We start from the raw sequence: 143,525 nt of genomic DNA, 5'->3' as shown, positions 1-143,525 counted from the left end.
ATAATGTTACAGATGTAATTAGCCAAGAGAAAGTCAAAAAGAGTGTCAGCTCTTCATCCTGCAGACCTGGTATCCATCTAAGAAAATGGTCGCACGAAGACAGAGACATAAGAAGAGCCCCATTTGAAGGAGAATGGGGATGGTTCATCTTTTTTTTTTTGGTTTTTCTTAAAAACTCCAGCTTATCGCTCTCCCTATTAGCCTGGGGATGCCAGAGCTGGGGAAGTGATGGACACATTCTTCCTTAGCACCTCCAGAAGCAGCAGCTTAACCTCTGACACCTTCATTTCACACTCTGGCTTCCTGAACTGTGAGCTGATGAACTGTCTTCAATGCCAGGAAGCTGAAATATGAAGGCTTTGCTGCTAGAGAAGGTAACATGTTTTAGTGAGTCTGGAGGATAGCGTTCAAAGGGAGGAAGAGAACAGTATATCCCTGTGCCAGACCTGGTATGGGCCATTTCCTCCCATAGTGTCATTGATCATCACTGGCCCCATTTTGCAAGCCATAGGTCACCAGGATAGAGAGAAGTGATTGGTCCAAGGCTGTCCTGCTACAGAGTGGTAATGCTGAATTTGAGCCAGGTTTGTGGCTGAATAGTGTGTTGCTGTGTCCTGAATCACCTCTAGGAGCAAAGCCATGGAGTAACTAAACCACTTACTTCCCAAGTTGAGTCTCCCAGAATCCATTCTAATGAGTATTTTTCATTGTACTTCCAAAACTTTCTTTTAATGTATATGTGTGTGAGAGAAAGGGAGGGGGGGAGTGTTTGTGTATGAGAGAATGTGTGTGTGTGTGTGTGTGAGAGAGAGAGAGAGAGAGAGAGAGAGAGAGAGAGAAGGAGTACGTGTGTGAGAGAGAATGTGTATGTGTGTGTGTGTGTGTGTGTGTGAGAAAGAGTGTGTGAGAAGAAGTGTGTGTGTGTGTGTGTGTGTGTGTGTGTGTGTGTGTGAGAGAGAGAGAGATGGAAGCACTAGGCAAGCATGTAGTGCACAGACACACTTGCAGACAAAACATTTATACACATATAAATAAATAGATATTTAACATTAGAGTTCTGTTTAAACTTATTTTCATGTTTATTGTTTTGGAGGTCTTTTACAACTTTATAAATTGTGGGACATTGATAACAGTACAAATTATTTGCTTCCATAGAAATGCAAGTGAAGGCCAGGCAGTGGTGGTGAGCACACCTCTAATCTCAGCACTCAAGAGACAGAGGCAGGCAGATTTCTGTGAGCTCAAGGCCAGCCTGGTCCACAGAACTGGTTTCAGGTCAACCAGGGAGGGCTACACAGAGAAACCCTGTCTCAAACAACAACAACAACAACAACAACAACAACAAAAAAGCCAGTGAATTGGTCCCATTGGAATAGAGGTGTGTGTGTGTGTGTGTGTGTTACATATGAGTGTAAGTGCCCAGGAAGGCCAGAAGAAATCAGAGCCTTCTGAAGCCCAGTGATAGGCTCTGGTGAGATAATGTGGACGAACTCCAGAAGAGCAGTATTTGTGTGCTTTTAACTGCTGAGCTACCTACCCATCCAGCCCCAAAGTACTGTGGGTCTCTTAACTCTACACTGATCTCTCTGTAACACCTTACAGATTTTTTTCATTAACTAATGTATCAAATGACACACCCCCAGGATATATTTGTCTGTGAATGGGAAATCCATGTTACCAGCTTGTCTTGGCTCTGCCTCAGAGGTCCTTCCCATAACAAGGGTCTAGGTCATTGTATTGTATAGAGTTGGCTCTTTAAGATCTCTTTCAGAGAGCGTAGGGGACATTCCTTTTCTTTTTGTTCTTTTCCTTATTTTTATTACTGCTTCCTGTCTTCTTAATATTTATTTTTATGTGTATTGTAGGGAAGGCCACAAGTACAGATTTACCTGTCCCTTAGTAGAAAGGCATGTGTGCTAGCCAAGGCCACACGGTGACATTTATTGACACTGTCACCTCCTCTGTTTACTCTCCCTCTAAGGACACACTGTAACCCAGCAGGCTGGGAAGGAACAGGAGGTTGAAGTTCCTAGGTGGACACTCAAGCACAGATAACAAAAGAGGCAGCTGAAGGTACCAGGCAGGACCACTCCCTGGACCAGTGTGAGCCAGTGTGAGCTGGTGTGAGCCAGTGTGAGCCGGTGTGAACTGGTGTGAGCCAGACAGCTCTGGGGCTGGGGAGAATGGATGGCCCCAAAGAGGCTCAGGAGCACCAGTGTCTGAAAGATGATACTGAAGATCCATGTTGGTCCCCAGGCAAAGCTGAGCCCCACCTCAGGAAGGAAGCCATCCTGAATGCTAGAGCTCAGGGTTCCTGGGGCCATGGTCTTTTTGATCTTGTACCATTATTGGTTAAAAATAACCTGAGCAAGCAGTTTCAGCATAGAAGCATTTTCCAAAATTTCTACTTATGTATCTCTTAAGTATTAATAAAGCATAATTATTTTCTCGGGTTTTTTTAATGCAATATAGGTCCCGTAAAAGTGGGCTCCAGCAGCTAAGGCACAGAAGCTACCAAGTTCAGTAAATAAGTAGAATGTAATTTTTAAAAATCTAAATATATATAGTGTCTTAGTTAGGGTTTTACTGCTGTGAACAGACACCATGACCAAGGCAAGTCTTATAAAAAAACAACATTTAATTGGGGTTGGCTTACAGGTTCAGAGGTTCAGTCCATTATCATCAAGGTGGGAGCATGGCAGTATCCAGGCAGGCATGGCGCAGGAGGAGCTGAGAGTTCTGTCTTCATCCAAAGGCTGCTAGTGGAAGACTGACTTCCAGGCAACTAGGGTGAGGATCTTATACCCATTCCAACCAGGTCACACCTATTCCAACAAGGCCACACCTTCAGATGGTGCCACTCCCTGGTCCAAGGATATACAAACCATCACATTCCACTCCCTGGTCCCCATAGACTTGTTCAAAAGCATGAGTCTATGGGGGCCATACTTAAACATAGCAAAATGCATTTAGTCCAACTTTCAAAGTCCTCATAGTCTATAGCAGTTGCAACAATGTTAAAAGTCCAAAGCTCAAGGTCTCTTCTGAGATTCATTTAACTTAATTAACTGTAATCCCCAAAGCAAGGCAGGAAACCAGCTGGGCAAACTCCAAACTCTGCATCTCCATGGCTGATGTCAAAGCAGTCTTCAGATCTCCACTCCTTTTTCATCTTTGTTGACTGCAACAAACTGCTTTTTCCTGGGCTGGTTCCACTCCCTGTTAGCAGCTTTCCTCAGCTATGGCTCTGGCATCTTTAACATCTTTGAGTCTCCAAGGCAATTTCAATGTTACAGCTTCTTGTTTCAGTGTCTGGGATTCCACTTGATCTTTTGGACTCCTCCTAAGGGCTGGCATCACTTTTCCAGCTCTGCCCTCTGTAGCACTTTAGGCACAGGTTGATCTACTCCACTACGGCTGCTGTTCTTGGTGATCATCCCATGGTACTGACATCTCCATTACACAGGGGTGTTCCACTCCAACTAGGCTTCACCAATAGCCTCTCCTAGGCTCTCTTCAGGGTGCCAAGCCTCAAATCCTTTGCATGACCCCTTCAGTCCTGGGCCATCAACTACAGCTGAGGCTTCACCTTCTCCAATGGCCTTCCCTGGCCTCTCACAGTGCTAAGCCTCAGCTTCTCTCCATGATTCCTTCATTCCTTCACAAGCAGTACCACCTAAGTGACTCTTACACATTACCAAGTCCAGCTGCAGCATGAGGTACAACCTTGGGTATCTCTCGAACACAGTTTCTTTGTGCTCCCAGAAAACAATTTCCAGAAGATTTCACTTCAGCGATGCTGGTCTCTTCTTAATTAATCACTGTTAATTCCTTAGCTCCAGCTAACCAGCATCAATTTTCCCAGTAGTTCCTTCCATTCTTAACTCTAGAGCTAGAGCCACATGGCTAAAACTGCCGAGTTCTGCTGCTTACAGGAACTAGAACATGATCCCCTTGTACTATTACATTATCACTAGCTTTATGCTTTCTAAATCCTTCACTGCCTAAGCTTGGCTATCCTGGTTCTTGCTCTGTAGATTGACCTTGAATGCAGAGATCAGCATGCCTGTCTCATGGGATTAAAGGTGTATACCACCATGCCTGGTTCTAAATTCAGCTGGGTAGGGTCTTGCCCCAAGGTCCCACTCCTGTAGTCTCCCCTCCTCCAGCCTGAAACCTGCTTGTTCAGGGGTGGAGCTTGCCGCTCAATTGTTCTGCCATGCCCACTGCTGGAGCCTGCCACTACCCATACCCACAGTGACACACCCATTCCAACCAGGCCACACCTTCAGATGGTGCCACTACCTGGTCCAAGGATATACAAACCATCACACATAGAGAACTAGGTATAGCCGCTCCTGTCTTATAATCAAAGCATCCCACCGGTTGCGATGGTGTACGATAGTAGGATTTGCTGAAGGAGGCAGAGGCAGGAGGATCATGAGTTCAATTCAAAGCCAGCCTGAGCTACATAGCTTGCTCCATGAGAATTCAATCAATCAATCAATAAGCATATAAAGAGGGAAAAAAAACCAATCCAGAAAATAGGCTTGACTCTCTACCCTGGAAAGCCAACCCTAGGGAGTCATCGTCACAGCTAGGGAGACAGCAATGCTCACAGGGGCTGCTGCTGACTATTGGTGGCTGTCTCTCCTCTCTGGACCTGGTGTTCTTCTCCTGTTTATAGTTGGATTAGAGTACCTGTCACCTACAGTTTTAGGATAAACACCAGTTTATGCAAAAAAAAAATTTCCAAATATCATAATTATCTTCCAGGAGGGTCAGTCATTTCCAGGAGTCTGAAATTCTGGTCTCTTTTGTTTTATGATTTTAATGACCAGAATGAGAGCTCAGCTCTTAGCAGGGAACACCTCTCCCCTGCAGGGCCACACCTGAAGGTTTGGATTCCCTGAAGCAAAGCCACAGGAATTGCCACAGTTGGATTTTCTCCAAGGAGGGCAGTGAGACTCCCGGAGGGATGCGAGTAGTCAGGTCCCTGAACTAAATATGGGCAGCTTTTGCCACCTCTGGCAAATCTCCAGACCTGTGGCAATGGGAACCACTGAACGGCTTAGTACTGACCACTGCCGTCTGCCGTCTCGTCAGCACTCAGAACTCAAAGCCCCAGTGCAGATTATCTCTCGTTTGGCTTTAGCAATCATGTTATTCAGGGTTGGAGAGATGGCTCGACCATGAAGAGCACGTGTTGCTCTTGTAGAGAACCCGGGTTCAATTCCCAGCACCTCCATGTCAGCTCACAACCATCTGTCACGCCAGTTCCAGGGGATCCAACGGATACATACCTGGTGCACATACATGCAGGCAGGTGAGACACTCGTACACATGGGACTAAAATAAAAACATCATTAAAAAGGAAAAAAAGAAAAATGAAACAAAGCATACTATGCTCTCATTTTTTCTCCTATAGGAGGTCTGGCATCTGGACACCAAAGCCACTGGCTCGCTAGGTGGCCAAACCCTGCTCAGCACTCGGGTGGGCTATTCCCACTTCACTTCCACCTCAGACTCTTGTGACCTGCTGCCTACCAGGCACCTGCAGTCTTGGGTGAGCCTTGGAGCAGGGCCTAACTGTCCAGCTCCCTTCAGGACTCCCCTTGGACTGAGATGGATGTGTCACTAGCCCCTTGGACAGAATCTCTGGGCTCAATGAAGTCTAGCAGCAGCCTGATGCACACTCTGATGAAGGGCACTGGGAAATCGCTATATGCCTGGCAGTCGTAGAGCTTGTGGGTGAAAGGCATTTCAGTCCCTCTGAATTTCTCATTACTATTTCACTGACCTGGCAGACTAAGGCTCCAAAAGAGGTAGCAGGCTCGGCTTAGGTATGCTCATAGTGGGTTAACTAGAGAAACTGCCATATTAGAAATATTTGTTAGGGGCGAGAGAGATGGCTCAGTGGTTAAGATCAGTGACTGCTCTTCCAGAGGTCCTGAGTTCAATTCCCAGCAACCACATGGTGTCTCACAACCATCTGTAATGGGATCTAATGTTCTCTTCTGATGTGTATCTGAAGACAGCTGCAGTGTACTCATGAAAATAAATAAATCTTAAAAAAAAAAATAAAAAAGAAAAGAAAAGGAAAGAAATCTCTGTTAGGCATTGGTTAGCACTGGAGTAATCTACAGATTGACTCTCAGCTCTACCATTTTAATTCTCTGAATCTTTGTTTTGCTTAAAGACTGTGTCTCATGTAGCCCAGGTTGGCCTCAAACTTCCCATATAGCATAGAATGTTCTCCAGTTCCTGACCCTATTGCCTCCACTCCCCGGGCCTGTGCCAGAACCGCAGGCATATGCCACCTGGCTCACCCCGAGTCCAAGCCTTCTTCCTTCCTTTCTTTTTTGAAGATTGTATTTATTTTTATTTTGTTTCTGAGTGTTTTGTCTACATGTATGTCTGTGTATCACATGTCTACAGAGACCAGAAGAAGGCTCTGTGTCCTCTGGGACTGGAGTTACAGATGGCCGTGAGCTGGGAATCGAACCTCAGGAAGGACAGCAAGTACTCTTAACCGCTGAGCCATCTCTCCAGCCCTGTCCCGCCCCGCCCCCCACACTATTCTTTTCAATCCACTTCATGATAGCTTTGAGGATTCTTCACTTATTCCTTCCACAAGTATTAGGTTGAACCATATGGAAATACCCATACCCAGTCACGTATGGCACAGGAACAGTGATTTTTATATGATTCAACCCTATAAAACCTCTCTCTCTCTCTCTCTCCTCTCCCCTCCTTCTCCCTAGTGTGAGAGACCCACCTCCACATTGTGCAGGGTAATCTGTTTACACAGACAATTAACTGAAAATGCTATTCTACTGTCTAGCAGAGTCTAGATGGAGCTACAAGTGTAAATAAAACTGGCTGAGGTACCCAGGCCAGTGGCTCTTGTGTTATATTCAGAGTCAGGGTTCAGGGAGGGAGGCCAGTGAGCTGCCTTGAAGAATGTAAGATTCTAAGCCATGGCTTGAAAGAGGCTGAGAGCCTGCCCTGCCCCAGCCTGAGGGCATGGAGCCCTTAGTTCTGGATCTGCGAGGCCAAACTTACAGAGCTGAAAGAGCAACAGTGAACAGAGAGGCAGAGGCCGCATAGGGGCTTTAGATACCATCGGTCGGGGACATGGGGGTTAAGTGAGAGAACCAGATGTCTCCAGCACTCAGCATGATATCTGACACAAATCAGACCCCTCACTTTTAACACTGTACCCTAAGACTTGGGGCACAGGCCAGGGACTTTCCGTTCTAGGCTTTCTGGCTCCTGCTTCTTGGATTCTGATCTCCGGTCTTATTGACTTCATTTCCAAATTAGAGGTTTTTTGGAACCCAGGGGCTACCAGGCCAACCTGGAAGTCCGACTGCACATGCTGTATCCGTGACAGAGTTACAGAGAACAGGGACTGCCCTGAGTGGGCCAGGCTGAAGAGGGACTGCCAGAGAGGTACAGACCCCACCCCCACCTTTGTAAGCCTGATTGCCTACCCAGGCCACCACAACTCCATCCAGCTCTGTCCCCGCCTTTGTTCCTGAGTCTCCAAGGCCCCCTTTCCTGCCAAACAAAGCCCCCAGCCACCCGACTGCCGCCCTACAGGCACCTGGGGCCTCATGGGCCTGGGAATCAAAGCCTGTTTTGCAAAGGAGGCCCAGTGTTTGGAGAAACACCCATCCCCTGCTGCCCGGTCCTTCAAAGAACCGGCATTGTTCTGTGCTGAGAAGGCGCCTCTTGACGCGCTGGGCAGGGTCGGCTTGACGCTGGTGGACCTCTGATCTCAGGCCAGGCCCCCAGCCACTTGAGGGGGGAGGGTGGACTTAGGGGCCAAAGAGGGAGCAGCCTGTCCTTGGGGCACTGTGGTCCTTCCTCATTCTCTGCCCACCTGAGTTCCCATCACCAAGTTCATTGAGACTCAGGCTCTTCTACCTGGTGATCTGGACAAGGCAGGCCTCAGAAGGCACCAGAACAAGAGATGAGATAGCAGGCAGGATTTTAGTGACCATAACAGGTACGTCAGAGACTGCAAACGTATTAGGCCTCAGTGGCATGTAACTGTGATTCCAGTACTTGGGATGCTGAGGCAGGAGAATCATGGGTTTGAAGTTAGCCGGACCTACATGGCAAGACCCTATCTCCAAATCATAGATTACAGGGGAGTGTGTGTTTGTGTGTATGTGCGCGCGCGTGTGCATGTGCATATGTATGCATGTTCTCATTTTACAGCTCACAGAGGCTAGAGAAGAAATTGGGCCCAGAGCCCGGTTCAAGCTGTGAACTGACAGGCCCCGTTGGCTCTTTTATTTGTTGAAGAAATATTTCCCAATTACTTTCTTGTCCATTGTGGATTCCACTGCAAGCTAATATTAGTAAAGGCATTTAAATAAAAGTCTGCCCAGCCACAAACTAAGGCCACAGAACTGGCAGTGGTGCCCAGGTGAGTCGTGAGGAGCCCAAATAACACTCAAAAGTCACCTTTATTTGCCCTTCCCCTCTGCCAGTCACAGCATCATGAGCTTCTGGGGTGGTGTGTGTGTGTGGGGGGTTAGTCTCACTCCTGTGGTACTGCAGAAGTCTCTCAAGGCACAGAGAGAGGGCAAGCAATGTGTTCAAAGTCACCCAGAAACTGAGGTTAGATTGGAACGGAGAGCCTCATCTCAGAAGCTCATTCTGTCCGGTCCTCCCCTCAGATCACACTTCTGATCAAGTGGCACGGCAGATCCCTTTGCCCAGATGCACCCAGTGTGGACCTGTATTCTGAAGGCTGTGATTAAGAGCAAGGCCCCCACCACCAAAGCACTCGCCCATTCTGAGCCTCAGTTTCCTCTTCTGTCAAATAGGGATAGTCGGGGCCCATCTGGGGCTCTCGAGAAGATGAACTTGGGGGACAAAGCAGGAAACGTCCTGAGAATAAACCACATGCGTGATCGTGGACAGTGTGACAGCTCCACTTTCACTGTCCAGGGAGAGGAGAGGCGGGGCCAGACTAAGGTGAGGAACTCTCTCAGTGGGGGCTGCTTCCTGAAGCAGATAACAAGGCCTCCTTCCTGCAGGGTTTACTGGAGGAAGAAGGGGCAGGAAGGGAAGAACTGGGCACTTCGGGGTGGAGTGTTCTGATCTCCGGCCTCAGATTCCTGAGGTTTTCTTCCTACCTTCTTACCTACTGGGCCTGCTGAGGCACCAAGTGTGATCTTCTGACAGTCAGGATGTTGCTGCCCTCGTAATCTCCGCCAAACATCTAAGGACCGCAGAAGTCACATTGAGCCCCAGGATCCTGGAAAATTCCATCGGCCTGCATAAGGAAGTAATATGACAGAGAAGAAACGTGGGCCACCTTAAGCAAGCCACTGAACTTCTCTGTCTTACATGAGAGATAGTCAGACACCAACCCTACCACCGAAGTTCCCAACTGCCACATAGGAGCATGTGTCTCACCCCTACACATCTCACTTTTTCTTCCACTCCACAAGGACAATTTCATAGAGTGTTATTATTTAGGCTCTCATATTAGCTGTACAGCAGTTCCTAAATGAGACCAAAGATGGCATTATCCAAAACACACAGAATGTGGGTCCAGACAGGATGGCTGTGCATCAAAAGTGCTTGCTGATCTTCCAGGGACTGGAGTCCAGGTCTCAGCACCCACACGGCAGCTGACACCTCAAGTCCAAGGGATCCAATACCTTCTGGCCTCCTCAGACACTGGCACACACAAGTACAGACACACACACACACACACACACACACACACACACACACACACACTGGGGCTGGGGAGGTGGTTCCGCAATTAAGAGCACTGGCTGCTCTTCCAAAGTACACAGGTTTTGATTCTCAGCTCCCCATGGCAGTTCATAACTGTCTGCAACTCTAGTCCCAGGGCATCTGACACCCTCTTCTGGGCACTGGATGCACACAGTGCACGGGCATGCACGCAGGAAATCACCTGTATGCACTCATACAAATAGAGAAACAAAAAGAAAGAAGAAAGATCTTCTTAAAAAAAAAAAAAAGGCACAGCATCCCGTAAGCGGTATCTTCACATACTTAATACCGTAAGCAGAATCTTCACTTAATGAAACCATGGGAACCAGAGGTAGGAACCGGCTGGAGTTTGTCAGGAGGGAGTCACTGTAACTCTTTGTGGTGTGATTCTTAGTCTATCCATTTGGGGCTTAAAAGAGCTTTGTATCATTGTAAAGCTAACATCTGATCTTTCTCTACCTGACTGCTACTACTTGCTGATGGAGAAACTCAGGTAGAGAAGTGCACAATGTGTCAGAATAACTTGACAGAGCTGAACATTCAGCCACAGATAGCCAGCATCAAACCCCTGCTTCTCACCTCACCTCACACCACACACACACACACATACACACATACATGCACACACCTACAGAGATGCATACACATACACACATGCACACACACACACACATAACACACATACATACACACATATACACACATGCACATACATATACTACACATATGTACATGCATGCACACACAACACTCACACATGCCACACACACATATGCACAAGTACATATACATATACTCCACATACGTGTACCACACATGTACACACATACACATATACACAAATGCACATACCTCACACACAACCCACACAATACACACAGCACATACATACACACTCACACACATATACACATAGCATATGTACACATACACAAACACATACACACACAAGTGTATACACATATACATGTACCACTCTAATATACACACATATACACACTCCACAAACATACCACACACATGTACATACACATACATACATACTACATATACCTTATACATGCACACATATACATCCCATACACACATATAATCCACATACATACACAGCATACACAAACATATACACCACATACACACATATCACATATGTATACATATACACACATAGCCTCCACACAGCACACATACATACACATCACATACACATATACATATACTTATCATACACACACATCACATACATATATACACAGCATACACACATATATACACACAAATACACACACATGCCATATCCATATACATACACTATACACACAAGTACACACACAAATGCACACAAACATATACACACCATACACAAGTACACACACACACCACATACATGCACACACATGCCGCACTTCAGTGGGGTTCCTACAGGGTGGGCATATCAAAACAGTGGAGAAAACAACCATGTACCTCAGTGAATGTGTGTGCTCTGTGGGTCTTGCTAAGAAAGTAGCAGAGAGACTGGTCTGGAACTGGCTCTGTAAACCAGGCTGGCCTTGAACTCACAGCTATCCACCCGCCTCTGCTCCCCAAGTGCTGGGATTACAGTTGTGTGCCACCACCGCCCATCAGAAATGAATTTCTTGGTCAGAAAAGTTCTCCTGAAATTCCGGAGGGACGGAGGGAGACGTAGGAGCCATATGTCACGCCTACAATCCTTGCATGCATGACTTCATGATCAGATGATTCAGCTGCTAACTTTATCTGCAGTAACTCACAGGACTGGACACAATGGACCACAGCGCAAGAGGCTGAGACTGCCTCAGGAGGTATAAACACATATGAGAGAGCCATTGCCTTGGAGACTGGGAAGGCTTCCTGGAGGAGGAGGACCAAAAGGCCCAGGGTAGGGAACATTCTGTAAGAACACATAGATACAGTTTCTTAACACTCAATACTCTCTCAGACTGCCAGCAGGATGTAGACTGTAAAAGACGAAAGAGCTGGAGAATTTAAGAACCAGAAACAGCACAGCAGGGTGGAGCACACCCCAATCCCAGAACTCTGGAGGCAGAGGCAAGAGAACCTGTGTGGATCTGAGACCAGTCTGGACTATATAGTGCGTTACAAACCAGCCAGTGATGTAGAGTGAGACCAGGTGACAGAACCAAACACAAAACAAAACAACACTGAAACAACTCTGAACAGATGCATGAAACCTGTCAAACTCGAGGGGTGTTGGTAGAGTCCCAGCACAGAGACAGGCAGAGGCAGAGGCAGAGGCAGAGGCAGAGGCAGAGGCAGAGGCAGAGGCAGAGGCAGAGGCAGAGGCAGAGGCAGAGGCAGAGGCAGAGGCAGAGGCAGAGGCAGAGGCAGAGGCAGAGGCAGAGGCAGAGGCAGGTGGAGTTCTGAATTTGAGGCCAGCCTGGTCTCCAGGACAGCCAGGGCAGAGAAACCCTGACTTGAAAAACTTAAAAAAAAAAAAAAAAAAAAAGGAAGAAGGAGGAGGAGGGGGAGGGGGAGAGGGAAGAGGGGGAGGAGGAGGAGGGGGAGGAAGAGGAGGAAGAGGAAGAAGAAGAAGAAGAAGAAGAAGAAGAAGAAGAAGAAGAAGAAGAAGAAGAAGAAGAAGAAGAAGAAGAAGAAGAAGAAGAAGAAGAAGATGAAGAAGGGAGGAAGGGAGGGAGGTGGAGATGGAGATGGGGACCTGCCTACTGCACATTCTCTGTGACCCTGTTACTCTGCTCTAGGTGATGTCGGACAAATGGCCTCCTCCACTATCTCTGTGCTTAAACGTCCCAATCTATAAAATGGGAACAGCGACAACATAAGAATCTAAGGTTCCCTGGAGATCCAACCCGCTAACATAAGCAGCACAAGCACCATGTCTATGTGTAGATAGAGATACATACTTGCAAAATATAAAAACCACTTGTATGCCCAAGAGGAAGGCTCTGTTTACAGAATGTCCATAGAATACCATGTGGATACTAAAAATCTAAAAGTATTTAGGAAGCTTCAATGACATAAAGAGACACCTAAAATAGTATTACATTTTCAAAGATCTAGTTACTTGTGTGTTATGTGTATGAGTGTTTGCCTGTATGTACATATGTCCACAAGTGTGCCTTTTGTTCTTGAAGGACAGAAGAGGATGTTGGATGCCCTGGAACTGAAAAAAAAGATGTCATGAGCCAACATGTGGGTGCTGAGAAGTGAACCCAAGGTCTGCAAGAAGAGCAAGTGCCCTTAACCGCCACACCCTCTCTCCAGCCCCACTTAATGTTAAGTGAAAAGGAAGAGAAAGCCAGCTGGGAAACAATGCTTCTTGGTGGGTACTTAACTGGATTTACTTAGAAGAGAGCCTAGAAGAGTCAGATAATCTCTGAGTTCAAGGCCAGCCTGGTCTGCAGAGTGAGTTCCAGAATAGCCAGGGCTACACAGAGAAACCCTGTCTTGAAGAAAAAGGGGGGAAAGAATCGGATAACAAATGATTATCCCTCCCCCAGGGGTGGGGATAATTTATTCACATTACATACTGATTGCAGCCCCACCTGCCAGTCTCCCCTTCACACTGCCCCTCCTCCACCGCCCCTCTCCATCACCTCTGAGAAGGGGACAGTCCCCACCTGGGTCCTAATCAACTCTGGCACCTCAAGTCACTGCAGGACTAGGTTCATCTCTCCCACTGACACCAGACAACGTAGCCCAGTTAGGAGCACAGGATCTTCAGGCATGCAACAGAGTTGTCAGGGACAACCCCAGCTCCAGTTGTTGGGGGACCTGCATGAAGACCAAGCTGCTACATATGTGTGTGGGTTGGGCTGGAGATGGGGGTTAGGTCCAGTCTTTGTAAGCTCTTTGGCTGCTGTTTCAGTCTCTTGGAGCTGGTTCTGTTCTTTTCAATCAGCTGCATTTTCTAGGCTTGATATGTATTTATTTTTTTAATTATTTGCTTGAGACAAGATCTCACTATGTAACCCTGGCTGGCCCCGAACTCATTATGTAGATCAAGCTGGCCTCAAATTCATCGAGATCTACCTGCTTTTGCCTCCTGCATGCTAAGCTTAAAGGCGTGAATCATGGCCCAATGCCTAGCTTGTTAATTTTAAATTATTCACAAAGGCAGGATTCATGACTTATGTCCAGTGGTTAACAGGGAAAAGAAGGAGTGGGTTTTATTCTATAACATTCATTTATTTATTTAATGAGCATCCAACTATGGACTGGCATTGTTCTGAGTGAGTTCTTGTTATTCCCAAATCTAAAGTAAGGACACTGTGAAGAAGTGGGGGAGGGGGGAGGCGGGAAGGCCTAGGGCACCTATTCCTGCTTGAAAGCACACAGTCCTTGCTTCCCAGTTGAACGTGCTCCCTTTTCACCTACTAAGTGACGTATCTGGGTGTCTGTCTACAGGAACCAGCTTGCCCCATTCACGTGAGACACAAGCATCCATGAAGAGACAGAAAACAAACATAGGCTGAGGTGACCCATCACCACTCTGGGAACTCTCTGAGTTCTTGCCCACTCAACAAATTCCTCCAGCCACCTCAGGAAGAGCATACCCTCCCCCCTCTGTTGTGTCAGATAAGGGAGAGGAGGCCCAGGAAAGGAAAGCCAAGGTGCAAGGTGACCCCCTGTCAGAAGAGCTGAGACTTGAGCGGGGCTCCTCCCTTCGGAGCAGCCTCTCCCATCTCATCTCGGTAGGGCTCCTAACTCCCTTCATCACTTCCACTACCAGCCTTCCCTCTGTGCTGGGTAATTATCTGTTAATGACAGCACCCCAGGTCTTATCTTGAGATTCAGCTGCCATGGAGGTATGAGGTAGGTGTTATTTATTGATGAGGAGGCAGGCTCAGGGAGATCACAGCCTGACCCAGTCACTACGCCCTGGAGTAGAGATGCTGGGACTTGCAACCTGCCCTAACTGGTTCCAGAAGTTGGAACCTACACACCTGCACCTCCCTGCCTGGCTTCTGGTCCCCACTCAGTCCCCTTTACACAATACAGGGCTCCGAGCTTTTTCTCCCTCTTTGTTTCTGTTTTTGCTGTTTGCTTGTTATTTGCTTTCTTGTTTTGATACAGGGTTTCACTATGTAGCCCTTAGCTGGCCTGGAATTTACCACAAAGATCAGGCGTTTCTCAGACTCCGAGAGATCAGCCTGCCTTTGCTTCCCAAGTGCTGGGATCAGGCTGGACCACCTTTACAGCATTTGTTGTCTTCTATCAGGATGTCAGCTGTGCAGTTGTAAGAGACAAGGCAGAGGAGGCCAGGGGAAAGGATGCTTGTAAGAGGAATGCCTCCAGTCGGGCAGTGGTGGAACATGCCTTTAATCCCAGCACTTGGGAGGCAGAGGCAGGCAGATTTCTGAGTTCGAGGCCAGCCTGGTCTACAGAGTGAGTTCCAGGACAGCCAGGACTACACAGAGAAACCCTGTCTCGAAAAACCAAAAAAAAAAAAAAAAAAAAAAAGAGGAATGCCTCTGTTTATCAACTTGTAAGCATCCCTACACCATTCTCTTATGCCAACCAGTCCTTTCTGAAAAGGCACAGTTGCTCAAAAAAAATGGAGGGTGGTGGCTTGGAGGTGGAAGTGGAAATATTTAACCTGGGGAAACATAGTTGTGATCATTCGACCAACAAATATATAGAAGTCTGTGTGTGTGTGTGTGTGTGTGTGTGTGTGTGTGTGTGTGTAGGAGGGTTACGCAAATAGAGAAATAGACACAAGGACGTTGACCAGACCACTGATGTGACTTCCGTCCCTGCAATCTAAAATAGGTGGATGGTCACCATCTCTGCGAGCATTCCCTAAGGACAATCCTGGGAAAGAGAGAGGCTGGTTTTGTGTGAGTCAAGAACATAAGGGTGAGATATCAGGAAGACCCTTCAGTGGGTGAATTCCTTCCCTGAAGGACCAAGCACTTGAGGTAGGCAACTCTCCCAAGGCAGATGGGTCACCTCAGGATAGTAGCAAGCTTCCTGTCATAAGGAAAAAGCAGAGTGGTCCCTTAAAGATATGGGGAGGAGGGAAGAGGACGAGGAGGAGGGGGAGGGAGAGGGAAGAAGAGGAGGAGGAAATGGGCCAGGTGTTATGACTTTCATTTTTTTTTTTTTGGTTTTTCGAGACAGGGTTTCTCTGTGTAGCCCTGGCTGTCCTGGCACTCACTTTGTAGACCAGGCTGGCCTCGAACTCAGAAATCCGCCTGCCTCTGCCTCCCGAGTGCTGGGATTAAAGGCATGCGCCACCACGCCCGGCTTTTTTTTTTTTTTTTTTTTTTTTTTGACTTTCATTTTTGAGCCCAGCTCCCTCAGGAGGTAGAGGCAAGAGGATCTGCATGAGTTCCAGGCTAGCCTGGGCTATGTAGAGACTTCCTGGCCAGCCAAGGCTACATAGTGGGACTTTGTCTCAAAGACAAGAGCAGAAGAAGAGAAAGAGGAAACGGAAGAGGCTTGTACTAACCTGGGGTGCCTGATGGTCTTAACAGCCAAATTCTCATTTCTTTCTTTTCCTGGTACAGCGGACCAAGCCCAGAGCCTCCCTCTCATTTACTAAGCAAGTACACCCACTGAGCTACACTCCTAGAGCCTAAACAACATCAAGAGACTGGCTGTTTCTGTCCTGGGAAGGGCTCTCTTCACCTTCTGGAATTGCTCTCATGCAGCCTGCCTCAGCATGTGAGTGAGGAGGGACAGAAGCAGGTTTTAAATCTAGCACTCGGGAGGCAGAGGCAGGTGGATTTCTGAGTTCGAGGCTAGCCTGGTCTACAAAGTGAGTTCCAGGACAGGCAGGGCTATACAGAGAAACCATGTCTTGAAAACAACAACAATAACAACAAAAAAATAATCCATCATTACGAGGCCCCATCCCGATCACAGCATCAGATTTAATTATCTCCCAAAACCCCATCTCCAAATACCATGACATTGGGGATGAGGCTTCAAGTGAACTTTGGGAAGCATATAACTGTTTAATCATTATACAGACCTCAGGCAGGAACAGAAGAGCGAACGTGCTAAAGCTTGCAAGCCCTCAGGTCTATGCTTATATGGAAGCCAAGGGCTATGCGCTCCCTGCTGCTGAGGAGCTGAGGTGACTAAGGCAACTGAACTTGAGGTGGGTGAAGACTTGGGAAGGAGCCAGCGCTCCTGGACAGTTCACCTCTGGCTCCTTCCCCCTCTAGACTTCCAGTGCAGAGATAAGCAAGACCACACCCTGGTTCTATAATTTTGGAAGAGCCAGTTAGTCTCTTGTAGTCCTAACTTCTGAGAAAAGAGAGTCTGATGGTACTGGACACTCCTAAAATTATTGTGAAGATAAAATGGGGACATGGGCCCCAGAACCAGACACACGAGGACCACTCGGAATCCTGCTAATCAGTACAGCCAAGGTCTGCTGGCATAAGGAAGGACAAAGAGAAAGTTGGGGCAGGAAGGGGCTGGTGAGATGGCTCAGTGGGTAAGAGCACCCGACTGTTCTTCCGAAGGTCTGGAGTTCAAATCCCAGCAACCACATGGTGGCTCACAACCATCCGTAAGAAGATCTGACTCCCTCTTCTGGAGTGTCTGAAGACAGCTACAGTGTACTTACATATAATCAATAAATAAATCTTTAAAAAAATTTTTTTTAAAGATTTATTTTTAAAGGGATATCGTTGCCTCAGAGGAACACCTCTTGGCACGGGAAAGGTGCTTAGAAAAGGAGACATTGTAAGCAGAAACTGAAAGGGAAAAGTTGAGGGTCTAGCAAGCCAGAGAGGGAAGAGGGCCAGGCTGATGGGTTAACAACAAGAGGAAATGGGTCACGTGATCTCAGAAATTGGAACAATCTACTCACTCTCCCATTCTGTGCTTCTCAGGCCATGCACCCTGGCCTCAGGCACCGTTCATGTCACAAGAACGGCAACAACCACTCCAGTTCTAAGCCTGCACCGTGAACATGGCATTACCTGACCCCAAACTCTACTCTTCCCTACACAAGGACTGCACAAGTCCTGCTCTGACTGCTCCTTGATGCCATTGGCATCTGCAGCCCTGGCCTCCACCTTCCAGCCCATCCATCACCCCTCTTCTTCCCCGTGCCCTTTCTTGATACATCTTAGGGTTGAGGTCCAGCATCCCTATGACCTGAGCAACCTTGCCCTAGGTCTCTTATCTCACTGATCAGGCAAACCCCTTGCTATCTGCTTCCTCCATACCTGTGCTTAGCAAGCCAAACACTAGAATCTGTCACATCACAAGCAAGAGGACTTTGCTCATTACTCCACAATCTTTACCTCAGATGGGCCTTGGACGTTGCCCAGCAACCAGTGACCCCAGCAGCAGCTTCTTCCAGCCTTCACCACTCTCTCCACACTGCGGTCCTCTGTTCTTGATCTCAGTGGCACCTCCGCCTCCCACTTGGCAGAGAAAGGAGACGCCATCCTTTATCTGTTCCCACTCATGCATGCATGTGCAATGCATATGCACACATGCATATGGGTGAACATGCACACCTGCATACAGAAGTACTCGTGCAAACGTATATTGGAGGGGGGGGGGTGTTGAGACAGGGTTTCTTATTGAGGCCTAGGTTAGCATGGAACTCACTATGTAGTTCAGCCTAGCCTTGAACTCCAAAACCATTCCTCCTGCCTCAGCCTCCAAGTGCTGGGGTTGCAGGCATAACCCCCCATACCCAGCTTTGTGTTTTCTTCTCTTCTTTCTCTTGAATTTCTACTGCTTGCTCAGATTCTTTCTGTTGGCCAATATATGTGGTCAAATTACCTTGGTAATCAAAAAACAAAAGCCAAGCCCCTCTGCCTCCCACTGTCTACTTGCTGCTCATGTCCACTGATGATCTCCCCCACCCCCCAGGAGATCTGTCTCCGTGTTCTCAGTTCCACCTCTCATCTTTCAAACAAAATTCAGCCTCTGCCACACAGCACGGAGCTCAGAGCTTTTCTTTCTCTTTGTTTCTTTTTGCTGTTTGTTTTGAGCCAGGGTCTTACACTATGTAGCCCTTAGCTGGCCTGGAATGGATCGTGTAGACCAGGATGACCTCAAACTTGTATAGATTCTCTTACCTCCTGAGTGCTGGGACTGAAGGCATGTGCCACCGCACCTAGCTTTGGATTTGAGGCAGTCACCACTTTCCGTAGGATTCTGGGGACATGTAGCTCACTGTGCCTTCAAACATGTTTTCACTGTGTGCTGGACTGAGAAGCCCATCGAGGGTACCTCGTGCACATGTTTTAGGTGCGTACACCTCTATGCATGTGTGCACCTGTGGAGGATAGAAACGCTGGCAGTCTTAACTGTGGCCATGGTTGCTCAGGTCAGTGGAACAACCTGGATACTTTAATTAGGGGCCGTATGCTACCGGTTTGTCCCTCTTACAGAAGCCTCTTGTTAGGCCCAGGAACTGTTCTTGACAGCTTCCACCACACCATGGAGGTGGCATGTTGCTCCTCAATTTTCCCTCCCCTCCATCCCTGAGCCCCAAACTCTAGAAGGCTCACTGCTCACCTGTGCCATAGTAACAGCCTCTCGGTAGCCAATTGTGCCACCAGGGGCCCAGACATCGCCTCCAAGCTGCACCCAGAGGAATCTTGTTGAAATATGGCAATGCTTAAACTGCATGGCATGGCCAACAAAGTCAACAAAGCCTTCCCCTCTCAGCTCTGGACTCCCCTTTCCCAGGACCCTTGCTTCAGGGCTCTCACACCGCTGGCCTTTGGGGGAATTTCTGTCTCAGGACTTTGTACGTGGGGTATGCCCTTCCTTGTAGTGAGAATTTTGGTTTCTTTAAAAAACTAGTTATGTTAAGTGCATATGTTTTGTTTTGATCCCGAGTGTGGGATACGGGGCTGCTTTGGGTTATCCACAGCCACTAACTATGACTGCCTCCTGCTCTAGGAGGGGTGTGGTTCTTGCCACTCGCAGATTGTTTGTTTGGAAGTCTGGGGACCCTGGGTATAAATGCAAGAGCCCCAAGAGGGTCTGTGGTGGCTGCTGCTGGTTGCTGGATTGCTGGTTGCTGGATTGCTGGATTGCTGGATTGCTGGATTGCTGCTGGTTGCTGGATTGCTGGATTGCTAGATTGCTGGATTGCTGGATTGCTAGATTGCTGGATTGCTGGATTGCTGGATTGCTAGATTGCTGGATTGCTGGATTGCTGCTGGTTGCTGGATTGCTGGATTGCTGGATTGCTGGATTGCTGGATTGCTGGATTGCTGGATTGCTGGATTGCTGGATTGCTAGATTGCTGGATTGCTGGATTGCTGGATTGCTGGTTGGAGATATCCTGAAGACAGAGATTGGACTTTCCCCAAGGAACCCAACACCCCTAATCAGCAGGAAATAGTCTAAAGAGGTCTACGACCCATTTCTCCTCTAACCGTCTTTCTCTCCTACCTAGTGTTGAAGGGTTGGAAGGATTGGGGTGGAATAAGGGTTAAAAGAGTGGTAGATGTAAGAACTCAATAAAGTTGACCAAAAAAACCACCTGACACTTCCTGTTCATGCACTGGGTCAATTATTGCCTCCTCCAGGAAGCCCTCTCCAATTTATCCTGACCCATTTTCACACAGGATAATCTGTATCTCATTGTTCAGTATCTGCCATAATTGTGGTTTAACGACCTATGTGTCAATTTCCCTCTTGAATCCCTAGGAAAGAGGCTGTCTCTGTCCATCATAGTATCTTTAATGCCTGATCAGATGGACTTAACGCTAGTCATAATTATGTGAATTGAGGCTGGAGATGTGCTGAGTTGATAGATAATATCTATCTACTGATATCTAATATATGCAAATCCCTGGGTTCAATTTCAAGCATGCCATGAAATTGGGCAAGATGCTACCTTCCCATGATCCTAGCACAACGGACGTGGAAGCAAGAGAAAGATTAGAGCATCCACTCAAGTTCCAGACCCACCTGAGATTCTCCTGTCTCCAAAAACAAAAAGAAGGAAAAAAGAAAACATGAATTGGTAAGTATCCTTTGCGGTTATCCCCCATCGCCAATTTTGCTCTCCCTAGATGAGATGATTTCAGTGCAGAGAAGCAAAGATCCTGACCCCTGGCCACACAGCTCCAAGGCATGGCGCCTATGTATGAACCAAGCCAGAGTTCTCCAGCTCCATTTCTCAGCGTCAGCTTCTCCAGCTGCCTGGAGCAAGAGGAAGTGTCTTCACATTTACCCCTACAGACTCCACAGACGTGAGCGAGCAGAAGAGGCTCTTCGCAGTGCCTTCGAGGGCCCGCAAGAACCAGCCTGTGAGGTGGGCAGTCTAGGCCTTCCTCGGTACGGCTGCAGTCATTGAGAAGCCAAGTGGTATGAGCTGTCTCCAGTTACTCAAGGAAAAGAGCAAAAGTCGCTCACCCAGAGTCATCAGACTCTCCACAGTACCAAGCGTGACAGAACAGGCCAGAGAAAGCATAGCCAGGATGCCAGGGAACTGTTAACCTCCCAGTAAAGAACCGAACTGGCTCCGGGGCATCCACTCTGGTTTACACTTGCCATCCTGAGTCATCTTGACTATGAGAAATGCTCATGCCTAGAACTGCTCTGTTGACCCATGACCCACCAGGAAGTGCCTGCACCAAAGGGAGACACGAAGGTGGAAGCCATGCCACACACGAACTATCCCTGGGACCAACTCAAGAAACCCAAGATCTGCCTCAGCTTAAAAATAAACTGGCTGGGTGGGTGGCGGTGGTGCATACCTTTAGTTCCAGAACCCAGGAGACAGAAGCAGGTTGATCTCTGAGATTGAGGCTAGCCTAGTCTACAGAGCAAGTTCCAGGAAAGTCAGGGCTACACAGAAAAACCCTATCTCAAACAACAACAACAGCAAAAACCCCATCTTTCTGGAACCAGACACAATGGCGCACACCTTGAATCCCAGCACTTAGGCGGCAGAGGCAAGTAGAGTTTGAAACCAGCCTGGTCTACAGAACAATTTCCAGGATAGCCAGAGTATACAGAGAAACCTGTGTTTGAAAAAGAAAAAGAAAAGAAGAAAAAAATATATATATATAAACGTCCTGGCTTTTAGGAACTTTTCAAGGGCAGTCTGGGTCAGCCATTTTCTCCTCCCTTAGGGCACAGGTGGAAGTGGAGGTGGGGAGTACCAGGTGCTCACAGGCTCTGGGCAGAACTGATCAGTATCCATCTGGATCCAGACCAACAGCCCTTAGGCACTGGAGCTGCTCAGACCTGAGCTGCCTGCCTGCCTGCTGCCTGTCTTGGAGGCAGGGAAGATCAGGAAGCCAGGCACCAGCAGCCTGTGCAAGGAGCGGAGGTTTTAAGAAGGCTTCTTGGCTGGTCATTTGCCTGGTGGGGTGGATATGCTGCCTTCTTGGGCTTCCTGGAAGGTCCAGAAGAGTTGGGTAGTGTTCTTCACAAGGCATGGCCCATGCCTTCATTCTAGACCCTAACAGAGCCATGCGTCCCAAATGATTTACAACTCATGCAGACCCAGGTTTCCCTTTGCTTTTTGGAAAATGGGGTTACCTGTTCTAAAATACATCCATGAGTTGTCTGGACAAACCTCAAGACATTCTTTTATGTTTGACTAGACCAATCTTTCCTTTAGCTTGATAGCTAGATATTTAAGCTGAGCATGGCCCATTAATGGGTTCAAGTACCTTGACTAGCTAAGAATTAGGTGCCTCTAGGCTGACCCATGGGTGAGAGTTGGGGAGGGGTTCCTTCCACAGTCTTAAGACGTACTGGGAAGAGATGCCCCTTTTTGCTGGGACTTCTGAGCTTAGGAGTGTCAACCCCCACCCCCTTCCTCACTGCCCTCAATTTCTGACGGGGTTTCACGCAGCCCAGGATAGCCTCCAACTCACTTTTTCAGCCAAGGACAGTCTTGAACTTGAATCATCCTGCCTCCATCCCCAAAGTGATAGAATTAAAGATGGTGCCACTCTGCCTGGTTTATGTAGTACTGTGTATCAAACCCAGTGCTTTATGACTGCTAAGGCAAGTACCCCACCAAGTGAGCCTCAGCTACACCTAGAGGGCCTTCCCAAACCAATGTCAACACAGAAGATACAGAGCCAAAGCTGTTGAAAAGGGACAATGTTTGAATGCCAAGATCCAGATGAGCCTGGAGGAAAGCTGCCCCAAGAATCTTTAAATAATAATAATATATATATATATTAAACTGATTCAAGGGAAAATGTTTTTTCAATTTAATTTGTCACGTGTAACCAAAGACATTTTTATACGCCCATGATGTGATAACATCATATATAAAAAGGACTCGGCACCATGTCAGATGCAAATTAGCCACCCAGTAGAAGTGGGTGGTTTTATTAACCTCACCAACAAGTATTCAGTGAGTGAGTCTTCTGTATGTACTGAGGATATGCAGACAGAGCAGCTGAAATCTCTGTCCTCCAGAACTTCCTAGTCTATGAAGGGAACCATGGGGAAACCCATCAGGGCAGCAGAGCAGAACTAACCAAGGACATGAATGCAGAGGGTGGCCCCACGGTCCTCCTCCTTGTCCTAACCACTGACCTTGTCAGAGGCTGTCAATCCTCCTCTTCCTCCTCTCTGAGCTCCCTGCTGATAATATGTGTCCAGGTAATGTCTTGGGACACAACTTGAGGTCAAGAAGCAGGAATGAAACAGACTAGGATGGCAGTAAAATCCCAGCATTCATGAGGTTGAAGCTGGGGCATGACCAGGAGTTGGAGGCTAGCCTGGCCCTTTCAAAACAGTCTCAAAGAATGAAACGAAATAAAACAAAAAGACTCTGGGACAACAGCTGAGCATGGTGACTCTTGTTGTAATCCCAGCTCTTGGGAGGTGAAGGTAAGGAGGGACAGAAGTTGAAGGCTATCCTTGGCAACATAGAGCATTGGAGGCCAGCAAGGATTATATTAGACCGTGCCCAAAAATAAGAGCCAGAGACAAGCCATGAGACTTTTGGAAAAGCTCTGGGCCTCAATGCCATCTACCGTTTGTGAAATGAGGGCAATGTCTGTCTCTGACCTTCAAATCTCTTTCAGAGACTCGGTGTAGGCATGAGAAGACCTGACAGAGGAACCTAAGCCTCTGCTCAGGCCTGTTGCTGGTAACCGATCTTTCCTGAGGCCATGGGGAGAATACAGATAGACAGCACAGAGAAAGGCTTTGTCAAAATGATCTTCTCCTACCACAGACGAGCTGTGTGACCCTCTCTCCACTGTTCAGCCTTTCGAGTCATCATTCCTCACTTGTAAACTGGGGGTCATAGTAGCACCTACCAGCCAGAGTGGCTGTGAGAAATGTTAAGGCATGCAGTAAACTTGATACATGGCTACCTTAAAGATGGACTTTACATCTAAGCATGGTGGTACATGTTGGTAATCTTGGCTCTCAGGAAGGTGAGGCAAGTGGATATGTTCACTTAAAGTCATACTGGGCAGAGGGGAGGGGGGAGAGAGAGGGGGGAGGGGATAGAGGGTAGATAAATGAGAGAAAGATAATGATAAATAATGACGATACATTGACAGGTAGATTATAGATATTAAACGTAATTTAAATGAATGTTATTACTACTCTTAAGTAGGTCAAAGCTAGGAAGGTAGGGAGAGCCTGGCTGACTTGTGCTCGGAAGCTGATGGCTCAAAAGGTAAAGGTGGCTGGCTGCCTTTGGGTTCCACAACCTGAACAAAAGAAGAGAACTGACTCCTGCAGGCCATACCCTGACCTCCAAGGGTGCCCCCTCCCCCACTAAATAAATGTAATAAAAATAATTTATTTAAAGGTTCCTGGTCTGTGCATCATGTTCACAAAATGTGCCTTGGGGGCTAGGTAAAGTGTCTGCCACCCAAGTATGAAGACCTGAGTTCAACCACTTAGCACCACCTTAAAAAGCCAGCCAAGGTGGCATGGGCTTGTACTCTTTGTGCTGGGGAGGCAAAGACAGGAGGAACCCTGGGGCTCACTGGCCAGCCAGCCTAACTGAATATGAGAGCTGTGGGTCTCACTGAGATATGCTATCTAGAAAACAAGGTGAATGACTCCTGGGGAAGACTCAAGGATGATCTCTGGCCTCTATAAGAACATGCTTACATGTGCACAGGCACAGATGCACACATACACATGCATACTTGTGCACAGGCACACACACATGCATGCATTGGCACTGGCACATATACATGCACACATGTGCAGATACACACATGCATACATGTGCACTGGCACACACATGCATACATGTGCACTGGCATACATACATGCATATGTGTGCACAGACACACACACAATCAGATGTGTCTTGGAGATATTAATTATAGCCGATAGAGATGTACCATTCACCCCCTTGGTGCCCAGTCTTTCTTCTCTATCTCTCTGCACAGATCCAGTCAAACTCTACACCAGGCTTAGGCTTTCCTCAGCCCCTCCACCCTGCATCCCAAATGTCTCATCTCACTGCCTTTTCCTTATAGGGCTTTCTGGAGCTGGTGAGAGATTCCATTGCTGACAAACATCTAGTAAAGGACTGCTAGGCTCCCATGACTGAGATTTCTTGTCTACAAAGTGCTTCTAGAATTCTACCCAGAAGCCCTTAGCTCTTCCTGACATCTTACAAGAGATTTGGTTTCCCACCTAACGTGCTCACAGCTCTCTTGCATGAGGATTTTTGCTGGCCTGGGCCAGACACATTTTCTTGGGCAGCATTCTACAGTCAGAGAGAGAACAGCCCTGGGAGCCTCCTCAGCCATCCCTGAGTGGATGACTCAGAAGGTCCATGGACAAGAACTCCAACTTCCTGACACTCTATGGGACCGTTCTCAGCTGTGTTCTACAGTCTCTGAACCCAGTTCTCTCAAGGAGTAGAACTCACTCCTTCACTTTACTTCCTGGGAGCATCCTAGCTTGGACCCATCACATTGAGCAGATCTCATGCATGTATCTGAACAAAGCAAATATGTCCTTCTACAAATTCCCAAATGCTAAGACTTGGAGAGGTATCTAAATAGACAGCGCCTGGTGACTGGGGACTCATATAGACAGGAGTAGGGGGCTGGCTCTGTGGTTAAGAGCACTAACTGCTCTTTCAAAGATCCTGAGTTCAAATCCCAGCAACCACATGGTGGCTCAAACCATCTGTAACAAGATCTGATTCACTCTTCTGGAGTGTCTGAAGACAGTTACAGTGTACTTATATATAATAAATAAATAAATCTTAAAAAAAAAAAAAAAGACAGGAGCAGGAAGTGTGTGTCACGGACATAACACCACTCCTGTTTTCCAGGGACATCCTCTGCTAAATATGCCCAATATAATCAAGGTATCCTTGGCGAATAGACAAACCAAGGCTTTCAAGTGTGAGATAAACACAGTTGTGAAGGTTTTAAGAATAAACTTGAGGGCTGGTGAGATGGCTCAGTGGGTAAGAGCACCCGACTGCTCTTCCGAAGGTCCAGAGTTCAAATCCCAGCAACCACATGGTGGCTCACAACCATCCGTAACAAGATCTGGCGCCCTCTTCTGGAGTGTCTGAAGACAGCTACTTACATATAATAAAATAAATAAATCTAAAAAAAAAAAAAAAAAAGAATAAACTTGAACACCCTTCAAAGTGTCTGTAGCTAAATCTTTGCATCTACTTTGCAAGTATCAGTTAGGTGCAACCAAGTCCCCATCACAATCAACGTTCTTATCTTTGTTGTTGTTGTTTGCTTGTTTGTTTGTTTGTTTTGAAACAGAGTATCTCTCTGTAGCCCCAGCTGTCCTAGAACTCAGTATATAGACCAGGCTAGCCTTGAACTCACAGATCCTCCTGCTTCTGCCTCCCAAGTGTTGGGATTAAAGGTGTGCACCACCACAGCAGACTATCTGTCTTTGTTATGTATGTCCTTTCATTTCAAATGTCCTGCTACCCCCCCATCTGTCTGCCTTTATATTTTTCAATAAGCATAGGAAAGGTTGTCTGATGCTTTAAACTTCCAGAATGGTTTTCTTCTTCTTCTCCTTCTCCTCCTCCCTTTCTTCTTCTTCTTCTTCTTCTTCTTCTTCTTCTTCTTCTTCTTCTTCTTCTTCTTCTTCTTCTTCTTCTTCTTCTTCTTCTCCTCCTCCTCCTCCTCCTCCTCCTCCTCCCTCTCCCCCTCCTCTTCCCCCTCCCCCTCCTCCCCTCCTTCCCCCCTCCTTTCCCCCTCCTCTCCCCCCTCCTCCCCCTCCTTTCCCCCTCCTTTCCCCCTCCTTTCCCCCCTCTTCCCCTCCTCTCCCCCTCCTCTCCCCCTCCTCCCCCTCCTTTCCCCCTCCTCTCCCTGTCCTCTCCCCCTCCTCCCCCTCCTTTCCCCCTCCTCTTCCCCCTCTTCCCCCTCCTCTCCCCCCTCTTCCCCCTCCTCTCCCCCCTCCTCCTCCTTCTCTTCCTCCTTCATTGTTGTTTTGTTTTTCAGGCAGTATCTCAGGCTGGTCTAGAACTTATTTAGCCAATGATAATCTTGAATCTCTTATGCCCCTGCCTTCACCTTTCAGGTGCTGGGTGTCATTGAACCCAAAACTTCAGGCATGCTCACCCAGCATTCTACCTACTGAGCTGTATTTCCAGCCTTCACTCTGACCCCTGCCTGCCTCATCCCTGACCTACTGGAGTCTATTGACCACATCTACAGATCCACTTTTGGTCAACTGATTACCCTAAGGCTGCCCAGAACTGCTCCTGCTCCAGATTCTAGAACACGTATGGTTCCTGGGTAGCCAAAGACACCTCTCTCTGGCTTTCTACTCCAGGAGTATCCGCCCAGGGGTTTTCAAGGCTTCTTATCCCCTGCTTCCCATCTCCCAGTCCATCAGGCCAGTTCTACTTTATTTCCTCTATACTGGAAATTTCCCCAAAATTTGCCAGGCCCTTTCCTGACTCCAGCCTTCACATTATATAAAACCCAGTCCTTGTTCAATTCACTGCCAGTGACCTCAAAGGAAGTGCAAAGCAGTCAAAGATATTCACAGAAGTTGTTAGGGTTGGAACCTGGCTCTACCACAGTTTACTGTATGACCCTGGGCAAATGTTTTAAGTCGTAGGCCTCTAGGTTCCTATAGGAAAGAAAGCAGTAAAGCACACGGCTCAGATCGAAGGTCCAGTTTTTATTTTCTAGTTTATTTTTTTTCTCAGTTTGTTTGAGATAGGGTCTCTCTATATAACGCTGGCTGTCCTGGAACTCACTATGTAGACCAGGCTGGCCTCAAACTCACAAAGATCTTCTAGGCTTTGTCTCCTGAGTGCTGGACTAAAGGGGTGCACACCACCATGTCCAGCTAACATTCGATCTTTAAATGTCAAAGACAAAGTCCCCTCAGTAACTGTTTAGTGAATTCAGTTTTTCTGACACTCTGCTTGGTTGGATAGTTGGGGGAGTAATTGAAGGCATATAGAATTCCACCTTGCCCTGCAGCCTGCGCTCAGATCCTTTGCTCCATGTCACTTTGTCAGCTGTCTTCAAAAATCACCACAAACCAAGAAATCGACAACAGAATGAGTTTCTGCAGAGGTCTGAAGGCCTGAGTCTAAAATCAAGCTGTTAACAGGGTTGTCTCGTTCCAGCACTTGAGTGACAAGCTATTCCATGTCTATCTCCTAGCTCCTGGGGACCGCCAGCAATTCTGACACTCTTGTGGTTGACTGTACCTGATAAGGTCAACTCTGTCTTTCTGTACATGTGACCTTGCCCTCTGTGTCTAGCCTCCAGTCTCCTCTTTGCTCTTATAAGGAGTCCAGTCACTATATTTAGGGTCCACTATAAGCCCAAGATAATCCCCTCTTGAGATCTATAACTTAGTCACATCTGTAAAGAGCCTTTCAGGTCCTACAAGTTAAGACTTGAACACATCATTTGTGTGTGGTGGGGGAGCCATTTTTATTACAAAGAATTTAAGTAAGAACAGACGCCAGATTACTGAGGACGGAGAGACCAAGCAGAGATGTATATAATCACTTGAAAAAGGCCTGGTTGAGAAGGATACAGACGGGGCTGAGAATGTAACTTGGTGGGTCGAGTGATTGGCTCTCACGCACACTTGCAATCCACATCCTCAGGAGGCACAGGCAGAAGGATGAGAAGTTCAAGTTCATTCTCAGCTACATAGAGAATAGGAGGCCAACCTGGGCTACATGAGACATAGTTCCAGAGGGAAAGAAAAAACACACAGATGAAAACGGAACTGGAGGGAGGCTCAGTAGAAAAATGTTTGTTTCTATTTCGTGTGTGTGTGTGTGTATATGTGTGTGTGTGTGTGCGTAAACATACAATGGTGAGCACATTGAAGTCCGAAGACTACCTATAGGAGTTGCATCTTCAACACGTGCATCTCAGAGATTGAACGCAGATTGTCAGGCTTGCCCGCAAGCACCTTAACCACTGAACCATCTTACTAGCCCCTGTTTAAAAGGTGGTAGAGGATTAGAGAGAGGGTTCACTGGTTGAAAGTACTTGCTGCCGCCGGGCATGGTGGCGCACGCCTTTAATCCCAGCACTTGGGAGGCAGAGGCAGGCAGATTTCTGAGTTTGAGGCCAGCCAGGTCTACAGTGTGAATTCCAGGACAACCAGGGCTACACAGAGAAACCCAGTCTCGAAAAGATCAAAAAAAAAAAAAGGGGGGGGGGTGATGGGGAGGCCTGGAGAGATGGATCAGTGGTTAAGTTCAATTCCCAGTGCTGAGTTCAATTCCCAGCAACCACATGGTGGCTCACAACCATCTGTAATGGAATCAGATGCCCTCTTCTGGTGTGTCTGAAGACAATTACAGTGTACCCATATACATAAAATAAATAAATCTTTAATAAATAAATAAATAAATAAAACTTTTTTAAAAAAAGAAAGAAAAAGTACTTGCTGCTTTGCAGAGGACCTGGGTTCAGTTCCTAGCACCTACACAATAACTCACAGCCCAGATGGTTGAATGGTGTGTGTGTGTGTGTGTATATATATATATAAAATACATGAAGGTAAAATACTCATATAAGTAAAATAAATACATCCAGAAAATAAAATTAAAAAGATAAAGGATGATAGAGCACCAAGCATGATGGTTAACGCCTTTATCTTAGCACTCAGGAGGCAGAGGTAGGAGCATCTTTGTTTGTTCAAGACTGCCCTGGACTACATGAGGAATACTAGGACAGCCACAGTTATGTAGAGAGACCGTGTCTTCAAACAAACAAACAAACAAACAAACATAAAGAGACGGTAGAGCTAGGCCTAGGAGTCAGGGCTATAATCCCAGTTACTCAAGAAGCAGAAGCATGGGCTCAGGGTCTTTTTGTTTTGTTTTGGGTTTTTTTTTTTTTTTTTTTTTTGAGACAGGGTTTCTCTGTGTAGCCCTGGCTGTCCTGGAACTCACTCTGTAGACCAGGCTGGCCTCGAACTCAGAAATCTGCCTGCCTCTGCCTCCCGAGTGCTGGGATTAAAGGCGTGCGCCACTACCACCCGGCTGGACTCAGGTTCTTGAGTAAAAGAGATGTCTCAGAGGTTAAAATCACATGCTGATCTGACAAAGGACCCGGGTTCAATTCCAGCACCCACCTAGTGGCTCACCACCATCTATAGCACCAGCCCCAGAGGATCTAACAGGCGTGCATATGATACACATACATGTATGCAAAAATTTTTCATATATATATATATATATATATAAATAAGTCCCTCCCCCCAAAAAAGAGGCTGAAGTAGGAGAATCTCAAGTTCAAGGCTTGCCAGGATAAATTAGTGAGACCGTGGCACAAATAAAAAGCAAAAAGAGGGCTGGTGAGATGGCTCAGTTGGTAAGAGCACCCGACTGCTCTTCTGAAGGTCTGGAGTTCAAATCCCAGCAACCACATGGTGACTCACAACCATCTGTAACAAGATTTGACGCCCTCTTCTGGAGTGTCTGAAGACAGCTACAGTGTACTTACATATAATAAATAAATAAATCTTTAAAAAAAAAAAAAGCAAAAAGAGAGTAGAGATACAGCCTAGTAGTAGAGAGATTTCAAACCATGCTCAAGGCTCTGAGTTCAACCCTTATATACATATACAGACATTATACACACACACACACATGATGAATAAGAATGAGTAAGAAGGGGAGGCAGCAAAATGGCTCAACATGTGGAGACACTTGACACAGAGCCCAATGGCCTGAGTTCAATCCCTAGATCAGGAGAGATCCGACTCTAGCAAGTTACATACTAAGATCTCCACAGGTAGAGCATCTCTCTGCTCCTCACACAAAAACAAAATAATTGTGGTAGAGTTTGAGTCTCCTAAGGGAAAAAACAAGGTAGTAGATTCCTTAAAGACCTTAAAGGGTGTAAAACCCTAACTAAGACAAAGGAAAATCTTAAAGAGCTTAACAAAGTACAGATGTGGGGGCAGAAAGCTGTAATCCAGCACTTGGGAGGCTGGGACAGAGGATCACTGCAAATTTCAGGTCAGCCTGGCTACATAAGGTAACTTGGTCTCCTAAAGGGGTGGGGATAGGGTTATAAGATATGGATTGAGGAGCTGGCCTCAGAACAATCACCATCAATAAATCTAAGCTGAACAGATGACTCAACCAACCCCAGGCTAGGCCAGCCACAGAACAAGTCAGAACAGACACATGGATGGAAGAGAGGCAGAAGGGGGTGTGTGAGCCAAAGAACCACCAAAGACAAGAGGAACTCAGGCAGCAGAGCCTCTGATGAAAGCGCCTGACATTTAAAAGGCCAAATCAGAGACTATTCACGGAGGTGCGAGCAAATCTCTCTTCCGTCTCTTTCTACTTCTTCCTTTCTTTTCCTTTTTCTGGTTTTCAGTTTTTCTAGACATGCTTTCTCTGTGTAACCCTGGCTGTCCTGGAACTCACTCTATAGAACAGATTTTCCTTGAACTCAGAGATCTGCCTGCCTCTGTGTGTGTTGGGATTAAGGGCTCCTACCAACAAGACTTGGTTCTCTCTCTCTCCCTCTCTCTTTCGTCTCTTGAAGCACTGAAGACTGATAGAGGATAAGTAGAATTACAGTGGCCAGGATGAGACCCAGGAATTCTTTAGGATTACTGGAGAACATGTATGAAGCTGGAGTGTTTCTCAGGAGCCCCACACATGATAGTAGGGAGCTAACTCACAGAGGTCCACTGTAAAGACAGTCACCAGGGGTACCCCAGAAATGAGTACATCTTATACTCTCTTCCTTTGTACTCTCCTCCTGAGCTTCTGTGACATGTGCCCTGCCTGATATGCCCACCTCTGGAGCTTTCTCTAGACCCTTTCGACAGTGAACTCTCTTGCAGGATGGGGCCCAGCAGTCTCCAACCTCCAATCCATTCCTCTAACCTGAGGGCAGCTTCCAAACCTGACCATCTTCCCCAGTGTCTGTCCTAAGCTCCGGATCCACGTGCCACCAGCTACTGCACTGTCCATTCCACTGCACTTAGAACCCAACAGATCCAACACTACCGTTACCTCAGTCCTTCCCTCACTGGTCCTCCTCCTAGGCTCCCTGATGGGAGACTGGTAATACAAAATCTGCCCGTGTCTCCTCACCAGTATCCACCAATGGCCAAGAGGTATCAGTCCCTCATGATCCCCTGCCTCCATCCATTTGTCCCAACCCTTGTTAACATAGCTTACCAAAACCCCAGAAAACAGGCTCCCACCAGGTCTTGCTGGTGACTGTTGTTTGCAATGCAGCCTGTTCTCATTTTCTCCTCTTCCTCCTCATTGACCTCTTTGTTTGTGTGCATGCACACACATGACACAGCACATGTGGGAATGTCCAACGACAACTGTCAAGAGTCAGTTCTCTCCTTCCACCATACTGGGCCTGGAGACTGAACTCAAGTCAGGCTTGGAGGCACTTTCAGCCCCTTGAACCATCTCCTCAGCCAAAACTCTGATCCTAAGTCACTCACAAAAGTGGCTTTGTTTACCTCTCTAACAGTCCTGGCTTCTTCTCTGTCTTTGATGGGTAAACAGCATTAGCATTCCAGGTCTTTGCTGAGCTGGCCTCCTAGTCTCGGGCTTTAGACCAACCCACATGCCTCCCACCCGGCATCCCCACTTAAATCTTTGCCATTTCCCAGAGGAGCCTCACCTCTGTCTACATTGCAGTCTCCCTTTTCCACCAGTGATTGTGGAGCCAGCGTGGTCTCTGACCCCAGTAAGACTTTCTCCGGAGACCTTCCTCTGGAGTTGGCCCTCCCTGGATTCTTCGCTCTCCTCTGTCACTGTTCCCCCAGGGGTGCCTGCTGGTATGACTGGAACACACTGAACTTTGCTCTCTGTGTGAGCTGCGCGCGCTCAGGTCTCAGGAAGTTGGTCTGCCACAGCCTGGGCTCTACTGTGAGATGGAGATCTGTCTTTTCTGTCTTCTGCAGGACACACAGTCACCTCAGACACCCCATACAATTACAATTTGGGGTTGTATTATTTGTATTTTTGTAGTATTTTTGTATTACTTGCTTGAAATATACTTTCAAAACAGTCTATATGTGACCAAAATATGTGACTATTTTTGTTGTTGTTTTTTTTGTTTTGTTTTGTTTTGTTTGTTTTGTTTTATTTTGTTTGTTTTGTTTTATATAGCCCTGGTAGTCCTGATATTGGATGTACACCAGGCTGGCCTCAAACTTACAGCACTCTTCCTGTCTCAGCCTCAAATGCTGGAATTACAGGCTTGAACCATCATGCCCAGTTAACTATGTGTTGGTTTTGTTTGATTGTTTGTTTTTCTGTTTGTTTGATGCTTAAATCATGTATTGATAACTACTTCTAAACAGTACCATTGGCACGCATGGTCCAGTGCAACCCTGCCAGTGGTAAACACTTTTGTTCATGGAGTCTGCTTTAGAAGTCATCCAGAGATAGTCTTCCTGTAGGGAGTCATTCCTGCTCTTAGGAAGTATGTGGACCTTGCTCTATCTGGTGGGATATAAATGCCACAGAGGAGGTTAGCAGAGGGGAGACCTAGGACGGGGGAGGCTAATCCAGGCTGTGAGAAAACATCAGAGCCATCAAGTTGACACCCTCAGGTCCCTCCCTCCTGCCTTCTGAGCATTCTTACCTGACACAGCTTTCCCAGGCTTCTGTCTCAACCTTCTAGTCAATCTTTATTCATCTGCTGTTAGTAAGGACACTGGGGCTCACAGGAACCACACAGCTAAGAGCCAGCTCTATGTGTCTGTCCCTGTAGCAGCACAATCCCTGAGGGTGTTGAGAAGACCCAAGGGAGCAAGAAGACAGTTCCTAAGACTCTCAGCAGAGCCCTTCCCACCTATCCCCTCCATCTGTACAAGTCTGGAGGGTCCAAGAGTAGCAGCCCCCATCTACAAAGGATGAAACTGTTGCCCAGAGTTTATACGCAGAAAGAGACAGGCAGAGAGGGAAGATGGGAAGATTCACCAGAAGCAACAAGATAAAGAAGCCCAGGGGCTGCCAGTAGCCAGGAGAGGCCTGGGCACATTCTCTTTCAGCCTAGAGGAAGTCAAGGACACACAGAGGGGCAAATCCAAGAAGAACCAGAATAGGCCTTCTCCTCTACAGATGGCTCCCCTCTCACCTTCCAGCCACACTCAACTCAGAGGGAACACACTGGATCAACAGGGCTCCGGGGAGGGTAAGTCTCCTGCCCTCCATTCACATGTCAGATTCCTGTATACAACAGAATGTAATCTTATTGGGAGACAAGGTCTTTATATGGGTTTCAAATTAAAATGCAATGAAGGTGAAACACACATCCCTACCCCCCTGTCCTTTATTTATTTATTTATTTTTTTTTTTTTTTTTTGGTTTTTCGAGACAGGGTTTCTCTGTGTAGCCCTGGCTGTCCTGGAACTCACTTTGTAGACCAGGCTGGCCTCGAACTCAGAAATCCGCCTGCCTCTGCCTCCTGAGTGCTGGGATTAAAGGCGTGCGCCACCACGCCCGGCTCCCCCTGTCCTTTATGACTAGACACAGAAAGAGACAGGCAGAGAGGGAGGATGGGAAGACTCACACGAAGCCACAAAACAAGGAAGCCAGCAGCTAGGAAAGGCCTGGGCACACCCTCTTGTGACCCAGAGGAACAATTCTGCCAGCACTTTGGTCCCAGCCTCCAGCTTCCACAGCCTTGAGAAACACTGTGGCTTAAACCACCAGGCATGCGGACCTTGGTCCCCAGGAGACCAGCACCACAATGAGAAACCTGCCTTCTACCCAACCCCGAAAAACAGTCAATGTCTGTATGTTTTACCACATTTTTATCAAAGAAACCTGGGAAATGATTCAAAAGTAAAAAGGAGACTAAAAGCACATGGGTTCTTCCGGTCACGGTCACTATTTTGAATTTCCTCGCAGTTTGGTTTGGATGTGGGATCTTTCCTCTGTGCAGTTGCTAGAGTCTTTCTCCAAAGGCTGTCTCTGGACTCGGATGAGAGAGCCAGGGTGCAGTTCTCAGGTCCGATGCAACCCTGTGCAGAGTGGATACTGCACAGATTTATGTAGACATTGTATAAAATGAGCCATGCTGCTTGATAACTTCCGCTCTCCCCTGGCTTATCTTGAGTGTTTCCTCCTATATCTAATATTCTTCCACATCACACTTTTTTTTTTCAATTTTGTATATAGACCTCCGTCTGTGAACCTGGCATAAATCCACTTACCCAGTGCCCTTCCATTGAACATTTACAGAAATCACTAGCTTTGCCCAGTTACACTTAAGGCCAGAATAGATCTTTGATTGATTTGGGTTTACTAAATAGAGTTACTAAACCTGAGCGTCCAAATCAAAGCGTAGCCTGTGTGAAGCTACGCTACCGGCTGCAGGGACCCTGCTGAGAGACTGCAATTTACCTCCTCCAGAAGCCAGACAGGGGCTCACTTCCCCACACCTCCCCAACATCTGCTGTTTTGCCTGCTATTGTTTTGACCAGTTGTATGGAGAGGAAACCCCAGAATCTCCTTTTCATTTGCACTTTGGACTTCTAATGTTTTTACAAGGTTTTTGTATTTCTTCAGTGAACTACGTTAATCATCCTCTGCCCGTTTTTGTCCACTGGTCAGTTCCTCTCATTGTTAAGGATTTAGCGGACTTGAAAGGGCAGCTGCAGATGGGCGCCTACTGCAGCTTCCTCCCCGCCCTTCTGACCCTCCTCCTCCTCCTTTCCCATCCTCCAGAGCTTTCCTTTGCTCTCCAGGGAACCTTTGTCATTCAAGCTGGCCCCTGCTTCCCAGGGCCCTGGGAAAGTCATCCCTCATCGCCCTCTCCACCTTTTCTCCTTTGCCTCCGGAGCCCCACATTCTTACAGTTCTCCCCACCTCTCTCCACGCCCTGCACATCCTCCCTCGAAATTCTTCTCTGAGGCTGTAAACCACAGGGGACCCGAACTGATCTAGAGCGGGAATCCCACCCCACCCTGCTCCGGGTTGAAAAGAGAAAGGAGAAAGGTGAGGAGAGGTTCAGAGGAGCAGCGTGACCCGCGGGGGATAACCTGAGAGAAAGAGGACGAAAGAATCTGTGGAGAAAAGAACTAGCCCGCGGTCTCTTTTGACCTTTGAAGTCTTTCTACAGTAGAGCTTACATCCCAGATCCTCCTGGTACAGGCCCTCGGTTCACCTTACTGGGTTGTTAGTAGAAACAAAGGCAACATTTCCAGTAGATGATCTGGCACAAGCAGGTGCACCGCTCACCACCACAAACCTCCTAGGGTCAGACCTGGCTTCTCCAAGGGAGGTGGGTCCTGGGAAGGGAGGTTTTCACTTGTTTCAAGAGAGGCAGAAAACCAGTCCGGGTGAGGCTAGAAAGCCAGAGGTCCTGATGGACAGCACAGCTGAGCGTGACCTGAGGGACACAGAAAATGCCCGCTATCCACGCAGTGGACAGGATTTTTGGTCTCAACTCCACTCGGTCACCTATTGAAGTCATCTATTTGGCAAGCCAGCCTGCGCCAGTGCTTGTGCACCTAGATCTTGGAGGGACAAGTGTAGACCAGAGAGATCTGACAAAGGGCGCTCGGAGACTGACCGAAGCCGGGAACCCAAGGGCACGTCCCAGAAGCAGCTAGGCCTGGGACGCAGACTTAGACTGACGGGGGTTGGCGGGGGGGGGGGAGCCATCGCATACACAGGAGGGTCGCCTAAACACAGAGTGGAAAATGAAGTATGGCGTCTTTGAGCCTGAGGGGCTGTTCAGGTGGGTGGAACACAGGGGAAAAAAAGGCGGGGGGGGGGGGGAAAGGCCTGAACTTCCAAACTTGGAGCTAGGCAAAGCATGCCAGAACCCAATTTCACCAAGATCCTGATAGGGGTGGCGGCAGCCCGGGGCTGGGCTGTGTGAGGAGGGGGCGGGGAAGCGGGGAACCAGCCGACGCCCGCGCCCCCCTTGTCCCCTGTGCCGGGTCTCCGCCCTGGCCCGAACTGCACGTAGTGCTCGTAGACTACCAGGTAACAAAGCCGCTAGTGTCGGGCGGGCGCCAGGGCTGGGCCCGGAGGAGGAGGCGGGGGTGAGGGTGGGGGTAGGGATCAGGGGCCCAGGAGGGAATCTGTTCTACACCGGAGGAAGGCACCACGAACTTTGCATTCTGGCGGCATGGATCATGCCCAGATGTAGAAATGGACCGGGCTTGGGTCTCTAGGGGAGCGCAGCCTCACAACCTACAGCCCTAGGTTAGGCCGGCTAGGGAAGAGGTGACCTCGGGGTGGTCCTGACAACACCCCCCACTTCGGTGCGAGTACAGGGACCGCCTCAGGCCCCTGGGCGGGATTGGATTGATGTGTTCCTTCTGGTGCTGGCTGTAGAATGCCTTATGGGGAGGCCCTTTGACTACCTGGATGAACGGGTTTTAAGTGGCACAAGATTTTCTGAAACCTGGTCCCAAACAGGATGGGGAGGGGTGGCGTTGATGAGGTTAGGAGGAGACTCAAGCCATCCCAAGTCACCACCGCAAGTGCCGTCTCCAAATAGTACCTCTATTATAGGTGCTCACACAGGACATGATTAGATTTTCAGGCTTTGTCCACACCTGACAACACACACACAAGCAGGTGGGTCAGCTCTTCCCCTCTAGCCAAGCAGAGCTGGAGGATGAACTCAGAATGACCTTTTGGTGGGTCATATCCCTTCCCCCTCCTGCCCAACTTCTAGCTTTTTGTTGCCTGGAAAGGGGGTGGGCAACCCAGGACTGAGGGAGGAGAACAAAGGTAATTTGGGAGGAAAGGCTTTTCTTCCAAGCAGCTGCCCTCTCCTAGGGCCTCACAGCCCAAGTCTTTGTAGAGTGACCTCCCATCCCCCACCAAAGCCACCAAATGTAGGTCAGAGGACCACCCAGAATAGGGTTTGAGGGCATAAGAGAAAAGGAAGCTTATCGGGCACCAACTGAGTCCCTACTAGATGGGAGAGCGCCAGGAGATTGTGCCTGCCTCAGTTTCCTCATCAGTACAGTGTGGGACCCCTGTGGCTGTAATGTGGGGTTCCCTCAGTCCTCTGGGGAGAGGTGCCCAGGTGCCCTGATTGTAACAACCTCGCTTGGAGTTCTCACTCTTAGGAGGGGAGCACAGAGACCAGGAGAGAGCAGTTGTGAGGTACCGTGCAGCCCGGTGAAGTAGTCTATGGGTGTTCTGGAGAGGCACTAGACCATACCCAGGTCCGAGGTATGCTGTAGCCACTGCACAGATGAAGACTGGAACCGCAGACCCCATTGCTCAGGGCTCAAGACCAAGATTTAGCTGGGCAGTGGTGGCACATGCCTTTAATCCCAGCACTTGGGAAGCAGAGGCAGGCAGATTTCTGAGTTGGAGGCCAGCCTGGTCTACAGAGTGAGTTCCAGGACAGGCTGGGACTTGCAGCAGAATGTCACTGTTCTGACCCTGGGGTGCTCAGGTAGCATCTTGCCTGGAATCAGGAAGCTGAAGAGCTCAGCTCCTGGCCCAAGCCAGGACACAGACACACACACAGAGATGCCATGCTGTGCTTCCTGAACAGTGCTTAGCACAGGCCCTACAGGGTTTCCCTAGACTCAGCCCCCTCCCTCTTTCCGACTGCTATGGTGGATGGTGACTGGAGCCATAAGACAAACATCTGCTTGAAGGCAAGCCTGGCCACCTTGGGCGGCATTTCCTTCTCTGGGCTTTGGTTGTGCTGTCTGTAAAGGAGATATCAACACATCTTGGTTGCTTCAGAAGAAGACTGGGGTCCTGTGCAGCGCCGCCCCTCCCCCTCAGCTCCCTCAGCATCCTCTTCCCTACTTCCTGTTACTAAGCCTGTGTACTTGCACCAACAAGTCCCAGACCAAGGGAGCTGCTTTTCCTTGCTCCCTGTGGCCACAGTCACTCAGCATTATTTAACTCAGGGTCAGTGATAGAAGGCAGTATTCACTGAATGCTAAGTGAAAACTTTTCTTAACCGGAAAGCAAATCGGAAGGCTGTTTTTCCTTAGCTCATTTCCAATCACAGAGGTTCAGGACTTGTCAGTCACTTTACAAACTCAATAAAGTGCCCATTTGGCAGACAGGGAAGCAAGGTCCAGCGTGTGACATCAATGCCCCGCTGGGACTCCTGCTGAATTCTCTTAATAACCTCCCATAACCTTCTGTGAAGACATTCTTATTTTGCTTGTTTATTAAGGTGTGTGTGTATGTGTGTGTGTGTGTGTGTGGTCTCACTATAACCCAGGCCAGCACGTACTGCTCACCATCAACCTGACACTCCTACACGACTTGCCTACCTTTTCCTCTTATGGTTCCAGCACTTGCAAAGCAACAAAGACCAGCACTTGAATTCCCTCTCCCTCCCTCTGCCTCCTTTCCCCTCCCCCCTCCTTCTGCGGGGTCCTGAGAGCCTAGAGTACACAGAGGTTGCTGAAGACTAGAGTCAGGTACTGCAGTAGAGGCACCAGAGTATACGTTGGAATGCAGAGATGTGGCATGGGCACGTGCAGGCCTACGCTGGCCTTTTGGCTGTGAACTTCCCAGCAGAGCCCAGGGGAGAGAAAGCATAGCCTTCAAAGCCAGACATCTGATATGTACCTGTCAGATGAGGTGCTTAGGCAATCTGGCCCCTCTGTGAGCCTCAGTTTCCCATTAGTATGGGAATACTAATTCCTCCCCAATAGACCTGTCAAGCTGATTCAATGACAACAGCAACAAGTGTCTGAATCCAGGAGCAGGAGGGCAAAGGTGAGTCTTCCCAACCTCCATCCCTCTCTCTCCTTCCTCTCTTCTCCATCTCTGACTCCTTCATCCCCACGCCTACTCCCCACTCCGACCCTGTACTTCCAAAAGTGAAAGAAAGAATTATGGGCTAGGCATAGAGGCACAGGTCTTTTCTAATCCCAGCATTCAGGAAGAAGCAGAGACAGGTGGAGCTCTGTGAGTCCCGAGGCCTGCCTGGTCTACACAACAAGTTCCAGGACAGCCAGAGCTACATGGTGAGACCCGACCTAAAATGAATGAATGAATGAATCAATCAATCAATCAAAACCAGAGCTGTGGCCCACTGTTCTCCCACAGTCCAGAGTCTGTTGTGAAATACTATTGGAAGGAGAGTCAGCTGAAAATGGTGTCTAGGAAAGTGTTCAGACCAAATCTGAATCCTCTGAGTGTCACCACCTTCCAGGACAAAAGTTTTCTATTCCTCAACTGTCCAAGCAAGCCCCAGAGGCCATCGCAAGCATCTCTGAAAGAAAGAAGAAGACAAATGCACACAGAGGTGGGTGATGGGAAGACAGGCTGCGATTGGAGTGATGTGCCCACAAGGCGAGGAACATCTGTCGCCAGCCACCAGAAGCTGGAAGAGACAAAGACCAGTTTCTCCCACAGAGGTGTGGAAGGGTGGGTGGGGAAGCCTGCTGCCACTTGCTTTGAGACTTCCTCCTCTGTGTGGAAAGCACATTCCTGCCATTGCCCGGCACCCAGCGAGGCAACTGGTTCCAGCAGCCATGGGACACTAAGATAGGTCTAGAGAACCCAGCAGCATTCAACCAGTAGTCTCCTGCCCATGTCTAGCCAAATCTGTGCCTATGCAGGCACTCAGCCAGAAGACAAGCTCTGAAGTTAGATCCTGGTGATGTGGGGTGTCAGCGTTAGGGCAAAGGGAAAGTTCTCCTCTACCCTCCAAAGTCTGGCTGGAATACACTGTCAAAGACAGATGGAAACAGAAGGCAAGGTATACAAGCTTATTAACACGCAGGAAGAGAAACGTTCCAGCATCAGGGAAATCACAGGAGTGTGCTGGGGGTTGAGAAAGAAAGAGTTGTTCAGAGGGCCGGTAGGTGAGTGAATTTGGGAGGGGCTCATTGGAGTAAGAACATACAGTTCTTAAAAGCCCAAGAGAAGAGAACAGGTAATGGATTGTAAATTATTCGGTTTGGGACCAAAATAGAGGACAGTGGTATATGGCAAAAGTCTTCCTTATGGTGTTGACAGACGGCAGGCGTTCTTCCTGCAGATAGGCGTTCATGGTCCTGCTCTAGCTAGTCGAACTCAGAAGACGGAGGGCAACTGTGTTTCCCTTTGGGTGGATCTGGCCAGTTAGATACGGGAATTTTACAGACAGCCTCTCCCAGAGCTGAGAGAGAGAAGAGTCGTGACTTGGGGTACACTCTGAGACCTCTCGGCAGCTCAAAGTGCCAGACTTTGGGGCATCTTTTCTGCCCACAGGCTACCTACTCGGGATCACAGTTGTCATCTGCTCCGTGCCCTGCCTGCCTCCTCTGGAATGAGGCAGCAATTTCCCTGGCCCACAGACCCCAGTGGGAGGCAAGAGCAGGCCATGCCAACTGGCACCGAGTCCTGGCTAGTGGGGGAAAACCACTCATGAGGAAACCAGGAGGCCTATGTTTAATTTTGCTTCTGCATTGACTTGTCCAGCTAATCAACTTGGCCAAGCCACTTAGCCTCTCGAGATTTGTCTTCTCCACTGCCAAAGGCCCAGGCTGTCCAGCATGATTTACTTCTAATCGTGAATGAACAGGAGAGGGAGGGTGCAGAAAAGAAAACGAACATAATTATCACCAAGTGGTAAAAAAAAAAAAAAAAAGTTCAGTCCTAAAGGCAGGCTTGACTCTCTTTTACAGGCTGGATGAAGAAATAGCAAACCTTAAAGTTTGGGAAGAGTGAAGGCTCCAGGTGAGGTTGCAGTTAGAAGTGTTCATCACAGGGCCAGTGTCATTAGGAGAGAGAGCTGGGTGCTGGAGAGAGGGGGGGGGGGGAGAGGGAGAGAGAGAGAGAGGTCTGTCCACAACCGAAAATGCCTTTTCCAGAGGTCCTGTGATCAATTCCTAGCAACCACATGGTGTTTCACAATCATCTGAAATGGGATCTTATGCCCTCTACTGGTGTGCATGAAGACAAATTACTCATATAAATAACATACATAAATTAATTTTAAGAGAGAGAGAGAGAGAGAGAGGTCTGTCCACAACCGAAAATGCCCAACAACATCCATTTGATCCATGGACCCTAGTCCTCTACTATGTTCTAAGTGTCTATGTCCAAAATTTATATGTTGAAGCGCTGGCCCCAGGGGGTGACATTAGCTGAGGGCCATGGAATCATGAGGACATGATTGGGATCCAAGTACCGAGAGACTCTGGGATGCCAGTTACCTTGGGACACCATGTGAGGACAGTGCCAAGAAGATGCTATCTCTACCGAGGAAGGAGCCCAAACTGGACACCTTCTGCCCCATCATGGACATCCCAGCCTCCAGAACTACAAAGAATTTGTGTTGCATATAAGCCATTTATTTAAATAGTTCAAAGAGACTAAGTATCTTCTGTGGACTGACAAGACTATCCAAGGTCTGCCCAATAGTCCTTCACAGAAGGAAAGGCGAGATGGGCTAAATTAGATGGGGACTTGAACTGGGAAAATATGATAGGAGCCATATGAATGAAGAGAAGCCATGGCATGGGAGAGTCCAGAGATCGAGCCTGTGTAGGGGATGACTGAGCAGAAAAACCAAAGGAAGAATTAGCATCCATGAGTTCAGTGAAGAAAACAGGGGTGTGATAACAGTGGTAAAGGCATTTCAGATATAGGACTTTCATATGTAAAGAGCTCCTGCAATTTAATAATAAGAAACAACTAAAATATTTGAACAGATATGACATCAGGGAAGATGTCTGAATGGCTGTTGGGTATGCAGAAAGACTCTTAGGGGAAACTCCACTACTGCAGTTAATAGTTAGATAATGGTAGTGAGGTAGGGAAGTCATCTTCCCTGGTGATATAGCCACTGGTCAGTTGCCCGTGCTTCAGTAAGTACTGTAGTAAGTAAAGCTAAACTCATGCATCCAGCCCTAATTAAACTCAGTAGGTCACACACACACACACACACAAAAGAGGTATGAAGTCAGGCTTGGTGGCACACAACTTTAGTCCCAGTACTTCAGAGACAGAAGTAGGTGGATCTCTGTGAGTTCAAGACCAGCCTGGTCTACATAGAGCAGATAGCCAGAGCTTTATAGTGAAATCTTGCTTTGAACCCTCTTTAAAAAAAAAAAAAAAAAAGAGCCGGTCCTGGTGGTGTACACCTTTAATCCCAGCACTTGGGAGGCAGAGGCAGGTGGATTTCTGAGTTCGAGGACAGTCTGGTCTACAGAGTGAGTTCCAGGACAGCCAAGGCTACACAGAAAAACCCTGTCTCAAAAAACCAAAAAAAAAAAAAAAGAAAAGAAAAAGAAAGGAAGGAAGGAAGGAAGGAGGGAGGGAGGGAGGGAAGGAAGGGAGAGAGAGAGAGAGAGGAGAAGAAGAAGAAGAAGAAGAAGAAGAAGAAGAAGAAGAAGAAGAAGAAGAAGAAGAAGAAGAAGAAAGAGAGAGAGAGAGAGAGAGAGAGAGAAAAGAAAAGAAAAGAAAAGAAAAGAAAAGAAAAGAAAAGAAAAGAAAAGAAAAGAAAAGAAAAGAAAAGAAAAGAAAGTAGGAGGGGAAGGGGAAACTCATTGGAAACAAGGGGTCCTATGGAATTGAGGGTAGAAGAGAGGGTAATGGGTGCATATTTACTAAAGTATCTTTTATTTATTCTTTGGCAATTTTATACATGTAATCAGTGTACTTTGGACATATGCACCCCAAGCATGAAGACCATGAAGACTCCTCTTCCACCCAGGTTCTTTTCTTTTCTCTTTTTCTTTTCTTTTCTTTTTTCCTTTCCTTTTCTTTTCCTTCCTTCCTTCCTTCCTTTCTTCTTCTTTTCTTCTTCTTCTTCTTCTTCTTCTTCTTCTTCTTCTTCTTCTTCTTCTTCTTCTTCTTTTTCTTTTCTCTCTCTCTCTCTCCTTCTCTCTTCCTCTCCTCCTCCTTCTTTTTCTTTGTTTTGTTGTTGTTGTTTGTTTTTTGAGACAGGGTTTCTTTGTGTAGTCCTGGCTGTCTGTAGAACAGGCTGGCCTCAAACTCAGAGATCCGCCTGCCTCTGCTTCCCAAGTGCTGGGATTAAGGGCATGCACCACAACATCAGCTTCTTTTTTCCTTTCTTTTTTTTTTTTTCTTCCCCAAGTCTAATTAGCATTGTTCCTTCGTTGGAATGTTGAAATATTGACTGATGTTCTTGGCTTGACATTGTGCAGGTAACCATAGCTACAGTGAGGTCATGGGTGAGGCCACTCAATATTCAGAAGATACAAATTCACCGCACAGCTCCCCATTCTCTAGGTCTTACATTCTCTCCACATAACTCACCGCAATGTTCCATGAGCCTTGGGGAGTAGGGTGATAGAGACATCCCTGAACATTCAATAGTCACTTATTCTCAGTGCTTTAACCAGTTATGAGTCTCTGCATTAACTGCTGACCAATGCAGAGAGAAGCTTCTCTAGCTAAGGCTGAGATTTGCTAATCTCTGTATAAACACAGTATTTAGAAGTTAGTTTAACAGCACCATTTAGTAAGACAGCACAAGTAAGTCATGTTTTCTGTCTCCCCATTCCACACCTATGACCTCTTTCGCCATGGGTTTAAAGTACCAGGACATGATTCCCCTCCTGTGGAATAAGCTTAGAGCTAAAGCAAAAGCCTCTATGACTTTTATGTCTCTATTGCTTCAGTGGACTCATCCTGCCAGTAGGGCCATGACTTAGCATGAAGGTTTCACCACTGGGTAATGTTACTGATGGCTTTTCCACTCCCAGGATCCATAAAGCACCTTCCAACACTGTGATAGCTACCCAGCAGGGAGTCTGTTTTCAGGTTCTTTCCAATTCGATATTTCAATCCTGCAAGCAAAGTGTGTTGCATCTTTAGCAATGGGTCTTACCATGTAGTCGTAGGCAATGTAACCAAAACAATGACAATAGCATGTGTTGTTTTGGCGCTCTCTGGGTCCTCACTTACAAATAACTCCTTCCAAGGAATGTATTTGTCTTAGGGTTTTACTGCTGTGAACAGACACCATGACTAAGACAACTCTTAATTGGGGTTGGCTTACAGGTTCAGAGGTTTAGTCCATTATCATCATGGCAGGAAGCATGGCAGTCTCCAGGCAGACATGGTGCTGGAGGAGCTGAGAGTTCTACATCTTGTTCTGAAGGCAGCTGGGAGAAAACTGGCTTCCAGGCAGCTAGGACAAGGGTCTTAATTACCACACCCACAGTGACACACTTCAGGCAACAAGACCACACCTACTCCAACAAGGCCACACCTCCAATTAGTGCCACTCGTTGGGTCAAGCATATTCAAACCACCACAGTTTTCCAACCCTGACACTGAGATTTTCAGTTAAGAACCATGTTTTAGCCAGCAGTGGTGGTGCACACCTTTAATCCCAGCACTTGGGAGGCAGAGGCAGGCAGATTTCTGAGTTTGAGGCCAACCTGGTCTACAGAGTGAATTCCAGGACAGCCAGGGATACACAGAGAAACCCTGTCTCGAAAAACCAAAAAAAAAAAAAAAAAAAAAAAGAGAGAGAGAGAGAACCATGTCTTCTAGGGGAAACACTGTCTACCTACGTCTACCTATGCAGGCACTTGTGTTTAAATCCCTTTTCTTCTTAATTATATATATTTTTTCTTAATTATATTTTATAATTAGCCTATTGTACTGGCTAGTTTTGTGTCAACTTGACACAAGCTGGAGTTATCACAGAGAAAGGAGCTTCAGTTGGGGAAATGCCTCCATGAGATCTGGCTGTAAGGCATTTTCTCAATTAGTGATCAAGGGGGAAAAGGCCCCTTGTGGGTGGGACCATCTCTGGGCTGGTAGTCTTAGGTTCTATAAGAGAGCAGGCTGAGCAAGCCAGGGAAGGCAAGCCAGTAAAGAACATCCCTCCATGGCCTCTGCATCAGCTCCTGCTTTCTGACCTGCTTGAGTCCTGACTTCCTTTGGTGATGAACAGCAGTATGGAAGTGTAAGCTGAATAAACCCTTTCCTCCCCAACTTGCTTCTTGGTCATGATGTTTGTGCAGGAATAGAAACCCTGACTAAGACACGTATAAAATATAGTCAATGTCTCTCTCTAAATAGCTCTGGTGGTCCTGGAACTTACTATGTAGACCAAACAGGCAAAATACTTATACACATAAAATAAAAATAAATTAACAGGGCAGTGGAGGTGCACACTTTTAATCCCAGCACTTGAAAGGCAGAGGCAGGCAGATTTCTGAGTTCGAGGCCAGCCTGGTCTACAGAGTAAGTTCTAGGACATCCAGGGCTATATAGAGAAACCCTGTCTCAAAAAAACAAAACAAGAGACGGGCGTGGTGGCGCGCGCCTTTAATCCCAGCACTTGGGAGGCAGAGGCAGGCGGATTTCTGAGTTCGAGGCCAGCCTGGTCTACAAAGTGAGTTCCAGGACAGCCAGGGCTACACAGAGAAACCCTGTCTCGAAAAAAACAAAAACAAAAACAAAAAAACAAAACAAAACAAAACAAAAAAAAATAAACAGATAGATAGATAGATAGATTTGACAGAATATATATATACACACACACACACACACAATATTTTTTGTTAGACATATCCATCTTATATGTATGAGTATGTATCCACGCCATGTGTGCATCATCATAAAGTGGGTCAGAGGACGATGTTGGACACCCCTGGTCCTGGAATTATGGATGGTGGTGAACCACCATGTGGATGATGAGATATGAAGCAGGGTCCTCTGTAAGATCAATGAGTGCTCTTGACCACAGAGCCATCACCCCAGTCCCTAAAAAGTAATTTTTAAAAAAGATTCGCAACATTATTAGTCATTAGAAAAGTGTAGACTTTAGCCACAATGAAATACCACCATAACACATATCTGTCATGATGGCCACAAAACAAAGGCTGTCCTTAAGTCCAACCAGGAAGCAGAAAGTATGCTCAGCACTGGTAGTGACTTTAAAGTCCTAAGACTACACATTTCAAAGTGTTTACTGTGTTCACCTAATGAAACTTCTAAGGAGCAGATAAAGATTATCACATCTGTCCAGCTGAAAATTACCTATCAACCATCTATGAACATGGTCACATATCTTGTCCTGGGTTAAAGGGCTTAAAGATCTTGCTGTTAGTTGGGACTTCTGATATTTAGAAACTGACATATTAAGTCCCAGACTTGTCCAACTTCCTGGTTAGGGAGGGAATGAATTCCCCAACATTAGCCTCCCCTCATCCATGAGGTTGGTCCATTGTGACTGTGCTCATCATAATACCTCTGGGCTTTCTGTTGATGACCCATGCATATGATTACACTAATACCCCTCCGACTGAATCAGCCCAAATGGCTGGTCATTTGTTTCTTGCCAACTAGCAGCTCTGTACTAGAAATTGTCAGTTGGAGTTCTAGCTCATGACTAAGGGTCAGGCTAAGATAGGACTTAGGATTCTGGCCACGAAAGATGAAACTCAAGCTACTACTTGGCTTGTGTGTGATACTCCATGGGTAAGTGATCAGGATATGTTGTCAAATAAAGAAATGAATGAAAACCGGCTTAGACAAGAGGAGTCTGTTTTTGGCTTCCGGTGACTCAGCAGATGTTATCAGGAATGGGGAAGTGGGTCTCTCCTGGATTTGCTCTGACCTCTGCAGGGTCATACACAGGCTTCCAGCCACCCATCAGACAAGGACTTTCTTTCCTCTTCTGCACCATTCCACAGCAGGGAATTCTCCCTAGCAACAGCCACAGAAAACAAGAGCCCACTTCTCTTTCTCTCAAAAGCTACAACTTCTTTTTCCCTGGCTCCAATTTGGTTCAGGGCCAAAATTTTGATTGGCTGAAATCCATTAACCCTTCATGGTTCTGTAGAGTAGACTCCTTTCTATAGGACGTTTCAGACACAGTGGCTCAGAGTATTACTGGAGGGACCATGCAATGGTATTGTTTTAAAGTGTTTTAAACGCATATACATGATTAAAACTATAAAACAAAGCCGGGCGTGGTGGCGCACGCCTTTAATCCCAGCACTCAGGAGGCAGAGGCAGGCGGATTTCTGAGTTCGAGGCCAGCCTGGTCTACAGAGTGAGCTCCAGGACAGCCAGAGCTATAAAGAGAAACCCTGTCTCGAAAAACCAAAAAAAAAAAAAAAAAAAAAACTATAAAACAGAGAGAGATGGCTTGGTGGTTAAGAGCACTTGTTGCAAGTCGGGCGTGGTGGCACACGCCTTTAATCCCAGCACTCGGGAGGCAGAGGCAGGCGGATTTCTGAGTTCGAGGCCAGCCTGGTCTACAAAGTGAGTTCCAGGACAGCCAGAGCTACCTAGTGAGACCCTGTTTAAAAAATCCAGTTAATCAATTAATACTGCATTCAGTCCCTGGGATCCACATGGAAGAAGAAGAGTCAACTTCCCAAATGATTATGTCATACTGATAAGAGAGAACTCTACACTTACTAGAATACACACACACACACACACACACACACATACTCACACACACCCCAGCTTGAGCCCCCAATAAGGAATCCCCTGTGCAGCCTTGCTGCTAACTCCAAACACATGGCCTTGAGTATCGACTCCATGTCTTCGGACATGGTTACTCATGACCAAATCTTAGCAAAAGCTCATCCTTCTATATCTTCTCCCTCCCCTACCCAGAGAACTCCTACACACCTTGCAAGGCCCAACTAAAACGCTGCTTCCTCTGGGCAGCCTCTCCCATCATCGTACTACTGAACCAGATAGGACACTTTCCCGGCACCTGCCATGCAGCCCACAAACATTTCACAAGCTCACATCCATTTACTGCTCTGTGTATGTCTTTGCAGAAGCGTGGAGGTAGAGAACAGCAACGCCATCATGCGGATGATGCTGAAGGTGGTGATGACCAGTGGACAGGAATGATGATGATGATGATGATGGTGGTGGTGGTGGTGGTGGGGAACATGTCCAGAGATGCATTGCTCTGGCCCCTTCCTGGGCCACCACACCTCGAGGTCCTCCCAATGGTCTTGGCTCTGTTGTTGGTTACAAGGTTCTTTGCCATGAGAACTCAACATTCTCCTGATTTGTAGTTTGCAGAAGCCTCTGACTTGAGAAGTCCCTGCTCATACCTTCCTAAGTAATCCCCAGCCAAGCCAATCTCCTGTTTCCATGGTCTTAGGATCAAATAAAGTTACTATAAATATTCATACAGGAGCTTGTATAATGCTTCAACTTCTCCTGAATGAACAACTGGGGGTGGAATGGCTGCATCATGTGATAAATGTATGTTCCACTTTTAATATATACATATATGTGTATATATATATATGTATGTATATGTAGACATAGTATATATACATAATATGCACTTGATAGATAGATAGATAGATAGATAGATAGATAGATAGATAGACAGACAGGCAGATAAATAGAGGGTATTTTGCCTATATGTTTATCTGTACACCATATGCCTGCCTAGTACCCACAGAGACCAGAAGATATCAGATCACCTGGAACTGGAGTTACAGATGGTTGTGGGCCACTATGTGGGTATTGGAATTAAACCACAGTCCTCTGAAATGCAGGCAGTCAGTTCTCCATCCCTGTAAATTTAACTTTGTTTTTTTGTTTGTTTGTTTTTGTTTTTTGAGACAGGGTTTCTCTGTATAGCCCTGGCTGTTCTGGAACTCACTCTGTAGACCAGGCTGGCCTTGAACTCAGAAATTCACCTGCCTTTGCCTCCCAAGTGCTGGGATTAAAGGTGTGTGCCACCACTGCCCGGCTGTAAATTTAACTTTTAAAGAAACTGTCAGACTTTGAAAGTACATGTGTCAGATTGTAAATATCAGCATCCATGAAAACTCCAGTTACCTCACATCACATCTTCTTTGGCATTTGACATGATCAGTCTTTTAATTGTGAACATTCTAATAGAAGTGCAATGCCATCATATGCTAGTGTGTGTGTGTGTGTACCATGTGTGTGCAAGCATGTGTGTGTGTGTGCTGTATGTGTACATGCATGTAGGTACATGTGCCCATGTGTGAGTCCCAAGGTTGTCATCACTGTCATCCTCAGTCACCCTAGTTCCATTTTTTGAGACCGAGACATTGACACCTTTTGAGTCACTGAGATGCTGAGCCTGGAGCCAGCTATTTCAGATGAGCTGGCTGGCCAGCAAGCTCCAGAAATCCCACCCCTCAGAGCTGGGATTACATGCTCTATGTACTTCCATTGACAAAGCGATCCAAATGTAGACGGTCATGTTTGCACAGCAAACGATTTATCCAAAGACACATTTCCAGGCCCAAAGTTTAGTTTAAATTGTATTTTCTTAAGGACTGCTATATTGGGCTTTGTTTCATATCTTATTAACATTTCTTTCTTTTTTATTTTAATTACTGGGTTTTTGTTTTGTTTTGTTTTGTTTTGAGACAGAGTTTCTCTGTGTAACAGAGAATGGATGTCCTGGAACTTGCTCTGTAGACCAAGGGGACCTGAAACTCACAAAGATTCGCCTGCCTTTGTCTCCTGAGCACTGGGATTAAAAGTATGTGTCTCCACCACCCAGCTGTTTTTTATTATTTATTTATTTAGAGACCAATTCTCACTATGTAGTCTTGGTTGGCCTAAAACTCAATATATTCACCAGGCTGAGTTCAAACTCATAGTAACTCATCAGTCTGACTCCTGAGGGCTGGGATTAGAAATGTGCACAATTAACCTAGCTTGAGTTTTTTCTGTGTTTGTTGGTTGGTTGTTTAATGTGTTGGGTATTTTGTCTTCATGTAAGTTTGTGTGTCTCTGGTATCATCTGTGGTGGCCAGGAACATGGGATCCCCTAGAACTGGAGTCACAGTCAGTTGTGAGCTTCCATGTGTGTGCTGGGAATCAAACCTAGGTCCTCTGGGAAGAGAAGTCAGCAGAGCCATCTCTCCAGCCCCTCTTATTCCATCCACATGTACAAATGGTTTGCCTGTATGTACATCTGGGCACCACTTATGCCTGGAGGCTAGAAGAAAGTGTAAGATCCTTTGGAACTGGAGGTACACAAGGTATGAGCCTCTATGCAGGTACCAGGAATCGAACCTAGGTCCTCTGCAAGAGCAACAAGTGCTCTTATTCTCTGAGCCATCTCTCCAGCATTGACTTACTTATTATTAATTGATTAATTAATTGATTGATGTTTTTTGAGATGTTGTCTCTTGTAGCCCAGGCTGGTGTTGAACTAACTATGAAGTCAAGGACAATTTTGAACTTTGAACTCTTAGTTTTTTTGTGACTAAGGTCACAGTTCTCCCAGTCTGGCTCTGCATCCACTGGTTTCTCCATGAAGTTTATGTTCAAATCTTTGCCCATATGCTAATTGTTTGTTTTCTTAGTACTGACTTGTAATGACTCTTTATATTTTGAAACAAATCTTTCCCAAGGTGACTCTATTTTCTACTTGTGATTCATCATTTTCTCATTCTGAGCAATGCAATCCTGAGAGCAAGTTTAAATTTTTATGTAATTTATCAGTTTCTCTCTTTTATGGCTATGCTAAGTTATGGCAGCAATTCCATCAGTTTGGTATATAGGTCTTAGGCATTTTTATCAGGTTTATCCCTAAATATTTCACTTTGACTGTGTATGTGTGTGTGGTGTGTGTGTGTGGTGTATGTGTGTGTGTGTGTGGTGTATGTGTGGTGTGTGTGTGTGTGGTGTGTGTGTGTGGTGTATGTGTGTGGTATGTGTGTGGTATGTGTGTGTGGTGTATGTGGGTGGTGTGTGTGTGTGTGTGTGATATGTGAGCATGTTTGTGTATGAGCGGATACTAGCACCTGCCTGCGTGGCTAGTGGTCAGAGGACAAACTCGTGTGCCTTTTCATTCAAAGAGGCAGAGGCTCTTTGTCGCTCACAGCTATGTGTGCCAGGCTAGCCCACAAACTTCCATGGACTCTCCTTTCTCTACTTTCCATCTTGCAGAGGCAGAATTGGGATTTGTGCTCTACCATACCTGGCTTTCAGGTCCTTATGCTTGCAAGGAAAGTGCTTTACTGGTCATCTTCCCAGCCTCTAAAATTGTGTATGCTTAGGTGTACATGTCTACACGTGTGTGCATGCAGGTGCCCACAGATGCCAGAACCCCTGGAGCTGGAGTTACAGGTGTAAGACACCTGGTGTGGTGTGGGGCAAGTGGATCGAGCCACCAGACAGAACTGGTAAAGCTAAATGAGCTCAAGCCTGGTATAGCTCAGAACTGAGAAGAGTAGGGGTGGGGCTACTCCCTGCCTACCTTCACCTGCTCTGGAATAGTAACTGCTGTGTACTACCGACATCTCACTCAGAGGACCATGGCAATCATTCGCTTAGGGAAAACATCTGGAGTCCTTTCCCATGCAAACAGAGCATCAATAGCATTTCCCACTGAGGCAATGGGAACCATCTCCCACTGGATCCCACCCTGCTCCTCAATGTTTATAAAGTCCCTGTCCACATAGAATAAAGTGTGCAGCTTATTTCATCAAGAATCTTCTGAGATTGTTTTACTGAGCTGTAAACACTTGGGAAAGAGTTCTCTTTCCTAAAGCCTTCACTGCTGGACCTTGGACCGCCTGGGTGATTAGGCTCTTGATGTCACCTGCCACTGCTCGATGAGACCTGGGACCCTGAGTGGGCCACCCAAATATTCCTGTGTCCCTTCTAAAAGCTGATAACACTTTGGCCATTTCCGGCAGGACCAGAGACCCATTCGTTCCAGTTCCATGAAGGACGGCAGTGTGGTTGCTGGGAATTGAACTCATGTCCTCTGGAAGAGTAACCAGTGCTCTTAACCACCGAGCCCTCTCTCCATTCCCAAAATATGTCATTTTGTTATGTCATTGCCTATTGGTTCTACCATCTGCATTATTTCCAAGGTAGCGTCTATGGGTTGATATTTTCACTATAAGCACAGTCCTTTTAAGAGCGTGTGTAGTTCAGATTACAACTCTGTGAAGTCAGCTCTGTCCTCCCCCTGAAGTCCCAGCCTTTCCCATCCAGCCATTTCAAGGCTATGGGTAGTAGTCTCCTTGACTCTTTATTCTTGGTAGTGCTGATTGGAAGCCAGACACTTGTCCATTTTAATACACTGGGTGCTACATATGTGTTTTGTGTTTATATATAATTTAGTAAATATACATTTGTCTGAGACTAATGTGACTTGGACACAATTTGATCTTTTGTTAAAATGGACCTGGATCTGAATTTGCATAAAGCTACCTCCTCCCTCTCAGGTCCAAACAAAACTCCAATTCCCAAACTCCAAAAGGCAGTCTAAATATCCAGAAATGAGCTGAACTTAGACCATAGGAGGATTTCTGGTGCTTAATTAAAGCCATAAGTTTTCCCCCAAGAACTCGTGAAGCTGATTTCCCTCTACCAAAAGGGAAGGAAGGTCACTTCCCCTACCTCAGGCAGAAGGCATCTGTGGTGCCTATCAGCATACCAAAGCTCACACTGGGTTCCCTCAGTATCAGGAGTACCTGTTAAACTTTAGTCCCTTCTCACCTCTTCCCTACCATAAACTCCCTTCCTGGGGCTGCTCATCCTCCTTATTACCCTGCTATTCTCAACTCCTTCCCTCCCTCCGGCTCTCCATGCTCCCTCCCATCTCTATGCTCTCCTCCTGCTTCTCTCTGTTCCTCCACCCACTGCTCTTTCTCACAGAAGGCCCTGGCTGTGTCCTGTCTACTTTCCCTCTCTCTGTTCTGACCTCTTCCAGATGCCTCTCTGGCTGCTCTCTCTCTCTCTCTCTCTCTCTCTCTCTCTCTCTCTCTCTCTCCCATTAACAATAAAATCTTCCCCTTAACCATACCATGGAGCAACCATGTACCCGTTGTCCCCACCTCTCAGCCAAGGCCCTTTCTAGGAATTCTTATCCGTGCCCCTTGAACGAAGAAGCTTTCTGTCTGGCTCTCAAAAGCAAGCTCTACTTCCCACCATCATGTGTGTTCTAAGTGGTTCTGTTGTCTTTTGGGGATAGGTCTTTCCTAGCCTCAGGCAAGTTCCACTGAGGATACTGAATATCCAGCCCTCTCCCCTTCGTGTGTCTCCTCGGTGCCCTTTCTCTGTAGCTCTCTCCCCATGCACCTACCATAGCTCTACCATCCTTGGCTTCCCCAGGCTCCCAGTCACATCTTACTCACTGCAGGAGTCCCTTGGCCTTAGATGGGGCTCACAGTGGTAAGGCAGCCCTGGAATTCACCTTGCTTTCCTTCCTCATGTTGGTCACTGTTCATCATTGCCTAAGCAGAGTTGTCTGGACTGCCACTCCTTTGTTTTGTCTGGTTTGTTTTGGTTTTTTTTTTAGACTGTTTCAGTTAGTGTAAGCCTAGTCTCAATGCCTTCCTGAGCAGAAGTTCATGGCCCTGTCATTGACACTGGGATTAGTTGAGAAGTGTTGGGGTTGGCTCTGAGCTGGAGCTATGAGATTTTCTGTCTGTCTGTCTGTCAGTCTGTCTGCCTGTCTACCTGTCTGTTCTCATCCTCCTCAACAGTTGGAACACTTAGCTACAAAGATCCAAGGGGTCAGCCCCATTGTGCTGTCAAGCTGTCAGGGACTGAGTGCTAAGAGGTCTGCAGTCAGATGAAGGAGACCATCCGCATGGTTACAGGAAGCCAGGTCTACCCCATCTCATAATGTCACCAAGGGAATGACACCTCAGGGACTGCCCACTTCCTCCCCAGTATCCTACAGTGGTCAGAATGTAGTCACCTGACAGTTTTAACCTTGCTACCTACCAACAGAGTGTGGGGCTAGGAGAGGCGTTGCAGCTTTCCTAGTGACGGGCTATGAGGAGGAAGGACTAGGCACTTCCAGAGTCCTGAGACTGACAGGCCAAGAATGAGTCCTGGGGCCGGGCGGTGGTGGCACACGCCTTTAATCCCAGCACTTGGGAGGCAGAGGTAGGCGGATTTCTGAGTTCGAGGCCAGCCTGGTCTACAAAGTGAGTTCCAGGACAGCCAGGGCTATACAGAGAAACCCTGTCTCGAAAAAACAAAAAACAAAACAAAAACAAAAACAAAAAAACCAAGAATGAGTCCTGGGGACCCTTAGCCTCCATTTCTCCTCTTCATTCCAATCTGAAATCCAGATTTCATATCAGGCTTGTGTCTGTCTCTTGCTGGGAAACTCTATCCTGAGTCCGATAGATGTGGGGGACAGCATGGTAGGTGGGATACACATAGGCTTTCTAAAAGACAGACCCAAGTTCAAATCCTACTTTCTAACTCTCTGTATGACTGGAGCAAAGTATTTCATGTTTGCTGAGCTGCAAAAATCAATTTGGTAGACTGGGGTTGTGCCATTGCTTTGTGGGAACTGATGAGAAGTTTAAATGAGACAATATTTCAAGTGTTTGCTCCTACATGAGCACTCAGCACCCAATTGCAAGATTTGGAATGTCCAGTTAATCGCTTCTCAGCCTTTTGGCTAAGATCAAGTGTGAAATGTCCAGTTAGAAGGAGCTTGGGAGCTGGGAATGTGGCTCAGGTGACAGAATGCCCGTCTAACACACATGGAGCCACACATTTAATTCCCGGTACTATACATACATACAGGGTGTGATTACACGTGCTAGAAACGGAAGCATTTAGGAGCTGGCAGCTGGAGGATCAGGAGTTCAAGATCATTCCTCAACTACATAGCAATTGGATGCTAGCCAGAGCTGTGCAATACCCTGCCTCAAACAAAAAACAAAACAAAACACCAACAAACAACAAAAGGGAGGGACTGGGGATGGAGAGATGAGCCAGTAGTTAAAAACACCATCTACTCTTTCCAGAGGACCAGTGTTTGACTCCTAACCACAAGGCAATTCATAGCCATCTCTAACTCCAGTTCTAGGGGAGCAAACAGCCTATCTTGGCCTCCAGGTATACATGTGGTAACCAAACATACATGTAAGCAAAATCCACACACACGTGCACATAAAATAATAAAGGGGAGATAAAGAAGAGGAGGGAGGGAAGGTAGGAGGAGGGAGAGGATGAGGAAGAGAAGGAGGAGGAAGAAGCTGTGGTAGTGGTGCTGGGGGAAGTGGAGGAGGAGGAGGAGGAGGAGGAGGAAGAAAGAAGAGAGTGTAAGGATTAGTAGACATCATGTTTGCCCTGGAAAGGGTGATGGTTTGGAGTGTCTCAGAGAACACTGCTCTTCTGGGACAGGAACTCAAGAGAAATTATTTTGTCAGAGTGCAACTTCAGGGATTGTGTAAAAGCCTAGTTGGCCTGGGGCAGAAGGGGGGGGGGGGACATCCAACATCAGCTTCTTCTAGCCTCCCATTTGGGAGAGGGGAATAGTCAGCGTTAGCCTTCTCTCTCTACTTGGTCTTAACTGAAGGAGAGAAAAACCTGAAAAGAGAAAGAAAGCTCACCCTCGGACTGAGGGTGGAACACCTCTCTTGCCTCACGCCTCCCTGCCGGAACACTAGAGGCACATTTTATTATACTACCTTCCTTTTATCAAGTACATTTTATAACTTTCAACAACAGCACATCCTAATACAGACTCTCGGCCAAACTAAGTTTGGAGAACTGAGAGTATCAGAGCCAGAATCCGATATGACAGAAGGCTGGAAGTATCAGGCTGGGCATTTAAACCCATGCTGATGAACAGCCTCGGAGCTCTCCCGGAAAAGTCGACACCACGTAAGAATAAACAAGCAATGTAAGCATGGAGATGGGAATTCTAAGGTAGAAGTTACAGAAACAGCAAACATGGCACGAGAGAACATGCCTCTAATTCCAAGCAGAGGCAGGAAGGTCATGAGTTCAAGGCCAACCAGGCTACAAAGAGAGCTCCAGGTCAGCCTTCATTATATAAACAAAACTCTACCTCAAAAAATAAGTTAAAATATCACGTGGTGGCCTCATATGCCTTTAATCCCAGCACTCAGGAAGCAGAGGCAGGTAGATGTCTGAGTTCGAGGCCAGCCTGGTCTACAGAGTGAGTTCCAGGACAGCCATGGATACAAGGAGACACCCTCTCTCAAAACAAACAAACAATGCTTGGGGAGTGATATTTCTGCATGAAATCCAAGATCTGATTTTATCACACCTGGGTCAGCGTGGTCCAGGACACAGTGAACATGCTCAAGTAGAGCTAGACTCTACAGGTAAAGTTGAACCTCTGGGGATTTGGCAGGCTTCTCTCGAGAAAGCAGGGTCTTGCCTCATGGTAATATAAGCTGTATGGTTTCAAGAGACTCCATTCACATCAGTCTGTCCGTCTGTGTGAGAAGCCTTTTCTAGATCACAGAGTATAAAACCCAAACAATTGAATGCAGCCATCTTGGACACTAAAGCGTGAGGGGAAATGTCACGTCCATCTGAAGGGACAATGACATCTTCTTGACAACCTCCTCTAGCTAATATCTAGGCTCTCATGTTTGTTGTTTCAAGGAAGGATCTCACTATGGAGTCCTGGCTGCCCTGGAACTCACTGTGTAGACCAGCCAGACTGGCTTCGAACTCCAAGATCTGCTTGCCTCCACCTCCTGAGTGATTAGAGGACTGTGCCACTCTATATAGTGACAATTCTGGAATTTTGGGTTCTTTAAAAACACAGAAATATTCTGAGAACATGTTTTTGTTTTAATCCCAGGTGTGAGATATGGGGCTGCTTCAGACTGTCTGCAGCAGCTGACTATGATTTGCCTTGTGCTCTAGCAGAGGCATGTTTCCGTGATTGTGTGATGTTTGAAATTCTAGGGACTTTTCAGAGGTTATATAAATGCTAGAATCCCACGAGGTAGGGTGGGACTCCATAGGTGTTCCAGTCAGGTGTTCATTTAAGGTGATCGGCTGAAGTTTGTTGGTGTTGTGCTCAAAGAAGAAACAAAAGGAAAGTAATTAGACTCGGGCTCTCTCTCTCTCTCTCCTCTCTCCTCTATCCTTTTTCTCCTATCTAGTGTTAAGTGAAAAACGAAGTGGGAGGATAAAGGGTAGGAAAAAGAAGAATCCACAAAGTAGCCTGACCAACTACAAGTATGCCCAGCCTAGCAGCAACAGTACTTTAGGTGCTATATTTTTAGTTAGGTCCTATGTTGAAACCTTTAAGGCCTAGGTTCTGCAGATCTTCAGTTCTCTGACTTTAATAATCCAAAAGGGCTGGAAAAATAGCTCAGAGAATAAGAGAACTGACTTCCTCCAGAGGACCCAGATTCAGATCCCAACACTCACAAGGCAGCTCACAACTGTCTGTAACTCCAAGATATGACTGACACCCCACACACATACATGCTGGCAAAACATCAATGTACATAAAAACTAAATATATATATATATATATATATATATATATATTGGTTTTACGAGACAGGGTTTCTCTGTATAGCCCTGGCTGTCCTGGAGCTCACTTTGTAGACCAGGCTGGCCTCGAACTCAGAAATCCGCCTGCCTCTGCCTCCCGAGTGCTGGGATTAAAGGCGTGCGCCACCACGCCCGGCTTAAAAATATTTTTTTAAAAAATATATATATAAAATAATAATCCAAGGGTTTTGGTGGGGAGTTTGAGGCCAGCCTTCCTTGTCTACATAGTGAGTTCCAGGACAAGCAGAGCCACATAGTGAGACCCCCCTACCACGAAACAAAAAATAAAACAAAACAAAACTGAATCCAAGAGTCTTTGTGCTAAACACTTACACGTTTCAGTCTTATCTACTATCCCTGTCTCAGCTCCAGAGGCAGGAGTGGAGCACGTGATCCATGGGTAACACCTTTCCCTCCAACTCTGACGTTGCAAACAGGCATCTCCCTCTGGCACGCGTGTGTGTGTGTGTGTGTGTGTGTGTGTGTGTGTGTACACGCACGTGCGCACACGATAGGCACATGCAAGCACATGTGTATATATGCTCCCGCACACACATGCTCTTGCTGGTGGAGGTCAGAGGACACACGGCAGCTGTGCTGGTTATAGCTCTGTAACATGTGTGCTGGTTTGAACGATTGTCTCCATTAACTTTAGAATTCTTCTAGCACAAGGATGGAATTGGAGTCAACTTATAGGAGTCAATCCCTGGCCAGGCATGGTATGATTACAAGACAGGTTTATCACATGGATAACTACTTGAGCAGGGGGCTGCAGGGAGCAAGCTCTGCTGTCTTCCTTGTTCCTCATCCTGGGATTGCATCCTGAGGGGGCTAGCAAGGTGGGTATGTTCCTGAAGTCACGCAGGCCAGTAAAACCAAGCCAGAGTTCATCCTCACGTGAGCTTGGAGCCCAAAGCAAGACAGATGTCAGCTCCAGGTCTGGAGCAGATGGTAACTGGAATCCAAATGAGGTGCCTGAGGGGAGTCTCATGAGGGAGGCCACACGTCGAGAAAATGTGCCCGGATGCCGCAGGTGTGGATGACTCATTTTTCTGCAAGTAGCCATAAAAAAAGGAAGAGGTCAGGTCTCCTCCACCCTGTACCTGAGAGTCACATTTCAGTGACCCAGCTGACACTCTTCAGGGTTGTGGAAGCTCTTCTCCAGGGCTGCCCTCTGCTCTGGTCTCCAGATGTGGGCTGCTGTGGATGGCCCTCAGACACAGCTGCATCTACTTCTGAGCATCTTCAAACCCAAAGTCCAGGAGTTCCTGACTGTCCCAGCCTCCGCCAGACACCCAGCTGCCCTCAGTGGGGCCAGCTTGTCCAGCCACTCTCTCCAGTAACTGCTCCCTCCTTGGAGACTGGCCTCACTCTGCTACTATGTCTCACTGGTTCGTTTTTTTTTTTTTTTTTTGCCCAACTTCCACACAACTGTTCTAAACCACAAAGCTGACCCTGACCCCCACCCCCTCAGACTCTCCAGTGGCTACCCCTTGACAGTTCCTCAGCATGGCACGCAAGGTCCTTCACCAGCCTCCTCTCCCGCCTCCTCTCCCTCTGCACCCTTGAACTTCACCTGAGTCCCATCCATTGTCCCTTGCCCTCTTTGTCTCTCTTTAGGTCTCTACCCATTCTCTGGTCAGCCTTCTATCAGCCACACCCTGGTTTTATAAGCCAGTATACACAACACCACGGTGGCAATAACGATGTTGTATTACAGTCCTTTGGTCACGCTGTTCTTTCCAGATGAGGATGTGTTGTTCCGCTAGCTGTATTCGTGTCTGGCTCTAAGTCCCTATATGTCACTATGTGTCCGATGGAGGAAGGGAGAAATGTCGATTCCTGGCACCAGGTGACTGAAGGCAGAAATGGAGTTAGGGGTTGGCATGCACAAGGGATCCTGAGGAGAGAAAAGAACAGACGAAGCCTGAAGCTGCGGAGCTGGCTCCAGGAGGGGGGTGAGGAAGCTGCCCTGAGTGTCAGCCTCAGCTCTCTGCAGGGGGTCCATCCTGTACCTGAGCTCTGTGCTCTGAAATCTCCGGAATCCTTGTCATTTCCTTGTGTTTGTTGCTTCTGCTGCCCGGTGAGGAAATGTTCTTTGACCTCATCCTAGGCAGGAGCTATTCAGACCTAACTCAAGACAATTGTCTCCTGGGTGGGCTGGGGATGGAAGGTGGTGGGCTGTACAGTTTGCCCTCATCCTGAGCACCAGGACCTAGGCAGGGCCGGGGTGTGGGAGTCCCACTGGGAAGCTTAAGTCAGGACAGAAGAGAGTGGGGGTAAAAGGGACCAGTGGGGGTAAGAGGGACCAGGAAGCCTCAAGGACTTGAGGCTGGACCCGTGGACCCTGAAGCAAATGTTTGACCCATGGGTGAGTTTCCTGTCTCAGTCGTCTTGTTCTTAGTCATACTCTAGGTGACAAAGAATTTCAAGCTCAGAGGAGCTGAAAGGACATGACCGAACCCCCTGGGGGGGGGGGCAGGGAGAGACCTACTACCTATTTGTACCATATTCACATGGCCTAAGAGAGGCCTGGGTAGGATCCAGAAACAACTGAAAGAAAGGAACCACGGTCCTCATCCTAGTGGTCACAGGCTTTCCACAGTGACAGTTCCTGGGTCTCACCTGAGAACTGCTGGCTCAGAATATTGATGGCTTGGACCAACTGGGGACTGGGATTGTTTGAAAGTGGCCCAAGTAACGCTACTATGTTGACAGCTCAGCTCAGCTCACTGACTTGAGACCTAACCCTAGTGGCTAGGTGCTGCCTTGGCCCTCACTGCCTCAATGAAATAGCCCCTAGTTCCACAGAACACAATCAGGGGCTCTTCTTTTGTTTTTGTTTTTGTTTTTTGTTTTTTTGCTTTCCATTACTCTGATCATAGAGCACCTGCCACTTTGCCTGTAATTTTTTAATAACACCAGTGCAAGGTGCTTGGTGTAAGTCTGCCTGGGACCCCTTCAGATGGATGATGACAACAAGGACAAAGTGGTGAGACAGTGACAAGCATGATGACCAGGAAGAGGCAGTAATGACTTACTGGGTAAAGAGCCGCAAGACCCCCTCACCCTCACAGCACTCCTCTGATACTGGACGTTTAAATTTTCAGATAAGGATGCTGAGACCTACCCACTGGGGTAGACTCATTTGCCCCAGGTCACATAGCAGATAGAAGAGCCAGGATCTAACTCAGGCCACGATCCAGGTGCCCACTGAGCTTCTGTTCTTTTAAGGATGGGAACACCGAGGTGCACGAAGACCATTAGCCCAAACTCAACGTTTTCATTTAAAAACCTCTGATCCTGGGGCTGCACACTCCCACATGGCCCCTGCTTAAACCCTTGCTAACTTACTTTGGGCTGACCCCCAATTCCTAGCCTATCCAAGATCCCTTCCTCGCTCTTCCCATAATCCCCAGGGACTTGCCTCCTCCTCTTCCATGCCTGCTTCCCCTCTGACCTCACTCCCTACCCATCCTGCCCCACCTTGATTCCCTGGAAGTGAGGCCAGCCAGGCTTGGCTGAGGTCACTGCTTCTCAGGCAGGCAGGGATCCAGAAACACTCAAATATTTCCTCCAGCTCCCTAGCCGGCATTCCAAACTGAGCTTGTTGAGTTGAGTAAAGGCACCTGCCTCTCCCCTGCTTCCCCCGCAACCCGATCACCTGCCTCAGTTTCTCCATTAGTAAGGTGAGAAAGGTCCTGGTGCCTGCCAGGGCTGAGAGATGAGCTACTGGGTTCAGATGGGGTACATGCTGAAGGTCTCACTCTAACTGCCTCGTTCTTGGACAATGGTTTAGAAAGTAGGGGGTCCCAAGTCGGCTAGGTGACACTGGACATTTATCTAACCTTGCTGGTGCCCTCCTGGACTTTCTCCAGGGAACAGGAGTCATAGCAGTATACTCTCCATACTGCAAGGTCGGAAGGGTAGATGGGATATCATGTAGTTAAAGGTCACCAGCACAGGGTGGGATCTCCATCAGCAAATACTCGCCAGTGTCCAATGAGGCCTTTCCTCCCTCTTTGGAATGCAGGGCCATCTCAGGGTAGGTTGTCAGAGACTTGCTGGATCTCCAGGGTGGGTCCCCAATCCAGCCATCATGCCATGCCCACTGAGAATGGCATTGATAACTTCACTTCATCACCTAGTGGGTGACAGCAGGCTTCCAAATATCAGTGTCAGAGGTGCTCTTGAATTCTGAGAGGTTGCAGAGCCCCTCCCTACATCTTTTCTATTTTCTTTTCTTTCTTTTTTTTTTTTTTTTTTTTGTCTGTGGTTTGCAATAGTGTCTCAAGCAGCTGTATGGGTGTTGAACTCTGTGTAGTTGAGGATGACCTTGGACTTTTGCGTTCCTCTGAGTGCTGGATTAGAGGCGAGCATCACCTCTGCTTTCTCTCTTCCTCCCTTTAGCAACCTGTCTACACAAGGCCAGATGAGTTTTCCTGATAAGTCTGAGTTCACCACCACCTCTGCTGCTCATTCCCAGGGGAGTTCAGGCAAAGCCAGTTCTCTTTTCTGGGTCACACTTTGCTCATCTGTAAAGTGGGCAAGATAGTCCTAGCCTTTGAGGGTTCCTGTGGGGTCACAAGTGTCACCCATAGAGGAAGTAGTATATCGTAGCCCTCGAGACTCTAGTCCCTGCTATTCTAGATGAAAATATGGGTGGTCAAATGGTTTGGGTGAGTTTTTATTGTTTTTTGAGACAGGGTTTCTCTGTGTAGCCCTGGCTATCCTAGAACTTACTTTGTAGACGAGGCTGGCCTTGAATTCGGAGACAAGTGGCGACGCCTCTGCCTCCTGAGTGCTGGATTAAAGGTATTGTCCAGCTTGGTGTGTTTTTTTTTTAATCTACCATCTCTCTCTTTTGATCGTGTGTGTGTGTGTGTATGTGTGTGTGTACGTGTGTGTACTCGTACATGTACGTGCCCATGACAAACATGTAGCTTTTAGATGACAACACTCAGGATTTGGTCCCCTCCACTATGTTGGGTCCTAGGTACTGTACCCAGGACATCAGTCTTGACTCAAGTGGCATGGAGCTGGCCTTAGTCCCATGGTCTGTTCCACAGTCAAGAAGGAGCAGGCAGAGCTCAGGAGCTCTGCTTGCATCCAGGAAGGCAGCTCCCGCCCCCAGTGCAGGAGGTGTCTGTTGCTTTGTTTCTGAGCTGTCAGGGTTCCTCTCACGCTAGGAGCATCTGCTGTCCAGCCACACCTTCAGCAGAGTCCCTGAGTTTCAGAGGACAAAGACTAACCCCAGGGCTCCACATTGTACACCTCTTGTTCCACCCTCATTAGTATAGCCCAGCCAGGCCCAGCCAGGCCCAGCCAGGCCCAGGTCCTCAGACTGGGTCAGAGGGAGCAATCACCACCAGAGAGGTGTGGCAGGTAAGGCCACAAACCCTGTTCCCACTGCAAAGCCCACAAACACGGGACAGGAAATCAGTGGGCTTGCCCCTAGCTGACACATCGAAGACAGTGAGTGACCTTAGACCCACTGCCAGAAGCTTGGCAGGCAGCACTGGTTTCCTACTCTGTCCCTGTGTGTCACCATGCTTAGAGTTTTGCTGTCTCAAAGAAAACAAAAACAAAAACGAAGTAGCCTTGTTTGTTTCCAGTGTTGGGGATAGGCAAGCCATCTCCCACAGAGCTCCATCATCAACCTGCATCTACCTCAGAGCCACTTTGAATCTTCTCTCTGTCAAAAATAACAAGGCACCATATGGATCCATCTGACAAAGACTAAAAGAACCCCACAAAGGATACTTAGTATCCACAAGATTGTGAAAGGAGGGTGTCTTAGGTTTCTGTTGCCCTGATAAAATACCATGTATGGGAACAGATGGAGTTCTGAGTGAATGTGTGTTGTTGACTTGTGCACATCCATGCCAAGGACCCCAGGGCTTCAGATCCAGGAGAGCAGCAAAGCCTTCCCTAGATGGAGCTCAGAGGGTGGCAAAGCCTTCCCCTGCTCCAGTATGAATGTTTATAAACAATTGACCAGTGTGTATAAAAAGTATGGACCTCAGCTTTCTCCTCTAGGATGATTGCAGCCTGAGATGGAACCCCAATCCACCTCCTTGTTTAGCTATATACAAGGAACCTGCCTCCTCCATTCTGACATACACAATAAAGGCATCAAGTTTTTGGGTTGCTGCTGGTGGTCATGTAACTCCATCAATGCTCACATCCTACTCCATCCCAGATTTTCTGTATGTTTCTGTAGTAAAAACAATTTAAACTTATGCCCAACTAGCTTACAAATAAATGAGACTCCGTCTATGGTTACTTTTCGGCTTTGACAATTATTGGGGGGTGTCTTAAGTCAGGGTTTCTATTCCTGCACAAACATCATGACCAAGAAGCAAGTTGGGGAGGAAAGGGTTTATTCAGCTTATAATTCCATACTGCTGTTTATCACCAAGGAAGTCAGGGCTGGAACTCAAGCAGGTCAGGAAGCAAGAGCTGATGCAGAAGCCATGGAGGGATGTTCTTTACTGGCTTGCTTCCCCTGGCTTGCTCAGCCTGCTCTCTTATAGAACCCAAGACTACCAGCCCAGAGATGGCACCACCCACAAGGGGTCTTTCCCCCTTGATCACTAATTGAGAAAATGCCTTACAGTTGGATCTCATGGAGGCATTTCCTCAACTGAAGCTCCTTTCTCTGTGATAACTCCAGCTTGTGTCAAGTTGACACAAAACTAGCCAGTACAGGGGGTAACCACTAACCTATTTGTCTAACTGCTGTCCTGGCTACCTTCCCAGCTGTGTACCCCAGAGACTTGCTGTTTCTCCTGGCCATGCGCTCATGTTCCATCTCCCCCTCATGGTGGCTTCCTTCTCTCTCTTCTCCACCCGCAACCAGGTTACTCAAAACCCATGCACCACTAATCCCTTCAGTAATTGGCTGTAGCCAATTTTATTTAACTAATAGTTTTCAATCAAGGAGTAAGGTTTGCATAACAAAAGCTGGTAAACCTGAGGATTCACTCATAGGCTTAGACCTTCCGGTGCAGAACTCAGCATTATAGAACATAGCCACAGACTGAACCTCCTTTTATCATCCCCTTATCACCCCTCAGGGCTCCAGGACCCAGCCATGCGGGACCAACGACCACCACCAAAAGCAACTTGGGAAGAAAAGGGTTCAGAGGCAGGCGGATTTCTGAGTTCGAGGCCAGCCTGGTCTACAAAGTGAGTTCCAGGACAGCCAGGGCTACACAGAGATACCCTGTCTTGAAAAAACCAAAAAAAGAAATAAGAAAAGAAAAGAAAACAAAAAAAAAAGAAAAGGGTCCATGTCCTCTTACAACTCTCAGATCATATTCCATCACTGGGGAAAGTCAGGGCAGGAACTCAAAGTAGCAGTGTGAAGGCAAGAACTGAAGCAGAAACCATGGAAGAACACCGTTCACTGGCTTGCTCCCCCCCAACCCCCATGGCTTGTGCTCAGCTTCCTTATATATCCCAGGACCACCTGCCCAGGGTTGGCACCACCCACTATGGGCTGGGTCTTCCCACATCTATCATTAATCAGGAAAATGCTGGAAGGTCATGGTGGTACAAGGCTTTAAATTCAGCACTCTGGAGGCAGAAGCAGGCAAAATCTCTGGAGGTTCAAGGCCAGCCTGGTCAACAAAGCAAGTTCAGGGCTACAAAGAGAGATCCTGTCTCAAAAAACAAAAGCAAACAAACAAAAAACTGACAGACTTGCCTATGGGCCCATCTTTATAGAGACATTTTCTTTTTTTTTTTTTTTTTTTTTTTGGTTTTTCGAGACAGGGTTTCTCTGTGTAGCCCTGGCTGTCCTGGAACTCACTTTGTAGACCAGGCTGGCCTCGAACTCAGAAATCCGCCTGCCTCTGCCTCCCGAGTGCTGGGATTAAAGGCGTGCGCCACCACGCCCGGCTCGAGACATTTTCTTAATTTAGGTTCTTCTTCCTGGATAACCCTAGCTTATGTCACACTGACAAATAACAATAAAATATGACGTGCAGGTAGAAGCAAACCGAAGCGGTGAGCTCTGGGTGTCCTCACTCTAGAATTCGCACGCAGCAATTCAGATCTGAAAGAAAGCAGGGAACTCATACTTCAGCAGGCAGAAAAACAAGACATAAAACTTTCCATAACTCTCTTGCCTCAGGCTCTTCAGTAACAGGATTACAGGCCCAAGACACCACGCGTTGAAAATGTGTATATATATATATATATGTATATATATATATATATATATATATATATATATATATATATATATTGTATTTTGAGACAGGGTTTCTCTGTCTTGGCTGTCCTGAAACTCACTGTGTAGACCAGGCTGGCCTTGAACCCACAGAAATCTGCCTGCCTCTGCCTCCCAAGTGCTGGAATTAAAGCCATGTGCTACCACTGCCTGGCAGAAAAATGTATCATTCTTGAAGCACAATATGTCAAAATCTTAAAAGTCACAGAATACCTTTTCACTTTGTAATTCCTCTCCTACAAAAATTTATAATAAGGTAATTAAGTGATTTATAATTTTTATATTATATCTTATATTTATAATTGCCTCAAAATGAAAACTACCTAAGGTATTCCAGTTAGGGGGCCCTATTCTCTCAGGAGAGAGAAGATAGAAGGAGAGATTGTGTGAGGGGGAAGCAAGGGGCTGTGATCAAGATGTAAAGTAAATAAATAAATAAATAAATAAATGGAAAGAAAACTGTGTCAGGTCTGATGCAATGGAGCTATAATCCTAGCACTTGGGAGCTAGGAGCCAGAGGGCAGAGGGTCAGGAGTCCAGGGCCATCCCTGGCTACACAGAGATTAAGGTCAGTCTAGGCAATACAAGACATTGTCTCAAAAAAAAAAAAACCCAAACCCAAACCAAAAAACATATTGTTTTGGGAAATTTTCTACTTGCAGAGACATGCTCATGGTTAAATGACACAGCAATCAAAACCCAGAATGATCTACATTGATATAACTGGTCAATAAGCTCGTGGCATTGGGGCTTGTCCTCTTAGAACCCAGCTGCCAGGCTGGAGGGAAGCCATGCTGTCTTGCAACAGGCAGAGGGGGATACAATAACACATGGAAAGATGGGCCCAACCTTGTGTCTACAGACACAGCTGTGTGAGTGACCTCAGCTGATGTCATGTGACATGCCACCTGTGCAATGACTCAGTGGGTCCCAAAGCCACACATCCTTGCTGTTTAAAACCACTGAGTCTGGAGGTGCTTCCTCTCCTGTGGAGTGGCTGAGGCACGCTGCTGTTCCTACATCTAGTTTTCAGAATAATTGCAGCCCTTTCCAGAGTAGCTTCCACATGTGAATCCTCACCCTTGTTAGCTCCAGAGAGACAGAGCTTTAAGTGACCCCAGCTTACTAAAACTACTATCCCTGGCCAGTGATTACACGGCCTTCACAAATACCAGCATTAATGTACCAAATATATATATATATATATATATATATATATATATATATATATATAGTGTGTGTGTGTGTTTATCTTCATTTTCCTGTGAGGAAAAAAATTACCCAATGGCTACTTCTTCATGATAGAAAAACCAAAAAATAAAAAAAATAAACAAATAAAAAATTCAAAAGAAGAAAACAAGAAAAAAAAAACCACCCTTAGTTTTCCTACCCATAGGTCCCACAGGTAATTTAAATTGACCTTTCTCCACCAGGTCCCCACACAGAGAGGGGCTCTGTCTGCTTTGTTTGTGGCTGGTACAGGTTCCCTGTTGAAATACTTTCATTATAAAGTTGAAGAATCTGAAGAAGAATGAGTAGCTGAAGTCAACTAGCAAACTTGTCATAGGGCCCAGACTGACCTCTTGAGTCCCCAGCCACAGTACTCTCCCTGTCTAAGGCACTAGCCTGTCCTGGATCTGTGACACTCATTTCAAACTTCTATAAGGATAGGATTTCACTCCATTAAAGTATGAGTCATCTCCAGCACCAGGGTGAGTCACCCAGCTCTTCCTGATGAACGTGCCTGTGACTGCCAGGAGACAGCCAGGTGGGGGCCTCAAGGACAGCCAGAAAAGACAGACACAGGTAACCTGCTAGGGGTGAGCTAGGATGGCTTTCTTTTGACTGCCTGGTGGATTATAAAAGTGAAGAAGATGTTCAAGTTTCAATTTGCTACTAAATTCCTCCCTCACCATAGCCTCCACCAGCAGCACCATAGTAACATCCAAGCGACAGTTCCCTCCGCCTGCCTTATATTCCCTGTGGAGGAGGATAGAGACAGGAGGAGGGACAGCTTCCTGGGAAGGTGTCTTGCTGGTTATATCAGTGTGAAACGCATGCCCAGTTTACACCTCTGTAGAAGCCAGTTCTTAGAGCAAACCAGACAAGGCTGGCTGGCTGCCTTCCCTTTGGTCCTGAGCTTCTCAGAGTCTCTTCCTCTTTATTGTTCCCCACACCCAACCTTTATGGAAGGCCTACTGTGTGCTAGGCCCAGGACAAAGTATAGAACTCACCTCAGAGCCCAACCAACAACTTGTAGAGTATTCAAGGCCCATTTTAAAGAGAGAAAAGTCCACAGGAAAGACTGGCCCTAGGATAACACCGTTGGAGATGCTAACGCTAGACTTCAGATTCCTAGCACTCGGACTTTCCTGAGGCTTGAGGAACAGAGGTCTTGGGCCCACATCCAATCCTCTCTCCAGGTCCCTAGAAAAATAGCAACATACAGAATTTGCAAGAGACAGAAGAAGCCTGCAACCCTGGAGTAAACAGGGCTCTGAGGCTTTAGAAACCAGGCTGTAGCGGCTACCACTATTTAAGTACTTGTATGGCAATGATCACCCCATGGTTACCTTCTCACTCCATAGTCACAATCAGTTCTTTAGGTGGAGATATTCCCAGGATGCATTTGGGAGACTCAGGTCAGGTCACACACCCAAGGCACACCATGAAGCAGGTCTCTCTCTGAGTCCTGTCCTTTACACCTTGTCACCTCCTTCTGCACTTACGCCTTGGTTCTGTCACTCATTAAGCATTTACAGTTTATTTCCGGTGCCAACTAACTTGCTAAACCGAGGGAAGCTGGGAATGACAAAGGACTTGCCCCGGAGAGGTATTTATCTCTGAGGAAGATAAGGCTCAAATAACTGTAATCTAATTGATTAGAACCAGGCTAGGCAGTTGCCTGGCTGGTACTGGGTCAGGGGCCTAGACAAGTGTTGCTGGTCCAGTCTTTATTTAAAGATTTGTGTGGGAGTGTGGGAGTTATGGCACACAGAGGTGAAAGGGCAACTTTTCTGCAGTCTGTTCTCTGCTTCTACCTTGTTTTTAAATTTTATTCATTTTACACCTCTCTGTGTTCCTGTGGGTCTCTGTTTATTTCTGTGGGTCTGTGTATGTGTGTGTTTCTGTGGCTCTCTCTCTTTCTCTCTCTCCATCATGAATGTTGTTAGTCTCTCTCCCTCTATCATCCACCTTGTTTTTGAGGCAGGATCTCTCTTGTTTCTACCATTGTCTTGCCAACAGGAGCTCCTGTTTCTACCTCCCATTCAGTTTGGGTATCCTGGGGTTAGAGATGCAGCCTCTGTCTCTCTATGTAGGTTCTAGGGTTTGAACTTGAGTCATAGTCATGTACACTGCAAGCCCTTTCACGCAGTGAGCATCTCACTGGCCCCAAGTTTTCAAAATCTACTAAATTAATATTTACTACCTATATGATTTGGGCAAATTTCTTTGCTTTGTAGAGCCTTTCTTTTCTTCTTTAGAGAATGTAGAGAAAAACATTCATCTCATAGGATTCCTGAGTTAATTAAATTAACTGGATTATAGTACTGTTTCATTTAACACACTTAGAAAAAGCAGGAGGTAGTGGTTCACTTGGGGGCTAAGGCAGGAGGATTGAGTTTGACATAATGTGACTCTGTCCGAAAAACTAACAAATGAAAAACATCCAAAATAAAACAAAAGCAGGGGGAAATGTGTTAGGAGACCCAGTGTGTAGCAGCTATTGGTTTTGGGAGCTTGAGATACTGGAAGACACGGGCAAGGGACATTTCCCTAGAACCACATAAAGACTTAAAGAACAAACAGAAGCCCAATATGCATTCAGACAAATGCAGAAATTAGAAACATCCACAGCTCTCTATTTTCTCAAACAAAACACATCTGGGGAATCATTAGCCTCATGAAGAAACAGCAACAGGGTCAGGAGTTGGGTGTGGCAAGACAGGTCCTCCTATCCCAAGTAAAGTTCACGGCAGGGGTGGGTGAAGGTGGCCGGGAACCCAGTTGTGAAAATAAATAATAATCTTAATGCATCTTTTCTGTCTAGTGCTGGGAAATCAGATCCAGGCTAAGCAAACCCTCCAACACTGAGGTTCAATTCCAGTCCTTAATGCCATATTTTTGAGAAATTATAAATTTAAAAAAAGGAAGAAAAAGAAAGACAAAGCGTCAACATTTTCAATAAAGATGGAATTAGTTGTTGTGAGCTGCTGAGTCACATCAGCTTGGGGCAAAGAGAGAGGCAGGAGAGCCGCTCATTGGTTCTCCAGCTGCCTCACCCTGATTACCCAGCAGCCCCCCCCTACTCCCACAACGGAGCCCCTCCCTACCAGACAGAGCTGTCCTCCCAACTTCTGAGCTCAGGAAGGTTTTGCATGTTATGTGCCTGCAAACACATACTTTTGCATATGACCCTCCGTGTGATGCCTGAGAGGTTTAGCCATGCTGTCATATGCCATGGAAAAATGCTCAAAGCAGGGGGTGGTACTGAGAGACAAAAGGTCATGGCAGGTGGGAAGGTACCTGAGAAATGGGAGTGAAGAGGAGATGAGGGAGGCCCATAGTCCTTTGGAAGGGCAGAAGCCACGGGTTGGCTGGACATTGGGTAATGAGGGTGAGGAGTCCAACAGTCTAGAAGTACCACCTTTGGGACACTTGGAGGACTAGGGATGCAATGACGAGTATAGATTTAAGCACAGTGATTGTGAGCACCTGTGGGACACCCAGAACATTGTCCTTGGGGGCAGTTAGCCAATCGTGGCGCTCAGGACACAGTGGAGGAGGGATACTTCTTTCAGCATCCCCCAGATCAATGGTGGTGGTGGCGCTTGCAGAGACACCCAAAATGATCAGAAAGGGACACCGATGAGCTGGGAGTAAGGTGGTTGGAGCAGGTGTGCAAATCAGAATGAAATACAAAAACACAGAGAACTGTCCTGCCTGGCCCAGCATGCCCTCCTTGAGTCCAGATACCGTGTTTTCTTTCCTCGCGGGAGGATTTGAGTTGCAAAACAGCCTTCGGATTAAGGGCTCCCCCTCTCAGCCCCTGCCTGCGCCCCTTACATCAGCTGCCACTGATTCAGCAAAGCCTTTTCGCCCTACCAGGAACACTTGCCTTTAAAGGCAAGAGAGCCTTTTCCGGGCTGTCTTACTCACTCTTACTCCGCGTAGCGGCTAGGACCCGCCCGCAAAGCACCGCCCATTTCTAAGGCCCTGGGTCCACAGGCGTGCTGTCTGACACGCATCAGGCAGGCACTCGCCGGAGTCATCCTGTGCACCTGGCCCCTCCCCGTTAAGTCCTGCGAGCACTTTTTCTTCCAGACTGGTAGGGGCTGGCGCAGCTTGAACGCAACCCAGGAAGAGCTGGTTCCTTTAAGGGCTGAAGTCACCTCCAGGGAACAAAACTGCCAGTGTAGGAACAGACTAGCAAGTCTCACCAGGTCTGGGTGGTCGCTGTGAGACCCCCACCCCCTCCCCTTTAGAAGCCTCAGGTAGGGGCGGGTTTGGGTATGCAGGTTTGTCACCAGGTTCTTTTTCTCTGAAACCTTCTATGGCGCCCCACTGCTCATCCAGTAATGAAAGCTCTGGTCTCTACTTAGATGGATGGCATCCAGGGTTTTTATAACTACCTCTTCAACCTCTCCCCCTGCCACCCCCCCCCGGCCCGGCGCCCCCCCCCCTGCTCCCCAGTTTCTAGGAGCCAATAACTACAAGAAGCCAATTCTTCGGGCTTCTGTCCACCATCCCTCTCTCAGTGGCACACTATCCTAACTAAGGCTTTGTATCTCGTGGGCTTTCTTTGGTGTTCTCTACAGGGTTAAATTCTGTTTCCAAGGACTCAGTCTCCAAGATAATAGTCCACCTAAGAATCTAACCTCTGATCTAGTGTCCATAGCTCCTGGTAAATTTGCCTCTAAACAGTTGCCTCCGGGGCTATAAAACATTTATAGAGAGAGGACAGAGACGTGGAATTCCAAGCAGACAATGGGATCTGTGTCTGGGCAGGTATAGGGAAACCGGGGGAAAAGTAACGCTGTTTTCCTGGCTACTCTGCTTTTTCCATGGTGCCATGGTACCATGGGACTGGGCTGAAATGCTGACACCAACAATTAGTGCAGAGTCTGGTAGCACAAGCCTTTAATCCCAGCATTTGGTAGGAGAGTGGATCTCTGTGAATCTGAAGCCATCCTGGTCTACATAATGAGTTCCAGGGCAGCCAGGGCTCTATAGTGAAACCCTGTCTCAACAAAACAAAGCACAACCAGAAGTATTAGTGCAATTACTTTGAGAAACCCTTATTCAAATCAGGAGGAGACTATTAGACCCATTTTAGAGAAGAGATGCATGCAGATGTTTGGCAAGTAAACTTCAGAGCTGGGACTCCAGCATCCGAAGCTTGTGGTTCAGGGCCTATCAAAAGATTCTCCGTCCTTTTGAATCATTCTGTCTGCCACCTTTGTACCTGATCTTCTGTCAAGAATGGCCTTCATGATTCCAAACCCTGCTCTGCATCACCTCCCCCTTCCTAAAGAGCTACACACACACACAACACACACACACACTTCTCTCTGGAGACTTACCCTGTATTCATCCTTGATATGGTTTACACTGCCCCTCTCCCTGTCCCTCCAGCTTGGGGACTCCCTGAAGCTAGCAACAGGCTCTCATGCTTCTGTCCTAGGGACACTGACTAGCACTGGACCGTCATAGAGGAGAAAAAAGATGGCCGATTGGTGACTTGTTGACTGAGATATAGGCATGCAGTTCTATAATGGGGGTGACTGAATTTGTGAACTGGTACCCTAGGAAAGGGCCTGGGTGACCAGGCTTGGGCCTTGTTCCAGCCCTGGCATCATATGTATTGAAGGAAAGAAACAGGTCCAGGGTTGGAGAAAGCAAGAGCAGAGGAGACAGGTCTTGCAGTCAGCAGAAGAAACGGGGCAAGGTGGTGATCAGGGAAGGGGAGGAAGGGGCACCCCAGACTCACCAGTTCCACATGCTTTACTTTTCAGGGATCCATGCTCAATTAGGGTGTCCTCCTAGGCCAACACCTGGCACACAGCTTAGCTTCCTGTCTCTAACAGATTCCCAGATCCCTCCTTCAGGTGAACCTAGATGGGACATGGACTGGAGGGACCACAGAGGCTATCGACTGTCCTACTCACCACTCCAGGAGCTCACCTGTAATTCTCATAGCCCAGGGTTTGATAACAAATCTAATTTTATCCAGGAGAAACCCGCTGATCATTGGCTGGGAGCTTGCCCAGGACCAGCTAGAGGCGGTTTATAGGTGAGCTGGTTCAATGCCAAGGTGTTCTGTGTCCTTAACCATTTAGACACCCAGCCTCTCTGGTCTTCACACTTAGGTGTCACCATAAAGTCAGAAATGGAGGGAGGCGGTGGTTTTACAGCTTAGAGAAGTGGTGGGCATGGTGTCTAGGAGCAAAAGAAGAGCTTGGCCTTGGGCACAGGAACACAGAACAAGGAGAGAGAATTCAGCTTCGGAGCCAGACCTCCCGTGGTCTCTCTAATGAACTTAATGCCACTTTACACAGAACACACGCGGTTGTAAACACCATCCAAATACTAACTCGTTTAATCTTCCTAATAACCCAGGAGGTTGTACTATTATTATGACTAGTCTACCAAAGTTATCCCGCAACTTAGGAAGCCAGAGTCCTAGCGCTGGCTTACAGCCCCGCACCAAGCGCTACCATTTTGCTAGTGGCCACTGAGACTCAGAGAGGTGTGCAAACCAGCTCAGAGCCACACAGCGAGCGCCCCCAACGGGTGCCCCGCACACCCTGGGACTGCAGGTTCTAGCATCCAGAGCTAGACTGCGGTCAGGAGCCCTCTGTCCCTCCCCACCTCCCTCGGAGTCCCGCCCCGGACGTGCTCCCCAGGCCCCGCCCCCTCCTGGCCCACCTACACCCCAGGACCAATGGCGGCGGTCCTATAAAAAGGCAGCTCCGCGCGCTCTCCCCCAAGAGCAGAGGCTTGCTTGTGGAGTGCCGATCTAAGCTACGGGGTCTTAAGTGCGTCAGGGCGTGGAGATCTGGCGGGAGACGCATAGTTAGAGCGCGTCCGTTCTCCGTCTCGCAGCCGGCACAGCTAGAGCTTCGAGCGCAGCGCGGCCATGGATCCCAGCAGCAAGGTGAGTAACGGGGCTGGGAGCCCCGGGCAGGGATGTGCTGCCGAGCGTGGGCCCGGGCGCCTGTCCGAGTCCCCGCTTCCTCACGCAGCCGCCGCGCGCTTCACGCGGTCGGGGCGGGGGCCGCGGATCAGGGGCCCAGGCGCCGCACGTCGCGCACGACCTCGGCGGCTCCTCCCGCGCGGGGGAGGGGGCCGGAGCGCGGCGCCCATTGGCTAAAAGAGCCGAGCCCCCGGCCAGGCCCCGGCTAGGAGCGGAGGAGGCGGGACCCGCCTGGAGCCCGCGCCGCGCCCGGAACCCGGGCCTTGGGGGTGGCCAGGAGGAGAAGGCACTTCCTCCAGGCCAGGGTCGGGGGCTGACGAGCTCTGAGGACCTCACGATGCGCAGTCCTCCAGGGATGTGGGGCCTTTCCCCGGGGCCAGCTACTGACTGGATACGATCTCTTCACCTGTGATCAAGCTTGCCCTGTATGGGCCGGATTTACGGAACCCCTCCTGGATGTGCGACATTGTTTCTTTCTTGTCCCGCCTTTGCTTTGTGTAGAGTTAGTTCTAGTCCCTTTTAAATTAAAATAAAATAGGATTTTCCCGTCTTAGTATGTAGGAAGGCTCAAGGATGCGCACTTTCATGCCCCCCTCCGTCCCCTTACCTGTTTAAAGTTAAGAACAGTGCGGGCATGTGTTAAATCCCTGGCTGCCTTTACTGAGCAGTGGGGGTGTTTTGGTGGGACTCAGGAAAGGAAGCTCCAGTTGACTCCGGATGGTCGTACTGACAGTCTCTGCAGGGCCACAGTGATAGAGATAGAATGTAACTAAGTAAAAAGACAAAACAAAACAAAACAAAACCTGAGGCCCGGGAGTCTCTCAGATGCCACTTAAACTCCGAACTTTGGTTTCTCCGAACTTTTCTCTCAGACCTAGGTTAATCTCCCGTCTTTCAGATTCCATGGATTTTGCTTTTGTTTCGGAGACCTCATCCCCCAGCCCTGTCTGCCCTAGAGTTCATATGTAGACCAGGCTGGCCTCATACTCACAGAGATCCGCCTGTCCTGTCTCTGCTTCGCGAAGGCTGTAAGGCTGGGTACCACCACACTCCGCTTGATATTTATTTTTTGAGCTGATAAGGTGAATATTCTGAGTAGAGAAGAGGGTAAAAAATCGACACTCTTTGATCACCTGGCTCATGGCTAAACTGCTTTTTCCATGTCGTCCTGTGCTTCCTTACCAGGAACACACTAAAGGGAAGTAAGTTTCCTAAAGTCACACAGTTCCTAAGGTCTGGGCTGGTCTCACTAGTGTTTCCTAAATTGTGAGCAGCAGGGAGAGTAAATGCCACCGCAGGCAGGTGGATGGGTGCGCTTACTCTGCTGAGCTTCCCAGACTTTCCCTGCTGGCTCCATCTATAGATCAATCCCTCCTTCCCCACAGCTTATATCTATAGCGATGAATTCATGCACTCGCACTGTTATTTTCAACAATAGAATTCCCCCTCCTGAGACAGGGTTTCTCTGTGTAGCTCTGGCTGTCCTGGGACTGGCTCTGTAGACCAGACTGACTTCAGACTCAGATCCGCCTGCCTCTGCCTCCTGAATGCTGGGATTGAAGGCATGGTGCCACTATACCTAGTTTAGGCACATTTTAGTTATCTTGTGTACATTCTTGGGAAAAGTCCTTCCCTTTCTTTGGAGGTGGCTGATTTCCTAATCAAGGCCACAACCTTTTGTGTTGTATATTAAAACGGAGTCCTGGAGAGCTGTTTAGAGGTCTGGCAAGCCTCTGGTGTACTCTGTAGTAATGAGCTTAGTAATGAAAATAGGGAGGGGCAGGTGGAAGCTCCTGGCTAGCAGGGGCTCACCTCCTCCTGGCCGTCCTGGCTAGGCTCAACCTCTGCACGCAACATAAAACTACTTAAAAATCACAGGGTTCTTCAGGATACGGTAGTAGAAGATCATAAGTATCTGAGATTCACAGTGAGGTTTTGAATTTTCACTTAGCTGAGTTGCTTCATCTGCAGAATGACAGCAGTCCTAATTATTAGACGGTAGGAATTTAGTCCGGAAAAGCCTAGAGAGATGGCTGAATGGGTAAAGGCACTTGACAGCCATGCATGAAGATCTTTGTTCATTCCTGGGACTCACTAGGTAGAAGGTGAGAACTGATTCCTGCAAGTTGTCCTCTGACCACCATGTGCATACTAGCATGTGTCTCTCCCCATTCTACACAAGTAAGTAAGTGAAGGCAGGCATGCTAGCAGATAGATCTCTTAAGTTTGAGGCTGGCCTTGTTTATATAGTGAGTTCCAGGCTAGTAGCTATGCCATAATAAGATCCTGTCTTACTATAGTAAGTAGATAGATAGAAAGAAAGAAAGAAAGAAAGAAAGAAAGAAAGAAAGAAAGAAAGAAAGAAAGAAAGAATTTGGAGAGAATAGACCCAAAGTGTGTCTGTCAGTCCCTATTAGATGTCCCAAATGTTTCCTTGACTTCCCATGCCTCACTGGGCCCTGAATAAATGTCAGCAACCTTCAACCTCCGCCGAAAGCTACCTCTGAGCAGCAAGTGCTTTTGGAGGTCAGGATGCTGAACTGTGAGTGTTACTTAGGGAAGTCATTAAAGCTCTCCCAGGTCAGGAATCTGGTGTGGAGAAAGAACATTGAGGGATGGGCAGGGTGCCAGAGCCAGAGCTAAGCCAGCCAGTGTGGCTGCCTGTCCTACCTTGGGCTTCTGTTTCAGTTTCTGATGGCCACTCAGGTAGTTAGGAAAGCACCACATGGTGCTGAGGGCATGTACAGCTCAGCCTTTGTCTAATATGTGAGGCCTTAACAACTGCACTGTGGGAGAAATGGGAGTTTCCTGCTATGATGACCTTAAAGTTCAGAGGAAAGTAATTTTATCAAGTTTATGTGCTGCGTCTCCCCCCAAACACGCAGCCAACCTTTGCAGGTAGTGTGAAGATAAAGGCAACTGAAGAAGAGACCTGGCCATGGGTTAGTCACACTCCCTTTTACAGAGGAGGAGACTGAGGCCAGTCAGAGCCAAGATTTGAGGCACTTTGATGTGTTGACGGAGTTCCCCTCTCTTATCCTGCATTCTGTACCATCTTCCACCCATCCCAAGTGGGCAGAAGTCCCCAGACTTCAGGACTGCCAAGCCATTTCTGGGTACAGTGGGACTCAGGGCTGCGCGCACACGTGAGGAAGCTTCTGTGAAGGGAAGTGGATTTCCTGGGAGCTTCAGCTTCTTTCTTTGGTAATTGTGGTTAAGACTGTGTCCTCTTGCTCTCCATCAGGGTGGGGGCTATCATAAGTGAAAAGACCCCCTTGACCCCCTTCTCCTCTCAGCTGAGATGTGTAGGCAATGTAAACAACCCCAAGATGATTCTTATCTAGTGTCAAGCCACCCTTGGGTTCTACCTTACCTTCCTCCTGGCTGGGTCAGCCCCAAATCCCCCTCTAATCAGCTTGTGACTTCAGGGAGTGCAGCTTTACTGGGTACCTCCTGTATACAGGGCATCAGTGCCTAGAGATCTGCTCCAGCACCAAGGGAACAAACATCAACATCCCCCACCCCCACTGGCGGAGCTAGGAGGCCTGGAACAAAGGGGAAAGTGTGCAACATTGGCTTGGGGCCTGCAGCCTCACCCCTCACCTCTCTCCTGGGTACAGAGGTGACAAAGCCATTCAGTCTAGCAACCACTGTCCCAGGATAGCAGAGGCCAGGAAAGCTCCTGGCGGGACTCAATGGCTGAGAGAGGTTGTGTCCAGGCTGGCCTAGCCCAAAACAAATCTCCAATTGTTACCTCCCTCCCAGGGAGGAGTGGAGGGGAGCCCGAGGCTGTGTCACTCAGTCACCAAGCCTGGCACAGTAGCTTATGCAGAAACACTGAGATTTGCAGTAGCTGAGCCAGGGGCTACTGGGCCTCCAGCCTGGCCTTCGCTTCCCCCAAGGCTTTGACATCCAGAAAAGGCAGAGCATTCCTGCCAGACCCCAGATGATGAAGGTGTTGACTATCTAGTTGAGTTTACTGCTCAGAACATTTGTCCAAATTGCTTAATCCACAGCTCATGTCCCCTGTCTTGAAATTGGGAGTGTCCAGGGAAGGTCTACTCTGAAACTGCTTTCTTTTTCTTTTTTAAAGATTTATTTATTTATTTATTTATTTATTTATTTATTTATTATTATATGTAAGTACACTGTAGCTGTCTTCAGACACTCCAGAAGAGGACATCAGATCTCATTACAGAGGGTTGTGAGCCACCATGTGGTTGCTAGGATTTGAACTCAGGACCTTCAGAAGAGCAGTCAGTGCTCTTACCCGCTGAGCCACTGCACCAGCCCCTGAAACTGCTTTCTTACCTTGTCATGTCCCCAGCCTCTGCTCACTTTTGTAGATTCTCTATACCAAAGTTTGAGGGCTGTTAGCTCTCTGGCCTGTTTTCACAGCAGCAGGTGTCAGGAGTTCAGGTGTTTGTGAGGCATGCTGCTGAAGGAAAGATGAGGAACCCAGCTAAAGGGATGAAGGAAACAGTGCCTCTTAGCTTTCCTTGAGCATCAAGCTGTGGCTTTCCCCCAGCTTGAGCCATGGCTTGAGCCATGGTGACTCCAGGTGGCCCCCAAGTGTGCCAGAGTAAGTCTTCAGCATCCCACCCCATACCCATGGTCCACACCACAGCCTTGGGTGCTGCCAATGGTGGCCATATCAGTCACATGGCTAGTATGGTGTGGCATCCTCAGCATCAGCTCTCTGGATAGTAGTGTTAGCTGCTGAAATATTTTCCTTCAGCTGGGCACTGGCCTTAGTATGGGCCTTAGTAGCCTGTTTAGCTAGCTTTGCCATCAGTGTTGTGAGCTGCATCCTTGTGTTGGCACTGTACTGTGTGGCCATAGTGCCATCTTCATCCTCACCCAGACACTTGGCCTCTGGTCTCAGCACTACCTTTATCCCCAACAGCCAGAGTATCCAGGACCTCTGTACTGCAGAGCTATTAGCATATCATGCCCACTGGCAGTTGCCTCTCACTGCCTCATGTGTGGGTTAGTCTGTTGGCCCTGTCCTTGTCCCCATCACCTAATCCCTGGAAGAATGTCTTACATGACCAGGGAGGTTACCCTACCATAATATCATTTTTTTCCCCACTCCTCTAAACTTTTACTTGTAAAAGCAGACCTGTTCACTAATCTGGGAGCCATGTCTCCCAGCTAAGTTAAACCTTCATCTAGAGTGCCGCACTGGAATTGCCATTCTCCCCAACACTTCTGAAGGCAGTGTGGTGGGCTCGCCAGGCCCTGGGGTTATGTCCAGTAAAATTCCCAGATGGGAATGAAAAATAAAATTGGATTTTAAAAATCACAGAAGTAATGGAGCAAACCAAGGAGAAGCATAAAAGTAGAAGAACAAATTCATCTGTCTCCTGCTGTCACGGTTAGTGCTTGCTCCCGGGACCCCTTTTGTGTATAGATGTGTGCCCGAGTGCAATATTGGTTTAATGGCTCACACTTTGGTGTAACGCAGCCAGTCCCATTCACCAACCCAAAGTAAGTACTCAGTGTCCTGCGCAGTCAGGGCATTGCCTTTACCTCCAGCAACTCAGGGAACTTTGGGTCGTGAACTCTTTTTCAAATACAATATAATTACGCCTGGGGCTTTTGTTTTTGGTTTATCTCTTTCTAATGAGCCACCCCAGGGCTTTATTTCCAGCACGTACAGATGTTTTGCATTCTTTCCAACAACTGCATACTATTCCATTGCAGACGTGTTTTGCTGTGTTTGAGAAAGGGACCCTGTACCTTTTTAAAGAGCACTACTGGCCACTGGACGCATTACATATATTCATTTCTGCCCTGGCTGCCAACGAACATATCAAGTCACACAGGCAGGAATTTGCTTCAGTTAATAACAAAATCTGCATTCACTCAGGTAGTTCTGGGAGCATGTTCAAACACAATCTTCATTCAGCAGTGCCTTAGGAAAACCTCAAAGAGAATGGAAGATGTAAAGAAAGGATTTTCATAAACTCACCAAAGTGGAAGAGATGAAGCTTAAACTTACTAAGAGTGACAGTGACATTTGTCTATGCCCTTATATTAATTTTATCTCTGCTGAATTGGTGCCAACATACTACCGAGTATACCATAGAGGCGTCTGTTTCTTTGGGGTCCCTTTATCCTCCTGGGTCCACTCGTACAGGCTAAGGAGGTAGCTGTTTGCCCACCATGTGTAGAATACCCTTTTCAGCTGCTTAAGGAGGGTGGTGTGAATTTTACCTGAAAGGCTTTGAGAATCCGGCACAGTTCAGGTATTGACTTTGCATCCAGCAGCGCAAGGAGTTATGTTTCAGGCAGACAAATTTTCTATAAAGGACAGGATAGTAAATATTGTTGGTTTTGTGGCAAGATCTGTGTGTCTTAGCTTGTCTCAACTACAGCTGAGCCACTGTAGCACAAAAGCAGGATTTTGTTAATGGTCATGGAAGTTCTAATTTAATGTAGCTTTCATATATCCCCCTCCCTCAACCCCATCCTTTAGCAATGTAAAGCCCACTCCTAGCTGGTAGGTGGGACCTCGTCTGTTAGCCTAGCCAGGGGTGATTGTCAGCCACCCTTGGCTTAGAATAAAACCCAGTAAAAAGGGCCAAAAGGTCCCCAGACTACGGCTGCTGGTTCGGAATTGACAAGGCTTAGAGAATTGCTGGAGTGGAATTTGACCTACATAGAAAGCACCAGGTAGAAATCTTGCTTCCTTCAGGAACCAGTACAGGGAAGTAGAGGAGAGAACATGACCAGGAAGGGCAGAGCCTATGGTACCAGAGGCCCTCCCCTTCCCACTCACCTCCCCACACCCTATTTGGAGCTTCAGAGAAGTCCAAGAACTCCAGGGTAGGCGCCTTTCCCTTTGAACCTTCCATTCTCTAGAGCAGGAGCAATCTCTTCTAGAGTGTGGAGTAGAGAGTGTTCATGGTAGTTAAATCAGGATGTGAGCAGCCCCTGGCAGGGTGCCTGGTACCTCACTGGTGCTTCTGATAAGTGCCCCGTTCCCACTCCTCCCCCCTTAGAGACAGAGTGCCCAGGAGTCAGTCATGCAAATCTGAACATCACTAGAAGGCTTTAAGGAAATTGAAGAGGAATCAGGGCCTAAGGTCACATGAAGGTCAGTGTTGGTGTTCCCAGATTAGACCATCACTGTAAGATTTGGGAGGCTTGAAGGAGTCAAACAGCCATCTAGGAGGCCAGAGAAACTCAGGTCCTACCTACCCTTAGGTTTACGGAGGAAATCAGCTCCCTGTTCTTCAACCTCACTGTCGTTCTTTATCCAGTGAAGATGGCACATGGGTCTGAAATAGCTCTGGATTTTTTTTAAATACCCAGAACTTCATTCAAATGTATTCTTAGAAAAGAAATGTCTAATAAACAAGCGTGTAAAGGGGACTGAACATCCTCCCTGCCTCCTAGGGCTAAAAAGCAGAGTGGGTCATGTTGCAGCACACCTGAAGACTAGAGGAAGCAGTAGACTCAGTGACATCTGAGTTGGGACTCTCCTCCCACAAAGCATAATACCCCGTCTCTGCCTCCTAGTGGTGGTGTCACATGCCCTCTCGCCCTCTGCCAATATTGACTGAGAGCCTGCTGCAGGCCAGGCCAGACTGGTGGGGTTAAAAGACAGGCTACACACTGGCCTGTGGCCTGGGCTATCTATCCTTTCAGATAATGGAAAGGAAGGTTCCCCACTTAACACTTCACCAGGCCACTGGTTACTCAGGTTTCTTACCGAGGTGGGGGAGGGGCACATGGAAGACCCTCCTGTATGCTAAGGCCTGAGCTCAGGTGTTCCGGTGAACTGAGAGCCCAGGGTGCACCTAAGAGTATTGAACGCTACACCTGACTCAGGTCTTCTGCATCCCCGTGGATGTGCCACAGAGGGCTTGGGGAGGGGATCAGCCACTTCCACTTCTCAGCGCTTATGTTCCAGCATTAGGGTTCTGACAAAACGTGTGGAACGAGTTTTATCCAAACAGTAAGTTGGGAGTTGGGTCTTTGCCCGTGTTCTCCCTGGGCATTATTCTGCTGCAGAGACAGCAAAGCCATATCTCTTTCTCAGAGTTCCCAGTCGATGGCAGATTAAGCTATAGGCTGTAGAGAACACATTGAGGGAAGGGCTTGGAAGACCGTGAGATGTTACCACCAGCATTCTCAAAGTGAAGTTTGCATCCCTTCTATATCACCACATGCACTTCAGCCTGGTAAGAATACCACATGTTGAGTTCATGGATTTCAATCTCATCTGCAGGCTAATGGCAGCAGATGGACAGTGGTGGCCCAGTTGAGGGTGGCTTCCTGTCCTGACCTCAGTCAGCAAACACTTGTTGATTGAGATTTCCCAGGCCCAATATGGACACTAACATGGAACTGGACAGTGAGCTGTCCCTATTTCCTCAGAGGTAGGGTTGCCCCCTCGGGCCCTAACAACAAGGTAAAGGGAACTGGTGGACTTATTCCCCATAAGTCTAAGTCAGCAGTGATCAAGTGTGGTAAATGGGGTACTGTGGGCTGGGGAGAGGGCTGGGGCAGGTGACAGATCTCAGCTGTGTGTCTACCAAGGGGCAGGAGCTCTGTTCCGCCCCTGCAGCTATACTGAGTCTGACTGAGCCTCGTTTTCTTAACCTGGCTGTATCAGCCACCCTATGTCCACCACTGCACAGACTGTTCTGTCTACCTGGAATGTTGTCTTGCCACTACTTTCCCAGTTGGCAGACTGTGTACTTGTCCTTTGAGCTGATTTCAAAGTCACCTACTGGGAGTTGAATTTTGATTGGCCCCCAAGGCGATCCCTCCACGGCTTCCTTAGTTCCCCAAGCACCTCTATTGAAGTCCACACACTGTGGGCGGTCACTGGCTCTGCCTCCCCAACCCGCGCTCACTTGACTACTTGCTGTCTCCTTGACATTAGGCAGGTCTTCTCCAATAAAGTTGGATCTTGACCTGCCAATTGAACAGGGCCTTATAGAAGACGTGGGCCTAGGTGGCTCCATGTGAAACAGGGTCTGCCGACACAGCACCCACCTCCTCCCTCCCTCCTCTACCCATGCTGTACCAGCATAAGTTTTTGACAAGTCTATATTATTTTTCTCTTACCATTTTTTTTATTAAATTGCCTTGTTGTAAGCAATATGAAATCATTGGTTTATAAAAATTCATTGTGGGTGAGTACTGAGTTCAGAATTCAAGAACCCACAAAAGGGTCTAAACTGAAGGCTCCTTTTTATCTTGCCTCTTGCTGGCCACCCAGGACCCTCAGTGTTCATTATTACCTAGACCAAGCTGGTCTTGAACTCAAATCTGCTTGCCTCTGCTTCTCAGCTGTTGGGATTGACGTGTGGGCCGCCGTAGCCAACCTTCATTGTTCTTTTTGTACGTGCTTTTAAGTCGTTCTTCATATTCTCCCCTCCAATTTTTATATCAAAGGTGGCATTCGATATGAATACTGATCAAGCTTGCTTTAAACTTGTCCTTGTAACTTGGAGAATGTCCCAAACCAATCCATCCAGATGTATCCTTTATATATTCCATTATACCGCTATGCCACAGCTCACTAAACCATAGGTATGTGCTAATATCATTTTTATTCTAATGTATACTAGAAAAATGCATATTTGCATGCCCTAAGTATTACACCTGAGCAACCCTGAGCATGTTACTCAGCAGATAGCCCAGCATATGATGGGGCTCAGCTGTCACCATTGAGCCCCGTCACTGATGTTTACCACAGCCTCATAAGTCCCACTGGTCACCTGATGACCCTTGGTTTGGCTGTGGCTCCCCAGAAGCTTGTCATGTGCTCCCTGCCCACTCACCCCGCAGCCCTGGGACTGGAGGCTCCCTAGAGAGCTGGGAGACAGGAGATTTGAGAGGCCGTGCCTTTTGATTGAGTTCACAGAGGATGGGAGTTGGAGGGAAGTGGCACAGTAAAGGATGACTTTGCAAGGTCAGTCAAGGAGAAACAGACAGGCAGACCATTAGAAGGCAGGCTCCAGCATTCTGAGCTGTGTCCACTGGAGCAGACACAGGCCTTCCTCTTTCTCAGAGTTTCATGTGAGAACTATAGCTTTGGCAATCCTTGTCTTTCAGGCTTCTGGAAAATGAGAAGACCTAGGAACAAGTCTGCTTAAGGGCTACGCCCAGCTCTGTCTAACCATCTAGAAGTCAGGGCTGCTTCTGGGTACTGTGGGGAGACAGGCCCAGACACTCACACAAGGCTGAAACCCAGCTAAAACTATCCCACACTATCCTAGATAGTCTCACAGGGCTCCTGATCTTATGCTTCCCTCTTGGACCCAAATATCCCAGCCCAGCGCCATGCAGGTGTTCTGCATCCATAGATGCTGGTCTTATTTCATTAGTTTTGGCATGATTCCTCAGCTCTCTTTTCCCACAGCCAGTTAAGGGCCTGCCTCAAGTTACATTTCTTGGCTTCTTCATTTGAAGAGCTGGAGAGTCCCTAACTTTGTCTATTCGGGTGGACACCTCACTGGCCTTCCACCTCTGTGTAAACAGGCCCTTTCACCTGCTGACCTCATCCCTTCCTGCTGCCTTCAACCCTTAGTCACTTCGGGTCATGTACTTTTTGAATCGTATTTCTATTATCTGGTACAATTCACCCTGAAATGAAAGCTCATGGTTTGCAGGGGGTAGGGGTGGGGGCGTTGGTGTGAGGAGCACTTTATTAGGACTCCAGGGCCGTGTGTTCTGATCCTGATGCTGCTGCAGACCCCTGAGTAGATTGGAACTTTGATTCTTGCTCTGAGCTCTCAAGAACTTTTGTTTTCTCCGTAGTGAAGGGTAGGAAGGCTAGAGAAGGGCAGGGTCATGTCTCCAGTGCTGAACAATGTGACTGTTCCCATTTTGCAGATAGGCACATGGAGGGTAGGGAGGCAGTGGGGCAGGGAGACCCAGCTAGCCTGCTAGAGTTCCTATTGGCTAGACTTGGGCCATTGCCCTTGGCTTTGAATCCAGAGCCTTTCTTCCCCATCTGCACTGTCCCTTTCATTCAGTTTGGCCTTCCTGGTGAGGGAGGGCAGGTTGGTTCCTCATCTTCCCGCAACGTGGGAGGGGCTACCTGAAATGTAAGTATCACTCCTACCTGGGGAGTGAGACCTTGGAAAGCCAAAGCCTCTCTAACTGCATAAAGAAAAACCTGATTGCTCTCTCTCTCCTCAGAGAAGTCTAGAAGTCAGCTGGGCAGGTTTGGGCACCTGAGGCCAGGAAGTAGCCAGGTTTCCTGGGAGAAGGACAAGTGTGTTGCCAGGAGTCAGGCGAGGCGTATCTGAACATGGGAACCTGCCAGCATTGACTTTGCTCTGTAGTACTCTGGGCCCAGACATGCCTGTAACCCTGTGGTTTCTTCCTGCAGAAGGTGACTGGCCGCCTCATGTTGGCTGTGGGAGGAGCAGTGCTCGGATCACTGCAGTTTGGCTATAACACTGGTGTCATCAACGCCCCCCAGAAGGTAAGTGTGCTATGCCACTCCCCATATATACCATCACCCACACACACTCATGGTGCCACCTCAGTGTCCATCACTGACATCAACTGACCATCTTCCCTCCCAGCTGGAATTCTAGAATCCCAGGGCCATAGGATGGTGCTACTGTGGTAGGCTATCTTGACTGTTTCCCAAGCAGCACAGACATTTATACTGATCACTATAGTGGGATTTCATTTATATAGTATTTGGGGCTCCTGAGAGCTCCACATCTGTTGCTAGGCAAGTGGGCAGGCAGTGGGGGAAATGGTCAGAGAAGAGGAGCCTTCCCCAGTGCCACCCTGTCGTGCAGTTTTTATGTTCTCACACGCCAGCCACTTACAGCATAGTCCAGTTCCAGACTGTAACGGCTTCCTGTCCCTGGAGATCCCAGGTCAATTTAAGTAAACATGGCATCTCACCCTGAGGTGCTGCAGGAGCTCGAGGCCTGGCTTCCTTCTCCCCATTGCAAACCTCAGATCTGCCCCCACTGTGCTTTCTCTGGGTGTTTAGACCGGAAGCGACTGTGGCATTCACCTCCTTGTTCTGAGAGAAGAGGAACACAGGTGAGGGACAGACCTGGAGGCTGTCGCAGTGCCTCCTTTACACTGGGCATCTTACGTGTGTTTATGACGTTGGTGGTGAGTTCTATTTTACAGACTCAGGCTGATGAAATGACCCGTGGGCAAGGTCATGTACTGGTGAATGGTGGCATCTCAGCCAAGCTCTTTGTTTCCATAGCCTCAGGCTGCCTTCCTTTCCTGACCCACACTCTTTTAACAATTCCCACTTTCACAGGGCTCATGGAGTGGAGGTAGTCAGCCCTCCTGTCAGACATGCTCACTACCCAGGCTGATGAGGCTAGACAGTGAGTGTGAGTGCCTCTCGGGACCAGGGAACCAGACTAGAATCAGAGCTGGGCTTCTTCCAAGTAGGCGGAGCTTGGCTGTAGGGGCCACGCCCGATGCTGGGGAGCATCAAGTCCCTAGGAAGGCTTGGCTGCTGAGTCATGCTGAGCTGCAGCAGCCCTGATGGGATTTTTCCAGGATCTAACATGGCAACTGTGAGCCCATGCTTGGAACAAATCCCAAACCTTGTTTTTACTAAGTGCTCAGAACAGCTACCACTAAGGTGTGTCCTTTACAGCCAGCTGTTTTGGGGAATCTGCAGATGTAAAGTCTATAGGACAAGATGGGAGGAAGTAGGGAGATGAGCTTGCTCTACATTGAGGGTCCCTGGATACCCAGGTTCTGGTTTGGGATGCCAAGCAAGCTCCTCAACTGTTTCTGAGGGTAGCTGGAGCTGACACAAGCAGTGGGTCAGGCCCCGTCCTAACTGTGGTCATGGTGAGCTAATGACAGCTAATTAGACGCTAATGTTCTAACGGCAGGGCAGGGGGGCCTGCAGGGGAGCCAGTAAGATGCCCAGATTGCAGAGAGCCACATCCTTTGAGAAGGATGAGTATTGCGGCATGTCTGGAAGGTAGGCTGGGGTAGAAAAGAAGTTGGAAGTTCACAGCAAGCCAGAACTGGTCTGCTATAGTCCTTGCATGAACATCTTGGATCTACAGCATAGCCAGCCCCCAGCTTGTCCTGGCATAGCCAGATGGGTAGGTAGGGGTAGGGGGTGGGTATCATGAGGACCTTTGAGCCTGTGGAGGAGGGTAGGTCTGGTCAGATCTGCATCTTTGGAAATATTAATGCACCTGGAGTAGATGGATCTGAGAGTGTGAGCTGGGGTCAGACACTCAGACTAATGTCATAAGAACAAATGCTGCCTGCTGGAGAGATGGGTCAGAGTCTGAGGTGCCTGCCACCAAGCCTAACAACCTGAGTTTAGTCCCCAGGACCCACATGGCAGAAGACAAGAATAGATAGATCCCTACAAGTTTTCCTCTGATCACCACATACATGCCAGAATACACATGTAACCTCCCCCATACACAAATAAGTATAATTTAGTCTAAGTTCAGTATGGGGACATGAGGGAAAAGGGTTCAAAAATGGCTTTTACATGTCTGGTTCAGGGGAGCAGCTAGTAGGTGCAAGGCGGCAGGAGTTAGTTTGTCTGTAGGTGTAAGGTATGAGGAATTAGTTTATAGGCGTGAAGTGGGCAGGAATCGGGTTGTTGGCCACCTTTGGAGGTGTGCAGAGATGCTCGCGGCTCTGAGTGGTTTCTTGTTCACAGGCTGAAGAGTAAGTAAATGATGGTCACTGCTATACAGGTGGGCACGGGGGAAGGTCTGTGACGTAAAGAGAGCAAAGGTCAGCTCTTGGACATCCCCAGTGACAGATGGAAAGGACCCTAGGAAGAGAAGCTGACATCTAAAACCAAACAGGAGTGAAGGGCATGGTGGTACACACCTAGAATCCCGGTGGAGGTTTAAGAAGTGGAGACAAGAGGTTCCGGAGTTCTAGGACCTTGGCCTCATAGCAAGTCTGAGACCAGTGTGGTCTACATAAGACCCTGTTTCCAAAACACCAGTATAAGCCGGGCGTGGTGGCACACGCCTTTAATCCCAGCACTTGGGAGGCAGAGGCAGGCGGATTTCTGAGTTCGAGGCCAGCCTGGTCTACAAAGTGAGTTCCAGGACAGCCAGGGCTATACAGAGAAACCCTGTCTCAAAACAAAACAAAACAAAACAAAACAAAACAAAACAAAACAAAACAAAAAAACCACAAAGCACCAGTATAGAATATAGAACCCAGAAACAGCAATGTCACAAGGTGGAGGGAAGATCTGAGGTCTTGAAGGATGAGGGTCTTTGTCAGACTTGTTCTCCACTGTGTCCTTGTACCAAGGGCAGTGCTTGTCATAGGCTCACACTCAGCAGTAAAGGAGCAGAGACTCAGTCTAAACTGGACCGCTCACCCCGTTAGATGTGCAGTGTGTGAAGACGCCTCCTTGCATTCGTTTGAAGAGAGGAAGGGAGAGAGAGTAGACTCGGTAGGTAGAGAAGAGAGAAGTCCTAATGGCTGGATGGCTTGCCTAAGGTTGCTGTTTGTGTTGGGATTTTTATTATTATTATTATTCCAGATTTCTTTTAGAAACATGTAAGGTATCAGTAGAGGAGAGGAGAAACCTAAGGAGGTAGGTTAGGCAGCCCTTAGGAGGCAGCTGTTGGGCAGGAGCCTGAGAGACTGGGGGGTAGGGGGTGGAGGCAAGCAAAGCTGGAATGGGTGTGTCTGCCGTGGAGACTTCCTAGCTAGTAAGAAATGGTGGGAGGCCAGTGCTGGGGTGAAGGTGGCCAGACCTGCTGCTCGCTGTGTCTGAGGACAGGCAAGCCAGTGAGTTGCATGTATGAGAGCAGCCATTCTCTCAACACTCATAAGAGACCTATCCAAAATGTCCTCTCAGGAGCCAGACTTGAGAATGACCATGATGGAGTGACATTCCTGAGCCAAACGCAGTGGTGCTAGTCTGCCCGTTTCTGTGCTTTGCAGACACTTCTCACAAGCCTGGCTGGGTTTTTCCATTTATCATGAGGAGAGGATGAAAGTAGCAAGGGTAGGACACAGATATGTGGCTCAGCTAGTATAGTGCAGAGTGGACCCATTACCCAAGGAAGGCGCCATTCAATTCTCCAACAAGCACTTACTTGCCCAGCATCCCATCTGTCAAACCCCACCCTCTGCAGCAAGGAGATAGGGCTGCAAACTCAACACAGTCTCCTAAGGTCACCCCATCTAGAGGGGATGGTGAAGGAGACCTTTAGGAGGAGAGTGGGTGGGAATCTGTGAGGGGTCGGTTCAGGACCCTCCCATCCCCCATGTGTACTGAAATCTGGACAGTCAAGACCTCACAGGGAATGTAGCACAGCGCTGCACAGCCCTCCTCACACTGTGTCTTCTCACATCGCCTGCATCAGAGACCAGGGAAGCCCTGTGGTCAGAAGTTGCTGGACTTGCTGCATTGTTTAGGGATTAAAGACAAAACAGTCTGTCCATGGTCAGTACAGATGCAGTTCTCTTACAAATATTTGTGTTCCCCAGCCGGTCGAACCCACAGATTTGAAAAGAGCAGAGGTTAGGGGAGGGTAGCAGCAGAAAGATATGAGGATTTGGCAGCCCATTCATACCTGGAGGGGGAGAGTGACCCCACAGCAAGGAGGTCAGATGCCCAGGCAAAAAGTGTCATGGAAGGGGCTCTCTGATGTGGACTCTGTCTATCCACACTGGGTACTCTTGTCTGTTCTGAGTACTTCTCTGAGGGAGTGAGGCTGGGTGGCCCATCTCTCAAAGTAGCTTTGCCCACAGTGAAAAGACATTCACTGGGAATTTGTTCTTTGCCATAAAACAGGCCTGAAAGGCTTCTGCCGGAAGTGGTAATTAATCATGATATTATCTTAAATGTTTATATTGCACCTGCCCTCAAATTACCTCCTCTCCCTGCACCTTGTAAACCTGGCACACGAGACTAGACTGTCTTCCTTTCGTGGCTAAGGAAAGCAAGGTTGGCTGGCAAGTGAAGGGCTGAGCTGGGGTGGGAGGGGAGGAATAGGGGAGCCTGGCCACTGGGAGGCAGCAGGTGACAGTGACACCCGAATACCACCCTGGGCTGACCCTGGGCTGATGAGGGGCAGGACCAAGCACCCCGGAGAAAGAGACATCTCTGGAACCCAGAGGCTGCTGGGAGGAGCCTGATGTTAGCTCAGCCCTTCTTATTTGACAAGGGAGGAGCCTGGTCTGCAGAGGAAGTGTGGCCTTGCCCTAAGTGACCTGGCTTGGCCAGTGACAGAAATAACCTCAGCTGAGAACCTGCCTCCCACCCCTAGCCTAGCACCTCTGGGGCTGAGCTGACTCTAAGCTTGAGACCAGCCTCCTATCTCTCTGGGGATGCCAACAGCCATAGTGCTGTCCACCACACAAACCCTTACAGCCTTCATATTCTCCTGTAAGTATTCTAAGTCCCTTAAAGGTGGTCCTTCAGTTGTTCTCATGATAACCTCACTAAGTAGGCCCCATAACCTCCATTTTGTAAAAAACAAGCACAGAGATGTGACGAAACTACACTAAGGACACACAGCTAACACAGAGCAGAGCTGGAGTTTAAATCCAGGGAGTCTGGTTCTGTTGTATGCTTTGTGCTCAACCTCCTTGTGCCTCTGGGAGACAGGCACTGAGCAATGGGGGTGGATTTTCTCTTTCTCTTTCTCTCCCTCCCCCTCTTCCCCTCTCTCTCCCTCTTACTGTCCTCCTTCCCCTCCCTCTCCCTCCTGTCCTTCCCTCTCCCTGTCTCTCCCCCCCTCCCTGTCTCTCCCTCTCCTTCCCTCTCCCTCCCCTTTCTTTCTTCCCCTGCTTCTGCCCCTGGACCCTTGCTCACACTTGCCGCACTGCTGGCCCACTGTGCTGAGCTCAGAGCTGAGTCAAGTCCGGTCATGTACAGATCTATCTCAAGAACTTCCCACACAATAGTTACGCAATTCCTCACGCCGTCACAGCCCGTCATTGCAAGCCCCCCCTGTTCCCTGCACCCAGCAGCAGTGACACTCAAATCAGACCATTGGAAGTCTGATCTTGATCATAGTGTCTTCTAGTCAGCTGTTCAAAGACCGCAATAGAAACATGGACGGGCACGGTAGGGCAGAGGTGGCAGTTGGCCCTAACGGATGTTTTTCAACCTTAGCACCGTGGGTACTTTGCACTGGACAGCCCTTTGGTATTTATTGTGATGGGCTGTCCTGTATTCAGTAGTAGGATGCCAGCAGCCAGTGTGACCGCAGGCACTGTAGACATACTTTGATGGAGGAGGGGTGCTGGCCAGGGGAACTTCCCAGAGGGGAACTGCATTCCCTGAAAGGTGATCAAATAGAAGGAAAGAGCAGTCTGAGATGTGGGTGTTACTGTCTGCCCAGAGGATGTGAGTCACAGTGCTGCTGAAGAAACTCTTCATCCTGAGGGCTGAGGTGGCCCTGGCTGCTGGGTTGCCACAGTGAGGTGAAGCTCTGTGTCTGTGTGAGAAGGCCTCTCCTCTGTGCCCCCACCCCCCACCCCCCTGGCTGTAGAGCAGGGAAGGGACCCACTAGCCAGGGCAGAGAGGCCTGTCCTTGGTGAGGAAGAAGACCAATTCTAGACCCTCTGAAGCATCCTTCTCTGTCTGATGCTGCTCTCAGCTTTAACCTGAGTCTCTTCCTTTCAGGTTTCAGAGGGGGCTCTGGAGATGCAGTGGGTGGGACTGTCCAGCCCCACTTGCAACATCTGAGCTCTGGGTGAGCTGAGGGAAAGAGAGGTTCAGGGGCTAGCGACCTGGGAAAGATGAGAGGCTGGGAATATGGGTCAAGACCAGACTGAGAGACAGCTGGACAATTTGACCCTTTCCTCCTTGTAAGAGAGGGGGAAGATGGTGGACCTATAAGAAGGGCCATATCCCCACAGAACATGGGGAAAGAGCTGAGGGGATCACTGCTGGAATGGGAGAGAAGATTCAGGCCTGGAAGCAGAATATCCAAGGATAGGTACTGGGAGGAGCCAGAGGTCCCCAAACACAGCTCTGCAGCAGTCTCAAATCGTGGGTCAGGTCAGCAGGGTGGCCAGGCTAGCCAGAACTCCATGTGGCCTGTAAGCCTTTCACATGTTGAAAGGGTTGAAAGAAAAGCAAGTGACAGAGGCTGTATATGGCTTCAGACTTAGCCTTCCTATGAATGTTTCCTCTCACGGCTCTGGGTCACTCAGCCTTCCTGAGGTGGGGAGCTGCTTATCAAAAACCCAAGAGCCCAGGGCTTCTGCTCTCGGGGGGCCACAGAACCTTAGGGTTTCTGAGTCAAGCCCACAGTTCCCTCAGGATCTTTTTGCCCCATATAGTCCATATGTCCCTGGCAACTGTAAGCTGGGAACTCTGTCTCAGTTGTTTTTTGTTTTTAATTTTGATTGTTTTTGCTGCTCTGAGGCTTGAGCAGAGGTCCTGGTGTGCTAAGTGAGCACTCTACAGTTGGGTCACACCTTAGATCCCCTCCCTCTTGCTTCTTTCTGAAAGGTGGCTTCTCTCCTGGGGAACAAAAATGGCATCAATAACGCCTTATTCTGTGAGCAGGCTACGTGTTCTGCCTCACGTCCCTTTACAGACACCACCCTGCCACCACAGAGAGGAAGCGAGTACTTCCTCTGTAGAGAGCAGGCATCTCACACACAGTTGCCTGGGTCTTAGGATTTCCAAGAAGCTCTTGGGCATGTGTAGGTCCCACGCCTCACTAAGGGAACAGGTAGTGAGGAGTAGCTGTTTCTTGCAAACTGTCCCAGCCCAGGGACCTCAACTGCACAGAGCCAATGCACTTCTCATTGTGTGTGGTCAAGGAAGCCTGAGCACCCTCTGCACTAACAGAGCATCTCTAAGATGTCAGCCCTCATGACAGGCCAACTCCACAACAGATCTTTCAACTGATTAGATCTTTCCCTATCTCATCAGCATGAACCCATGAAGAAATGGTTTCAGATTTTATTTTTGTTTTTTTTATTTTACATTTGGAGGGTGTTTTGCCTGCATACATGTCTGCACCACATGCTCATGGAGGCTCAAAAAGAGCATGAGGTCCCTAGAATTGGGATTGCAGGTGGCTGTGAGCTGCCATTGGATGCTGGGAACAGAATCTGGGTCCTGTGCAAGAGAAGTAAGTGCCCCAGCCCAGCCCAGCCCAGCCCAGGGGTTTTACATTGTAAAAGGATTCTCTGCAAAGCAAGTGCGAGCCATGTGTGGCTCCAGCCCTTCCCAGGAGGCCTGTTGAACCCAAACTGTTGCCTGTAACTGGTCTAGATCAGTTTGCTTCAGATGTCCCTAACAAGGAGGAGTGGAGGACTGTGCTAGTTCATTACCCATGTAAAGGCATTGCTTTGGGGGTGAAAGACTGCAACAGAACACAGGATGGACCCTAGGACAGATGCCACACAGCACAGAAGACTGGTGGGAAGGCACATTCAGCAGACCAGGGACGTTTGGGTTGGGCACAGTGGCAGCATCAGGGATAACATTTGGGCTTGTGATTGGCACAAGGGGTAGGACTGCCAGCTACCGTTCCTCACCCCAGCCATAAGCCTGGGCTGCTTCATGGGATCTTGTGAGGTCAGCAGGCATTCTGTCCCTGCAGGACACCTTTCTCCCAGATGGACGCTCAGGGTAATAGCTGGATGGAACAGGTGACCCTAGAACTTTTCCCCATAGACAATTCTTTGGATTCTCTGGAGCTGCTATATCTTTCCTGAGCCAGTGTGAGCTTGGAGCCTCATGTGAACCTTATAGAAGGTAAGGTTCTCTCAGAGCAGCAGGACTGGAAAGCCAGTCTCAGACAGTATTCCTGATTCTGATAGGAAGCCCACTGCTCAGCCTCTGCTGTCCCTGAGTGTGGGTGGGGCCGCTGTCACAGTATAGGAAGCTGGCTGCCTGTGCTGCCTGGCAGAGGACTCAGCAGCAGGGAGGAAGGAGCAGGAAGGAGAGTGAGCTTTGGCTCACTGTTGACAACCCAGGCCAGCAGCTTCCCTGCATGTGGGTGGGAGAGGTTGGGAGCACCTTATCACTTAGTTAGCTGCTTCTATGAGGAAAGCTAAAGACCTGAGCTGGAGGAAGAGAGAGAGGCTCGGTGCTCGTCCTTAAGTTCATGCAGGCAGCTTCAGTCTTAACTGACTTACTCTGCACAGATCTACCATTTGCACACAGTTCAAATAAGCTCCAGTAGCCAGTTTCAAAAAAAGTATTTTTTAATCAATTGCGATGGCATGCGCCTTTAGTCCCAAGTACTTGGGACGCAGGGGCAAGCAGATCTCTGCGTTCAAGGACAGCCTGGTGTCTATATAGAGAATTTCAGTACAGCTAGTGCTACATAGAGAGACTATCTCAAAAAAATTTTATGTGTATGAGTGTTTTGCCAACAAGGAAGGCCCCCATTACCATTCAATTCTGCTTGTGGGTCTGTTTGGTCACCCTGCACAACCAAAGGGAAGGAGCCCCAGTTCCCAGCTCTGGGCCTTGGAGAAGCACTTTTTATCTCTGCAGCTCCTTATTCAGAACAGCCTGTCCCCTACAGAGCCTGATAAACAGGGCCTTGCCTTTCCAGCAGCTCTCTGGCGTGTGTGTCCCTCGAAGAACACAAGCACTTTGTTTTGCTTGTCCAACTTGGCCCGGTCTCTGACCCCTGTAGGACCAAGGTTTTCTAGAAGAGAGCCCAAGACCCTTTGTTGACTCAAGGTACCCCTACCACTGGCTCTGGCCCCTGGCCTGGGCTGGATGTCAGAGGCAGGAGTAGCTGCAGGGAAGGGAGGTAAACTGGAAGATGGCCGTCGGAGCAGAGACTGGATTAATTGGGCATGACCCTCACTGTGGAATTGTGTCAGGAGGGTGTAGTCAGACTTTGACAGTGGTTTTCAATGAACTGGGTCCAGTACTGTGTGGTAGGTACCATAAGTATGTTTCCTCAGTTTCCTCTAGCACTGTAGAGGAAGCAGTCGTGGGCCACAAAGACTTCAGTGACAGACAGTATGTACAGAATGGCTATCCTTAATACCATAACAGCTGGGAAGTAGCTCAATGGTAGAGCATATGACCAGCATGTGCAAGGCCCTGAGTTTATCCCCAGCACTGCAAAACAAAGCCATGTAGAAAATAGCTCTATGATCTAGCAACATTGGTATAACAGCATTACTCATAGGTCTGTAAACCTACCCACCGTGTTGCCAGGCATAAAAGTTTAGCACAGGGCTAAACAGGCAAGCACTAGAGCCCTTGCCTAGTGTACCTAAGACCCCAAGTTTAGTCTTCACTACAACAGAAACAACATGTTTAGCATGCACGGTCATGTTCAAATAATACCATATATGCTGATAACAGTAATGGCTGGAGGGATGGCTCAGGGGTGCAGAGCACGATTGTTCTTGCAGAGAACCTAGGTTTAGTTCCTAGTACCCATACTATGCAGCTGCCAACTTCTTTTTTTTTTTTAAAGATTTTATTTATTTATTATATGTAAGTACACTGTAGCTGTCTTCAGACACACCAGAAGAGGGCATCAGATCTTGTTGCGGATGGCTGTGAGCCACCATGTGGATGCTGGGATTTGAACTCAGGACCTTTGGATGAGCAGTCGGTGCTCTTAACCACTGAGCCATCTCTCCAGCCCAGCTGCCAACTTCTTATACCTCCAGCCCTGGGGCATCTGACGCCCCCTTTTGGCCCACATGAGCACCTGCACTCAGGTGCACATAACCCACATACAGATATACACATAATTTAGAATAAAACTTTTAATAATTATAAGACGGTAATAGACATAGCCATTATTAGTTTATTGGGTATATTTTTATCATAATTTCCCAGTGAGTTCCTTCTACATACTAGAACAGTTTGCCCTGAAACACCCTCCTGGGTTACACGCCAGCATCCTGGCGTGTCTCATTTTTCCCATCCCTTAATTGCATCAAGAGCCCTGAGTGGCCCTTAGCATTTAGTTTTATTCCAAATGCACTCTGATGTTTATACAGTGGAATCACCTAATAACACATTTCTCAGAATGGGCGCCCTTTAAGTGATGCATAACCACGATGCTCAAGTCGGCATTAGAGAAGAGGTGGTTGGAGCTCACGGCTGCACACAATGAGTGCCCACAGTCAGCTGGGAGCAAAGAGGTGACCTGGGATCAGAACTCATTACGTTTCCATTCAGAACTAGCTGCTGAGCCCTGCACTGTCTGGCTTCCCTTGTACAGCAGGTGCTTAGGCCGCCCTTTCCCAGTCTGTTCTAAGCCTGAGCCTGGCTCCGTCTCTGGACTTGACACACAAATCATGGTGACCAAGCAGGGGTAAACATGATGAGGGACGAGGGCCGCCCCACTCCCACACACTTACCTTGGCAAAGTGCTGCTCACCTTTCTCCTTTCTGCACCTATTCCTTTCTGCTGGACTTCAGGGTTTAGAATCAGGACTGGAAACAGAATGGCTGTGAAGAGACGATGTGCAGTTCCATTCGCAGGAGCTTGCCGTGTGCACCTGGGGAGGGAATGGCTTGTGTAAGAGCTGCAGGTGATAAGGGGTGTGTGTGTGTGTGTGTGTGTGTGTGTGTGTGTCTGGCTGAAACCCAGAGCCTTGTGAGTACAATATGATCCAGGCACAGTCGCTCACATTTATAATCCTAACATTCAAGAGGCTGAGGCTGGAGGGTTGCTGTGAGCTCCTGAAACCCTGTTTCAAAGAAAGAAGAAGTGAAGTGAAATAAAAGCTCTGCCCTGTCATGACAGGGTGTGGACCTAGAAAGCTGGTTCCCTGTGTGTACTTGGGCTTGTCCGTGGCTACATGTGTGCTGAGTGGGTCTGGCTAGGCTGTGGCACTGGGTGTTGTCAGTGTTGCTTGACAGTGTGGTGATTGTGTCAGAACCAGTGCCACCTGCCCATGGCTATATCCTTGGCACCAGGTTAGGCCCTCTGGTGTGGGGGCAGGGCTAGCGAGCAGGCCCACACCAGGACAGATTCTCCAGTTCCTAGAACTACTTCCTTGCCTAGGGCCTTTCCCTGATCATCAGCTGAGCACCTGGAAAAGAAAGGAGGCAGTGGCTTCTTCAGGTGGCATTTCCAGCCAGCCACAGGGGAACTGGGCCTGGGAGACAGAAGTGACAGTGTGCTTTCGAGCGTGTCCTTAGTCCTGCAGGCTCAAACTGCAGAGTCAGTGAGTGCACACTTCCTCAGTCTCAGGATGGCATAACCTGTCTGTCCAGCTGTGCTTCCTCCCCAGCAGGGGCTTGGGGTAGGGCCCAGGGCCTACAACTGTGGCCTAGAGTATGTCGCGAGCCATCTGGGAGGGGGCAGATAGGCAGAAGGAGCATTTTCTTCCCTGTACCTTCCTGCTCTGTCCTCCTTGGCCACCATCCTCAGAGTCTTGGCCACCTTAGGAGAGGGGGAGAGCCCAGTCCTCTTTTCATCCGGGGAAACTGAACTTATATAAAGCGGAGAAGGGACCTGGCTGGAGAGCACTGTGAGAACGTTTGCAGCAGAGCCAAGCCCTGGCAATATGGTGAGACAGTAGCCACCTACCCAGGCCCTTCTCCCTGCAGGTTATTGAGGAGTTCTACAATCAAACATGGAACCACCGCTACGGAGAGCCCATCCCATCCACCACACTCACCACGCTTTGGTCTCTCTCCGTGGCCATCTTCTCTGTTGGGGGCATGATTGGTTCCTTCTCTGTCGGCCTCTTTGTTAATCGCTTTGGCAGGTAAGCAAGAAAGGCTCCAGCCCTGCCTTGGGGAGCCCGTGTCATCCTGTCTGGGGAGTTCTGGGGGTAGGTGGGGTGGCAGAAACATCCCTGACTATGGCCTCATTTCTGGGAAGTCTGGGGGTCCCGGGAGCTGGCTGACCTGTGACCCATCCTCAGGCGGAACTCCATGCTGATGATGAACCTGTTGGCCTTTGTGGCTGCTGTGCTTATGGGCTTCTCCAAACTGGCCAAGTCCTTTGAGATGCTGATCCTGGGCCGCTTCATCATCGGTGTGTACTGTGGCCTGACTACTGGCTTTGTGCCCATGTATGTGGGAGAGGTGTCACCTACAGCTCTACGTGGAGCCCTAGGCACACTGCACCAGCTGGGAATTGTCGTTGGCATCCTTATTGCCCAGGTAAGCCAGTTCTGGGTCTACCTGCTGCCCTGCCTAGGACAACCTCATGGTAGACAGATCCCAGAGCACACTGACCCCCAGACCCACCAGCCTACAGCAAGAGCCCTTGGCCTTCACTTGGGCTTCCAGGCCTAGAAGCCTTCATGAGCACAGTACTCCTCTCCTGGAGGATCCTCCATCCTTTACTCCTATAGCTGAGTAGCAGCCCCCACATGCTGTGCCGGGCACACTTATATGTGGTGTTGTCCCTTGCTTGTCCTTTATAGTTTGAGCTGCTTTTGCAGGTGAGGGAACAAGAAAGGTCCTTCCCTCCCCCAGCAGCCGGTGGGCAGACAGGGACAGCCCGCTTGGTGGCTGGGATGGATACTGGAGTAGGGCCAGGGCAGGGCACTCACAGTCCCTGGTTTCTTTGTCCAGGTGTTTGGCTTAGACTCCATCATGGGCAATGCAGACTTGTGGCCTCTGCTGCTCAGTGTCATCTTCATCCCAGCCCTGCTACAGTGTATCCTGTTGCCCTTCTGCCCCGAGAGCCCCCGCTTCCTGCTCATCAATCGTAACGAGGAGAACCGGGCCAAGAGTGGTACGGGCTGGGCCCTGCCCTCCTCCCTCTCCCCCTGATCTTGGGCCTTTTCCCCACTCTGAGCCATCCCACCTTCCCTCTGGTCCCACCAGTGCTGAAGAAGCTTCGAGGGACAGCCGATGTGACCCGAGACCTGCAGGAGATGAAAGAAGAGGGTCGGCAGATGATGCGGGAGAAGAAGGTCACCATCTTGGAGCTGTTCCGCTCACCCGCCTACTGCCAGCCCATCCTCATCGCTGTGGTGCTGCAGCTGTCCCAGCAGCTGTCGGGTATCAATGCTGTGAGTACCCCACCTACCCCTTCCTGTGGCCCCAGCCAAGTCCAGGCTCAAGTGTGCACTGTGAGTGAGTCCTGAGGGAAATACTAAGTTCTTCCCGTAGGTACACAAAGCAGTGTACCTGTGGAGCCAAAACCTGCAGCAGTATCCACCTGCCTGGGAAGTGTTGATTTCCCCCCACCCCCACCCCCAACACACACACACACACTCACCTTGGGTCCCATACCTACTAGTAACTAGTACAGAGGAAGGAGAGGGCCATAAGCATGAAGGATCTCCAATGATCTCCCTTTCTGGCAGGTGTTCTACTACTCAACGAGCATCTTCGAGAAGGCAGGTGTGCAGCAGCCTGTGTATGCCACCATCGGCTCGGGTATCGTCAACACGGCCTTCACTGTGGTGTCGGTGAGTCTTGCTTTTGGTCGGCAGCCAGGGTCCAGTTCAGGGCATCAGGACAGAATGGCAGCCTGTTGTGGGAGCCAGACTTAATGTCAGTAAACGTGTGAGGCTCATTACTCACACCGTGCAGCTGTCACAGATGCCCAGGGAGGTGAGAAGGCAAGAGCTCTCCCAAGGTCACAGCCTGTATGCATTAGCTCTCTGATCACCAGTACCTTTCACCCTGGTACTGTTGGGCTCAGAGGCATATTCCTTCCCTCGGTCCCTACAAGACCCCCAAGCTTCAGCCTGGTGGGGAGAGGTATTATTTCCCCCACTAGTGTATGTATTTCCTTGTATTTAGCTATTGAGGTGAGCCTCTGGGCAGGTGGCTCCAAGAGGCACCAGGCTGAGAACATGTCTTTCTCCTTGCCCACAGCTGTTCGTTGTAGAGCGAGCTGGACGACGGACCCTGCACCTCATTGGCCTGGCTGGCATGGCAGGCTGTGCTGTGCTCATGACCATCGCCCTGGCCTTGCTGGTGAGTGGCTGTGCCCTGGAAGGCCCAGTGCAAGGTAGAGTGGGGACCTGGATTTAGGCACACGGGGCATGTTCAAGGTGCCATGGCTGTAGATTATACCTGGATTTAGATCCCAAATACCCATGTTGCACCCAGCCTCGGTTGCCCCATGTCAGTGTGCCTCTGGACTGGGCCTGACCTCCGCTTCTCAGGTAGTTTCCTCCCATCTCCATCTTTCTCTTCCCTGCCTCGGGATTTCCTGCACATGTAGACAGACCCAAGCTCCATATGGAAATGCCTCTCCTGAAGCTGAACCTTGCAGAGCCTTTACCTAGAAAGCCTCAGTTCATCTCCAGAGCAACCCTCAGCGGACAGTGGTTCCCTTACTGCCACAGAGGTGCACAAACCACGCCTGTGTCCATTCTCCAAACTAGGAACTGTGATGTTAGTTTTTACAGCTTGAGCTTCTCTGAAGTGCTCAACCAGATTTGTGAATATCTGCATATATTCAGTGAGTTACTTTCAGATTAGGACTCAATTCTAAAAGTAGAATTCATTTGTTTCATATGTGCCTTCCACACATGGTATTTCTATCATCTCTGTTTTTTGACTGGCATCAGACGTGGTCAGGTAGACTTCCCTCTGGAGTCATGTGACCTGCTCAGAAAGCTTCAGATTATGAAGCATCTCGCATTCCACTTGAACTAAAGTCCCAGGCTGGATAAGGAATGAGGCTAAGCATTGACCTCAGGTCAGGTCCCCAGCCTATCACTGCACACATTCCTCTCCTGGGTCCAACCCAAGCAAGGAAAAGCACCCTGGAGTCCAAGAGCACTAGAAGATGAGCATAGACTAGATCCTTGTGAGACTGAGACCCTGTGTAGGGCACCTGGGTGTGTCTGTTGCTTTTTAATTGCTGTAATAAGACACCATGACTAAGGCAATTTATAAAAGAAAACATTTTACTTTGGGGGCTCATGGTTCCAGAGTCCACAGCCATAATGTTGGAGAGCATGGCAGGCCACAGGTAGGCAGGCGTGATCCTGGGGTAGTTACTGAGAATGACACACCTCCAACAAGGCCACACCCCTTAGCCGTCCCATTCAAACGTGAGCTCATGGAGGGCCATTCGCCTTCAGACCATCACATTGCACTGCACAGCAAATCCAGGGTGACCCCAGGCCTACCTCTCAGCCCAGTTTGGAGACTCCTCCTCTTTCTGAATCTGTCACATCCCACCTAACCTCTCACTCTATCTCCCTCAACAGGAACGGCTGCCTTGGATGTCCTATCTGAGCATCGTGGCCATCTTTGGCTTTGTGGCCTTCTTTGAAGTAGGCCCTGGTCCTATTCCATGGTTCATTGTGGCCGAGCTGTTCAGCCAGGGGCCCCGTCCTGCTGCTATTGCTGTGGCCGGCTTCTCCAACTGGACCTCAAACTTCATTGTGGGCATGTGCTTCCAGTATGTGGAGGTGAGAGCCGCATTGTCTGTCCTCCATCGTTCAACTACACGTAGGAAGCCATCATGCTTTGTGATGGCCTGGCCCAAGAGTCATGTGACAAACAAGCGCAGAAGCCCAGCTCACCTGGCAGAACACTGCCAGTCCAGGCTCTCCCCTTGGTTCTCATGCTGTTTCTGGAACCTGTCACAGGACAGGTGCGAGCAGCCTCTCTTAGTTCTTCTAGCACCTCTGGGTGGCTGGTCGCAAATCCCTTCTTCAGATCAAAGGTTCAGAGGTAGTAATGTTGGAGAGAATGCAGGACCCTTTCAGCGGGGATGCAGGGTGACGGGATGCAGGTGACGTGACGTGTGTCTGTTTTGCAGCAACTGTGTGGCCCCTACGTCTTCATCATCTTCACGGTGCTGCTTGTGCTCTTCTTCATCTTCACCTACTTCAAAGTCCCTGAGACCAAAGGCCGGACCTTCGATGAGATCGCTTCCGGCTTCCGGCAGGGGGGTGCCAGCCAAAGTGACAAGACACCCGAGGAGCTCTTCCACCCTCTGGGGGCGGACTCCCAAGTGTGAGGAGCCCCACACCCAGCCCGGCCTGCTCCCCGCAGCCCAAGGATCTCTCTGGAGCACAGGCAGCTAGATGAGACCTCTTCCGAACCGACAGATCTCGGGCAAGCCGGGCCTGGGCGCCTTTCCTCAGCCAGCAGTGAAGTCCAGGAGGATATTCAGGACTTTGATGGCTCCAGAATTTTTAATGAAAGCAAGACTGCTGCTCAGATCTATTCAGATAAGCAGCAGGTTTTATAATTTTTTTATTACTTATTTTGTTATTTTTTTTTATCAGCCACTCTCCTATCTCCACACTGTAGTCTTCACCTTGATTGGCTCAGTGCCTGAGGGTGGGGACCACGCCCTGTCCAGACACTTGCCTTCTTTGCCAAGCTAATCTGTAGGGCTGGAACTATGGCCAAGGGCACACTAATACCGAACTCTGAGCTAGGAGGCTTTACCGCTGGAGGCGGTAGCTGCCACCCACTTCTGCAGGCCTGGACCTCGGCACCATAGGGGTCCGGACTCCATTTTAGGATTCGCCCATTCCTGTCTCTTCCTACCCAACCACTCAATTAATCTTTCCTTGCCTGAGACCAGTTGGAAGCACTGGAGTGCAGGGAGGAGAGGGAAGGGCCAGGCTGGGCTGCCAGGTTCTAGTCTCCTGTGCACTGAGGGCCAGACAAACACCATGAGAAGGACCTCGGAGGCTGAGAACTTAACTGCTGAAGACACGGACACTCCTGCCCTGCTGTGTATAGATGGAAGATATTTATATATTTTTTGGTTGTCAATATTAAATACAGACACTAAGTTATAGTCTATCTGGACAAACCCACTTGTAAATACACCAACAAACTCCTGTAACTTTACCTAAGCAGATATAAATGGCTGGTTTTTAGAAACTTGGTTTCAAAATGCTTGTGGATTGGGGCCAGGCAGGTTGGGTTGGATGTGAAAAGGGCAGAATAGCATGGCTGTGACCGTGCAGTGGCTGGGGATCTGTTGCTCAAAAACCTGTTTGACCTCTGACCCGGAGGAAAACTCCAGTCAGCATTTTCATAGGCTACTTTCAGACTGATAGCTAACCGTGCCAGCCCCGATGGCCCTGATGCGCAAGCTTCAACCTTATCTTGAAAGTGAAGATAGGAATCCTATCTTTATCTGACAGGCTTCAAGGCGTTTAACAAGCATATTTCAACTCCTTGGCCATACCCTCTTCCCCAAACAAAAGGAGCTCTTTGTGCTGCCACAGTACGTTGTTGCCACGCTGTGTATCCAAGGCAGCTTTCCTATTTACAGAAACCACAGAGGCCACCTGAGAGTGTTCACTGTGTCTGGGCAGCACTAAACAGGCAGGTCCTTCCCAGAGAACCTCCCTCATCGAATTCAGAGGCACTTGAAGGGATATGTCCCATTTGTCTGGATTCAGTTATTCTGTCCAAGGCTAGGCACTCCAGAAATGGCTATAGTAGAGCGCCACGGGTCCCCTCTCCTGTCCCCTGTCCCCCCACCCGAAAAAAAAAATCCCTTTACAAAACTTAAAGGGAATTTCCCCTGCATACAGCTATTCAATCTCAGCATGTCAAAGGGCTTAGAGAAAGGAAACTACAGAGAATGTTTAAGGAATTAACTCCAGCCGGGCTCGTTAACACATAGGGTAAGGACAATTGGGGAGCAAGTTAGTAGGTGCGTGGCAAGGCGAGCGGCCTAAGGCCCCCAGGTTCGGGAGAAACGGGCATCACTCAGTTCAGGTCCGGGGCTGAAAAAGCCAGACTATAGCCCTCTTGCCTGGAACCTTCCCTGTCCTTAAACACGGCCACGCGCAGGCGCAACTGGGCCGAGATGGCCACATCCTCCTGGCCATACTGCAGGGACGCACTCAGCCCTGTGCTGTGCGGGGGCGGGGTTAGTGACGTCGTCACCAATTAGAGCAGGGAGGCGGGCTCTGAGCTAGGGAGGCGCACACCTGTCGAGCATCAGGTGAAGCCTTCAGCCTTCAGTTTCTGATTGGAAGCCAACGGGGGGGGGGGGGGGGATGCTCCCTCCTCTCCCCCTCCACCACCCCACCACCCCCGCCAGCTCCTAGACAAGTTGGCACTTTATCTGCAACCCTGCCTCAGTCTCCCTGGGAATTATCTGGACTCCGCGGCAGCCTGTATTTTCCTCATTATAATGCTGTGCATCCACTGCAGGAGTCTAGGTCCTTTCTCCAGAGCAAGGAGGGGCAAGACTAAACCATTCTTAGACCTCTGTTTCCATCGGAGCCTCTGGTCAGGACTTCTAACGACAGCACAAAAACCCACTCTCAGCTTCCTAAGCCCTATTTCCCCAATGCAGTTTTAGGCAGGAGAGCTGATTCAAAAAGTGCATTCATTAATAGAAAAAGAATGTCTATTGTCTTTTGTCAAAACTGCATATTCATGGCCCCTCCCCCCACTCCACTGTCTCTCCAATTCACTGTCCAGCTGCAGTAGTACTGACCCCTTTCCCCAAATCATGCGACAGCTTCCTCCTCTCCCTTTCAATCTCCTCGTGGTAGTGATCCTTCTAAATTTTAGTCGTGTCTTTCTGCTTCTAAACCTGCCGGGTACCCCTTTTCCCTCGAGGTAATGCCCGTCTTTCTTTTTACTGCATATATTACACGTAATGGGTTTCCTTGCAGCGTTTTATGCGTGCGTGCGTGGAATGTATTCTGATCATATTCGCCTTCCTTACACTGTTATCCTCCCTTTTCTCCTGCTGAGCCCCTGCCTCTACCAACCATCCCCACTCCGATTTCTCTTTATAATTTTAAGATTTTCATTATATTAGAGGTGGAGGCAATGAGAGAGTATTCATGCCTCCCATGTGTGTGGAGGCCAGGGGACAACTTGTGGAAGGTGGTTTTCCACTGTAGGTTCCAGGCATCAAACTCAGGTGGTTGGGGGCTGGAGAGTTAAGAGCACCAACTGCTCTTCCGAAGGTCCTGAGTTCAAATCCCAGCAACCACATGGTGGCTCACAATCATCCGTAATGAGATCAGCCGCCCTCTTCTTGTGTTTGAAGACAGCTACAGTGTGCTCACATATAATAAATAGATAAATCTTAAAACAAAAAAATCCTCAGGTGGTCAGGCTTTAGTGGCAAGCGCTTCTTCCTGCTGAGCCCTCTCGATGACCTTCCCTCCTCCTCTTGAGCTTCACCGGAGTTGCCTGCAGGACCATGCTGACAGCTTTTTGCCAGTGACTACACCTGGAAGAAACTATCAATCCATCCTTCAGCAACTGTTAACGTCAACGAATTCTTTCCTATAGAACGGGCCTTGGCCCTTGGTCTTGTGAAGGTTCTGTGCCCCAGTATAGGAGAATGCCAGGCAGGGCCAGGAAGCAGGAATGGGTGGGTTGGGGAGCAGGGGGAAGGGGGAGGGGATAGGAGATTTTTGGAGCGGAAACTAGGAAAGGGGATAACATTTGAAATGTAAATAAAGAAAATATCTAATTAAAAAAAAAAACGGGCCTCAGTTTCAATCAGGAAGTAGCTGGTTTCGTCATCAGATTTGATTCTGACTTGCCATTGAGCACTTCTGAATTTTCATCTTTCTTAACCTGAAAATTCACTTTTTTTTTTTTAACATGTCCCTCTCACCACGGTTCCCCATTCCCCCAGTCCATAGCCTCCAGAGACCAAGCCACCTTGTCCTTGGCTCCCACACCCCCTTTCCCTCTGGGTCTTTAGGATTCCCTTCACACAAATTGCTCTTCCCCCTGTTCCTGACAGCCATCTGGGCCATTCTGGTGCGGAAACCAGGCCTGGCCTATCCTCTGCACACTGCTGCCTACTAGTGGCTGGTAGATGAATTTAAGTCATGGCTGATTTTCACCTCTGCCTCTTAGAGAATAAATGGCTTTGGAGGGGTCAGGTCCATTTGGTCACCTGTTCTGTTCACTCAAAATCATTTCACTAAAGCAACGTCTGCCGTATTACCACATGACTTCATGCTCCACACTGTCTCCTGATACAGTCCAAAACTTTTACTTGAATTGTTCTTTTTTTTTTTAAAGATTTATTTATGTATTTATTTTATGTGAGTACACTGTTGCTCTCTTCAGACACACCAGAAGAGGGCATTGGATCCCATTACAGATGGTTGTGAGCCACCATGTGGTTGCTGGGAATTGAACTCAGGACCTCTGAAAGTGCTCTTAGGAGCCATCTCTCTAGAGCTCTCAGAGCCATTTCTCTAGCCCTCCCTCCCCCAACCCTCCCGAATTATAGTTCTTAAAAATCACACCAGATGCTCGATGCCCTATCCTCCAGCCAGACTGGTCATTCAGTATTCCCTAGAAACACCTCCCTGAGCTGTCTTTTTTTTTTTTAAAGATTTATTTATTTATTATATGTAAGTACACTGTAGCTGCCTTCAGACACTCCAGAAGAGGGAGCCAGACCTCATTACGGATGGTTGTGAGCCACCATGTGGTTGCTGGGAATTGAAATCAGGACCTTCGGAAGAGCAGTCAGTGCTCTTAACTGCTGAGCCATCTCTCCAGCCCTCCCTGAGCTGTCTTAATCTAACACTTTAATGCTTTGCTAAAGTGTTTTTGCCTCCTGCTCTGCCTTTGCTCTGTGTCACCTGCACTTTTCTTGGGGAGACATGAATAAACATCTATGAACCCCAGACAGGGAACCAATGAAAGAACAAAGGTGCCACCCAAATGTAGCTTAGAGGACCAATGGCCCTACTTTTAGGGACACAGGTGACCCCTACACAGCTACCCGACTGAGAATTCTCCCCAAAGCATGGGTTGGTTGAGTTGCCCACGGCTTCACAGATGGAGTTCCCATTTCAATTAATGTTTCACCTTCTATAAACTCTAGCATCTTCCCAAGACAATGTGTAGCTAGGACAAAGTTGCCTACGGCATAGGGGGAGGTTAGAGAAAGGGCAGCTAGAACCTCAAAAGGGGCAGGGGCGGGGGAGGTCTAAAAACTTGCCCCACCTGGTTCCTCCATGAGGGAAGGTGAAAGGTCCTGAGCCCAGGGCTGCTTGTGAGTCATTCCAGCTGCTCTGGATGACTCTGTGATGGCTAAGCCAGGTGCCACGGTGCGTGCCCGTAAGCCTGGGTGATAATGGCTGTTCTCCTCAGAGGACAGCATTCCACATGTGCAATGTGATGTGGTCACAGGACTCCAAATTAACTGTCACTTTCTCTGTGAGGTGTCTGTTCACTCCTTCAACTGTTAAGTAATCAGGCACACTCCGCAGGCGCTCTCCTGTTCTGTGCACTGCCTCAGAAACGAGTCAGAAGCAGCGGACTTTAGACTGTCGCTACTGGGCTGAGTCATCCCGGGAAAGTCTCTTTACGCTTCCGATACCCAGTGTCCTCATCTGTTGCCCTATTAAACTGGAATAAATATGCCGGTGGGGGTGGCAGTGTGTGCCTTTAATCCTAGCACCCTGGAGGCAGAGTCAAGTAGATCTCTGAGTTTGAGGCCAGCCTGGTCTACAGAGTGACAGCCAGGACTATACAGATCTTGTCTCAAAAAACAAACAAACAAAAACCAGCGGTGGTGGTGGTGGGGTGGCGGGGGGGTGGGGGGGCAGTGGTATAAGTGTAAAGCAGGAGTCGGCTGAGGTCTTAGCATCTTCTCCTTTTCACTTTTCAGAAAGCAATACTTCCATCAAAGATTTTTAAAATGAGAGTTTCATGCATGCATATGTGTGTTGATCAAATTGACCGCCACTCTCTCCCTATCTCCCCATCCTTCCACAACCTCTTCTTCATGTGTGCTTGCTCAGTCACTCTTTTTTTTATGGTTTTTGATTGTTTTGTTTTTGATTTTGTTTTGTTTTGTTTTGTTTTGAGACAGGGTCTCACTATGTGGCCTTGAACATACGGAATTCACTATATAGAACAGGCTGGCTCCTCCTCACCCCTTCTCCTTTGGTATTTAAACTAGCTGGGCATGGTGGCCTCTAAGTCTAACACTCAGGAGGCAGAGGCAAGTGGATCATTGTGAGTTCAAAGCCAGCTGGTCTACATAACGAGTTCCAGAACAGCCAGAGCTACACACTGAGACCCTGTCTCAGACAAACAAATAAATAAAGAAGCTATTTTAAAATCTTACTTTATGTAGATGAGCGTCTTGCCTGCGTCTATAGTCTATGCAGCACGTGTGGCTCGGTGCCTGTGGAAGCCAGAAGAGGGCGCTGAATACCCTAGATCTGGGGTTACAGACACTTGTGAACTATCACGTGAGAGCTCAGACTGGAAATGTGGAAGAGCAGCCAGAGTCTGAACTAAGGAGTCATCTCTATAGCATCCCTCTTCTCTTTTTAAACCTACTCCATGAAGTGCTGCCTGTGTGTGCATGGATGTGGGGCCATGTACTAGAGCATGACTAGCTTTTTCAGGGTCTGCCACGCTCCCTGAAGGAAATCAACCCCAAGAGCCATCAGTTGGCATCCTGCACTGGATCGGCTGCTCTGCGGATAGGAAGGGTGGTGCTTCGTGAGCCCCACGCCGCCCTTGCTGGGATTTTGGATCTGGCACATGTCTTGTGCGTGCATATGAGCTCATCTGTGCAACAACATTACATTCAGCAAACAATGTCTGACTGGAGATGTCTACAATTCCTGGCCTTTACAATTTGTCCACGTTCTCTTTGTCAACGATTCCCTGAGTCTTAGGAAAAGGAGTGTGATAGAGATTTCTCATTTAGAACTGAGTACTCCACAGCCTCTTAATCTATGAGTGTTGGCCAGATGTATGTGGGCCTGTTAATCCCCATCTCCTACAAAAAAGAGGCTTTTCTGATAAGGGTTGAGAGATGCACTAGTCTGTGAATGCAAAGGTTAAAGACACAGGGAGCAGTTTGTTAGTTCGCCTACTTGGCAAAATAACAGCAACAGGTTGTCGCCCAGGGCCTATGACTTAGCCAGTCCTGGGCTTTGTCTCAGTTAATAGTGACAAGTATCAAGCATGAGTTCTGTCTTGTAGAGAGGGCTTTAAAACAAATCAGAAATTTGTTGGTTATTCCCATAATATCCAAGCCACTATTACCATGCATATTGCCACTTGTGACTGTAGTGCACAGGGTTCCCAACTGGGTAAAATGATTGCATACTCAGTTTTTGTAAACTTACATTTCCAGGAAACTCCTCCTCCTCTTTTTTCTTTTTGAGACTCATATATAATCCAAGCTGATCTCAAACTCATTATGTAGCTAAGGATAACCTTGAACTTGTGATCCTCCTGTCTTTACCTCCCAAGAGTATGGATCACAGACCTGCACCACCACATTGCTTTACAAACAGTGTGCTGGGAGTTGCGCGCGCGCGCACACACACACACACACACACACATTTGTGTGCAGGTTGAGCACTCTGCCAGCTGAGCTGCATGCTACATCCTCATCTTAGTTTTTTATGGCTCTAATGTTCGCTTCTTGAAAACACCTCTCTAGGGTACCAGATACAAGCAGTTTCCTGTCTTGGACCTCAGAATTCTAGTTTCACGTCATTGATTCACCAAGTGTCTCCCAGATGCCTGGATACAGCAGCAAGAACAGAAAATTGATATTCATGGACTGGAATCACTGTGACTTGCCTGCATCTCACCTGAGTGCTGGGATTAATTCCTGATAACCAACTTCTCTCTCTCTCTCTCTTTTTCTCTCTCTTTTTAATTGGGTATTTATTTCATTTACATTTCCAATGCTATCCAAAAGTCCCCCACACGCTCCCCCCACCCACTCCCCCACCCACCCACACCCTCTTCTTGGCCCTGTCGTTCCCCTGTACTGAGGCATATAAAGTTTGCACGACCAATGGGCCTCTCTTTCCACTGATGGCTGACTAGGCCATTTTCTGATTCATATGCAGCTAGAGACATGAGCTCCAGGGGGTACTGGTTAGTTCATATTGTTGTTCCACCTATAGGGCTGCAGACCCCTTTAGTTCCTTGGGTGCTTTCTCTAGCTCCTCCATTGGGGGCCCTGTGATCCATCCAATAGCTGACTGTGAGCATCCATTTCTGTGTTTGCTAGGCCCCGGCATAGTCTCACAAGAGACAGCTCTATCTGGGTCCTTTCAGCAAAATCTTGCTAGTGTATGCAATGGTGTCAGCATTTGGAAGCTGATTATGGGATGGATCCCTGGATATGGCAGTCTCTAGATGGTCCATCCTTTTGTCACAGCTCCAAACTTTGTCTCTGTAACTCCTTCCATGGATGTTTTGTTCCCAATTCTAAGAAGGGGCCCAACTTCTCTCTCTCTCTCTCTTTTTTTTTTTAAAGATTTATTTATTGATTATATGTAAGTACACTGTAGCTGTCTTCGGACACTCCAGAAGAGGGAGTCAGATCTCTTTATGGATGGTTGTGAGTCACCATGTGGTTGTTGAGATTTGAACTCCGGACCTTCGAAAGAGCAGTCAGGTGCTCTTACCCACTGAGCCATCTCACCAACCCCCCAACTTCTCTCTTAATTCTGCTATGAATACATTCTTATTGGACAGGTTAGCTGAGTACCAAACACCACCTTTCACGTCTCCATTTTCCTCTATAGAGACCGTGGAACCTTCAAGAAGCAGAAAGCTGGTGGAGGAGGCATGGGTCATAGGGAATCTGCCCTCATGGGAAGGGGCACCCAGGCTGCTTCTTTCTCTTCTGGGCTCTGGATTGTGATGTAAGTGCATTTTACTCTGTCTTTTGCTATTGCATCTAGCACCAGATCAGAGGCCCAAAGCAACGGGGCCTCTTGATCTTGGATTATAATAACTTAGGATTCATTCTGTCTGTTTCTGTCTTCAAGAAGAGATTACAGAGGTTTGGTATAACGTATCCTTAAAAGTTTGGGAGAATTCACTACTAAGCTCATTTCTTCCTGTTGCTGATTGGGAGTCTGTTAGTTACTGATTCTGGACAGCCCACATCATCGGCTTCCTTTTGTTTGACAAAGTTGTAATTTATGTCTTTCATGAAGTTGGTCCATTTCACTTAAGCTGCTGTGGTAGGTTGGATGAGCATGGCCCCCATTGCTACATCTGCTAGAATGCTTGGTCCCCAGTTGCAGGGACTGTTTGGGAAGGATCAAGGAGGTGTGGCCTTCTCGGAGGAGGTGTGTTACTGGATGTAGGCTTTGAGGTTTCAAAAGATTGGGATCATTCCCACTTAGCTCTCTCTGCCTCCTGTGTGAGGTTAAAGATGAAAGTTCCCAGCTGGGGCGCTAGCTGCCTGCCTGTGATCTGCCGTTGTAAACTCCAACCCTCTGGACTTGAAGTCCAATTAAACTTGTTTTGTCAATTAGTTAATTTATATTTTTTATGTGGATTGGAGGAGTTGCAGACTTGTGAGCTGCCACTTGGGTGCTGGGAATTGAACCTGGGTCGTCTGGATGAGCAGTCAGTACTCAGAGCCATCTCTCCAGCCCCCCAAACTCTTTTGTTACCTTGGTTGTGGTGTGTTCTCACAGCAACAGAAGAGAAATTGTATACTGAATAGTGTGTTACCCTAGTCCCTCAGTTACCCACTTAACCCATGATGTCTGCACTGGCAGTGCCTCTTCCATTCCAAGTATTAATAATGTGTGTTCTCTTGCCCTCTCTCCACAACCAATTAAGTCAATTGATGAAAAGAGCTGACTTGGGCATTTGCAGTCATAACTTCAGTCTCCGCTCACGGTTCTGTATTGCTAGGAGGGCTCCATCTAACTACTAACTGCACAGAAGGACTGAGCAGGTCAGTGAGCTATTTGTGGATTCTCTGTTGGAAATGCCTGATGTCTTAGACCCTTCAGAAGGTTTTTCCTGTAATGGGTATCAGTGCTCGGGGGGCTATCAAACTGGTCCTTTCTCTCTCAGGCTCATTTATTTTGTATCTCTAAGCAGGTCAGCATACACCTCCTCCAGAGACCTGAAGGTGAGTGAAGGGCTCTGGCAGGCCCAAGCGTGGGAAACATGGCAATCTTTCCTTCCTTTCCCTCTCCCTTGCTAGAAACAGATTACATCCCTAAAGCTAGCCCCCAAGGTCTAAGTCCCTTATTTGACCACTGACTCATTCCTGAGACAAGGCCCAACAATTAAAATTTATCGTTTGGCTAATCTATCCAATCGGGATTTACCAATTCACCCCGGCACAGACTCCCCCTTTTTCTCCTTAAAAAGTCACTCCTGGGGTCAGAGGTGAGAAGGGAGGAAACACTTGTTATTGCTGCCTCCACTGCTGCTGCTGCTGCTTGATGTCTGCCTCTACAATCTCCCCCTCTGGGTGATAAATCTCCTTTGTGCGAAGAACTTGGTGTCTGGGTGTCCTGTACTAACTCTGAGGGGACCACAACCTCCCTTACAATGGGGCTGGTGATGGGGAGTCAAATTCTTTGTATGGACACCTCCTTTTATATTTCTTTAAAAACTAAGTGAACTTCCCTGTACATTTCTTTTTCTAAAGAATCTTTATTTAAAAAGGAGGAGGAGGAGGAGGAGAAGGAGGAGGAGGAGGAAGAGGAGGAGGAGGAAGAGGAGGAGGAGGAGAAGCAACAGCAGCAACAACAGCCACTAAGTCTGCAGTGTGCGTCCCCTGCCCAACCTGTTTCTATAGCAGACACAATGAATAAGGACAAGAGGGAACAGAGTCCCATGGGATCCGTAATTAGTGTGGTATTTAGAACTCTTCCTTAATCAGTGTGGTACTTAGAACATCAGTAAATCAAAACAATATTGCTTTTAATATAGTACAGATATTAATGTCACCATCAAAGACTTGAAAGTGCAAGGGTGGTGATTCCCACTACATCTGCCTATGGTGCTCCTGTCTGGACTGTGTAGACCACAAACAAATCATGGAGGCTTATGGTAGATTGTGACACACTTAACCAAATGGTACCTCCAAAGGGATCTATTGTGACTGATATGGTCTCATTGTTTGAAAAATTAGCCCACCTCCTTGTACTCAGTACTCAGAAGCCTTTACTATGGAAAATGCCCTTTTCCCCGTGCCCATATGAAGTCCCACCACACAGCTTTCATTTAGTCAGAAAGGCTAGCAACACGTTTTCACTGTCCAGTCTCTTGAGTCCTACAGGGATCTTACCTTTCTCTTACACTGGTCCATAACACTGGTGAAAATATGTTGCTTATTATTAATTAACAATCAAGAATCATCAGCTACTTTAGACTTACGTAAGACACCAGCATAAGGCTCAGAAGTGACAATCAACACCTTTCCACCGCAGGGGAACTTGTGGAGGTGAGGCTGCGGTGCACACTAAGCTAGCCCATCCTAAGGCGAAGGATGAGCTGCTGGACCTGGGCTCTCCTCCAACAGGGAAAGAGGAACAACATCTAGTCACTTTCTTTGGCTGTTGGAGAATACATATTTCTCCTCTGAGTCCCTGCAGCTCATTTAACAATGACTCACCCCAAAGTTGCCAGTTTTCAGTGGGACCCAGAACAAGAGAAAGTCTAAGGCCTTTATGCATGTTGTTGTCCTGCCGTCTGGGCCACTTAAGCCAACGGTGCTCAATGTGTCAGCGGCAAGCGCGGGCTTGGAGTCCTTGGTAGGGACCAATAATTAGTTGCCGTGTGGCCTTTAGGATTTTAGAGTGTGGTCCTGTCATCATCCACAGATAACTGCCCTCCTTTTGAGGGACAGCTCTCAAGCTGTGATTTCACCTTGGTTGAAACTGAAAGCTTGACCATCAACCACAAAGTTACTCTGTGACCCAAGCTGCTTATCATTGTGTAGGTGTTATGGTTATCTGACCTATAAAGTCATAAAGTTAAGTCTGCTAGTTAACTGACACTCTGCTATCAGATGGGAATGATATATGTGTGACTTGCCGAGTCAGGTCCTGCAAGCATACATAAGTTCCATGAAATGGCCCAATGGCCAAAGTCCCTCCCCCTGTCCCCACTACACCATGTGGCCCTACTGCACCTGCCCTCCCTACCCTGCACTCCGGGCCTTGTGAAGACTTTCCTACAATTACTTCACAGAGGAAGAGAAGACATAATGTCATTTAGGTTTAAGGTTGATGAGATAGGCAGGCACAGCCTGAGAGCGGGCAACTGCAGTCCAATCTGGGATATTATCAAGGGAAACCTTTCCAGGGAGCAGCACTTAGGGGCCCCACCCCCAGTTGTGTACTTTGTTTGAGGGGAGAATTAGCCAGAAGTGCAGTAATATAAGCATGAGGGTTCACCATTCACAGCCAACAGTATGCCTGAGTGGTCAGGAGCTTGTAAGGAACATGAGTAGATATTAGGTGAAAAGGAAATTCGAGTTAGGTGGGATGGCTCATACCTTTAATCCTGACACTGAAGAGGCAGAACCAGGAGGACCTCTGTGAGTTCAAGGCCAGCCGGGACTACATAATGAGATTCATGCCAGCCAGGGCTACATAGTGAGACATTTTTTTCAAACCAATCAAATCAATCAATAAAAAAATAAAATAAAAACAAATTTTAAAAAAGAAATTGGGGATCCATATGATCAATTTCTCTGAAAAGTCAAGAGATGTGAACACATTTGTGTCTTACATGAATGCTAACCAGTAACCTAGACAAAGAAGAATGTCAATAACAGTGGCCCGTTCAACAGACGTGGCCTGGCAGCTCTTTCTCTAGCTACCTCTGGCATCATTCAAGGGGCTCATGAACAAAGCAACATTCTTCAGCAGTAAAGGTTATGCTTAGACCCGGGAACATGGACTTCTATTCACCAAAGCTGACCTAGCCATAGTCCCCCAATCCAGCAGCCACAGCACCAACTAACACTGAGCCCCCAATGTGACACCATTTCCGGCGTAAGAAGCTAATTCTTGGACGGCATTTCCCAGGATGACCAGCCGATGCCCCAAGACAGGGTGACCACACTGGCCCACTTCCACCACGCAAAGAGCAACAACTGTGTTTTCTAGAACCAGCGTTGACTCTGGATATGGATCAACCGTCCCTGCGTGCAATGCTATTATTACCCACTGTCTCACCCGTTATCATGTCACCCTATACATCATGGCTTCCCACTGAGGAGTTCGCTCCATAGTCAGAGAAACACTGCAGCAAGCCCAGGCTCGTGGAATTCACTGGTCTTATCACCCTCGCCATCTTGAAGCAACTAGCTTAACAGGAAGTGGAATAGACTTCTGTGTGCATTCTCATGAGAATGCACACAGAACCAGTGGGGCCAGGCTCTCCAGAAGGCTATACACATTCTGCATCTCTGCGTAATCTGTCACAGGCCTAGGAGTCAAGGGTGGGGAGTAGAGGTGACATCACCTGCCACCTTTGCTTCCTGGTGGCCTAACTTTCTGCACTACAGGTTTAAGCTTCAGAGGAAACAGCACTTCCACTGGGAGATGTGACAAGGACACTGAGCTGTCATCCCCCACCCCAGCCACTTGGGGCTCCCATGGCTCTGAACCAGCAGGCCAAGGAGTGGAGTGGTCGCTTCAGACTGCTAAGTGGGTGCTGGCCGTGGAGGTGAGGAAGACTCTGAACCCTCAGGGCCTCTATTTTCACTAATGATCACTGGAAAACTAAAACCCAGTCCAGGCAAGAACACAGATGGCCTGGTTTAAGAATGAAGATTTGGGTCCAGTACCACTTCCTACCCCTGGTTAAAAACCCTCATCAGCTGGGGCTCTTAAGGAAGACAAAGTGAATGCAGAGTGGGTGGTGGAAGCCAATAGATAGTTCTGAAGTCTCAGCTGCCACCACTCTATCACTTACAGCTGTCACCAACTGTTTCCTCCATGCTGTGTCAATCTGTGTCTGTCTAAGCAAGTGTCTGTGTTTTCTTTCTTCTTTTCGGTTAGCGTGTAACATGGGACATGTTGACTTTAAAGCAGCGCGCGGTATTGTCAGTTTTACGTGCCAGTGTTAATCTGTGAGATAGCTTAAGGAAAATGCAGGGCACTCATGGGCTTCACGTCCCCTTAAAGGGGGTGGGTGGCTTTGATCACACAGATAGCACCACCACGTTACATAAGAACATGGCCTCCTGTTGTCTGTATTTGAAGATAAAATGTGGTTTAAGGGAACACATAAAGGTGCCAGGTTAACAGGGAGTGGGCTTGTGATTGTTTGTTTGTTTGTTTGTTTGTTTGTTTTTGCCTGAGTTAAAGGGCATCCAGTATTGAATGTGAAATGTTCCTCACAGGCCCGTGTATTTATTTGAACACTTGGTTCCCAGCTGGTGACATTGCACACAGGTAGTCAGTCCATGATTTGTGCATAGATCTGTGAAGGTGTTCCTGGATGTTAACATTTGAGTCAGCTGCCTGGGATGGTCTCAGCAGTGCAGGTGCAGTGTCCAGTCCATTCATGGTCTGTGCAAAAGAAGCAAACTGTGGAGGGATAGCAAAGCTCTTTCTTTTCCTGAGCCTGCTAGGAACTCCTGAGCTCAGGCAACAGAGCTCACAGCACTCCTGGGCCTTCGGTACCCACTCCAATCCACCCCAAGTCTCAGGATTTCAGCCTTGCATTGACAGGGACACCTTTCCTTTTTTTTAATTTAATACTTCCATGTGTGGGTGTTTTGCCAACATGTATGTCTATACACCTCATACATGCCTGATGCCCATGGAGGTCAGAAGACGGAATGAGATGCCCTGTTACAGGGGGTGAGCCCCCATCTGGGTGCTGGAGATTAAGCCTGGCCCACTGAAAGGACAGCCAGAGCTAAGGTTAACCATTGCACTGTCTCTCCAGTCCTCCCTCTCATTGGTGGGCCTCTGACTGAGGTTCCTCGTCGTCTGCATACACAGGATATGGTGGGACTCCTTGGCTTTAACAACCAAGCTATCCAACCCTTAAAATAAATCTCCTCTTTTATATCTCCCCATCCTTCAGTTCTGTTTCACTGGAGAGTTTAATGTGGGGAGGTACTTCTCACTTTTTTTGGCATGGGTATTTTGCCTGCATGCACAGATGTGTGCACCACATGCATGCCTAGCACAGTGGATCCCCTGGAACTGGAATTACAGTTGTAAGCTGCCATGTGGGTGCTGGCTAGTGAATCCTAGCCCTCTAAAGGAACACCTAGTGCTCTTAACCACTAAGCTATCTCTCACCCCCACCTCACTGTCAGAAACAGCCTCCCACCCTATTTCAGACCCACATACACTGAGAAAGGAGTTCATAATGCGTCCTCATCCCTCATTAGTCCCTTCCTCCAAAGGAGAGTGCTTTACCCACTAGGCCATCCTCTCAGCCCTCTGGTTGTCAGTTTCTTGGGGGGCGGGGGTGTTCAGTAAGTGGAAAGTGAGAATCTGAAACCAACCATCATCATAAAGTAACCCAAATTCTGTCCAGGGATCAAACCATCACCAGGCAAAACTACAGTCCCAGTGCCCTCCTTCCAGCCCCTCCCTCCCGGAAAGCCACAAAAACACTGTGCCCAACAGGGATCAATCAGACACAAAGAAGTATTGGGGGGAATCTGGCTTTTCTTCTTTGTATTACTTAGCTGCCCCGTCATTCATTTCTCTTTATTTACTCTCTCAGCAGTGAGTCCAGGTTCCTGGAAGCTGGGTTTCACATTCATAGACAAGTCCTTGAGTATCTTTTATGTAGGTTGTGGGAGGAAAGCAATAGATATCCCGCCTTGTGCAGTTGTAGGAGGAATTCAAATGTAGAGGCGAGTGACAGGCTCAGTGAAGGACCCCAAGAACTTGCCAGCAAGAGAAGCCAGGGTGACCTGTATCTGGGTGTGGGTTTCTGCTGCCTGTCACTTAATTGCCCTTCCAGAGAGACTCACTCTTTCCAGACTCGCAATCCACACATCTATACTGCACTTGGCTGTAAAAGTCCCAGAGGTCAACCTCTTGTCCCAGGCATGGCAAAAGAACACGTCACCTTCCCTTGGCCTCGGAGATCATTGAGAATAGACCCATAGTCTAGTAAGGCTGATGAGAGGCAAGGATTGTTTTGTGGGAAGAGCTGAGAAAGTGCCAGTCACATTCTCTTCTCAGCTATATTGAGCCCAGAGGGACAATTCCAACCTTTACGCAGGAGGAGCGAAGGCCGAATGAATGGAGCCAACCGGAACAGGCAGGCTAACAGAGAGTGGGCTTGGAGCCTGAAGCCAGCCTTTCACTGCAGAGCCAAGAAACTGCCTTTCCCAGGGCTGAAATTAGCTGTTTAGCTAAAGATTCAAAGCATGATGCGTATAAGCAAACCTGGATGAACTGTCCCCAGGTTACCTGACAGTAGCTATGTGTTTGGTGGCTTGGGGGGGTATGGGGGGGAGGGGGGGAAGGGACAGGCTTTAGAGCTAACCAGGTCTGCAGCTGACTCTTATTCTTAAGCTTTCTAAGTTTGAATTTCTTCACTTCCTAATGATACAACAGCTTTTCTTTTCTCTCTCTCTCTCTCTTTCTTTCTTTTTTTTTTTTATTTTTGATTAGATGTTTTCTTTATTTACATTGCAAATTTTATCCCCTTTCCTCATTTCCCCTCCAAAAACTCCCTATCCCATCACCCCCTCCCCTGCTCACCAACCCACCCACTCCCACTTCCCTGCATACATAGAATATGGTAGGACTCCTTAGCCTTAACAACCAAGCTATCCAACCCTTATGATAAACCTCTTCTTTTATATCTCCCCATCCTTCAGTTCTGTTTCACTGGAAAGTTTTAATGTGGGGAGGTACTTCCCACTTCTTTTTGGTATGGGTATTTTCCTGTCCTGGTGTTCCCCTACACTGGGACATCGAGCCTTCACAAGACCAAGGGCCTCTCCTCTCATTGATGTCCTACAAGGCCATCCTCTGCTACATATGGGTCTGGAAACATGGGTCCCTCCATATATACCCTTCGGTTGGTGGTTTAGTCCCTGGGAACTCTGGGGGTACTGGTTGGTTCATATTGTTGTTCCTCCTGTGGGGCTGCAAACCCCTTCAGCAACTTGTGTTCCTTCTCTAGCTCCTCCATTAGGGACACTGTGCTCAGTTCAATGGATGACTGTGAGCATCCACTTCTGTATTTGTCAGGCACTGGCAGAGTCTCTCAGGAGACAGCTGTATCAGGCTCCTGTCAGCAAGCTCGTGTTGGCATCCACAATAGTGTCTGGGTTTGATGATTGTATATGGGATGGATCCCCAGGTGGTGCAGTCATTAGATGGCTTTCCGGCTTTCTTTTCTTTTTAAATTTATTTTTAGATTTCTTTTATGTGTGTCTGAGCATTTGGTCTACGTGTTTGTCCATGTACCATGTGTCTGCCTGGCACCTGAGGAGGTCAGAAGGGAGGGTTGGATCCACTGAAAACGGAGTTACAAGTGTTCACGAGCCACCATGCATATGCTGGGAACAGAGCCTGTGTGCAGTAGAAGAGCAGTCAGTGATCTTAATTGCTGAGTCAACTCGCCAGCCCTGAAGCAGTTTTCTTAAGGTGGCCATGTGGGTGATGCACACATAGTTCCTGGGGTCCCAAAATTCAGGGAGCTGAGGCAGGAGGATTCTGAGTTGGAGGTCAGTCAGGGTTTATTTTCTCATGTGTGAGGGCAGATCCTGTGAGCGTGAGACTACCTCCCACATCTTAAGATAAAAATTAATATGAAATTTATCCAACCAAACCCAAGAACTGGGTTTTACTTAGACTTCCAAGTTTCATTTAATAACGTACACTTCATCACAGTCTCTCGCCTTTGCGGACCCTAGGCTTTCTGCCCATACACTAAGGCAGGAGCAGGGTTGCATAGGAGAATGGAAGGAAACATGGTGAGGGTAGCTTGGGGGAAGGAAACTGTGTATATCATACAAACGTCTCTACAAAACCCATGTGAGAGCTGGAGAGACGGCTCAGTGCTTTAAGAGCACTGGCTGTTCTTCTAGAGGTCCCAGGTTTGGTTCCCAGCACCCACATGGTTCTCAGCTAAGAGTCCAATTTCAGGGTATCTGATATTTCTGTCCCCCATGGGTACTGTACATACATGCTACACAGACATACATGTAAGCACAACACTGAGACACATAAATAAATATTTTTAAAAACCACCCATTGTATACAATGAATATATATTGATGAAAAAATGCATACAATTTTAGAGTTGGGTCTAGTGGTTCTCACCTATAATCCCTGCATTTGAGAGGCTGAGGCAGGAGGACTGTCATCAGTTCAAAGCCACCTTGAGCTGCACAGTTCCAACCCATCCTAGAGGATGTCCTGTGTAAAAAAAACAAGAACTCGACATTCATGGTCACTCACACTGGTAAATACAACACTTAGAGACTGAGGCAGGAAGATCACAAGTTCGAGACTAGGCTGAACTATATAGCAAGACCCTGACTCATAAAACAAAAACAACCCCCAAACGTACATGGTTATAACTATAAGTATATTGGTATAATTACCAGGCTTAAGGAGATCTTGTATCATTGTTCAAGTAACACAGAAGAAGCTAAACTTTGTTAAATAACCTCACTTATAAACTTACAAATGTGACATATTTACAATTTTGAACTGAATTTGTACACTTCATGCTCTCCTTTTGTTTATGCTTTTGTATTCCTGGCCAATCCAGTTCCTTCCCCCAGTAAACAAGTCCTGCCCAAGTACTTTACCAAGAATTTGTAAATGTAGAAATGTAAACTCACCAGGCACATACCTTTAGACCCAGCACTCAGGAGGCAGAGGCAGGCAGATATCTGAGTTCAAGGCCAGCATGGTCTACTGAATGAATTTCAGAACAGCCACGGCTACACAAAGAAATCTTGTCAAGCCGGGCATGGTGGCGCGCGCCTTTAATCCCAGCACTCGGGAGGCAGAGGCAGGCGGATTTCTGAGTTCGAGGCCAGCCTGGTCTACAAAGTGAGTTCCAGGACAGCCAGGGCTACACAGAGAAACCCTGTCTCGAAAAAAACACAAAAGAAAGAAAGAAAGAAAGAAAGAAAGAAAGAAAGAAAGAAAGAAAGAAAGAAAGAAAGAAAGAAAGAAACCTTGTCTTGAGAGAGAGAAGGGGAAAAAAAAAGGAAACATAAACTCATCAGGTCTAGTTGTCAAATATTACAATACTGTTTTATGAACTTAATAATTTTTTCTTATAGCTCACGAGTCTTAACCCAATTATGCTGACCTATCAAATTCTGTAATATGCTATATTATTTTAAAATCTTACTTGAACTATGAAAGAAATACACACAATATTATTTTAAACACAAAATTGTTAACCTAAGCTGTATAATCCCTATCAGCTCTATATTAATTCTCTCATCCAGGGACTAACCAGGCTCACTCTTCACGATCAGGTGCACGTGGGCGGTAGAGCCAGAAACTCTGTATTTAGTCCTAAATGTTTGGGTTTGAAAAAACCCATTAGTCAGCAGGGAAAAAGTTCTAGCATCTCTAAGGAGCTCACATTACTGGGTCAGCAATTCACAGCCACGCTAGAGTTCCGTTCTCAGGCGGCCAAGATGAGGTGACCAGATCATCACTTCCTGGCTGTGATATCGTGTCCCTCGCAGGAAAGCTGAGTTTGACATCTTACACTGAGGCTGATGGGTAGGTAATTTATTCACACCATATCGCTAACAGTCCGAAATTTGACACCTGGGACAGGACCTGAGTCCTCCAGGATGTTTCTATCTGAGTCACAGTAGATACAGGGAGCCTTTTTTTTTTTTTTTTTTTTTTTTTTTGAGACAGGGTTTCTCTGTATGGCCCTAGCTGTCCTAGAACTCACTTTGTAGACCAGGCTGGCCTCGAACTCAGAAATCTGCCTGCCTCTGCCTCTGCCTCTGCCTCCCGAGTGCTGGGATTAAAGGCGTGCGCCACCACGCCCGGCTAGCAGGGAGCCCTTTTTAAAGTCACCATGACAACATGGGACTTCTACTCCATATCTTCCTGCTGAACTCAAATTACACCCTTCTGCAATCACCTAAAGTTTGCAAGCTCATCTAGCTTGTAAAAAAACAAAAAACAAAAAACGTGTATTACAATTACTGGATGCTTGTTTTGTGCTTTAATCTTTACATTTTTTTTTTAAAACAAAAAGCTTTATTGGGCTGGCAAGATGGCTCATTGGGTAAGAGCACTGACTGCTCTTCTGAAGGTCCTGAGTTCAATTCTCAGCAACCACATGGTGGTGCACAACCATCTGTAATGAGATCTGATGCCCTCTTCTGGTGCATCTGAAGACAGCTACAGTGTACTTATGTATAATAATAACTACATCTTTTAAAAAAAGATTTATTTATTTATTTATTTAATGTGAGTACACTGTAGATGTTTTCAGACACACCAGAAGAGGGCATCAGATGGTTGTGAGCCACCATGTGGTTGCTAGGAATTGAACTCAGGACCTGTGGAAGGGCAGTCAGTGCTCTTAACTGCTGAGCCATCCCTCCAGTCACATCTTTACATTTTTGTGTATTTATTCAGTGTGTGCACATGCATGCTGTATGTATTCCACAGCATGCATGTGGAAATCAGAGGAAAACTTGCAACAGTCGCTTCTCTCCTATCAGCATATGGGTCCCAGTGTTAGCCTTGGCTGCCAGGGCCTTAACCCACTGAGCAATCTCGCCTGCCTGTTTATTTCATTTTGTGTCTCACTCTACAGCCCAGGCTACCCTCCTGATTCAGGCTCCGAAGTGCTGGGATAACACGCCTTTGGCTGTGTTCTTCGACCTCTTAAGGCAGTTTATGGCTCAGTGACTATGTGCTTGCTGCAATCCTTTCCACCTGAGTTTGAGCCCTGAAACCCTCATGGTGAAAGCAGAGAAATAAATTCTACAAGTTGTCCTCCTTATATACATACACATAAATAAAATAAAACACTCCAAAAAGGCTTTGTTGGTGTTGCTTATTATTCTGGAATTACATATTTCTGATGGCTTAGAATTTTTAAATGTAACCCTTTAAAAAATCATCTTTATTATTTTTACATGTCCATGTGTGTGCCTGGACCTGTATGTGGAGGTGCTTATGGAGGCCAGAAGAAGGTGTCAGATGCCTTGGAGCAGGAATTACTGTGAGCTGTCCGCATGGATGCTGGGGACCCACCTATGTCTTCTCCAAGAGCCCAGCCTCTCTTGGCCACAGAGCCATCTCTCCAGCCCCCTGTGGCCCTTTGAATATAGCACTTCTTTTTCTTTAGCACCTCTTTTCTAGTCTTAACAAAGCTGTGCACTAGACTCCTTTTGACTGGTGATGACTTGGCATATCTTTGTAAATCTTTTCAATTTCAACCTCTCTATGTGCAGCTTGGATTCCCTCCCACCACCAACCCTCTCCCAAGACAGAATTTCTCTGTGTAGCCCTGACTGTCCTGAAATTTTCTTTGTAGACCAGGCTGGCCTTGAACTCATAGATCCGACTGCCTCTGATTAGCTTCAGTTTGGATTTGACAGTTCCCCAAAGTCCATATGTTCAAGTTTGGTCCCCTAGGTGGCGCTGTTGGGACGAGGTGGAACCCTTGAGAGTTGATAAATCAGCCTGGGCACATATTTCCTTAGCTGACCTGAAAACTCTTTGTTTTCTAACTGATAAGTTTACTACATTTTTATTTTTATTTGGAAAACCATTTATGCCTGCCTGTCCTGCTCTCCTTTGGGATTGATCAGCCTTTAAGTCATTTTCCCCCTATTTTGGTAATCAGAAATTATGGGGGTTTGGGGCATGCGTTTACCCTGGGCTCGTGTGTGTGTGTGTGTGTGTGTGTGTGTGTGTGTGTGTGTAGGTCAGGGAACAGCCTTGGTTGTTGACAGCCTCTGAGTGCATCAGATTGGCTGGCCCTGGAGCCCCGACCCCCACCCCAGCACATACCTCATCCAAGGGGCACTGACTGGGATTGCAGATGTATACTGCCACACCCTGCTTTATGTGGGTTCTGGACGTTCGAACTGAAGTGCTCACCTGTGCAGAAGCTCCTGACTCACCGAGCCATCTCCCAGCCCTGGAATGGAATTTTTATTGCGTTTGTGGCTACATTTAACATGTTCACGGGCATACTTAACCTTGAGAGTACAACTACTTCTTTTATATGAGTAAACTTAAAATGTTTACTGTAGACACTCCCTTCTAAAATGTTTCCAAATCTACTTCTTTAGTGTGTATGTTGGAGAGGGAGAACAGGGGAGAAGGGAGGATGTTAGCAGACAGCTTTCACAAGTCACTTCTGTCCTTCCACTTTGTGGGTTCCGGGGGGCAAACTCACGTCATCAGGATTGTGTAGTAAGCGCTTTTCCTCGTGGAGTCAGCTTGGTGGCCCCAAACATTTCAAACTTTGATACAGAGCCCCAGATCAACAATATTAAATACAAGCCCATGGACACAGGAGACTGTTTCAAAGTTCACTTTCTTTTTTTTTTTTTTTTTTTTTTTGGTTTTTCGAGACAGGGTTTCTCTGTGTAGCCCTGGCTGTCCTGGCACTCACTTTGTAGACCAGGCTGGCCTCGAACTCAGAAATCCGCCTGCCTCTGCCTCCCGAGTGCTGGGATTAAAGGCGTGCGCCACCACGCCCGGCTTCACTTTCTTGATAAAGATGCAGTATATCGAGGTAACATTATAACTTAAGTATCAGTTACAAACCTCCAACCAGCGTAAGCCCCACCCCCCAGCTTCCTGTGTTATTGTTAGAACTATGTCCTTAGCAGGAGCACCAGGGGTTCAATGTCAGCCTTGGCTGTATGAGATCTTGTCCCAGAGAGACATAACAAAACCAAGCCATGGCTTCAGGTCACCAGATCAGTAAATTCAGTCAGTGTACCAGAAGTTGTCAGTGGGGCTTTTGTCACGGGACTTGCTACCTTTAGGGTTGGCCTCTATAGAGTTCCTGGAACTCCCTTTATAGACCAAGCTGGCCTTGAACTCACAGAGAACTGCCTGCCTCTGCCTCCTAAGCCCAAGTGCTGGGGTTGAAGGTGAGTGCAACTACCTCCTGGTGAGAGTTCCTGAATTTAGTTCATCTGTTTGTAAACTTTGAGCAGGAGGGATAGCTCAGTGGTTAGATGCACTTGCTCTTCTGGAGGACTGGAGCTCAGTTCCTAGCACTCAGGTTGGATGGCTCACACACACTGTAATTCCAGCTCCAGGGAGTCTCACGCCCTCTCTTGGCCTTCGTGGGTACCTGCACTCATACACTCATACACACATACACCTGCACATGGGCACATGCAGAGACATATATATGTAAACAAACAAAAAAAAAGTAAATAGGTACATTTAATAAAATCTTGATAATTCAGGTCTGGAGATGTGACTAGTGATGTCAGTCTTGGTGAGCATACACAAATCCCAAACCCTGGCTGTGCTCCCTAGCACTGCAACAAATAAAAAGAGGTAATGTGAGACTAGAGAGATGGCTCAGTGGTTTAGAGCACTTGTTCTTACAGAGGACCTGGGTTCAATTCCCAGCACTCACATGGCGACTCACAGATAACTGTAATTCTAATTCAGAGAATCCAACACCCTCTTCTGGCTTCTATGGGCACCAATCATACATCTGGTACACAGACACAAAGCAAGCAAAGCATACATATAAGAGAAAAATACCTTTAAAAACTACTTTAAAAATAGGTAATGCTGGCCTCAATGGGAGAGGATGCGCCTAGCTCTGCTGCGACTTAATGTGCCAGGGTGGGAAGATATGGGGCGGGGGGCTCCACTCTCTCAGAGGAGGGAAAGGGGGTGGGGAGAGGGTCCATATGAGGGGGGACCAGGAAGGGAGACAGTGATCAGGATGTAAAGCAAAATTTTAAAAGTAGGTAATGTATTTAAGTGGCCGCTTGCTATATTTCTCATAGCTGTAGTGGTTGGGTTTTGTTTGTTTTTTAAAGAATTACTTATTTATTTTATGTATATGAGTACGTTGGAGCTGTCTTCAGACACACCAGAAGAGGGCATCAGATCCCATTACAGATGATTGTGAGCCACCATGTGGATGCTGGGAATTGAACTCAGGACTCAGTGCTCTTAACTGCTGAGCCATCTCTCCAGTCCTCATTATGTATTTTATGACTCTACAAGTTCATTATGAGTTTAGAGCAATAGTTTTTATGTCACAAGTTAGAATGGTTTAGTCAAGAGACAGATCAGCTGCCTGTGTCTTATTATTTTGAAGTCTTATATAAATAAACCAGTTAATATTTTATTTTCTGTCCTTGTACCTACAATAAATTGCCCATTCCCAGTTTATGACCTTTAGTTGCCAGATAGTGGCCTCATTCCTAACCTAAAAGGAATGTTTTCTTGATCATAAATTTGTTCCAAGCCTTTCTTTTCCTAGTGCAATTAGCCCGTGACACATTAAGTTTCACAGAGCTCTTTTTGCGGCATTTATTCTACAGAGGGCTTGAGATTACTTGTATCGGTGTAGGAGTTCTAGGAAGTCATGATCAGAAATTATGAAATCATCAATTTGTCTACACAGCATTACTACATGAAAGTACGTCTTCATATCAATTCTGTACAAGATCTGCCCAATAGGGTGGGCTGATGCCCAGGAATCATTAGGCTCTGTAACACCGACAGGAAAGGCATAGCAGCAGCAAGAGGCATTCTTGCTGGGTCTCTGAGGACCCTGCATCTCTGAGCACATCCATTGCAGCTATGCAAAAGAGTGGGCCATGTCCAGAAACCTCAATTGCTTGCCATCCTGTCCTCGATGGCTTCTGACATAAAACAAATAAACCCTTTCTTTTGTAAGTTGCATTGACCATGGTGTTTCACTACACCAATAGGATAGTAACTGATTTAGATATATTCTGTATATCTCCTTCGCCAGTACTTATTTAACTATGTATCATAATACTTGTTACAATTAATGAACCTATACTGACATATTATAAGTTCACAGTTTATCACAGGGTTCACTCTTCCAGACTGGGTTGAGATACATGTGTGACTGGTATTAGTATCTGTGTAACTATTAATGTATAATATGTAGTATTTTCACTGCTCTGAAAGTCCTCTGTGCTTCATCTATGCATCCATTCCTCCATCTTAACCCCTAGCAAACACTAACCTTTCTTGTCTCATAACTTAGCCCTTTCCAGCATATCATACAGTTGATATTATACATATGGGTTTTAAAGATGGCTTCCTAAAACTTAGTATGTACCTTTAACACCCCTCCGTGTCTTGGTGGCTTAAAAGGCTCCTTTTTAAGTGTTGAACGCTACTGCATTGTGTATGCAGTATGTGTGTGCAGTATATGTGTATGCACCACAGTTTATTCGCATACTGAAGGGCATCTTGCTTGCTCCAACTCGGTAAATTATGAACAGAGATGTTACAAATGGATACAAATGTTGTATCCAGTTGGATATAAATCTCCAGCTCCTTTGAGTAAGCAACAAGGAGTAAGTGATATCTGGATTACATACTAAAAGTACATTAGTTTTTAAGAAACTGCTAAACTCCCGATGAGACCATCCACTTGGCATATCTACTTGTCGTTCCGCATCCCCACCAGTGTTGAAGTCAGAGTTCCAGGGTTGGGACTTTTAAATAGACAGAGTGGTATCACACTATTGTTTTATGTGTAATTTCCCAACACCATGTGTGGAATGTCTTTTCATGTTTGTTTGACACCTCTATATCTTTACCAAAATGTCTTTTCAGATCTTTCATTCATTTAAAAACAAGTCATGCTCAGGGCTGGGAAGATGGCTCAGTGCTTAAGAGCACTTGTGGCTCTTGTAGCACTTGTGGCTCAAGATCAGTTCCACAGGACACTCTCTTCCGGTCTTCTTAGGCACTGGGCATGATGTAATGCACTTACACAAAGCAAAATAAATAAATCTTCTTTAAAATTGCCTTAGTTGGGCTGGAGAGATGGCTCAGTGGTTAAGAGCACTGACTGCTCTGCCATAGATCCCAAGTTCAATTCCCAGCAACCACATGGTGTCACACAACCATCTGAAATGGGATCTTATGCCCTCTTTTGGTGTGTCTGAAGACAGTGACAGTGTACTCACATACATAAAATAAGTAAATAAATCTTTTTCTAAAAAAGTCTTAGTTAGGGCTTTATTGCTATGAAAAGACATCATGACCGCAACAAAAAGCATTTCATTGGAGCTGGCTTATAGTTTCAGAGATTTGGTCTATTATCATCTTGGCAGGAACCATGGCAGCGTCCAGGCAGACATAGTGTTAGAGAAGGAGTTGAAAGTTCTACATCTTTTTGTTTTATTAGATATTTTCTTTATTTACATTTCAAATGCTATCCCGAAAGTTCCCTATATCCTCCTCCCCGCCCTGCTCCCCTACCCACCCACTCCTACTTCTTGGCCCTGGTGTTCCCCTGTACTGGGGCATATAATGTTTGCAATACCAAGGGGCCTCTCTTCCCAATGATGGCTGACTAGGTCATCTTCTGCTATATATGCAGCTAGAGACACAAGCTCTGGGGGGTACTTGTTAGTTCATATTGTTGTTCCACCTATAGGGTTGCAGACCCCTTCAGCTCCTTGGGTGGCTTCTCTAGCTCCTCCATTGGGGGCCCTGTGTTCCATCTGAGAGTTCTACATCTTGATCCACAGGCAACAGGAAGAGATCTGGCTTAAACTTCTGAAACCTCAAAGCCCACCCTCCAATCATCTGCTTCCTCCAACAAAGCCACACCTCTTAATAGTGCCACTTCCTGTGGGCCTTTGAGAACCATTTTCTTTCAAACCACCCCAAAAATCATGTTTTCTTATTTTTGACTCTCTGAGATAGTGTTTTTCTGTGTAGCCTTGGCTGTTTTGGAACTCACTCTGTTGATCAGGCTGGCCTCGAACTCAGAAATCCTCCTGCCTCTGCCTCCTAAATGCTAGAATTAAAGGCAGCTGCCTTCTTTTTATTCTATGTCCTTTGTGTCTTTTGCAAATATTTTCCAGTCTGTGGGTGTTCTTACTTCTCACAGAACAGAACTTGTTTGTTTGTTTATTTGGGTTTTTTTGTTTTTGTTTTTGTTTTTGTTTTTGTTTTGGTTTTTCGAGACAGGGTTTCTCTGTATAGCCCTGGCTGTCCTGGAACTCACTTTGTAGACCAGGCTGGCCTCGAACTCAGAAATCCGCCTGCCTCTGCCTCCCGAGTGCTGGGATTAAAGGCGTGCGCCACCACGCCCAGCTTGTTTGTTTGTTTTTTGAGAAAGGGTTTCCCTGTGTAGCCCTGGCTGTCCTGGAACTCACTCTGTGGACCAGGCTGGCCTCGAACTCAGAAATCCACCTGCCTCTGCCTCCCAAGTGCTGGGATTAAAGGTGTGCGCCACCACTGCCCAGCAGAACAGAACCTTTTCATGTTCACAAAGCCCAGCTTATCAATTGTTCCCTGGATCATGCCTTGGAGTTGGGCCTTGAAAAGTCATCATCACACCCAGGGTTATTTAAGCTTCCTCAAAGGCAGTCTTATACTAGTGGTGTGTGTGTGTGTGTGTGTGTGTGTTTGAGAGAGAGAGAGAGAGAGAGAGAGAGAGAGAGAGAGAGAGAGAGAGAGAGAGAGAGAGGAGAGTGTGTGTGTTTGAGAGAGAGAGAGAGAGAGAGAGTGTGTGTATGTGTCCTCACATTGTTCACAGAGGCCAGAAGAGGGCATTAGAGCCCTGGAGCTGGAGTAAAAAGATACTTGTGAGCTTCTTGTGGGTGCGAGGAACCAAACTTGAGTCCTCTGCAAGAGCAATGCGCACTCTTTCCACTTGGCCTCTCGCAGCTCCTGGCAGTTTTATGTTACTTTGTAGTTTTCCCTTAGGTCTTAGTCATTGAAGTTGATGTTCATGAGAAGCCTGGGGTGTTGCTTCTCTTTCATGTTGGCTTGGGCCCAGCACTGTCCTTGGACAGATTCTCTTGCCTCCTTTGTATTGATTCAACTTGTCAAAGATCAATTAGAGAGTGCATTAGGGGCTCTTTGTTCTGGTTCACTGAACTATGTGTGTCCACTGTCTTCATTACTGCACTTTAAGGAAAGCCTTGAACTCAGTGTCTTTTCTTCTTTAGTATTGTGTCAACTGTATTACCTTCCACCTCTCTTCATTAAACCAGTTTGTAATATCTGAAAAATAACTTGCTAGGCTTTTCATTAGGATTCTATTGGGGTATATAGAAAAAGTTGGAAAGAGCTGACATCTTATCAATTCTGAGGCTTCCTGTCCAAAGTGCCCACTCTCTGTGTTCCATTTTCCTTCAGCACTTTTGTAACTTTTCTCATGTAGACCTGTGCCACACATTGTTATTTTTTCGCCTATTTCCATTTTTAGGGATGTTAATGTAACTGGTGTTGTCTTAGTCAGGGTTCTATTGCCGGGAAGAGACACCATGACCAGGGCAACTCTTACAAAAGAAAGCATTTCACAGTCAGACATGGTCCTGACGACATAGCTGAGAGTGCTAAATCCTAACTTGCAGGCAAAAAGATGGAGAGAGACTATGGGCCTGGCATAGTCTTCTGAAACCTCAAAGCCCACCCCCAGTGACATACTTCCTCCAATGAGGCCACACCTCCCAATCCTATAAATCTTTTCAAATAGTGTCATTCTCTGCTGACTAACATTCGAATGTATCAGCCTATAGGGACCATTCTTATTCAAATCACCACAGGTATTAGATTTTCATATTTGTTTAGTATGTGTGTTTGTGTGGGTGCACACACACGTGCCATGGGCTGTGACATGTGGATGTCAGAAGACAACTTGCGGAGTCAGTTCTTTTCTCCCACCATGTGGGTTCCAGGGATGGAACTCAGGTCATGAGGGTCAATGGTGGTATTTAGTGACTGATTGCTATGCTCATTTTGTATCATTATATATATATATATATATATATATATATATATATATATATATATATATATAAACTTTTATTTGTACAAGTTGTTTTTCCCTGAATGTATGTCTATGCATTATGTTTGTGTCTGTGCCTTTGGAAGCCAGAAGGTGGTTCTGCTCGGAAACTGAACCCCCAGTTCCCTAGAAGAACAGAGTTGGTGTTCTTAACCACTGAGCAAACTCTGCAGTCTTTCTGACTTTCTATAAACACGACACTGCCATCTGCAAATACAAGGTTTTATTTCTTCCCTCCTAATAAGGCTGGCCTTGAACTCACAGAGCTCCCCCTGCCTTTGCCTCCTGTGTGTCGAGACTTCTTGGGAAGTTCTGGTATATTTTAAAAGGGTTCCTTTTCACTCTCCTCATCAAAAATGCCAACCAATATCCCCCAGTATTTAATGTAATAACTGAGTCAAGTCCCCAGAGGTTAAACTCACAGCTGTATGGAGCCTTCCAATGCACAAAATCCCCCACATACCAGTCATTCCAGCACTCAGGATGTGGAGGCAGGAGGATCAGAAGTTTAAGGTCATTTTTGGCTACCTGGTTTGAGGCCACCCTGGACTATATGAAATGCTGCCTCAAAAAACTTAATTAATTCTATACCAGAATTAATAGTTTATGGAGCCAATGAAGTGCTTTCTTAGCAAGTGAGAGGCCCTGTAAAAGAAACTGAGGAATTTATATACCACCATGTGGCTAGATATGTCCATATTTGGACTCACCAGTGCTATTTATATTTTGTATGCTTTCTGGTTTGTGGTTTTTTTTTTTTTTTAAGATTTATTTTATTTTATATGAGTACACTGTAGCTGTCTTCAGACTCACCAGAAGAGGGCATCTGATCCCATTATAATGGTTGTAAGCCACCGTGTGGTAGCTGGGGATTGTGAAACTCAGGATCTTTGGAAGAGCAGGCAGTGCTCTTAACTGCTGAGCCATCTCTCCAGCCCTTGAATGATTGTTTCATTCATTCATTCATTCATTCATTCATTCACTTCAGTGCTGACTACTGGACCTAGGGTTTTTGAGTACCGCTAAGCTAACCCTCCAACCCCTTTCCTATGCTTTGCATTGCTGCTGTGTATTGTCTGTTTCAACTTGACTATCCCTGTTTGAACTCAAGAACTCCCTTTAGCTTTCTTCTCTTTTTCTTGTTTTTGTTTTGTTTTGTTTTTGAGTCAGCATCTCCTTCTGTAGCAGCCCTTGCTGGCCTTGACCTCAGAGATTCCTGCTTGTGCTGGATTTAAAGGGTGTGTGCTACCATGGCCTGCTGCTGTTGTTTAGGACGGGGTCTCTCTCTGTAGCCCAGGCTTGCCTTTCCTGAGGCCCACTGAGTTGTTGGGACTGCAGGCAGGCGTGGATCATCAAAGCAGGAAGCGGGTCTTGTACATCAGGTCTAGGACTGATGTCCCTTGGCTTTTATCTTGGAAAGTCAGCCTTCCTCCTCCGCTTTCTGAAGGACGCTTTTGACAGACGTAATACTTTGGCTGTATTTTTTTCTCTTTTCTTTCAGCATTTTCAGTATGTCATTGCACTATTTTCCTTCCAATTAGGTTTCTGCGGAGAAATTTCTTCATAATATTTTGGGAAATCCCTTGTGTGTAACAACTTGTTTTTCTCTCTGTTTTTTTTTTAATGGTATTTGGACTATAATATCTCATAGCATGGGCTGGAATTCCCTGGCCTCTCGGGCATGGTTATTCATTTCTACCCTCAGAGTTAGAAAGTTTTCAGTAATTATTTCTTGAAATATGCTGTCTCTTCCGCCTTCACTTTTCTCTTAATGAGACTCCCACAATGCATCAGTCTACTTGATGGTGTCCCGTAACTCCCTTAGGATTATAGCACCTTTATTCATTTTTATTTTTCTTGAGACAAAGTTTCACTAGATAGCCCAGGCTAGCCTGAAACTCAATAGATAGCCCAGGCTGACCTACAACTTCTGGTAACTCCTTGCTTCTGACCTCCCGAGAGCTGGGGTGAAAGATACCTGTTCTTGAAGTTTTGTTTCTCTGGTCTGACAATTTCAAACGACACACTTGACTCTGAGTTTCCAGATTCTTTTTTCTTTTGCTATTATTTGGGCTGACAAGATGCTCAGTTGGGGAAAGGCACTCACCTCGGAAGCCTGGCACCCTGAGTTGGTTCCCCAGGACCAAAGTAAAGGAGGAAGGAGAGAAGTGACGATAGCGCTTCCTTCTAGCTTCTGCATGCGCATGCACACTCTGGCACACGCACCCACCCCCTACATGCACATCATGCACACATATGATAATAAAAAATAATTTTTCCAAAACCAAAGTATTTTTAAAATCTCATTTTATTTTATTTTATTTTTTAATTGGGGATATAGCACATATCTGTAAAAGGACAGCTTTCTTTTGTTCTGGTTGTGTTTTGTTTTGTAATTTTGAGACAGGGTCTTACTATGTAGCCCTAGCTATCTTATGTGCAGGTGCTTATAGAGGCCAGGGTCTTCTGAAATTCCCTGGAGCTGGACTACAGGTGGCTGGGAGCCACCTGCTGTAGGTGCTGGGAGCCACACCCAGATCTTTGCAAGGACAGTAAGTTCTCTTAGCCAGGGAGCCAGCTCCCCAGCTGCAGAGGAGAGCTTTCAGATTCAGTTTGCTCCTTTTACTGTGGAGCTGGAGATGTAGCTCAGGTGCCAGGCGTGTGCACCAAGCCATCCCTCTGGCCTATGCAGAGTCTTTCCTTGCTCAGGTCAGTTATTAAAACCCTTTAGAGAAATTTCCGTTATTATAATTTCCCATTTCAGAATGTTTGTTTGGTTCCTTAACACTTCTCTCTACTGATGCCCTCAAATTCTTCCTGCATCATTTTTCTGACTTTTAGTCAATTCCACTCATACTGGGACATGTCTTTAATAGCCAGCCCACTCCATTCCGGGAGAGGGGTGTCTTCCGATGATTTAGAGGGAGATGTCACTGGGGTTTTGATGTTGTTTGTTTGTTTGTTTTTGAGACAAGATATCTCTACATATCTCTGGCTGTTCTTGAACTCACTATGTAGACCAGAGGGCCTCAAATCAAAAGACTCACCTGCCTTGGCCTCCCGCGTGCTCTAGATCTCATGTCTATCATATGAGGTTTTAGGAGTTCACGGTCTCTTGCGCCCCTGGTGTTCATTTCAGTCCTTCAGGCTTTCAGGCACTACAGCAACATGCTTATGATTGTCCTCAATGGCCAACTGGTATTTAATTTATGCTGAATTACATGCCTAAGGTTTTTGCTCAGTTGCCAGGCGTGTACATTCTGTTTCTTGAGACAGGATCACTCCATGTATCCCTGGTTGTCCTGGAACTTGATATATAGATCAGGCTGGTCTTGAACCCAAAGAGATCTACCTGACTCTGCCTCTCAAATGCTGGGATTAAATGTGTAGCATATGCTGGGCTACAAGTCTTAAGGTAAAGTTAAGCCTGGTCACACAATTCAAGAAAAGAAATGGGAGGGAAAAGAAAAAGGAAAAAAGGAGAGGAAAGAGAGGAGGGAAGGAAGAGATGTATACAAGTGCTTTGCAAACTGTAAAACACTCTCCATACGCAAGGGAGTCATTTGAGCAGTCTCCTACAGTTTCCATTTATTATGTTACATTTCCTTATTATATGAGTGTCAACATGTGCCATAGTATGCATGAGATCAGAGGGCAACTTATGGGAATCATCTCTCTCCTTCCAACATGTGGGTCCTAGGGATCAAACTCAGGCCGTCAGGCTTGGCAGCAAGCCCCTTTATCCACCGAACCATCTTGCCATCCCAGTCTTCTATAGTTTAAATCAAATTCCTGAGCACTGGGCAGTAGATTCCATTTGCAGTCATGGCATCAATGGCCTCCGTGATCTTGGACAAGCCACTGTCTCTGGCAGCCTGTTTCCATGTCTGTGAAGTGTGGATCCACTTTTACCTCTCAAGGTACCTGCGAGAATTCACACATATCAAGTTCCTGGCGTATCCTACTCAGGCTGAGTGGCAGGGTCAAGTCACAGGCCATACCCTTGTTAACTCTGGTACCAGAATAACATTCTGGTAACTGGGCACAACTGAAGAGCACTCCTTACACAGGGAGGCAGGACCCCAGGTTGACGGAAGAGGTAAGAAAGGAAAGCTGGGTGAACGCTAAATTTCCAAGTGAGAAACTGACCTGTGAAGCCGGGCCTAAATGAGGACAGGAAAGCTTACTGTCCGAGCCCTAGGGACGAATCTACTGCTTTTAAGGAAACGTTATCATCCGGTTTTAAAAATTTTTATATCACCCTATCCCCAATCCCCTACTCCCTGTCACTGCCATTTCCCCTAGTCACAAGAGGGTTCAATTCATAGTCTCCAGTTTGAAAGGTTCTAATTGTGGTGTGACTTCCAAGAGCAAAGAGGTCACGGCTGTTATCAGAGGCCACACTGGCACCCACCTCTAGGCCAGCTTCCTTCAGAGGCCAACAAAGTATATGAGAAAGCATCCAGATGAGCTGAAGAAGCCAGGTCTACACTGGTCCCACCACATGCCCACTACTTAACCTTCCTTTCGACTGTTTCATCTTTTGCCCTGGAGGGTTTCTGTGGCAACCGAATGAGATAAAGAATGGCGTGTACACCCAGCAGCCAGCAGCCTACCGTGTGGATGTTCATTCATTTGACCATTTCCCTCCCCCTCCTCTTCAAAGGCTCCAGAGGCTCGGCCCGCTGTCCTTCACATCTCAGAGGAACCACCACCTTCTCAGAATTCAACTCCACGCCTTTGCAGAATGGCGGCCCTGGTCTAATCTCCCCGGTGCCCCACATCCCCAAATAAGTACACAGGTTCTTTTCACTGAAGTGTTTTACTGGTGACCACTGAGGAGACAGACTCAAGTCGGGGTGAGAAAACCAGGTAACAAGCATGGGAGGGTGAGGGTCTCTGGATTGTGGATCCCTGAGGCTTCCTTCTCAGACTGAAGAGGCCTGTCACCAGGAGGGCCATGCCCCCCAGCCTAAGGCTCTAGAGGCTGACACAGGATGAGGCACAGCAGGTAGGAATTCACAGGCCACTGCCGTGTGTGTGTGTGTGTGTGTGTGTGTGTGTGTGTGTGTGTGTGTGTGAAGCTAGACAACTTTGGAGGACCTGTAGACAATGACACCGTCTGAGGCACTACCCCCAAAGCCTGGGGACTGATGACCCAGTCACAAGAGCATGTCCTGAGCCCATCCCATTTCCCCCACAGCTGAGGAAACGAAGAGTGAGCACTCTGAATTTCCAAGGCAAAAAAAAAAAAACTGCTGGGAAGAGGCAGGGTTTTTACTCAGTCCCTTCTCAGGATTTCCTGACTGCGAAGGCAAGAAGGAGCTGTTCCGCAAAGTGAAGGGTTTGTAGTCTTGGAGGCCACAGCAGGTACTAAAGGCCTCCTCCACCCATCAAGCTGGGCTCTATGCTCTCCCTCACTCCCCAAGCAGGCCTCCCCTTTAGCTAAAATCCTTCTCATCCTGCTCGCCCAAGTGTGTTTTCTGGTGTCGGATGAGGTTGGAGCTCCGGGAGAAGTGTTTCCCACACAGGGTGCACCTGTACGGCTTCTCCCCTCTGTGCGTTCTCTGGTGTGCACCAAAGTTGGAGATATCACTGAAAGTCCGCCCGCACTCAGTGCACTCATAAGGCCTCTCACCGGTGTGGGTACGGTGGTGCACCCCAAAGCTGGAGCTGTTGCTAAAGCTCTTCCCACACTCACAGCAGATGTAAGGGGCTGGCTCCAGGTGGGTCCGGTGATGTACAGCCAGCGTGGAGCTCTGAGTGAAGCTCTTGCCACAAATGTCACAGCGGTAGGGCCGCTGGCCCAGGTGATCTTGCTGGTGCGTGGTGAGGTCTGAGCGCCGCCGGAAGCTCTCCTGACACCTGGCGCATTGGTAGTGCTTCTCTTCCAGGTGGATGCGCTCGTGCCGGATGCGGTTGGAGCTCCGGGAGAAACTCTTGCCACACTCGGAACACTTGTAGGGCTTCTCGCCAGTGTGGATCCGCTGGTGCGTTCTCAGGTTGGAGGTATTGTTGAAGGTTTTGCCACACTGAGCACATATGAAAGGCTTCTCATCTGTCTCTGGGCTTGAAAAAGGCATGGGATCTCCGGGGCCTCCGGCTTGGGCAGTGACTTTGTGCCTTATCTTTGGTGGATGCGTTCTGTGGAGTCCCGCCAACAGGCTCTCCTGCCCATGATCCTCCCGAGGTGTGATCTGAGAATCCTTTGAGCCATCCACTCTCCAAGGTTTAGCCCCTTCTCCTTCCTCGGGCAGGTGAGCTTCGGGACTCTGCTCCTTCTCACTGCCCATCTCTGAACCCTGAGAATGAACACAACCTTTATTCCTTGTGCCGGGCCGTGAGACCCCACAGAATCTTGCTTTTTGGTTGAAGCCGTGTATACCTCCCCCCAGGAAAAACCTCAAATAACTTTACTTACTCCTTAACTTTCCCATGACAAACTTACACAGAGTGTTAAGGCTACCCACCACTAATAGATGTACTCTGGGCCATCTGAATGTCACTTGTTAATCCCATAAACAATGGCACTCTACACTATAATTTATGTGTTAAGTAAAGGTGCTTCCTCTTAGAGATGAATTCAACTTCTTCCTGGTAAGTAGCCATCTACTCACTGACTCTGAGATGAACATAAATACCTAGAAGTAGTTACTTACAAGGCCCAGCCTTAACAGTCTTATGCTCTGCCAACCCATTCCTCTCTAGACCTTTCTGTAACCTTCCAACAGGTTAACAAGACCTACAGCAGGGCTTGAGCTTCAGTGCCAGCTTCTCACAGATTCCTGCACACACAGCTAACCTCTTAAATAACACACAGCTGGAGTCATGTTTAGCGATAGTTACATTCCAGCACACCACACACAGGACCAAACACACTGACATCAGCTATCCATACCACGTGCCCACTCATGTCACGCATATAACCAACATACCGACATCAGACATAGAGACCACATACACATCCATATCTGATACAGCCACAAAAAGTATACATGCCACCCGCCCACAGTGACCTGACTAGGAGTGTACAGAAGGCCAGAGTATATCCAAAATTCTTGTCATGCTTTGTGTCTAATCCCACCCACTGCTAAGATTCCTCGGCAATCTCCTGAGTTGCGCCCACTTTCTCCTTTGTAACAGAACGTTGTGCTTGTTTGTATACTTTTTCACACATCTGTTCTCAATAGTTCTTTCTAAGCAACTTAAGGGACTAGGTCATTGTAGTAGCTTTCTGTAGCACAAGGCTGGGTGCTCAGTTGATTTTCTGAATGAGAGATGAGATGAATGAAAACTTTCATCACTGCCCCTGTTGGCTCTGCGTAGGACTTCAGGATCTAATAATATACAAGAAGCAATGTAGCCTCCACTAATTATTTTTAAATAGGGTTTCTCTATGTAACTGTGGCTGCTCTAGAACTCTTTATGTAGACCAGGCTAGCCTTGAACTGACAGAGATCCACTTGCCTCTGTCTCCTGAGTGTCCCTATGCATGCCCAACTGTGTATTCTCTTGTAAAACTGCTGAGACCATATAATTTACCCAATCTCTCTCCAGGGCGCGGAATGTTGGGTAAATATAAGAGTAGGAGGTCAGCGAGGCAGAGTGGCATAGGCCTTTATTTAATCCTGGCACTTGGGAGGCAGAGGCAGGCAGATCTCTGTGTGTTCAAGGACTGCTGGATCTACGTAGTGAGTTCTGGAACAGCCAGAGCTACATAATGAGACTCTGTCTCAAACACTAAAACAAACAAACAAACAAACTTTTCAAAAAGACTGAGTTGGGGCTGGAGAGCTGGCTCAGTGGCTCAGAGCACTTGTTGCTCTTGCAGAGGACTCAGATTCAGTTCCTAGTACCCACATCAGGTAGCTCACACCTGCCTGTAGCTCTTGCTCCAGAGGATCTAATGCCTGGTTCTGGTCTCCACAGGCACCTGCACACATGTGGTGCACATACTCTGGTGCACACACATACATATAATACATTTTAAAAACTGAGCTGAAAAAAAAAAATGACTCGGTAGGTAAAGACACTACCAACCAAGCCTGAACACAATATGCAAGGTTAAGTTCCAGGGAACAGACAGTACATACACCCATTCTTTCTGGCCAGCACTGCATATGGCATATTACACAGTAGTCCGTAACAGCTAATATTTTATAAAGGTCCTACAGAGCACTCGACCTAGGGCTAAGCGGTCCAATGTACCCATCTCAATTCATTTTTACAGCACCTCTGCCTCCCGAGTGCTGGGGTTGAAGGCATGTGCCACTACATCTAGCTCAACTATTCATTTCTCATACTTACTTTAGAAATGATGAAACTGTAACTCTGAGAAATCAAGTCACGTGCCTAAGAGCACACAGTAGGTGGCAAAACTGAAGCCATGTTCATTCCTCCAAAGCTGAGGTTTTCAACCATTCCACCAGGGCTGGAGGGTGAAACGGTGCTACGGCAGTTAGGACACGCGAAGGCACCTCTCTGAAGAGGGCAGGGAGGGAGCTTCACTGAAGAGGTGAAATTTAAACTATGACTTGCAAAATAGACAGATGAGCAGGACCAAGGCTGACAGAGATGGAGAGTCCTTCCCTGACTGAAAAGGCAGTGCAGAAATAACACAAAGTCACCTTGCATTACAAAGATCTGAGGTAGAAGAGACCTAGTGCATGTGGGGTTTTCTTCCTCGGAGCTCAGCAGCACAGAGTCGCCAGCAAGAGTGCAGAGGAGGGATGAGTTCTAAGAACAAGGCAAGAAGATGAGGCTTGGTGATCACAGAAGATGAAGGACAAGAGCCTGGATTAGAAGGAAGAGACCAAGCTAAGGTCCGAAAGATTAAAGTTCTAGATCTGGGTTCGAGTCAAGGGTACCGGGAGTAACTTGGAAGGACCGGGGACAGAGTGTGAAAAATTAAGGAAGCACTCACCGGAGCTACATAGCGATTCAGAGACGGATCATCAAAGAAGCCAAAGAATCTGAGGTGGCCTGGGAGAGGGGACAAAGGCTGCAGCAGTGTCCAAAGAGCCTAGTTAAGTGGGGAAGGAGGATAAAGCTGGAGGAGTCAGCTGGGAAAGCTGAAGGACGAGAGTTGGGTTCAGAGATGCCCATGAGGTTGGGACTGGAGCTGGAAGAGTACAAGGGGCGACTCTAAAGACACGGTGTGTGGGAGGGGCATAGAGTGGTCCAAGGCCAACAGTAAGGCAGGGAGGGTAGTAAGGCTGGGCCATCCGAGGACTGGGGACATGATCGCAGAGGAGGGACACACGGTACCCGGAGGCCTTTGGGACTCGCAAAACAGTAACTTCCCAAACATCAGCCTTCAAGGCCTTCGCAAGAGCGAAGGGGCCAGGCTCGAAGCGCCCCGTGCCTCGCGTTCGCCTCCCCCATAACCCCCACGTCACCTCTACACAGCCGCGACCCACTTCACTCCCGCTGCTCGGTCAGGGACAGCGGCGCCTCGGTGGGCGGGGGAAGGAGCCGGAGCCGGAACCCAGAGAGGATCCGCCTTCACAGCGTCCGGATTGGATCCTGGGAACATTCTTCCTCTCTATTGGCCATACTAACTGTCACACTGCACAAGACCTAGTAGGACGGCCAATAAACATTGGTCTAGTGTGCGACATGCTGGGAGTTGTAGTTCGGAGGTTTGCTTCGCTGAAAACATTTGCCCAGTTCAGAACTCAGCGGTGCAGCTGTCATCACTTCTAAGGTCATCAGGTTTCTTTTCTTTTTGTCTTTTGAAGCGGTGGCCCTCGATAGAAACCTCGTACTTCATTTAAAGTTTATAGTTTAAAATTAAAAGGACATGTACCAGGAAAGGAGTTTAAAAATAAAGTAGTTCGATCTCTTTGTCCGAGAAGCTAAGTGTCCTCTCTCAAGGAATGACCTCCAGCCAGGTCGGCCAGTGGCCCAACGTAGGTTTTGGTTTTTTTTCTGTGTCCTATGTGATCCTGTTAACCCAAAAGTCTCGCATCAATCTGGATATAATAGAACAGTAAGCTATCCAGAGATGGTTTTTGTTTGGTTGGCTGGTTGTTTTTCCCAGATTTTATTTTGAAGAACAATAAAAATTAAGAACTTGAAAGATAAAGAGGATAAAGAAAGTTGATGTGTAAGCTAACTACAAGCTTTTCCTGTCTGTGCGGTCTTTCAATGGTTGTCTTTGTAGCTGGCAAAGCTTTAGAGCTAGTGATGACTCAGTGATTAAGAACACTTACAGGGGACCTAGATTCCCAGCGCCCACATCAGGTAGTTTAAAACCACCTGTAACTCCAGATCCAAGGGATCCAATGCCCAATTGCAGGTGCAATTTGAGCACCTGCACACAAGAACACACACGAATGCACACACACACACATGCACACACACACACATGCACACACACACACAATCAGGAAAGAAAAAAGAGAGGGTCAAGTTTTATAATCCCACCTCTCTCCTCTATAAGATCCCTGGCACAACTATTGTAAGGATATAAGGACTGAGTGGATAGACAGACAGTCAGACAAATAGACACACAGACAAACATTTCCTGCTTCTACAAATAGCTCTATTCTCTATTGGTAAACTCTCTCAATAGGTAAGACCAGCGTGAGTTAGTTAGCCAATAGGATTGGCTACTCAAGCAATTATGTTTGGAGCTGAGGATGTGTGTGACGTGTAAGTATCCATTACACACTATTAGTTTATAAATTGATAAAAATAAAACATCAAAAGGCAGACTCAGGAGTAAAACTGGGTTTATTATGAATGATGTCTAAAGTTTGCTTGAATGGTGGCTGAGCTATTCAGAAACCAACCCCGTAATGTGTTTTCTCCACAACCTCTTTCATAATGAAGACAACATATCAAGCAATAAGTATTAAAGGGTATATTTAATAACTGTACAAAGACAAACAAAATATTCCTTTTGGGTACTGTAATGGCAAATTTTACATATCACTTTGACCCGTCACAAAGGTCCCAGACACTTGGTCAGACCTCACATTTGGTGTCTCTGTGAGAGGAGCTTGGACGAGATTAGCATTTAATCAGTAGCCTGAGTAAAGCAGTCACCCTCCTTAAGTCCAGTGGGAGTCATCTGACCAGGGGAAGACCTCAGAAGAGTCTCGCTGCCTGTCGGGCATTAGACGAATATCAACTCTTTCCCTGCCTTACACTGCAACTAACACTTGTCTCTTTCTAGGACTCTGACCTGCCAACTTCAGTCTCATATTTACTTTCTGTCTCTATCTCTTACTGTGTCTGCATGTTTGTGTGCACACACGCACACACACACACACAGAGTTGGTTCTCTTTCTCTAGGGAACACTAATATAGGCTCTATTAGAAAGAGCCTGTAGCAGATCTAGTTCCTGTAGAGTCCAGCTGCCTTCCCATCTGCAAATCTGTAATTATTAACTCCACAAACAGGCCAAAACACATATGTGGGTATGACTTGAAAGTGCCTTGCCTTCTTTCCCCAATCCACATCCAAAACTTGGATTCATTATTTAAGTATTTAATTTAAAAAGTCTGTGTGTCAGAGTCCCCAATGAAGGAGCCAGAGAAAGTACCCAAGGAGCTGAAGGGGTTTGCAGCCCCATAGGAGGAGCATCAATATGAACTAGCCAGTACCCACAGAGCTCCAAATCACCAATCAAAGAAAACACAAGGAGGGACTCGTGTCTCTAGCTGCCTATGTAGCAGAGGATGGCCTAGTTGGTCATCAATGGGAGGAGAGGTTTTTGGTCCTGTGAAGGTTCTATGCCCCAGTATAGGGGAATGCCTGGGCCGGGAAGTGGGAGTGGGTGGGTTGGGGAGCAGGGGGAGGGGGGAGAGGATAAGGGATTTTCAGAAGGGAAACTAGGAAAGGGGATAGCATTTGAAATGTAAATAAAGAAAATATCTAATAAAAAAAGTCTGTGTGTGTGTGTGTGTGTGTGTGTGTGTGTGTGTGTGTGTGTTGATGTGTAGTATGTGCAGCGAGTTGCAGGTGCCTTTGAAGGCTAGAAGTCTCATCCTCTAGATACGGAGTTACAGGTGGTTGTGAACCGCCCGCTATGGGTGCTGCCCGCTATGGGTGCTAGAAAAGCAAACCCAGGCCCTCTGCAAGATCAGAATGAGCTCGTAATCACTGAACCATCTTTTCAGCCCTGAATTCATTATTTTGTTGTCTCACCTTATAATCTTCCAAATATGATATCTTATC

The 143,525-nt window shown here is 47.6% G+C and overlaps 3 protein-coding genes across 10 annotated transcripts in view; 1 reads left to right on the top strand and 2 right to left on the bottom strand.

The window, feature by feature from the left end:
• Positions 1-74,536: 74,536 nt before the first annotated feature.
• On the top strand, positions 74,537-103,501 carry Slc2a1 (solute carrier family 2 member 1). Its single transcript, XM_021159357.2, has 10 exons — positions 74,537-74,748; positions 86,147-86,242; positions 98,279-98,439; positions 98,599-98,839; positions 99,257-99,419; positions 99,512-99,699; positions 99,997-100,101; positions 100,514-100,615; positions 101,863-102,066; positions 102,420-103,501. Exons 1-10 carry the CDS (start codon positions 74,731-74,733, stop codon positions 102,618-102,620), a joined length of 1,479 nt encoding a protein of 492 aa, XP_021015016.1. The 5' UTR covers positions 74,537-74,730; the 3' UTR covers positions 102,621-103,501.
• Positions 103,502-136,141: 32,640 nt separating this feature from the next.
• Znf691 (zinc finger protein 691) lies at positions 136,142-140,796 on the bottom strand. 7 transcript variants are annotated; one of them, XM_085839026.1, is made up of 4 exons: positions 140,737-140,790; positions 140,262-140,360; positions 139,646-139,769; positions 136,142-137,640 (listed from the first exon to the last, which is right to left on the bottom strand). In XM_085839026.1, exon 4 carries the CDS (start codon positions 137,629-137,631, stop codon positions 136,780-136,782), a length of 852 nt encoding a protein of 283 aa, XP_085695152.1. In that variant the 5' UTR covers positions 137,632-137,640; positions 139,646-139,769; positions 140,262-140,360; positions 140,737-140,790; the 3' UTR covers positions 136,142-136,779. The 7 variants fall into 7 exon arrangements, with proteins under 7 accessions (XP_085695152.1, XP_085695150.1, XP_085695151.1 ...); XM_085839024.1 differs by having other exon boundaries at positions 139,646-140,074; positions 140,262-140,785; XM_085839025.1 differs by having other exon boundaries at positions 139,646-139,931; positions 140,262-140,785.
• A 1,394-nt stretch (positions 140,797-142,190) lies between these two features.
• Ermap (erythroblast membrane associated protein (Scianna blood group)) overlaps positions 142,191-143,525 on the bottom strand; it is a 12,483-nt gene continuing 11,148 nt past the window's right edge. For both annotated transcript variants that reach the window (XM_021161493.3, XM_021161494.3), the window contains one exon: positions 142,191-143,525. This exon is cut by the window's right edge and continues 1,799 nt beyond it. The gene's annotated coding sequence lies outside the window, so the exon portion shown is untranslated.

Source organism: Mus caroli, unplaced genomic scaffold, assembly GCF_978045245.1.
Source record: "Mus caroli unplaced genomic scaffold, Mus_caroli_1 scaffold_6, whole genome shotgun sequence".
NCBI classification, from domain to species: domain Eukaryota; kingdom Metazoa; phylum Chordata; class Mammalia; order Rodentia; family Muridae; genus Mus; species Mus caroli.
The sequence above is the reverse complement of the archived record's forward strand: the minus strand, read 5'-3'. Positions and strand labels throughout refer to the sequence as shown.

Excerpts from the sequence above, each read along its gene's own strand:
- Slc2a1 (XM_021159357.2), top strand. Across the intron at positions 99,420-99,511 it reads GGAGAACCGGGCCAAGAGTG|TGCTGAAGAAGCTTCGAGGG; the intron begins GTACGGGCTGGG and ends TGGTCCCACCAG. Across the intron at positions 100,102-100,513 it reads CGGCCTTCACTGTGGTGTCG|CTGTTCGTTGTAGAGCGAGC; the intron begins GTGAGTCTTGCT and ends CCTTGCCCACAG.
- Znf691 (XM_021160036.3), bottom strand. The coding sequence starts at position 137,631 with ATGGGCAGTGAGAAGGAGCAGAGTCCCGAAGCTCACCTGCCCGAGGAA.